The 112,973-nt window shown below is 35.2% G+C and overlaps 2 protein-coding genes across 2 annotated transcripts; one reads left to right on the top strand and one right to left on the bottom strand.

Annotated features, from left to right (window-relative positions):
* Positions 1 to 19,850: 19,850 nt before the first annotated feature.
* LOC144442287 (protein FAM43A-like) lies at positions 19,851 to 24,147 on the bottom strand. The gene has a single exon (XM_078131593.1). The coding sequence runs from the start codon at positions 23,797 to 23,799 to the stop codon at positions 22,951 to 22,953; it is 849 nt and encodes a 282-aa protein (XP_077987719.1). The 5' UTR covers positions 23,800 to 24,147; the 3' UTR covers positions 19,851 to 22,950.
* An 11,532-nt stretch (positions 24,148 to 35,679) lies between these two features.
* LOC144442035 (filamin-A-like) lies at positions 35,680 to 86,361 on the top strand. The gene is made up of 18 exons (XM_078131307.1): positions 35,680 to 36,221; positions 68,121 to 68,328; positions 69,474 to 69,753; positions 70,705 to 70,816; positions 72,632 to 72,882; positions 73,818 to 73,982; positions 74,388 to 74,529; positions 74,955 to 75,125; positions 77,775 to 77,921; positions 78,900 to 79,025; positions 79,588 to 79,731; positions 80,275 to 80,382; positions 81,155 to 81,343; positions 81,801 to 81,905; positions 82,170 to 82,346; positions 83,189 to 83,338; positions 84,276 to 84,443; positions 85,479 to 86,361. The coding sequence occupies exons 1-18, from the start codon at positions 35,849 to 35,851 to the stop codon at positions 85,718 to 85,720; spliced, it is 3,258 nt and encodes a 1,085-aa protein (XP_077987433.1). The 5' UTR covers positions 35,680 to 35,848; the 3' UTR covers positions 85,721 to 86,361.
* Positions 86,362 to 112,973: the final 26,612 nt, after the last annotated feature.

Here is a 112,973-nt window from a genome sequence, read left to right on the forward strand (position 1 = left end):
ACTTTTACGCGGGAAAACTGTTGACTGTACGTACATTATAGGTTACATTTTGATAAGGAAACTCTGCAAAATGTTTCTAACTGAATAATTTCAGGATCATAACGGAACAATCCTGTGTTGTGTTAATTTTGTGACTGAAATGGTTGACTTGTGCAGGGTTAGACGACAGTGAAATGGTTCTACCACAGGCAAGGAATTCGAAGAAGAAATTCTTCTTTGTCTGTGGTTATACTCACAGCTGCCTGCCCAGAACGTCCGAATACAGTTTTTTCTCCTTCACACTATGTTACAATACCAATTGTCCTGCATTTTGGGAACCAGTCAATCAATTTATTCACAGTATGGGACGATGCAATGCAATTACAAGGTTGCATCTGATTGGAAAACTTACATATACGTTATCACTCATTTACAATACAGCCAATAGGTGTGCGTCTTTCCTTTAATTGTTTTCTAACCAATAAGAGTGAACCTTATAAAAAAAGTGCTACACACAATCTGCCAAAGCTAGTCAAATCGGGTACCGGATCACTTGGGCTAAATGTATGTGAAATAACTTACTATACACAAGTACTATCTGGTTCAACGAAGGCCGAGTTAATACCACTCGGTTGATTTTATTCTTCATTTCTCCCGATCCTCCTGATCGAGCCCAAAATTGTCTGTCTTATTCATTTCAATAATTACATACATTTCTATATTTTAGAGTATGACAACATCTTAAATTCTTCAAACTGGATATTTCATCATTATCTATTTTCAGGTCGTGATGTTCAGCCCTATCAGGCTGGGTTGCAGCCAATAAAATATCATTATGTTCTAATAGGTGTCAAACTGACCATGATGTTAGCCTTTCGATGTTGATTTATGAGACCAGCCACCTAATTTTACATCAATAGTAAACATAAGTTTCCAGGCCAAAGTCTAGTATTTTATTAAGTACAAACAATTAACAAGTAACACCTTAACCTTAGACCCTACACGTATAGGGTCTACGCTTTAACAAGCACAAACTATTCTGTCTATTTGATTTTTAATCTACATAATGACCTCTGTTTGAACTTCTAATCACAAGTTCAAGGCGTGGCCTAAATCCTTTGATCTAGCAGGCACAGTCCCATAGAATAGTACTGACATGAGTGGTACTGGCTGATAGCATGGCATGAATGTCTGTATCTTAAGACTATTTTCAGGGTTACAACAGTAGTAATATGTTTAGATCACATCACTTAATTCAATCTAATATTTGAAATGTGAAAGATTTGAATCATAAGACACCATAAAACTTAGTACATAATCATAATTATGCCGTTGTTTAGTTGTACAATCACGAAAGATTTCAATGACCCATGGTGACATAATTCATGTGCTCAACGTGGCACACAGATCTAGAGTATACAATACAAGAATTTAGCAAAAGAGAATTATAATATTGTCCGAAAGAAAAGATATGTGGGTCTATGACAGGTAACGCTACATTTGATTTTACAAAATTAATGATGAAATGTGATGTAAAATAAATTTGAGGGATCAAAGCTAGAAAAATGGTCCTTTCATGAGAGATAAACCTCTTGGCAACTTTGGGAGATCCATGCTAATCTCGTTTCCATACAATGAAAAGCCAACTCTATCATCACTAAGACTAATGCCTGTACCAGCTAATTTCACTTCCTTCTTACGCCCAAAACTGACGCCTGTTTTCACTCCGTAGCCGAGTTTGACACCTACTGGACCAAACTTATGCTTGACACTATACAGCTCAGCATTTGCCATCGCCGATGCCCCGTTTATGTTAGCTTCAGCCTTTGCATTAGCATTAGGACCCTTTGCTTCAATTTCATACCCTCCAATACCGTTAGCGCGAATATTTCCCTTGGCCTTGCACAATCCAGCATTGGCCTCTGCTTTTACCCCTCTGAATGGATTTGGGTGAGCATCAGCCGATGCACCAGCATATGGACCTACCACTTCTCCCTCTGTCGATATCCCAGAATGTCCCCCTATATTGCCACGACCAGTGACACGACCTACTTCAGCATTGGCGGACGCATGTGCGCCACTAAGCCAATTAGCTCTAGCATCAGCTTCGGCGTTAGGACCTTTCGCCTCCCCTTCAACAGACAGTAGACCATATCTAGCCTTGCCCTTTACACCACCTACTCCGGCATGAGCATTTGCTCGGGCCCCATGGTATAGATCAGCGTCAGCATATGCCCCGGCATATGGGCCATATTTCTCTACGTATTCTTCTTCGTCTGAGGCGTCCAAGTCTTCATCTTCTACTGAGGCATCTGAGTCTTCTTCTTCTGAGGCATCTGAGTCTTCTTCTTCTGAGGCATCTGAGTCTTCATCATCATCATCATCATCATCATCGTCATCATCATCATCATCATCATCATCATTAAATTCATCATTTACGTGATCAGCAGAGCTATCGTCAGAGCTGTCATACGAAATGTTATCATAACTGTCTTCCTCGGTGTCACTTAAATCGATCCCAAGTACTCCCTGAAATGGCAAAAGAAAATGATTATCTAATGTCCGTTGAAATATTGAACATTCCTAAGTTAACAAATACATTTATCTAATTAATTCGTGATAAGATTACAATAACGTGTACCTACGGCGTCAAAACATGCAATGTTTTTCTATCTGCTAAAACTATGTTAATAATTTCACACACTTCAAACTAGGTAGATAATTATATATGATCTCCCGGAATAAGTGGTACGTCATCTACGAATGATTCCCCTCAAGTCAGCCGCCGGTATGCCTCTCCCTATATACTCGGAGTGACTCAAACATAACTATACATATGCATGTATTACATACCACACTAGTTACAGAACATGTCATATAAATACTTGGAAATTTCACAATCAATGTGTGTGTTAATATACATATCCTAGAGGTCATGGGTTATTGAATAGATTACCATGTATGCATACATTGCCCAGCCCACAAACATGTAAATTAGCTCAAAGAATTTTCAATTTTGGCTATCGCCCTAACTAGCGACCTTAGGTCGCCTTTACAGTGAGCAGAATAGCCTGGTGGGTCTAGCAGTTAGACTAGATCTAGCAGCTAGACTACCTCTCAATCCGTCGATTCACACCTAGGAAAGTATTGCCCGAAAGGAGCGTAAAAATGGCTTCAAGAGTCAAAAACCCTCCAGAGCTCCAGGACTCCCACGAGAGGTGGACATATCCCCGTCCCAAGCTCTTCCCCCTACCATTTACTGTCAAGATGATATTAAACTATTTGAATATTTCAACCCTATGTATAATTATAATTTGCTGATTACGCGATGTTGCTGTCTTGTAAAGTGTTTGATATTTGAGTCATAATCAAACAGTCCACTCTCTGAGTGACGATGAATTACCAGGCATGTGAATATAATGTGGGTGGGACATATTTTAAAATAATACGGAGTCAGCCTGTTTGGGTTTCACAGAGATGGGGTCAGAGACATTTTGTCGACCCAAAGGAAAAATTATCCGAAACTCCACCTACGTCTGACTCAACACCTGGTACACCTTGAAGAGGATTGAACATGTCTTCATTTGATGAACAGTATAGATAATAATAACTGTTTCAATATACAGAAAGGGACAGCCGATACCTGCAAGGTAAATAGATAATCTTTTAAAAACAAGAATGGCAAGGTAAACGTGCTTTCAGCGTCCTCACTTTGAATATCTTACGTCTCAATTATATTCAACCGATAACATTAATATTGTTGCATAAGTTTAAAACTCGCGTCATTACTGTGCAAGAGGGGTATAACTGTCTACGCAAATATAAAAAAATGGACTTCACTATGTTTACCTATTTGTGTATGTGACCCTCACATCAGAATATAGATATAATTGATTGGATGATTGTGACTGGAAATCCCTAACGGTGGGTCTATTTTTTTGATAATACATAATAATAATAATAATAATAATAATAATAATAATAATAATAATAATAATAATAATAATAATAATAATCTTTATTTATACTGGATAGTTCTTTAAGCATATAAACACTTGTCTCCCAAGAAGTCCAGTGAGGGCCATCGCTCATGGGTTCAGTGTACATGGATAGCTGTTTTAAATATGGGCAGTACACCCGAGTCTGAAAATTTGAGTGTACCCTCTTTCCCCCAGCCTCGATAACAGGAAAGTAAGAATCGTGTGTAGAGCAATTTAATTTGTTTGTTCCATTACCCCTAATAGGCACCTGTCTACTGTTACAGCAATCTATCTACTGTTACAGAGATGGGCTACTACGCCTAGATAACATTTCAGATTGAAAAAAACCAAGACTATGCTTGTCATTGTGCCCAAATCAAGAGATGTTTATTAGGCAAATTCGCTATTTACCACACCGTCAGCTATCCTTCTTTTGAAACATTTATTTTTGGACATTTTGTGAGTCAATCAGCACATGAATGATCTCTATAAATTATTTGATACTTCATTAATACTGTGTTTAACAGGAAAGGTTAAAATCGGACATCTAAATTTACAAGGAAATTCTGTGTTCATATTTACAGCTATTCGGCAGTGTTATAAACACATATAATGAGGTATTCCACCTTCAAATGTTGTATTGTTTCTCTGTGTTTGTGGTATGGATGCGAATGGTCTGTCATGCAAAAAAGATGTCCTACTGAAAGTGTCTATAAGATCAACCGGCAGTTACAGAACGGGACCCCCTTGTCTGTTAGATGGAATAACATTACGCTTTAGGGACAAATGTTTGGGATTTTTTGTCAGACTTGAAGGTCCCTATTTAGGCCTGATTTATGTATGTGTACAGCGACAAAATCAAAATAGTTTTACTTCCAGGATATAATTATTTTCATAAAAGTGTATTTGAAGAAGAAATACGTCGACATTTTTCTCTTAGTTCATGTTTATAAAACTACAAATGATATACTAGTATCATAATGTAACAGAATAACTTGACATAATGGTATAGTTTACTTAAAAGAAATCGGTACATTACCTGTGAATGTGATATGCGTCCTGGTAAGTGAAGTTCTGCGGAGGCATACCTATATAACATGTATAGAATATTATAGACGTTTTTATTTTTAAGCTAATGACGACATTTCTAAATGTGCTGTCAACATTCCTAAGAGATTAGTCTACTTCGTGTGAATCGGGACTGTAAATTCTAGCCATAAACATATTTATCACAAGATACTTCCCTTTTTGCACCTGCATACTATATACTATATACTTTATGCTACCAAGTTTGCACAATAATATCACTTCGGTTTTATCACTAAATTACCACTGCACTGCCTAATTGTGGATACTACGATATATTAGAATTCAATAGGTGGATGCGTCTGTCAAGTGCGGATCATGTATAACTCCCTCTACATACAGTGAATGTAACCAGTCGACTAGTCAACCTTGACATAAATACAAGATCCTATTGGTTGATGTATATAGGCATCATGGCTTCAGTTGACTCTGACCAGTTTTGTCCTAATCGAACATAGGAACGCAATGAAATTGTTTTTTCACATTTATTGACAAATCACTGCTACGATCACTCTACTTTGTACAATTCTAAACATACTACAAACGCAGTAAGTGATATTAATACTGACAAAGCATTCAAAAATAACTAATCGGTTTAATGATTTTATCGATAGGTGTACACAGACAAACTCACACTCAATCAAACACGCACGCACGCACACGCACACACACACACACACACACACACACACACACATACACACACAGGAATCTGTAAAAGTTTACTCCTTTAAGAATTACCAACTTTGTTCATTCAAAGTCCATTCCACAAGGGTGGTACGTTTATTTTCAGAATATTTTAAAAGTCGTGAAATATCTAGGCTAGAGTCTAATCCACCAGCAGAAGTTGACGCAATGTTCGTCTGCTGTAAAAACATGGACGCATGCGTAAATGACGTCATCATTCACCAGTTGTTATAGTGACGATGACCCATGTAGGCATTATCACGAACATTATTTTTGATAGGTGAACGTCATTTGCTTCAGAGCAATGCAAAAATTCTACCTACCAGGTGACCACGTATTGACAAATCATAACCTAGGCAATGGATTAGGTGTTTTAGATGGAATAACGGTACACTTTAGGGACAAATGTTTGGGATTTTTTGTCTGAGTTGAAGGTCCCTATTTAGGCCTGATTTATGTATGTGTACATCGACAAAATCAAAATAGTTTTACTTCCAGGATATAATTATTTTCATAAAAGTGTATTTGAAGAAGAAACACGTCGAAATCCTTCTTTTAGTTCCTATTCAAAGTGTCTTCATAAAACTACAAATGACATACTAGTATTATAATGTAACAGAATAACTTGACATAATCGTATAGTTTACATAAAGGAAATATGGTACATTACCTGTGACTGTGATATGCGTCCTGGTAAGTGAAGTTCTGCGGAGGCATACCTATATAACATGTATAGAATATTATAGACGTTTTTATTTTTAAACTAATGACGACATTTCTAAATGTGCTGTCAACATTCCTAAGAGATTAGTCTACTTCGTGTGAATCGGGACTGTAAATTCTAGCCATAAACATATTTATCACAAGATACTTCCCTTTTTGCACCTGCATACTATATACTATATACTTTATGCTACCAAGTTTGCACAATAATATCACTTCGGTTTTAGCACTAAATTACCACTGCACTGCCTACTTGTGGACACTACGATATATTAGAATTCAATAGGTGGATGTGTCTGTCCAGTGCGGATCATGTATAACTCCCTCTACATACAGTGAATGTAACCAGTCGACTAGTCAACCTTAACATAAATACAAGATCCTATTGGTGCAATATATGCATGTAGGCATCATGGCTTCAGTTGACTTTGATCGGATTGCTATCCAGTTTTGCCCTGATCGAACATAGGAAATCAATGAAATTGTTTTTCACATTTATTGACAAATCACTGCTCCGATCACTCTGGTTTGTACAATTCGAAACATACTGCAAACGCAGTGATATTCATACTGACAAAGCATTCAAAAATAACTAATCGGTTTAATGATTTTATCGATATGTGTGTACGCAGACAAACTCCGCACACTCAATCAAACACACACACACACACACACGCACACACACACAGAGGAATCTGTAAAAGTTTACTCCTTTAAGAATTACCAGCTTTGTTCATTCAAAGTCCATTCTGACACAAGGGTGGTAAGTTTATTTTCAGGAAATTTTAAAAGTCGCCAAAGTACCTAGGCTAGCGTCTGCTCCACCAGCAGAAGTTGACACAATATTCGTCTGCTGTAAAAACATGGACGCATGCGCAAATGACGTCATCATTCACCAGTTGTTATATTGACGATGCCCCATACAGGCATTATCACAAGTATTTTTGATAGGTGATGAACGTCATTTGCTTCAGAGCAATGCAAAAATTCTACCTACCAGGTGACTACGTATTGACAAATCACAACCTAGGAAATGGATTAGGTGTTTTTGCAAATTGTGATATTGCCCTCGCTAGCATGTATTTATGTTTAATTGATCGAGAATTTGTTAAATGTGTTAAATGACAAAGAAATACTTATTACTTGACATTCATCGTATTTGCGTCACTGGAAATTGAAGCTGAACATAAACAAAACAAAAACTGCAGTATGCAACACTAGAGGGCGCGCAATACTCAAAACACCGAGACAGTGCCGGGTCCAGAATCGAAACCTATGTACAAGGTTGGACGTCCTTCACCTAAACATTAATTGCCAAAGGTACAATTTCTGTGTTTGTAATCATGGAAACTGAATACCTGAGTGACTCTGACAACAGTGTAAGTTAATATGATTTCCCACCGGAGGGGGGAATCTTTTAGACGACCAGCATGAATGCGAGATAACTTTGTTGACCTTTGTTGTCAAATATTACTGTATTAATTATTCACATATTCTTTGTGCCCCGAAGACGTGAATAAATCAAAACTGCCCACGAACGCGACTTAGTCTCCACGTTGCTGGCTTAGCAAGCTTCGCTGACTGATCTTGACTACACGGTCTAAATATCATACGATGAAGATTGCGCTGACACGTTGTAGGGATGTATGTATGTATGTATGTATGTATGTATGTATGTATGTATGTATGTATGTATGTATGTATGTATGTATGTATGTATGTATGTATGTATGTATGTATGTATGTATGTATGTATGTATGTATGTATGTATGTAATGTATGTATGTATGTATGTATGTATGTATGTATGTATGTATGCATGCATGCATGCATGCATGCATGCATGTATGTATGTATGTATGTATGTATGTATGTATGTCTGTGTGTCTGTCTGTCTGTCTGTCTGTCTGTATGTATGTATGTGTGTATGTGTGTGTATGTATGTATGTATGTATGTATGTATGTATGTATGTATGTATGTATGTATGTATGTCTTTGATTCGAATCATCAAAAGTCTCCACGAGTGAAGGAGTTATAAGCAACACTAGTATTGAAGTCCCGGCATCCAATTCAGTTAGTATATGTCATAACCGTCATCTGACCTCGTGGGGGGCGTCATACATTGTATCTTTTTCTCAGACGTAGAAACGAGGATAGGAGAACTATTCATTGACAAGCCAAGGAGGTCAGTACCTGACCATGTAGTTTTTAACACGATAAATATGCATCGAACTTGCACCTGAAATATAGGACACATGTGAGATGTTATATCAGAGTGTTCCCTTTTCACACGAGCCATCGGTATTAATCTGTGTAATTCCATACACATGGTACAAGTGATTACTGTAAGCTTATTATGAAATGAAACACTGATGAAGTCTTCTTTGGTGAAATCTAAGCTAGCGATTATACGAAACTCTCACTTCTGGTTTCAAGGTTTTTGTATTTGAATCATAGTATATATTTTTACCTTCACTTCTCTACACCTGCAAATCTCTACGAATAATTCTAAAACTACGACTGTTTAGATAAATAAAAGTGTTTGTTTACATCTTTGGATGTGTGTGGCCATAGTTTGCATGATATCAACACACTGTTGTCGTATGTTGCGTTGTTCATAGTTTGCATGATATCGCCACACTGTTGTCGTATGTTGCGTTGCTCTCTGCTCAAGACAAACTCGTTTGACAACCTTTCCAGATCGACGAACATTGTGACTATATATGAAGCGTGTTGAATTGACCAATGCTGCTGTGACGATGAGGATTTCTGTCTGTCTGTCTGCCTGTCTGTCTATCTATCTATCTATCTGTCTAGCTGGCTGTCTATACTTGCAAGTTTGTATATATGTTTATATTTTGCTGCAAATTGGGTATGTACATCAGGTCCTGTGTTTGTGTTTGCATTTCTCCATACTGATCAAGTTTGCCTTGCCATAACTAGAAAAGGAATACATCGCCAGACTATAAATAATAGAAACTATTTCATCCAAACCGTCACATATGTGTTATTTATTCATGACTACATTTATGTACTAGTATCTAGTCTAGTAGTGAATTATTTGTTCACGTTTCTCACTTCCTTCTACGCTCCAACATAATGTTACATGGAGAAATAAACACGAATTTTCTTCCATTACATCTCTCTGGTTCATGACATGAAAAACGCTTCAGTTCAAAAGTTCAAGGAAAATTATGACAGAAATAATCATTGAAAATTACATTATGGATGGATAGATAGATTAACTTGTAAACAATAAACTTAATCAACTAATTAGCCACATTAATGTACTGAAATAGAGTCTTGAAATGTGATCAATTATTTATACTTCAAACTTAATGAGTTCAGGCAAGAAGCAACTGAAACCTATCAGATTATAGTAAAATGATCCGTGAAATAAGTGTCTGTCTATCGTTTTAATCTGAATGATTAATAAGGAATACATGTTAAATTTTGATTAATTCGTGTACATCCAATAAAAGGACGAAATTGACCACTCGTCCTCGATTACAGTTTCAATAGTAGTGCTACAATAATTTATATAACAAAGACACGTGCATTTTAAGTGGGGGATGTAATAATTGCCTGGCGAATTTACATACGCGCATTACAAGTCCACGTACCCTCAGTTTTACTGCCCCAATATTTGTATTGATTTTTGCATTTATGATTTTCATTCGAACAGATTTTTTTTTTAAAAAAATGAAGAGTATCTAGCTAATGTTAATTTTTGACAAGGTATCACGTTTGACTTATACCTGTCTCCCGGGAAAGCATCCCTGGTATACATGTCTCAAGTACATGACAAGATACAACCCGTTTCATGTTACCGTTCACTGGCTCTGTTTGAAACTACACACTCTACTTTCAGATAGCAAGATCGTGCTAAATGAAATAAGCCATTAAACCTGCACTAACTGCAGCTGGGATCGACATTTTTTTCATCAAATAGTCAGAGACATATTCAAAATATCATTTTCAACAAAAAATTCCAGTCGCAGCTAGTGCAACTTTAGACAAAATGTTGCAAGAAACCATACTAAGTCAATCTTGCAATCTCAACGTGTAGCATATGCAGTTTCTTATTGCTTTCTGTGTGAGTGCATGTACGTTGTATCAAACAGAGTCAGTGAACGGTAACATGAAACTGGCAGTAACATATCGTTGTATATACCCAAAAGGACACCGCCAGACCACTAATTCTCTATAACAAGTCTAAAGCCTGGAATAACCATTACCCGCCCCTGAACTCTAAAAGGCGATCACTTATCGACAACTCTGTCCCTTGTTCCAAGTAAAACGCTTCAATTATTTATTCCAAGCGTGAATATGTGGAAAATAACCACCACGCTGAAGAAACTGAAAGTATCATAAACATGTACCAGTGAATATATTTGTGCGTACGCATAGAACTGGTGCAATATTTGCACTGTAATGCAACACTGAAAACATAATTATATCATCCCATACGCATATTTACATAATTCTATTTATATGGAGACGACCACTCTGGAGTCTATCGACGGCAGATCAATAATTCACCCAATTAATCCTCTGGGGTTTGGTATTCATTATTGATGTTGTTGCTTTCTTTTCTAGGTCATTTTTTTTTGTAAAATCGTGATAAATTCATTACAGACTTCACAAGAACCTAACCGACGTGAAATAAGCTTACATTCATCTATGTCAACCTAAATGTAATATCCCCTCTCGTAATACACTAACGCTATATTTTATTTGCATTCCATGGTACAATAATGATACATGAAAGTCTATGCATCATACTAGTATTTTGGGTCAATCGCTGGAATCAACCTACCGACCTATCCATTTAGCTATCTACTAATCCACCTATCTATACCAACCAACCTACCTACCTACCTACCTACCTACCTACCTACCTACTTATCAACCAACCAACCCATCTAGCAACAACCTATCTAACTATCTATCTACTAACCTACCTACCTACCTACTTATCAACCAACCAACCTACCTACCTACCTACCTGTCTACATAGTGCCTATCAACCAACCAACCAACCTACCTTGCAACCTACCTACCTGACTACTTTGACAAACCAACAACATAGACCTACCTGAAAACCTACCCACATATTGACCTACCTACCTATCTACCCACCCACTTACATATACCAGCCAACAAATCTAATAGATCTACCTCCCACCAACCATCTGCATGTATCATCCAACCTACCTACTTACTTACCCGTATGTCATTCTACCAACCCAACTACTTGTACCAACCCACCTACCAACTACCAACCCACCTACCTAAACCACCGACCTACAAGTCTTTCTATCAACTCACCTACCTACCTACCTACCAACTCAGGTACTAACTAACCTACACCATACACACACCCCTCCCTCCCTCTCCCTACCTACCTACCTACCTACCTACCTAGACCTACAAACCAACCCTGGCTTCCACCCTACCTACCCGCCAGTCTCTTTACCTACCTACCTACCAACTAACCTACCTACCTACCTACCTACCTACCTACCCAACTATTGGCCAACTACCAACAAAACAACGCAAGACAGCATAATAGCAATATAACTCATCATAAGACACAGTGAAAGAGATAACAAAGGATGTAAAATATATCTCAAACGACACATGAAATCATGAGAATATAGCACCGGAACGAAAAGTCTTCATTTCCGTTTTTCAAGACTACGTTTACAACTAGAGGCAAAGATCACGAATCATAAATGAAAACACACCTGTGTCCATTATAATATAGTTAAGGAAACCATTTGTTAAAAGAAAGAATGCCATTTTATATATTACTTCTGTCTAGTTTTGTGCCTCAGGGTTATCTTTTGAAGAGCGAATCTTCAATTTATCTGCAACTAGTCTTCTGTGTGTATCGGATTGCATCTAATCGCCAATGCAAGGCTACTTTCATTGAAACGAAGAAAATCATATCTGTACAACTTCCCATTCCTAGTCAGAAGCAAATAGATAACCGATTCTCAGAAGGAAACATTTTATTCGAAGCATTGAAGTTACAGGTGGAGATCAATTTTAGGTCGCTGTACGTGCGCTTGAAATCTTCTCAGTTTGACGTTATCGGATCCTTTATATTATAAGAGCTCAAATCCAATAACCAAGTCGCCAAGCCCAATCCATCCATCGTGATCTGCGAGGATTTCATTTGAATTCACTGATAAGAATCTCGGCGTCAATAGTATATAATAGTCAAACTGAAACAAAATGACTGGCCATTGACACAAGCAGGCAAACTCCCACTCTCTGTTTCGTGACTAACTAAATTTTCTTCAACCTTAAGACTTTTATGTTATTATTTTCGCTTCGTGTTTTCTTTACAAGTTGAGTCTTAAGTTGAGTTTTTCTAATTTGATAATTCACAGGGTGGATATACGGTAGACGGGGTCAGGGAGGGACTTCACTGGTAGTTTTATTTAGATTAATGGATGTCTATAGTGTGGATGGATAAGGATTGTTTTGTAAAATATCGTCTGCTAAGCACTTTTTGACGTCCATTTTTAATTTCTTGAAGATAGCAAAGAAGGGTAAAACAGTAGAAAGGTGTTTACACTGTGTTCTTACGTTTTACATTTTAACGGGGAAAATTAGTTGCTGTATATATAAAATTATTTCACTGAGATCTTGCAGCAGACAACATTCTGGTTCTCTCGAAATGTATTTCTTTACATTTGGGATCTACAAAATGTTGCAGTTGTTTGGCGCCATGTGATATGCCTAAAAAGTCCGACTACTACAGTTGCTATAGCAACAACTAGCGTCATGAGATATACTAGTAGTAGTACATTTGCAAAGCATGTTGCGATTGCTGCCCAATCACGTGATGAATTTATCGTCGAATGTTTTGTTGCAGGCTACAGGTGTTTTTGAAGGTAGATTGAGACGAGAGATTGATTGAAGAGGAGAAATAGGTCGATGGGATTAAAGAAAACGTAAAATTTGTATCCGAGGTTTGATATTTGTTTCCAATGAACTCATATCACCTATAGCTAGGATTTAGAGCTTACACAATATACATTAGCCGTAATAGAGAACATGAAACTATATGTTTGTAGGGACACTATTTCATTTCTTCATGCCGACAAACAATTAAGACCTAGGGGTAAACGATGGTGTATGGATTCGTTTAATGGAATACATTCATACAACTGAGAGTAGTGGATGAAACGAAAGTCGAAGATGACGTCACAATGAAAATATATAATACACACTATTGACATGTAAATCGATATTTTTGTCAATATACTTCAAACGTAGCAATGGAAGTGACTTTTAGCATTTGCAGGTATAGTTTCAAATTTAGCCTGGGGTTGTAAGAATTGGTTATTCACAAACACTGCAGTGTTAAACATGCATGTTTTGGATGCAAAATGTATGTATATATGACAGTGTATGTATGTATGTATGTATGTATGTATGTATGTATGTATGTATGTATGTATGTATGTATGTACGTACGCGTGTATGTATGTGTGTATGTATGTATGTATGTATGTATGTATGTATGTATGTATGTATGTATGTGTGTATGTATGTGTGTGTGTGTGCGTGCGTGCGTGCGTAATTGAGTAGAGAGAGAGAGAGCGAGAGAGAGAGAGAGAGAGAGAGAGAGAGAGAGAGAGAGAGAGAGAGAGATTTTGTCTTGCCAATCGAGCGAAATTTTTATGATGTGAAATCATGAAATGACTCTCATGACCCCCAAACGTTATGAACATATCTTTATTTCCTGAAGTGGCTTTCCTCTGTAAAGACTAACCTTGGGACCTCGTGCAGTCCATTTCAAATATCTGTCCTTTTAAATATTTTATCTAAAGGAAGAAATATATTAGCTGAGAGATATTCAATCGTGATTTCATCTGCCCATCATAAAGATTCTACAAATGCACCTGAATTTCTGCCGAGTAAATTCCTCAAGGGGTTTTACAAAACATATCTAAATTTCGCTCATTATCTAGTCGTGCTCGTCTCGCAGCGATTGGAGACGTCTGGTTAATACTCATGTTTCTTATCGGATATAAATCAAATTTCCTGTCAAATAGAATGAGTATAGAGGAATAAGTACACTTTTTTCGAAATGCTAAAATACGCGCAAAGAGTACTTTTAACGGAAGCCCGCTTTAAATCAAACGAACAGAGCGTTCTTTAGGTCTTCAGATGTTACGATTGACCCTGATAAGATGTTACTTCGTCGATGGAGAGTACGTTAGAGGTTTATGTTGCTATTGAAACATCGGAGATGTATGCATCATGTTATCCCCATTTGGTTAAGTCGTCTCATTTGATTTACCGCTGTCGACGTAAGATGATCCGGTGTATGATTCGTGAGTCGTGGCTCACCTTACTGCAAGAGTTCATATCGCGAGTAATTGGCATCCTCAATTATTGGGAGATAGTTATTTCTGTCCCCCTTCGGGCTATGTCGTTATTTTTTGATGAGTATACATAAGTATGTGTATCGATCTCGCAGAGTAGGCCAAAGTTTTCCGCTGTCATAGCTAAGGAAGAGTATGTGAGGCAACGTTGCAGTAAAGGGGGCTACAGTGATTTGCGACGATGATGTGTATTCCTATATACGACTGTCTTGTCGTGTCAACTATATCTTGTTACATTCAACTTGTGACAAGTATGTTTGGCATCCTTGATATGTATAGACGAGTCAATTTCGCTTTCTTATTACCGGACAGAATGCAATTCTATTATAGTGTAAGTAATGTAAGACTACTTGTGTAAAATTGTACTTTCCTTTAACGTGGAATACGCCTCGGAAATAAACTCTTTTAACTTTTGCTGTTATCTTATTCAAGAAAACTCCAACCTATCCTCAGTTAAAATAAATAACAAAATCAGGGGTCAACGCACATTTTTTTAAATACAGATCAAAATGGTATTAAATCATTATACCGAATCCAATATGGCCGCCGACTACAGCGTTGACGCTATGGGAAAATAAAGGATTGACGATCCCTTGAAATTAAGCGGCAAACCCCAATTTCTTTTAATATTTAATAAAGATCAGGCCAGGACAAGCTTTATTTTGGAAAAAGTTTGGAGAGAATTGAAGAACTTTATTTGATTTTCAGGGAAATTTGTCACCGAGGCTTTAGTGGTCTGAGTCGACTCGCAGGCGCAGTCTACTTGAAGTGTAAATTTACCCAACTTGAACTAGTCCGCGGTGCATCATTACTTCTTCGTTTGTCCCACCCAAAGACACTCAGGAGTCGTAACAGTGTTTCATGTTGTTGCGATCATCAGCCGTCTGATCAGCGTGAAACACAGTGTAACGAGTCGTGATTGGTATCTTGTTTGATACAAGGTTATTTACACTGCTCTGCATAGATATGTATTGAGCACGGTTTACTCCAGCATAGACATGTTTGTTGTCGAAAATGTACAACTCCCAGCTTAAAGACAGCGATTACATTTTGCTTTGAAAGGATTTTAATAGGAAGTCAGTAAAACAAGGGACTAAACTACTAGAATCAAATTAATTCCGGAAATCATAAAACCATTGAACCATACTTGAGTTCATTAGAATTGCTTTCACGATTACACAGTTCAGTAGTTTCTGGTTGATAACGTAGACTGTCCACAGACAACATCTACAGACTGGCAAATAAAATGATAGCGTGTATAAAGCAGACGTAAGGTACTTGATTTCAAAGTATAGGTCTGTTCGTTAAAAGGTGTGTTAGCTGTAACTTGAATATCAGATCACAGACAATGTATTCACTGAAAATTGTCAATAATTTAGACATGTTGTACATTTTAATTAGATCTCGATTTCATCCATACATAAGTTGTACAGTAATAGGTTAGAGTTGTTATCGTGTTTAAGGTGCTGATTTTAGGGTGCGGACCTAAAAGTCAATGTGATTGGATTTATTACACCATATTATGTGTACAGCGACACTTAGCACATTTGCCAACAGGTGATTCAATACCAAGCTGGGTGATTCAGTACCAAGCTAGTCATTATATATGGCAAACTAGTATTGAAAGACGGTTCCTGTTGAAGCAGCTATAACGACTAGACAGTTGTGGTACACAACGCAACGAAAGAAAATCCAGGCTTTCTTGGCGTTACGAAGAAAAAATGTCTATATTCTCTGTATTTGCTATGTGACGTTATCACCTCAATAGGTTTTCCCATAAACCCTTGCAGGAAGTCCCCCAAATGGATAAACGTATCATAGACAACGAAAAACATGACGTGTAAAATGCAGTAACACTTCTTCACAAAATTGCAGAGTTGAGTAAGTTAGCAAAGTAAGGTTTTGCGATCCAAAATCATAATTATGTAAGTTGATAAAACTACTCGATAAAAAATGTACTAAAGCCAGAAATAAACCAGACTGGACTTTTCCTATAAAGGTGCTCTAGCTGCAATTGTAACGTGTTTTTGAAACTGCTTTGATACTTTCTATATAGTATACTCAGAATTGTATTGTATCACCTGTATGGAGGTAAACGTATTTGTGTAGCTGTGCGCATAAATGGTGAGATAGATGCTATCAAATTGATTTTGGGTTCACGCCCTAAAATCAGCGGCCCAGCATGATCACATTTTCAACCGCGGTGTTACTATACTAGTTATGGATAAAACTTTAACATGCTGAGTGTCAAACTATTGGTATTTTAACAACATTATTTTTAATGAATATATTGTTGGTTGTGTGATTGAAAACACGATACGCCAGTTACACTGAGCTAGGGCAATTTGGATTGTGGGCGTTTTAATGCGTTATTTCTTATTCTTCACCGCATTTCGTGAGAATGAAATGTAATGCTTCTGGCGCTACAGAAATATTTTTAAAAGATGTTTATTCATATTTTATTACAGTCTAGGTGTACACGATTGTGACATTCTAACCTTACCCTAACAAACACAGGCGTAAAGAAAAGCTAAATCAGAACTCTAGTCACGATTTGCAGTCTCGGAAAACCATTAGGAGGTGGCCATTCTGGCAGCAAGTCTACGAGACGTGCATATTTAGACTTGTTTCACAATAAATTACCCTTTCAGTCTGTATTTCAACATCCGGAGAAATTCTTTAGTGATCTTAAGTGCCAAACTTTTACACTTTAGATCCATTTTAGCACCAACCTGACATTTCGTTTCGGAAATCAAACACTGTATAAGCTTATAAAACAGCCCATATGAAACACTAAATAAATCAAACTTTGGTCTGAAATTTGAAAGATACATTCGACTTTATCGTCTGCTATAACAAACTCTGAGTCAGTACGATGGATGATGTCATCGTTAGATAACTCCTACACAAGACGAGTATCAAACTAATTAGATTTCACCATCAGTGATTTTCCCGCCAAATTCATGCACAAAAAATATCGTTCACCGAAACTTTTAGGCACATTTCATATTCATTATAGATGAGAGTCAAAGAAATAATGTTGATCAATATTTTATTTAAAAAATTAACTTAAAATGGTCAGATTTTTACAAATACTCTAAAAACTTGAGCTTCTAAACACCGAATGAAGTTGAATGTGCGGAAAATTTGCTATCAAAGACGTCGCCCTACAGTGTGTGTAATTATACCAACGTCTGTTGCTTGTGTATACATATCAACAGGTTGCAAAAATAGTTTCAGCTTGTGGCTATCCCAGTTTGTCGATAGGTTGATTCCCATGGTAGTAATTGAACGTATATATCAACAAGTTTCAGTTGTGTCTATCTTAATTTGTCGATAGCTTGATTTCCGTGGTAGTAATTGAACGTGGTGTTGCAATGTTGTAAACACAAACGCTTCTTTGACGGGTCAGAGGTCATATTTTTTGAAAACTGAAATACATACAACTACATTACACAACCAAGAAAGGGCATGACGTGTACAATGGTAGGGTCAAAGAACTGTGTGTGGCAGTGTTGTAGTTACACGTTGTATAATACTAGTACGTCAACTGCACTATTAAGCAACCTTTTTTTCAACTAAACAACAATATGGTATTGTTCTTGTACAAATAGTCTGGAAAAACGTTGCCGCCATACATGTATTGAATGAGTCATACCATGGGAGCCTCATCCATAGTTATACCGACTCACGTTCTCTCTCCACGCTCTACTCTAATAACATTACCTGTTTTAAATAAGGGTTGGTATATTAAAGCCGTTGTGAACAGGTTAAAAACCACTATGCCTACGGACAGAACTCCATACCACTTAGGCTAGTAAAAAATAGCAACATTTCTCTCTATGATGGCTGATTGTTAGGTAAACAAAAGATATATTATATTGTGAAAAAATAACGTTAGTTACTAGTAATGAGTCATTCTTTAAGAGGGAAGAGTATGTACACAAAGACGTGGAAATTTGTTTGATATGTTTGCACAAAGGGGGACGTCAAAATAGAAAAGTGTGTTATGATTCCGGTCTCAATAACAAACGTATCCCTGCTAGTCTCCAGGCCTTCCCTATATACAACGCCATAGGCGTGATTTAAAAAAGCTAGGACGAAAACTCGAATGCGCAGATGTTAGATTTTATAAATTTTGATATGCTGATTTCAGACAACCTGTTTATCCATACAAACATTAACAGGTGGCACATGAATGTTTACTAACATTTTTGTCTATCGACACCACGCCCACCCTACCCCACCATGACACACAGACTCACACCTAGCTCTTTCCCAGTAACCACTTATCTGTGGTCAAATCTAGTTTTAAAGTACTTCATATCAGATCGGGATATATACATCAGCTAAATTAGAACGTCAACAAACATATCTATAGATTAAGAATAACGTCACGCAGATATTAGAATAACGATTTATCATCAGTTATTAATTGCTTGTTTTTGTATTGAAGTAGTGTTTGTACGAGTGTTCATGTTGTGTATGTATTTTTGTTTATCGGCTTACTAGAGTGGGTATTTTGTGCCTGTCAGATGTCAATATAAATAAATAACTGAATGAATGAATGAATGAATGAATGAATGAATGAATGAATGAATGAATGAATGAATGAATGAATAATAACAATAAATAAATAAAATAAATATCTAGTACTGTAACCCAAGTAATTACCCCACTTCAGATGAGATCCTTGTGAAAGATAGTGGCCGTGGCAGGAATATGGTGACGATTTCGCATCATAAAGGGGTATTGTGGTGAAAACGACAATGTGTCAGACTAAATGGTTTTTTCATCAACGACATCTTCGTTCTGTGTGAAGGGTGCGATAACACTATCACTCCTTACAATGCTAAAAACAAACTCGACCACATTATGACTCCCTCGAGATGACCCGTGCAAAACTTGACAGTAACAATGTGTGAAATATTTAGTGTCAATGTGAAAGGATCAAACACAACAACGACAATTCTATTTATACGTTTATGGACAGGTTTCACCTTCCAATTAAATAAAACACTTTATTTTCCATAAAATATTAGACTAATTCAATTCATCAGTTTTGGACCTTAAAAGTGGCTATATGGATGCCAAATAGGTATTTGTTTTTGTAAATTTATTTATTTATAAAACAACTTTACTACGTTTTCCTACTTGAAAAAAAAATATGAAACAAGCTATAACAAGTCCTTGTCCGTGCGTAACTCAATAAATTCTAAATTCTAAATTCTAAAAAAAAAAAAAATGTGTAAAACGTGTTATTGTACGTACAATAACAAAAAACTTTTCACAATTTCTAGCTTTTTTAGTAATTTATCGTTGACATAAGATATGTTGTTTTAAATTCTTTTTTCAAGTAGGAAAACAATAGTCAATTATTTTATGAAAAAAATCCAAAATAAATAAAATCCGATTTGTCATCCACAGAGCCGACATAAAAAATTCCCAAAATGATTTTAAAAAGTGATGTATTCCGAACGACGTGATGATGATGATGATGATGATTTGCCTCGAGGCGAAACTTTTTAATAAATAAGCTTACAAAGTTTAAAAGGTCTACTTATTTGACAGTATTGTTCATTTCAGAAAGTTGTTTAACATATTTGTGACGTCGACATTCCCTTATGCATTACATCAAGTTGTACAGTTTGGGGGTTATATCATTATCAATGTCACTAAAACAATGCCGACTGAACTTAGTGTCTGACATTATGATGAATTTCTCAGTGAAATTGACAACCCGGTAAATTACCATTAAAGGTGAATTCTTTTAGCGTATAATGAATGAACAAAATTACTGGAAAAAATGAAAAGTCTTTACGTATATTTTTTACCACCATCATAACATAATTGTCATCAATGGATAATATATACATTTCAATTTTACAGAAATCTCATAAAATAAGGAGAGATTTGTTAATTTTTTCGTAAATGTCCTATATCAGTACATTGTTCAAGTTACAGTTCGGTACTACCAAACCAGAGTGACTATAGAGTTTCAAGTACAAAATGTACTACCAAACCAGAGTGACTATTGAGTTTCAATTAGGTAGCACGGTGTTTCGCGTTTTTTGTTACAAATTACCTAAACAAAATACTGACTGACAGCGCGCAAGCATATAAAATGATACATTTTATCTCACTGTGAATACAAATAAAAAATATCACGACTTTCACTGTTGGGTGAAGTAAGGAAGATTCTCAAGTACAAAACTGTTTATTTGTATTCACAGCTAGATCAAATGTAACATTTTATGAGTGTGGAAATTCTACAGTCCCTCTGGTTTCGTAGTACATGTACATGTTTAAATCACAGACAAGTGTTCTTCAGTAAATATCTAGTTCTCAAGGTGTTCATCAATGCACGATTTTGATCCTAAAGTTGGCTCGTACACATGACGAGAAAACACCCATCATTGACAGAAAAATAAATTGAACGAAAAAATGCAACCGCTTGTACGTCATCGCAGACTTCATTTTATCGATCGCCTCTCCAAGTTGTAAATGTCAATTCAAACAGGTTTATTTGAATATATGATCAAGTATATCAATTTCATATTGTGGTTTGAGTGATATTTGAAAATATATATATATAAGTATTTCATGCGGGTTTTGCAAAATTGAATGTATGGACTTCAATTCCACGTCACGTGATGTGTCGCAAACACCAGCGGGGCGATGGATATACGTGAATGTACAGCTTCACTAATCCCCGTGTTAATAACATGAAAACACCGTGTCTATTATATTACACGACCGTGGAATCAATATCACACATCTCGGTACAATAGGTGGAAAGGAATGCTGGTATATTTTATACATTGACTAGCTTAAGGCAACGGCATCGAAACACTCCCAATTTACATGTGTATTAAATGTGCAAAAAAATACTGATTGTATCTACTGCAGCTGCATACAGACGTTCCAATACAACAAATGATGAGAGAATATTTCACTGTCACGCTATATTTAAATGACATGTTACCGGCTCTGTTTACACATCGATCACTGCAACTGTATTCACTATCGTACAATGACCTCCGCTGACTTCCAAAATTAAAACATGATTGCGTTTTTGTTTTTTCTCATTTGTGCAAATTACACGCCTGGTTGCACCCTACTAAATTGGCGTCATTTCGATAAAGTGACATTTCGTTCACCACTCTGACAAATGTTATAACATAAATACAGTTAGATAATTAGATTGATTTGTGTGCGTGAAAGAGCGTTTTATGTAGAAACACAACCCGTGTTTAAAAACAACATGCGCGACGTGGAATTTTAATTCATGGGACATAACCGAAATGCAATAGACACCGAACGCAACATAAACACTCTCTCGAAGCTATTTCAGGTGACCAAATATTATATAAGAGCTGTTATTACGCACACTTTTAAAACAATTTGAAATTTAAAACTAAAATATTATTTCTTTTCAATGTGATTTGCATTCAAATTTAACCATATCCAAGCTCATAAATTTGCACGAGTGTAAAAATAGCAGGACTGCTATTACAGGGTTTGCATTTTACTCGACGTCGATATATCGAAACTTCGCCCGCGTTACCCTAGGAAAAAAGGTATGCATATACTGTGCGACCACAAACGCAAATTCAGCGGCAATGGCCTTGAAAATACCGAAATGACGCTACTTCAAAAACATTTTTTACAATGTTTAGAAATAAATATACCCATAAAAACTTGTGACCACTCTCACTTGATTTTACTTGGTCCAATGTGGTTCATTCAATACATTGAAACAGATATAAACTATGTACACTCCCATATCGCCTTTCATGATGTACTGGTGGTTTCTAAATATAAGTTAAAATTTACATCTGAAAGGGTGTTAACTTTGCTGTGTATTGTTCACGGATATGTTACGAAGACGCCATATTCAAGGTTTGAAATAGCTCTCGAGGATTAGCAGGCAAAATACTGCAGGATTACATGGAGTAGTGAATTCATTCACCTGTCTTCAGAAAAGTGTACGAAAGTAGCGTCTTGACATAACTAAGTAAAAAGTATTTCGAATCATCTGTATTCTGTATGTACCCCATATTTGAGGATACCCGTACTGCAATAGCTATGTCGATGCTATTTCGACACAGTGGCCGTTCGTTGTCGGTCCACCCTGTTCAGTCGTATCGCCTCTCAATAACTCGGTCACTGCTGTATCTTTCTGTAACTCGCTAATGTCATTGCCGATACTAATACTGGCTACCCTGTCTACCATTTTTCCAAGCATCATATCATCACACACATCATTGTGGTTCAATTCCGCCTGCTGTTCTTCTTCTTCCTCCTCTTCTTCCTCCCGTATTCTGTCCTCCCTAATCGCTCCTAATCTCGGGGCGCTGCGAGTCCGGTCTAGCGGAGGACGAAACTTCGATGCTCCGTTCATGATTCTCCGTAGTGGCAGGGAAGGTTTGTAAGGGTCTTTCCGCTGCCCTAAGTCTCTGCGTTCACGGTCTCGACGCTCCCTTTTGTAGTCGACAAACGACGTTGTAAATACTTGGTACAGACACAAAGCCATTGCTTTAGCCTTTTCAGCTTTATTACACAGCACCGCATGACACCGTAGCTCGACTGCTTTTCTTTTTAATTCGTGTCGGTATATCCACGCGAACACTTTTTGGTTATTACGATCGGCAACGCAGTATGAAATACGATGTAGCAGATAAAACTGGGCGGCAGGGCCTTTCAGTTTGTCGACAAAATCAAGCTTAAGTCCACGTGACGTAACAGTTATTTTCACTTTTCTCGTCTTTTTACCTTGCCTCGACTTGCGCCAAATTTTCGCCACCGGTTCGTCACAGCAGCCCTCGCCCTTCGACTGCAATGTAGAGGCGTTGCCGAGATAACTCACTGTATACGACGGATCCTCGGCAGTTATCGTCAGCTGCTGTTTCTTGCGTTTAAATATATTGATCATGGCTGTAAATATATATGTTTACCGTCAGCTGTGGTGTCTGGCCTATGCCTTTTTCAAAGGCCGCTTTCTCCGTGTATTGTAATGATCTGGCGTGCCACTCCTATGTACACAATAGGGGCAGTGCGAATAGCTGGGCAGTTTTCAACTGAACCCCGTCGACTGGACGTCTCAGCACGGTGCCAGCCAGGAACAGCGATATCTTCACCGGGAAGAGTGAGTCTTGATCCCGTACTATCACAATATCATCACTGTAGACTTAGACCACATACCGGCTGCCGTCAGTCCTGCGGTAACTTACAGTTCGCTTGTCATCGCTTTTATGAAGATGTATGCAGTCTGTGCGTTGTGAAATCGTTGGTCGGTCATGTGATCACGTGACTCACGTTCCGAAAGTTGATTGGTTTAGAAGCGGTAAATAGAATTCATTATCACATTTTACAATAGTTTATAACACATTCGCTGCACAAAAGCTTCTAATACATAATCCCGACTCCCACTGCGGAAAATTGTTTCCGTCCACCATCAAAAGTATTGTAAGAGAATTATTTTGATGGCCTAAGGGAATAAATTATTTTTCAAAATAAACAGCGCCTCGACTAGCAATCGACATCAATACAGTTTGGTGACCTGATCGAAGACCACAGTCGTTACTGATTACCATAGTAACCAAATCGTTACCATCGATCGTCCCAAATTACACTATTCCGGTTTCTTTTGCTTTTTTTCAACTCAACAGCACATCTAATTACATGTTACACACTAATCTAAAACTATACACCGTCAGAAGCGTGGTCTAGAATGATTTACTTGTGCGTTACATCACGTTACATGTGAAATATTTTAGGGAACCACACGTAAGAGATACCTTTGATCTTTGCGTAATGAGCTCGTTAGCGAACTATATATTTGATAATCTGTTAAAATAAAACTTGGCATACATGTTGACAACTGAAAATGTTAAAAACAAAATAATCAATGCCATGTTTCCTTTCTGGGGAAGTACGTGAATTGTAAATGTACAACGGATAACTAAGACTCTAGACTCGTAGCTAGCTCCCCTTCTTTCTCTATGTTCTTATTTGATTTAGTTCGTGCTGTTACTGCTGTCACCAACACTGGCATTTTATACCATCAATAGTATCATCGCCTTCATCACTACCGCCATCTGTTTTTTTATTACTGTAACTATCATGTGAGTAATCTCTATCCTCTCATCTCTTCCTTAACTCTCTGACACCACCACCCCCCTGTGTCTGTATCACACATCATCTTTTTACTCCCTTTTCTCTCATTTTGTGATTGTCTGTCTGTCTGTCTGCCTGTCTGCCTGTCTGTTTATCTGTCTGTCTATATGCGTCTCTGTCTGACTATCTACACTACTCATCAACCCCATCCCGCCCCATCTCATTCTCTCTCTCTCTCTCTCTCTCTCTCTCTCTCTCTCTCTCTCTCTCTCTCTCTCTCTCTCTCTCTCTCTCTCTCTCTCTCTCTCTCTCTCTCTCTCTCTCTCTCTCTCTCTCTCCCTCCCTCCCTCCCGCCCAACCTCCCTCCCTCCCTCCCTCCCCCCTCTCTCTCTCTGTTATAAAGAATACTTCAGTAGAATCAACGACTTTTACCTTTGGCAATTATCAGGCTATATAGTAAAATCATAGATGACAGTTCATTGATATAACTAAAGCTGTACCATTCATCATATGACCTAGTTTGGCATGACAGCGACTGAGCCTATGTGGTAATTTTCAAAGGGTTTATTAAAGATAATCTAAGTGCCTTCTGGTGTTTTCTATTGATCATGTCACAATACCAGGTAGGATTTTAAAGTGGCCATAAGGATGACAAGTGGATATTTATTTTGGACATTTTACATTGTAGTCATAAAAGAAATATCTTTAGTACGTTTTCCTTCTTGGAAAATCAATGTGAAACAACAACATAAAACAAATCCTTGTTGTAACTCAACACATTGCAAACATTAAAAACGAAAAGAATGTGTAAAATGTTTGTTATGTACATACAATAACAAACTTTTCAGACACTTTCTAGCTTTTTGCAATTTACTGAGTTACAAACAAGGGCACATTGTTTTTTTCAAGTAGGAAAACATCTAGTAAAGTTGTTTTATGAATTAAAAAAATAACATATAAATAAATACTAAAAAATCATAAATAAATACTAATTTTTCATCCATATGGCCATATGAAGATCGGTATTTGACTATATGTAGTAAGGATATCCAACCACCACAGCCAGGGGTATACATTACACAAACGAAAGAAAGCTGTCAAAATTACTATGTATATGTAAATGGTGATTATTTTTCAAACGTACAACTGAAAGGGGATGTCCCCCTTCCCCTGGTGAGACCTAACAAAAAAAATTGTGGTTCCGATTACGCTCAGTTTTAGAATAGGTAGGGTAGGCAGATTTTTTATTTTATAATTATATATTTTTTCATATGTGAGTGTCTAGTTCAGGTAGTTATGTTTTCCGTTGGTCTCCATATGGTCTCTGTGTTATTGGTTTCTTCTCATCAGATGTACAGCCATTAGATTGGAAGAACAGTTGCATATTGTCTTTTTCAGTTGATGTCAGTTTCCGCACCCACTATTTCTTTCGCGATTTTATTTTTTTTTTCTCGAATACGTAAAAAAAGTTTAGGGTCGGCGTGAAAAACTAGTTGGGGTCAGGTAACCAGAACAAGCATTTTTTTCTAGGCCTGAGCTCACTTTTTGGGAAAATATGGCAATTTAATGCGTACAATTTCAAATGATATACATTATTGAAAGCCATAGAGTTCTTGAATATTGCCTCCACTACCCTAATTTGGTTTTCCGTACATTATTACATGACTATGCCATCTTCATTTTAATCTATAAAGAGGTATATATGCACATTCGCTTGGCAATTGACTGCCTCATAATTAAATGTATGGTAGGTAAATGAAGTGAACCCGTTTTGCCAACGTACAAGGTAAACGACTGCTCCTATGACCTAAGTTTGTTCGATCGATATACATATATATGCACAAACACATTTTCATGACAGTCACCCGCCCCATAATAAGCTATATTACTGTGGTATGAAATTATTCAAATGTACTGGGTAAACGACCATCCCCGGGGTTTGATTAAAAGTATTAGCAAAATATTTTAAGCGCCCCCCCCCCTTTTACATCTCCATTTTTTTCGTACCCATCATCCCCCCACAGTAAATTATGCTCGTTACCTTATCATCTACAGTCAAAGATGTAGACTTTCTGAATTGGAAGTTATGTCATTTTTATGTCTCCAGATCGAAACTGTCTGTGTACGTGACAAACTATAAAAACGAAAGAACTAACAACACGTGACTTGTGTGCATATCATTATACTATCTGTCAAGTCAAATTTCACCTTTCGATTTTCCTGAAAAAAAAGGTCAAAGACCCTGGAACTATATGTAAGTCTATCACCCTTTTTAGATTTAAAGAAACATTTTTTTTCAACGTGCCTTGACGACGCCATCCTCGACTCGGCAAAATAGTCATATGTCTCACATGCAGATTACATTTTCCCTCAAGACTTGTTTCGCGTGAGCGGAAAACACAACTCTGATTACCATGGCAACAACGATATACCCATTCCCTGTAGACCGTGTGTTATTTGCTACGTTATCAGCAAAGTTAGCTTGCAATGAATAATGTAGTTTTCTTATCAGCAACGATCGATGTCAACAGCATTCGAAGAGTTATATGTTTACAGTCGCTAAGCTCTTCACCTTACGTTAATAAATTAGATCGGTAACCATGGAAACAAAAGTAAGAATATGATACGATCAAATTGCAGGATACCTATTACAAAGTCGATTCAATGTGTCTTAATCATTTCTTCTTATATTTAATTTCACATTGTATTTATTCATTGTGATATGTATTTATCCGCCTGTCTGTCTGTCAGTCAGTCAGTCAGTCAGTTAGTCTGTCTGTCTGTCTGTCTGTCTGTCTGTCTGTTTGTTAGTGTGCCGGTCAATGTGTATTTCCGTCTGTCCGTCTATGTATGTATGTATGTATGTATGTATGTATGTATGTATGTATGTATGTATGTATGTATGTATGTATGTATGTGTGTATGTATGTATGTATGTATGTATGTATGTATGTATGTATGTATACAGAGAGAAGAGAGAACTAAATAGATGGATAGATAGATAGATACATAGTTTGCATACATACATACATACATACATACATACATACATACATACATACATACATACATACATACATACATACATACATACATACATACATACATACATACATACATAGGAGGTTTGTGGCTTACGACGTTGCAGTTACCTGTGCGTCCAGATGTGTATACATGTAACTCTACCCGCAGACCATACAAACTATTACCTTCGTTTAGCTAGCCGGTGGGTGTTTTTCTGATCTTTTGAAATCATCGTCCTTCCTTTTAAAAAAATGCACGCACATCGACATTTTTATGTCCCAAGGCGTACGTCATTGTCGTAAACTGACAATTCACAATGGCAAATAAACTTTCGATGCCTTCTGTTTACTGTTCTATATACTGAAATAACACACCTACACAAACACCGTCCTCGGTGCTGTGAGGTAAACAAGAATTTTTCAATAAATTCAGAAGACTTAGTGTTAGATGAACGATAAACATTACCGGTATAATTTTTCTTGTTCTAATTAATGAAGAAACGACCACATCTCTGAGAAAAATTACACCGATCATAACGATTCTGACACGTGTTTGTCATGCTTGTCTGAGTCTTGCGTTGCGTTGCCTGAAAAACGTGTTGGCAAGATGTAAATCAATGGAGAGTTCATTTACCCCTGTTATTTGCGGACGGATGACTAATCGTACGGATCATTTTGTCGTTTCAGTCGGCCCTGAAAGTCATTCTGTTCACAGAATGTCTGAGTGCTAATGATCCGGGTCAGGGATACCTTTGGCGAAGAAAACAACACGTACGTGACGGGATGCGTCTTATACGGGTACCGTGCATTCATTCATTGTTTGTCTGACACGGTGAAGACGTACACAGTATTGTGAACAAGAACGTATACGTACTAATCTTATATTTCCTGTATGACATTTCGATTACCCTCAACAAAGCTGATGATTGAAAATTTGGGTTCAGTGTCTCCTGACCGCAGTTCTGAAATAGCGTAATAATCGATTTGCCGCAAAGTTTATATATGTCTTCACCAACCACGCCAACCACGGAATATTCTTCTCGCTCTGGCTTGTGTGTTTACTGCCAGTAAAATTTAATTGTCCGTAAAGTAGTTCAAATTCAATTGTGTCAAGTGCCCGTGACCATTCTGTTAAGTGTCAATATAAAGTCTTCTACACCAGTGATATGAAATAAATCACTTCTATGTGTGTATATGTGGTTTTTAGTACTAAGGGAACGCGCAGAATATATGGCGGGGGTGAGGAGAAAATGGGGTCCCACGAAAAATGAAGGTGAGAAGGGCCTTGGAAATTCTGATGGTCTGAATGGGGGGGGGGGGTTTACGAAACTTTTTGCTCATGGTTGTTACCCAAATTTAACCCCAAGAGCAACTGCTTACCAATATACATTTGCAAAGTTTCTTGCGGCTTTACCGGAATAACTTCTTAAACCTAGGTTACAGCCCAATTTGCGATCTCTCCCTGCAGAGCCCATAAAATCTATTTGCAGAAATGTCTTACTGTGTATGGACGCTGTTACAGTGTCCTGTACATCTCCAGAGAGCGGGACCCAGAGGAAATGTACCTCCTTCCCCGATGGAGGCTACGAAAATTTGTGGGTTAGTTTGTGGGAGTGAAAAATCTCGAAGGGGGCTGCGAAAAAAATGTTCTCCTCAGGTCCACCCCTGCAGTAAATTCTGCATGTTCCCTAAGAATCTGTAAGTTTTGTACCACACAACAGTGATATGTGTATTCGGTGAACGCCCATTATCACTTGTAAGAGTATATTACTATATATTACCTCTTCAAAAATAACCTATAAACAAACACAGCAACCTTCATCTTACAGTTGCCATAAAAAGGTCTGATGGTTTATCGACATTGTGTTTTGTTTTACGACAGTGTCCCCAATCTTGCTTCTAAGGCAGCCATCATTATTTACACCTGGGGTAGGAGGATTAGATGATGAAGAACCGTCGAAAATTTAAGTAAACCCCCTGTTCCGGTCACAAAGTGTGAGTACCCCCTCCCGTTCGGCAAACTGTTTTTGAGTGACCCCTTCCCCGAAACTCTTACATTTGCCAATTTCTTAGTCCAGTAACTAAACTTGGTATAATCGGATAGAGTGGAAAGCCACATATGTCCCTATATGATCAGCACTGATATACTGGGCAATAAAGTACGCAGTCAAGCCGTATTGTGACGTTAGGAAATACCCTTTATGTTACTTCATATTATGCTATTAGACAAGACCCCTTAATTTTCTAATATCGATTCAACAGCGGTTGAAAAACTGTGATTGTGCCTGAAAACAATGGCTCCTATCCTATGCTCTAGATCATCAACGCAAAGAGTCGGCCAATCCGACCCCTACTGTGTGTATTCAAATCACAAAAAATTATTCAAAATATTTTTGCATGACCCACTTTCCTTTCCTCAATTTTCTACTTTTCTAGAACATTCACTCACTTAAATGCACACTCTGAACCCCTTCCTTTTTAACCAACTTAATGTTCTAAATATCTTTCAACTCAGTAGATTTTACTCCCGTATTTTTGTTTTTGATCTTAGAAATAACCGTTATCCCCACAATATAGAAAACTATTTTGACCGTCCAATTCATATATATCAAATCCGTTCAGCTGCCAGTGGTAACTTCCGTCCACCATCAACAAAATTTAATATTACCCAACATGATTTAAAATATGCTGCGACAAAGCGTCCCATTATCGATTTGAAATGTAGAAAAATGTACGGGCCATGGACAAGACTATTTCCATGGTCCACATCAGATAAAAATTGTCTATTTCTTTTGTATTCATTTTGTATATTTGCATCATATGTTTCTTTGAAAGTGTAGCTTATTTTTGTTATCTGGTGAACTGAATTTCATTCATTCATTCATTCATTCATTCATTCATTCATTCATTCATTCATTCATTCATTCATTCATTCATTCATTCATTCATTCATTCATACTGCCACCCCCTCAATGTATGTGGGATTCTTGAGTGATCCTCACCACAAGTCCTCCGAGCCCCCTAGCCATAAATAATGATGGCTCCCTAAGATACCCAATTTCTTGTTCTATTTTCATACGTCGACTCACACGGGGCTATTTCCAAAACAAATATAAACTCATAAACTCTGTCATGTTCTTATCATTTACCCAAGTGTCTTCTTCATTGGGTACTTTTCAATTTCATTTCGATAGAATCACAGACCTATCACGCGATCCGCAGTGATCAAACACCACAGACTCTATACAATATGTTATTAGCAATACAATTTGTAAATATGCACTGTGTGTACATGACGAGTCGCATTAATTTCAATATAGTAACAGATTGGAAAAAAAAAGATTAAAGTATGCAGTCTAGAGCTTATTAGTATCAAATATAGCAAAGCTTACATTCCTTTCTAATTCACTTCTTCATTTTAACGAGTCTCTCACGTTGAAGTGGGTAATTTCAACTTAAACACTGATTCCATGGCCCCCGCCTCCGCCCTGATCGAAAATTTCAATTCTCTGTTCCGAGGTCAATAATACAGTAGGTAATCTTCTATGATTACGCTGGAATATAATACGTTAATAGGCTTTATACCTAATACTCTCACACTCGTCACGATTCTAGTCGCCGGCACAATTTCTGTGACCTGGGAATTACGCTATTAGGCTAAGACTTGACACGTCGTTTCCTCTATCGTAAAGCGCGGCAGGTTTTCCAGTTCACATTTCTAGACAGAATTTTATTCAGTGTAATTTTTTAGGTCAACTTTGCAGGACAATGAACTGACAGTCAATATATATTCAATGAGTATCTACTACCAGTAAGCTAGGGATGCTAGTTAGGGATAGGATTGGAGTCAGATTCCCCTAGTATAGTACTGATGGTTTCCTCTGATCTGTAGTGGGTGGACAACGTTTTTCAACTTATAGCCCACTCATAGCCAATTTTACTATCGATATGTTGAAGATGCAAAACACTAACATTTTACGCCATTCCTTCTCAGCTTCTACAAAACATTTTCCCAAGAAGTCTAGAATAATTTAATTGAAGTATAAATTTTCACTTGCGTCAAAAACTTATAAACTCAGTTTCTGCTAATGTCAATTTCATGTCGGATTAATATTTCCCCCTCCCCACGACTCCATCCCTCCCTTTTGCATATACAGAACAATACATTTACTTTTTTAGCGGACACTTAAAATACTTTTTGATTTCCAAGTGTAATTATTTTTGTCAATTTTACAATAGGGAATATTTGCGAAGTCACGCGCGGGAATTTACTTTTCCCTTTATGTTATTTTCTTGCAATGAAATATACCATATGTAACCTATATGTCCGTCGTATCCCACAACATTTATAAATCTATACATCTCCTTAAGATGAAAAGGACCGCTATTTCTAAATGTGTATATGTTGTGTCATTGGTATCGGCGTCAATTTCCATAGCCCGCAGGCAAGAATAATATTCAAATTGACTATTTTGTGTATTGCTATGTATACCGGGAAAGAAATGATACTACGGGGTGCCGGTTCTACGTTATCAAATTCAGCAACCACTCTTCTCCAACCTTCCACACTTCTCTCTGAATCATTCTCTGCAATATACAGAATTCATAGCGTAACAAAATACTGTCAAATCTTTAAAGATCAGCACTTGTGGTGGAATGATAAACTGCATACGAGACGATATATGTGGTATGAATTGGAACATAGACTTTATTTATCAAAGCCCTGAAACCTCACGGCTTCACCCCAAGGCCAGAGCCAGAAGCCGAGTGTCTTAAATTTTACAAATCACTTTTCATACAGGAAAACTTGGAATGTCTATTGTCTAAACATAACTATATGTAAATTACGTGAAGGACGCTTAGGTCCGTGAATTCGAAACAATAGGGCGCCTTGATTGTTTTCCAGACATAGGTAGCGTCATGACAGTACTGTACATTATTTCTTCCGGATAATTGCTTTCAATTACCCTGAGGTTCAGTTGCTTTCCCTACACTTTATTTCACCTCAGACAATTAAGAAGTCTGTGATTTCACTAGTATAATAGGATTACGTTATGGGTTTTTATAGCCGAACAGAAAAAAAAAGTATTTGGATGTCGTCGAAATATGGGTGCTAATCTTACAAGCCCCGTAAAAGCACGATATTCAAGACCCATACCAGACGGTGTAAAATTATTCATTGCGATGTACAAATGTACATATAAAGCCAGTGTTCGGAGTCGTGGCATGGATTTTGCTGTCGCCAGAGCCGTGTAAACCAATACACGATGTAATTTATCAATTTCATTGGCTTCCACTGAGTCGATGGCAGATTAGATAAACCCTGGATTGGACTGAAAGCAATTTAACATATATGACGCGCGTCTAAAAATGTCCTTTTACCTGGAACCCAAATACAATACTAATAACTGTACCATTGGATCGATCGTTTACCAGCACTTTTTTCCCCTGTACTTCAATACCTGAAATATACTAGTATGCCAGTTTGTCTAATATGGCTTAGCAGCGACACGATTCCTTAAACTGCCTGTGCAAGTAAAATATATTACATTAATATTTTATACTTGTACTACTCCAGACAGGTATTTATGTCGAGGCAGTATGGCGCCCTTCAGGATTAAGACGCAGTGTTTACGAATATGATGAAATTTAAACCTTGCTTGAATATAATCTAGGTAGAAGTTATAAATCACTGTTTCTGCTTTGTTTTGTGTTATATATATATATATATATATATATATATATATATATATATATATATATATATATATATATATATATATATATATATAACTCGGTGAGTATCAATCTGCTAAGACAGTGCTCTATACCGCAGTGGCAGAGCGTAATAGTTTTGGTAGTACTACCAAAACTATATATATATATCACTTTGCAATGGATATGTGATACGTGAAAATGAAGCTCACATCAAGCTGTAGTCGTCGCTGGCGGAGTACTTTCTGGACGTCAGCAATCGAAAATGTGGCCCTATGTGAGTTTCCTGTGACATGACGTTGACTGAGATTGTTGTATTACCTGCTGACGTCCTCAATAACTTATAATGAAACCCTTGTTTACCCGTAGTAATATATTTTGCCAATTTGAAAAATCGTGTTCAGTTTGTTCATGAGCTTTTATACTTGCCTTTTCCAACGTAGAAGGCGCTGTTTATGTTTCTCGTGATTGCCACCACCTATTAGATAAATCTTATACCTAGTGGCGGTTTAGTAATTCAATCCAGTCTGGGGTAAATCTGTTTATTTTGACACAAAATAGAACAAAAATGATGGAAATTTTTAGGAATCTTTTCAGTAATTACAAGGGGAAGGTCCCGGGGGAATAGGGGGGGGGTCATTTTTTACAATTTGGTTCTCGGGGAGGGTCGTATTTCAGAAAATGGAAATTAAGGGAGGGTCACGTTTTACTTTGACCCAGTTTGTTATCTAACTTTTGATCTGATCCCACTGCTAAAGTTTCGACGTTAGTATCAATCCTGTAAGTCTGTCGTAACTCAAACAAAAAAATATTTTCTACATTGTGTTACTGAAGGCCCTGTGCTATATTGCCATATTACATTATGTTTATTTTTAAAATTCACGAGTCACGCGTGTGTGCACCGTACGTCGTATCAATAAGCGTTCATGTCACGATTAAACGGTGAGTTTCAACTATCATGCATATCAGCAACTACTTTTTGCATTAACTTTTTTTGACAACGATATCACGTAGATGTCATTAGATGACTATTGATTCGCTGATGTCTGTTTACAAACTTGATAAACAATTTTTAACAGTATCTACCATGCTTCATATACATTTATATGCCCAGTCTGTGCACGGTTCACAGGTGGTTTTTAGGTGGTTTGCATGCACTTGTTGCAACAGCGCCATCATTCGATTTCATATCCAAATGTAAATTTCTTTCGTTTTCATTGCTCGAATTCGGACTAAACTTGGTTGATAATTCAACAAGGAAACATCGAAATGTGTCCTTCTTCAAATATTGTTATTATGAAAAACTCATGAAACCGGTAAAAACTTATATTTATCATCGACAAAAATGTTGACATATATGGACACAGATAACGATACGTGTCTTGCTTGTAGACCGTGACGACGTACAAGGAAGTTGAACACAGGTTCTAAATCTAATAAACTATCGCATTCTACGAATTTATTCATGCGTAATCTGGTCTACCAATGATAAGATAAGATAAAAATGTCTGTAGGTTGGTTACAATCTACTGTTCGTCCTTCAAATGATTGATTGGTTTGCTCACGGAGCGGAGGTAGGAAGGACTACCTCCTTGGTTTGCCTCAAAACTATGCGATTTTTGTTTCGTTCGACTCCGAGCGCTTGTAAGCCTTCAAACCAACTTCATTTTCGTATCGATTCTGGGATCGTTAAATACTAAAATACTAGTACTTATTCATAATAACACCTCGCGTCGTCTAGAACGTTGTTGGTGTTGTAATTTCTATATATGCCCTTCGCAAATGCTTTGTTGGTGAATACTGACGCAAAAGTCCTCCGTGATAGTATGCATGCAAGGTGTGCCCTCAAGCGCATACGACCCGTGCACATTAAATTTGCATATGAAAAGAGTGTCAACAACACGCCCGTGTACCGTACAGGTTGAGGTCACACAACTCATATCGATAAAGAGTTGATGGGCTCTATGCACCGTGGTGCTACTGTTCTTATCCGTTACGCCATTTTCCTCGTAGTGGACAGCTAGACTAGACGGTCAGATAATTACAGACTCAGGACCCTACTTTGCGTGCTTCTGGTAGTGAATAACACACTGAGTCGCGAAATTACCCGATTTTAAAAGCGGGAATATGACGGAGTTACAACGCCAAGTATCGGAGTCTGAAAAGGCGCGGTCTCGCGAGGGTCATGCGGCTGGTCCCGGTATGGGAGGTATCCAAGATAACCAATGGGTTCAAATTCAAAATAACACTTTTGTCAATTGGATAAATGAACAGCTTCGACCAACAGGCAAGAGTATTGAGAACATTTACGAGGATTTTGAAGACGGATTGGTGTTAATATCACTCGTGGAAACTTTAATCGCGACTCGTGGCGCACCTCTGGCACCACGACGGGCCAGTCGATACAGTAAAAATCCCAGAAACCGTGTACAGAAAATGGAAAATGTATCATATGCACTCAGTTTAATGGAGAAAGAAGGAATTAAACTCGTCAATATTGGTAAGTGGGGATAGCTAAGAGTTCGTACAAATCGCACGTCAGAAAAAAAATTTGAAAACCGAACATGCAGCTGGCATAAATTTAAACGCGAGTCTGTACTATAATTGACAACTGTGGACGTCTATTCAACATTCAATTATTATAATCTGTGCCAATAATATTCCGATTATTAGATTATTACAGTGCGGGTAATTTAATCCGCCTGTATTGGCAAACATAATTTAATAATATGGGCATAAATATGTAAATAACTATACAAATATTGCAAGCCGTTTTCATTTTTTTTATAAAACATGTTTTGATAATATAAGTGCTTAGAGCAAAGTGTGTGTGCCACAGATAGAATATGACTTACTTAAATTACAGAACCCCCCCCCCCCATTTAGCGAAGAATGCATACATGTATTATGCACACTTTTATATTTACCACTACTATAGTCAATGGGGATGTGCAGATATTTGTGAAAGTATTTTATATCAATATTTTAAAAGTGGTGAATGGTTAGAGTGGCCGTCTTTGAATCTGCAGGTTACAGGTTCGAGCCCCGTCACTACCGTTTGTTTCTGAAAGGCTAAAGTCCTTGGGCAAGATTTGAACCACGATTGTGCCTCAGTCAACCCAGCTGTATGATTGGGGACCTGGTAGGATAGAGGTTGCAATGTGAATGCTTTAATCCTATGTGCTTATAGAGGCTGCAATGGATAGCATGCTCCCCAGGGAGTTGAGGAAATAAAGGGACATTGTGTCACTATAGATCTGTGTAGTGATTGTAATGTGCTTTGAGCACAAAGTGGGAAAGCGCTATATAAAAACAAAACATTTCAGGAGTGGTCAAACTAATATATTACAGACTTCTGATCTAAAGGCCCATGATTCAATACCAGGTTCTTGTATTAGTGTTATCTTATCAGTTGATCAGTACGGATTACATATAGAATTATTCAATCATTCGGGACCGATTTTTCTATGGCTCGGCCAGACAACTAATTTCAAAACCTAAATTTGAAGTGACCCTGTTAAGTATTACAATGAAATTCAAATGACCAGTGTGAAAGGTATAGACAGAACTGTGATTTTTTTCAAGATAAACTAAATTGATAACACCCCTGTATATAAACAATTACACTCTAGCTTTGGAAAGTCCAATTCAAACAATCAATGCCAAGTGTGATATCTGATAACAGGAGTTTGTTGTTGATTGTTTTAATTGAACTTTCCAAAGACTGTAATTGTTTATATGGGGGGGGGGGGTCTTATCAATTGAGTTTATCTTGAAAATCACAGTTGTATCTATTTCTTTCATGCTGGTCATGTGAATTTCATTGTAAGTATGTGTAAAACCAAAGAACTGGAAACAATCCAATTGTTACAAGTATAACAGTGGCTCTTTTTATAAGAGCACTGAACAAATAAAACCCTCACTAACTAAATTGATTATTTTGTTAATGATTAACTTTTAAAAATAGCTGACACGATGACCTAGTTTGATAAGGTCACCCACTATTTCTTTATAGATACTGTTAAGTCAATCAACATACAATAGCAGACACATTTTAATTAGAACAGTTTACAAAGTGAAAGATTAATAACACAATTCTTGTTACATTGTAACTATATAATGACAGGATGATTTATGAGCAGACCACATTTAATTAAGTTTTTGATGTATGTACCATAAAGTTGAAATCAGCAACAGGTGTGTATATTAATACTGTATAAAGATTACCATTTTTTTTTAAATTTCGCATTTTTTTTGGTATCATTTTTGTATACTAGGTTCTAATTTTATAGATCAATTTAGACAATAAAATGTATACACAATTGTTTCCATTTGCAGTTTTTATTTGGCTTAAATATCATGAACCTGTGATTAATCAGCTTCATGTAAGTTAGTAACTTATAACCTTTTAACACATCGTGTTGTGAAAGTCCTAGTAGTTCTCTGGCAGAGCTATAGAAAGAGTTGGCTCAGAATGATCTTATCAAATTTGTATGGCTACACTGATAAGATAGCACACTAATGAAATAACCTGGGATTCGAACATTGGGGTTTAACTTACTTAGAAGTCTTGATGCAGGAACTGGAAATCCATCCATCTTGTTTTTACCATTTCTTTTTTATCTCTGTAAGCTGAGACATTAAACAAAGAATTAATTCAATATGGCCCTAATTGATGACTTATAACACTCCATTAAATTACATTTATTGTGTCAAAATATGCCTATGGAGAAAGCTATTATGCTATATTTTCCTGCAGTTATTATTACTTGATGTCACATTAGCATTTCAAACATATATAGTAAACAATAGGAGAAAAAACATCTTTAACCAGTAATGCCTTAAAAAAAATTGTGTGGTCCCGATTACGCTCAATTTTAGAATAGGTGGGGTAGGTATATTTTTTAGTTAATTTTCTTTATATATTTTTTTCATATCGTGAGTGTCTAGTTCAGGTAGTCATGTTTTCCCGTTGTTTTCCATATAGTCTCTGGGACAGTATGCAGGTAAAATTTACTGAAGTTCCCATAATATTTTACCAGGGTTCCCAACCAACATTACAGTATAACGTATGTAACCATATCAGTTTTGCCCATTCAGTTACTGGGGTTCCTAAACATTAGTAAAAATACTGTGTAGATTCATGTAATTTATCTAAAATATGTATACAATACATCATAAATTTCTCTTCTCATGTTAAAAATTGAATACACTATTACTGTAAGAAATCTTCCCCTTTGATTTATGTCATTGCATTTGTCTATACTGCCCCCCCCCCTCCCCACTTCCCATCATAAATGCACAAAACAACATTTTTTTTATCCTTCATATTAAATACCAAGCAAAATTAAATCGGTGGGTATTTGCACTGATGCTTGAATTAGATTTGTGTGTGTTTGTTTTCCAATACAGGTGTGTAACCCATTACATCAACATATGGTTTTTACATGTAACCAAACACTGCACTACGAGTGTTCCTACTTTGTCCTAATATTGATCAGATAAAAACAGTTTTGAAAACAGTTACCACCCTTTCAATTATAGAAAAAAAGCCTGGACTTATTGTGGTATTTGTTTTGTAAAACTACCCTCAACTTATGGTGATATTTTTTTTGTAAAACTAGTAAATAAATAGTTTATATAAGCAGTATAGGTTTGCTAAAAGTGCTGGGTAGACATTGTCAGTAGCAGAACTTAATGCAAGTACTTGAGAGCGTAGGATTTTTTGAAATCTGAAAAATACTACTAAACATGCAAACAAAAAATGATATGATTTGATTAGTAAGTCAATTTACAATAGCCAAAATTAATTTGGTATTTATCAAAAAGTATCAAATACCCATCTTTTTAGGATTTTCATTTTTGTTGGAAATTACTTAATACAGATGAAGAGTTATTATTACATATGTACCAGACCAGTGTGCCCTCTAATGATAGCCAAATTTTGTTGTTGTGGGTCAGAATGATTAAAACTGGCATTTCTTGCGAGGCACCACATAGTAAGAGATAGGGGAACACTAAATTGTGGTGCATCACTAGAAATTGTGTGCGTCAGTGGCATGTCAAATTGGCTTAGAGGGGCACACTGTACCAGAGTACTTGCACTGGTGCATGCGCATAATACTAGTGGTATTTGCACTGTATGTCTGCAGTGCAATACTGAAAACATTATTGCATACCTGCATGCATTTGATTATGCAAATGAGGACACAATCGTTCATTCTACATGAAAGCACGATATCACATATTTTTATGGTAATTTGTTGTTTTAAATAAACATATGTAATAATGAATTAAAACAGAACCCGATGCCACAAGAGTATGAATGTGGGTACTCGGGGTGGGAGGTGGGGGGTTCGTACTCATGCTTGCAGTGTTTCCTGCTGCACTTTCACTCGCTACTACCACAGAGAACACTGTCAGCACTCGTGCAAATATGCTGCACTTGCACTCATGGAGTACTGTCATATTCCTGAAATGTCAAGTTTTCAGGAAATGTAACTTTGGAGTTCGGACGTTCTATTTGATCACCCTTCTATGCTGTTAATCCTCTCTCTACTGGGGTTGTGTGTTTGTATGTAGGAAGAAATACAAGCTTGAAAAACAACAGGATTAACAATAACACTGATAAGAAAAAATCATTGTAACATGCTAAAACTTGAATTCTAATAAAGAGTAAGGTACACAGTATATCAGTGACAGACAAACAAATCGGTGTGCTGTAACCCACTTTGGCATGCCACCAACACAGACCAATTTCTTCTGACGGACCAAAATTTTGGCCACAAAAAAAATGCAATTTCTGGTGAGTTACAATCATTTGGTGTTCCCATAATCCTTACTGGTTAACACACTAGAACACACACTAAGCCATAAAGTCAGCAAATGAACAGTTTGACAAAAACGTATCGAGCTGAACAGGCGAAACATTACTCATAAATAATAAGAACCTTGGTCGTCGTGATACAAGAACGTATTATTACAGTTTTTATTATTTTGTCCTGCAACAAAAAATGTTATTTTTTATGAGCGAGTACAGTGAAACAAAACATAAGTCGCAGTTTTTTTCTTGTTCAGTTCAGAGAATGTTGACATAGTTAAAATCCTATAGGTGTGACATATGGTAAAAATTGACATAGAGCCAAGTTCTTTATATAACTGTTTACTTACCCTTACAGTGTGAAGGTTTGTAACTGTGATTTAATCTTCTGTCAACAAACTGTTGTGTTTACTCTGGATTCATTAGATGTGCCTCCAGAAATTTCAAAATGCTGTGCAGCTTTCCTGTTTCATACAACCATGCAGAAACCAACAATTTTTTGCTACATTTAGTCTAAATGAAATAAACCATTTCAATGTATCGCAACTCCATGTAGACATTTGGGCACCGATGTTTTTCTCAGTATTAAAAATCTCCACGTAAATGTCCTTTGTGGTGTTTGATGTCTGTATGGTGGCATGTGTAGTTCATTTCACTTTAGACAAAATGTAGCAAGAAACTGTACTCATTCAATCTTGCTATCTTGAAGTGTAGCATGTCCAGTTTCTCATTGGTTTCTGCGTGGTTGTATCAAACAGCAAAGGTGAACGGTATTGTGAAAGTGACTGTACTATAGGTGTGATAATTATTACAGCCTGTTAAGAGATATTCATTTCATTTCATGACTTTATCCAGACCCCAGTGAACATGAGGAACTCCTGGTATTTCCCCTACTTTACAATCTTAACAATACCCTGACTGTTCTGATGTCATAAACACATAAAGAAATTGATCCAACATGTGAACTCTTGTATTGATATATGGTGAAGTGAAAGGTCAAATTATTGATTGGCACTAAGGTGAAAGGTCAATGTCATTCATTTCACTCTAAACACTGCAAGCAAATGTATTCTGATTAACCTTTCAAAATAAATCCATTTTCAGATCAAATTGGAGTTTTAAAAAAAATCAGTTTGACAGTTTTACATCATATTTTTTGACAGGTGAAATTATGAAATGTTGTTTTAGAAAGTAAAAAGGCTTCTGTGTAGTTGGAAAGTTTAATAGAATTCATAGTAGCATAGTGGTGGAATTTAACATAAAATTAAAACTGTGTGCACAGTACCTACATTTAGATTTTAACTGTGGGAATTTCTTTACCAAGTATAAACTCCAACAATGAAGACTTCTTTGTTTCTGTTCAAGCATAATGAAGTGTAATCAGCTTTAAAGCCATTATCTTGACTAAATACTCTATTGACCACCTGTGTTGTATGGAATGTCCATTTAGCAATTCTAACTAATTATTCAGCTGTTTTCTTTTCTATTGAAGTGTACCACTTTATGGATGCAGTTATCTAACTTAGTAAAAATAGTTTGTTTTTCTTTGAAGTAAGCTCAGTTTGTAGTACAAGTAACTTAAGGTAGCTTGCAGCGTCAAATAAAGTCGTTTGAAAATCATAAAAATTAGGGAATAAATGAATGCTACAACTCTGAAAGTATCTAAATGTAGGATAAAATGTAGTGTTCACCATAAATGTTACTGACCAGAATAAGTAAATCATCTAAAAGTACTGAACTTGTACTCTCTGTATTAAAGATGGCTGCCAAAGAGAGAGAGATTACTCTTTGCATGGTAAGAGTTATTGATGGCCTTCGAAGAAAACCAGTGAAACTTATAGTTTTACCTAATATACATCTACTACATTTCAAATACTTGAATTTTAATGAATCAGGTGTTTTTATGAATCTGATGTTTTTGAAAGCATACAACCACCTGTTGAATCATTTTGTTCTGTGATAGCACATGTTATATGTCAGTACACTGTAATGGATTCATTTTCAACTTTTGCTGAGATTTTAAGTCAAAAGTGGTACATTTGACCTTGACCTTGGGGTTGGAGGTGGAAGGGTGATATTTCCATGATTTGATCCATATATATCTTGCATATCTTGCAAACATTTGCAAGTGTATGGTAATTTGATTAAATGGGATACAACTAACACAGTCGCCCTCTTATTTCATACATTTTTTGAATATTGCCAGTTATATCGATTATGTTAAGAAAGCAAAGCAACTAAGGAAAACAAGTGAAGGTTTGAAATGAAATTATTTAGAAACTACATAACCAGAATATTTCTAATTACTATACCAATACTATATATAGGTTAACACAGCTACACCTAAATATAGTTGAAACATAAATACTTGTGTGTTTCCGATAAAATAGGATACGTAGGTCGAGATTTTATTTTGTTTTTATCTTTTTAATTGTTTTGTTGAAAAATATTGCTTCGACCCCAAAACAAACAAAATGTTGGTCAGAATACCCCTTCTGTGATAGTTTGTTGAAATATGTACAGACATCGCTGCAGAAAGAAAACAGACATACATGAAGGTCAAGAAGACAAAGAATGTCTTATCTTTTTGTTTTAACGTTTAAAGAAATGTTTAGTGTCGGATGCTTAAAATAGGGTTGGTCGGGTTATCAGAAATACACAATTTTTTTTTATTTGGCCTTACTTAGAAACTACAGCTAGGCCTTTTTCTCAAATCATATCATGACATACCATACCATATGAACAATTTATCATGATCTATTACTTGATACAATTGATAAGCAACTCCTTAATATGAAACAGTAAATATAGATATTAAAATGATACTGTATAAAGTATACATATTATGTTGATAACAATGCGTCCAGCTGTCATGATGAGGACGTGATGGCACTTAAATGGGTGACTGGGATGATATGCAATTTGAACACACCCATACCACAATAGAATTGAAGTAAAAATGTACACACCCATGTGTATACACATAAAGTGTTTCATAAAAGAGTACTAGGGCCTTGTCCTTAACTTGAAGGAACATAAAAGATTGGAAAATCAAGTTAACATAAAGATATAAATGTCTGAGTATTTGTGCCAAGGTTATGACAAAGAAAATTTGATACAACTTGCATATATTTCAAATAAGTTTGGTGGAGAACCCAGGTAATCTAGTGTATGAGCCTGCAAAAGTATACACATTCAGTTTCCCATTGTACGATATACCAGGTGGCAATTTTGTGAAGTTGTTGTGCATTAATTTGCTACATAGTGGAAGAATTGGTTGTCAGTGACCGAGAGGTTAGCTCGTCTGTCTCTTACCATTGCATCCTGGGTTCAAACCCACCAGCTTAGTGCCAGCTGGGTTTGTTAAAACTGAGCTAAGTATTTGACCCTACCAAACAACGCAGATTTTCCCTTGGTATTCTGGAGCACTTTGGGATGGTGGACAAGTTTTTAATATAGTTTGCATTAATAAAGAATTTTTAAATTTTATTATCATTAGTATAATTATAGAGTTTTGAAAAACATTGCGAGTAAGAGTCATCCCCAGTTTATGTTTAGATCTTGTCGATTATGAGTCATACTCCCTTAGAGTTGAAAACACTAAAAACTTCATTACAAGACTGTAGTATCACCCTTCACAAAGTCACTTTGTTTTGTTTGGTATATTTACTATCCACTAACTTTTTAGGTCAAGCATGTTATTTGAAATGTAGCCATTGTTCAAACTTCACCCAGAGGGACTTTTGACCACACCCCAGATTATATATTGTGATATGGTTGTATGGTTGATAGGTATAGGTAACTGTACAGTAGCAAAGTGCAACTATTAAATGAAACAGGGGCCATTGTAATGTAGTGGATCTAAAAGTAAAATCAATCACTCATCAAGTCTTATGTCCAGCTGACAAAGTATGTATAGAGTAGATACTTCGTCATGGCTTTTATAACACAAATATACTGCTTTAATATCTTTTATATGTGTATATAAATTTCAACAAACACTCATATTGTTCATTAAATTTGAACTGCATGAACCAAATTTTGAACAACGCAAGACTTAAATCTTCCTGCGTAAGAATTCACCACCCGAAATTGGTGGAATATCGTAAACTGATCTATACCTCTCACATTCATTGATGGAATAGTTGTAACTAAGTAAAATGTATTACATAGATTACCAGTGATTTCCAATCTGATTGAAATCTGATGTGGTGAGTAGGGCTTATACCACTGAAAGATTTTATCCTATGGATTTATTGTGCATGTCTATGCCCACAGGATGTAATTCTAACTCACTTAATACGGAATAATTAACAACCAAGCTGAGAATTAAATAATCCAAAATCATATTTAAAAATGTACATATTGAAGAAAAACCTGGATAACACTGGGATCAAAAAAATATCTTCGTTAATCAAGTTTCACTTTAATGTCAACTCTGTTGCATAGTTAATTCTAGGCAAATACTGATGGATGATTTTGAAAACTTAAACAGTTCAAATGTCAGCAGTGAGAAAGTTTGCTCTTCAATCTCCATTTTACACATAATTGCCCAGAAAAGGAATTCACAAGGCAACTATGAAAGCCTGGAGTACACATGTAGGTGGACAGGTGATATTGTTCAGTCAGTAAAGATCATTATAAAATGTCTATTAAGTGCCTTGTCAAATTTATTATTAGAGCCTGGAATCAGAAAACATACAATGAATTCTCAACAGAGGTGAAATCCTATGTACGTTTACCAATCATGTATTTAAGGAGAATTTAGGGGTGAAATCCTACAATGTACAATGTATGTACATTTACCAATCATGTATTTAAGGAGAATTTAGGGGTGAAATCCTATGTACATTTACCAATCATGTATTTAAGGAGAATCTAGGAGCTTTACAAGTCCTGTTTACAAAGTTTATAAATTTCCAGTGGGACATTCTTAAACTCTGTTTATTTATTTGACTTTTTGTGACCTTTTCTGAATGAACAATTTCAATGTAGAAAGATTCACAATCTCACCGTCCCACTTGGGGGATTTCTTATAGAATAGAGGTGAGTGACACCATAATTCAGCAAACACCACAGGGCATACTATTGTACATGCTTTAAAAGTTTCTTTTGTACTGACAACAATCAAATCTATTGGTTTATAGGTTATATGAGACCAGATAGTGTTCATATTGATGAACTGGAGTTTGTTATTCCTTAGTGGAAGGGGAAAATGCGCACATTCAGTGCTTACCATTAATTTGTGAATATGAATGACCTAATTTACATACTACATCAAGTATTGCATTATTTGGCCTGACTATAACATTTAATTGTACCTACTGTGAAATATGGATATTAATTACCTAATTTACATACTGCATAGCATTATTTGTCCTGACTATATGACAGTAAATTGTATCTTTTGTGAAATTTTAAATATGAATATTCAATTATCTAATTTGCATACTACAGCAAACATTACATTATTTGTCTTGACGGTATAACAGTAAATTGTACCTACTGTTAAATATGAATATTAATGACCTAATTTGCATATGACAAATAAAGGAAGGATATTCAACCAATAAAGTGAATCAAAAGTTCTTTGTATTAAAGTATGTGAATATGGTTTAGTCAACACAATATATAGAGAAAGAGTTTAACAAATTAACACACCTTTTCTTTTCCAAGGTTCTCGGAATTAAAAATATTTGATGAATTTTCACATCATGAAATCTATCCCAAGGTGAAATTTCTCATTGTACACATGATAATCATTATATACAGACAATTTTATCAGACATTACTGAAACAACTAAAGTTGGGCCCTTCCGCCGTATAACCTCAGTCCGCAAAATCTATACCCATGTACATGGTATGTTTATATTGAACGGTGAACCATGGTCTCTTTCAGTCCTGCTTGCAAACGGAGTATGGAACTCGATTCTGACAATGTCCCTAAAAAGAGAAAGCAGAGAATCATAGTCAGAACTTAGCTGCAATAATTGTAGCGTTTGATGTGATTTTGAGGGCTTTTTCATCTGATTTTGTGCCTTTTTTCGTTCCAACGTTTAACCCGAATCAAACGCTACAATTCCTCTAATGCAAATGCAAATAGACGAGACCACATTGAAAACGTGAGCGAGGGGGTCAACGTACTACCCGTTTCAAACTGCTGCATGCCTTGCTACATTTGCCGATTTTGACGGAATTGGGGTACCTCTGAACACTTTTTTGGTCTTGAAGGCTCTATAATTAATGTTGGCGTTAGGAAATGTCCGATATTTTGCCAGGTAAGGCGTAATTTAGCAGAAAATTCCGCCCAACTTTGCGATTCAGATCTGAATCACTTCCGTCTATTTGCATTTGCATTAGAGGAATTGTAGCGTTTGATTCGGGTTAAACGTCGGAATGAAAAAATGCACAAAAACAGACGAAAAAGCCCTCAAAATCACATCAAACGTTACAATTATTGCAGCTAAGTCAGAACTAAGAATCAACTTACTCCAGCTGCAAGGACAAGCCTGTTATGTATTAGCAAGTATAATACAATATGTATACATATATAACAATATTATGTTTTGAAATGTATAGTTACAATTTTATTGTTACTGTCTGTGTAAGAATGTACACTATTGTAGAGACACAGACTTTTCCAATGAGCTCTATTAATATAAAGCTCTCAGAGCCCTTGACCTTTGACCCTAGGTATTGTACCTTTCTATTTCTGAGTTAGAATTAAATGAAAGCCAAATTGAATGTAAATGAACCTTATTGTTGAGCTGCCTTGGGTACACATACACTGAGTGAAAAGAGTGTCATGGGAGAACATCTGAGTTGCCCTATTATAAAACCACAGAGTTGAAGTATTGGAAGGCTTTACATGTTATGAGCCAGTATAAAGGTTTTGGAACCCTGTAAGAGAAGGGTAAATAGGGTAAATGTAAAATGAACTTCATTCTAAATTGTACATTAATTTTGGTGGGGCTGGTAAAATTCCTTTGGGAATGCAGTTAGATTTTACCTATATTTGATGACTGTCCTTGAAAACAAACCTGTGTGTGATTTAAGAAGAAGAAGATACATACAGTGTGTTTCTGAAAAGTCCTTGTAAGTTGTAGAATTCTAATGTATTCCAATAAAGTTTGAGAAGTGTGAGATGATTTCAAATATGATCCTTGAAACTCCATGAAAAATCTATCAAGAAAAGACAGTGTGAGCAGTTTGCCAGGTTATATTGTGAAGTATTGTTTTGTTCAAATGGAGATATAAAGATGTACACACATACACTTACCCTTACCCTTACCGTTACATAGTCCCATGCCAGTATTAAAGTTTGTTACAGTCTTTATAATGGGAAGATTACAATGTCAGAATTGAAAAATAGGGTGTAAAAAACATGTTATGTAAAAGGACTGGTGTAATATAGCTAAAATGGTGTAGGCTTGGTGTTTCACTCAAAGGACATTACATTTTTGACACAAAGATAGACACATTTCAACTTGAGATAAACAGTAGGAGAGACACAACAAACACAGCAGGATCCTTTACCCAATCACAGTGAACAGTGATAAACATTGCTATTCTTTCACAGTGCAGAAGAAACAGGCTTCTGCTGAAAACATTACCCATGGACTTGATGTTTTTAATGGCTTCAATTGTTTATTTTCCAACTGATAATCAACATACCAACTTGACTACTTCTACATCCCCACTGTGTACGGCACCTATGTAATTGTTTCTTTTGCATTAGAAGTTGTCTGAGGGTGTGTATTAATAAATGTCATGTCACGTGAGTGAAACACCAAGCCTACATCATTTTTAGCTGTAAAGTAACTCACATTTTACAACTTTGTGTTTTCTTTCCATTGTCAGTATACATGTATGTCTTTTTTTCTACTTTAGGTGAAATAAAATACTGGTGAACGATAAAAAAAATATCCATTTTCCAAATTGACATATTATACAGTTGGCCTAATTTGACATTTTTTGCCCCAAGCAGTTTTTGAAAAACAAGTAAAATGAAATTGTAATGTGACAATAGGGAAAAGGATGTGAGACTGTACTGATTGTATCCAATACGGCTTGTCATTTACTTAAAAAGCTTATCGGTACATGTGTGCTTACATTTTGACAAATTGTCGCAGTTCTGTTGATGTTTTACGTAATGAATCATAGTTTACATCATATCCAGCTAATTTATAGGGCGTGCTTGATAGTTCTACATGATACGTTTGATCTAGTCTACGCTGTATTGACCATTTAGTTTGTCCATTTCAAATATCTAGGCTATATTATAAATATCGATAAAGAGTATATTGTTCGAAACGTCCATTCGCATAATTAATTTTAGGGCCTGCCTTCACAAATCACCACTTCCAATATGCGATTTTGACTTATCGTAAGCTTCAATGAATTTATATCTTTGATCACTGCTATACCGTGACCATATTTTTACGATAGTTTATAAAATTCACATCGACAAATCAGTAGCTCTTAATCGATGAGATGTTCAGTGTGTTGGAGTACGTGCAGATGACGTTCATAAAAAACCTAATACCATTGAATTACAGTAACTATGGCATAACAGAATTATGAGTGATGTACAAGAGACAGATGGGTCATAAATAGATTGACATATTCATTAGGTGACAAGCTGACACACTACAGTCATTTTACAGGACCAAAATATATATTGTATTAATAGAAAAATAAAATTATATCAAAAGGACATCACAGGTCAGTTTACAAATAATTGTCTGTAATTTTTGCTTGAGTGATCAATATATTGATTAATTAATAAAGTGCCCCCCCCCCCCCCCTCATGAAATGTAGAACACCACTTCTGGAAATAGAGGTATTTAAATAAATATAAATAATCTTTTATGTATACTGGATAGTTCTTTAAGTATACATGTATAAACACTTATCTCCTAAGAAGTCCAGAGGCCATCCCTCATGGTTTCAGTGTTAATGCAGGAGGAAACCGGAGTACCCGTGGAAAACATGCGTTGTTCGGTAGAGTCAAACTGAAAGACACTCTTCTTACTTACAGCATGGTAAATTTAATTAAACCCTGAACTGGTTCGAACCCCAGTCACAATAGTAAGAAGCAAATGGTTTAACCACTCGGCCACCGACAACTTTTTGAATTGAATTGAATTGTTTATTCACCAGATACAATTTAACAGAAGAACATTTTTATAACTTTGGGTTCTGGAGTCTTTTCATGATTTTTTTATAATTTATTTTAAAGCATGTCTAGTCGTTAACTCTCATGTCCATGATTTATATTTTAAAAAATTGAAAAAATAATGATAAAAAACAACTTCTTTTCCCCCTTTCTCTATATTGTGAATCCCTTAAGCTTGTCTATTTGTCCATTTCATGTATAATATATAGTTTGATGTACTGCATCGATAAATTGCTAGAATAGAATTAAATTCACTGACAGTTTTATACAAGTAAAATAGCCTTTTCAGTACATGTATTGTTGAACTGAAATGCCACTGCAGTCCTAATCAAACAGATGTGAAAAAAGACAGTATTCATGTATAGTGCCCTTAGAGTACACACGGTAGAGTAGTACTATAGGTTTTTTTTTGTCCCCTTAGGGTACAGGATGGTAGAGTATTGTAGTTATTATTCTATGATACAGTGGAATGCACGCACACCCTATTAGGTTTAGATACCACAAGTTTCTTGAAATTTGGATGAATTGGTGTGATCTATGGCAAGACTTTAATTAAAAACAGGTAAAAAAAATATTCCAAATTTCTTGAAACTATTTAGAGATTTTCTGTTTTGTTTTTATGAATGAATGAATAAATGAATGAACGAATGAATGAAATATACTTCACCAGATAACAAAAATAAGCTAAACTTTCAGTGAAACATACATATGATACAAATATATATAAAATGAATACAAAAGAAATATACAATTGATAAAGAGAGACTTAATTAAATTTAATTGTGTTGATTATTAATATTATCACATATTTATTAAAAATGTAATTAAATAATGTGGACGTTTAGGTAGCAGAATAAATCTGTTTGAAAATTGTCTATTAAGTAGACCTTGCCCTGATTCAAACAAAGTGAGTCATGTTTGGGGGCTGTACAGTGTTATAATATTCAACATGTGGTCGTCTGTTGAAAAGTAATAAATTGTATGTACGGTATGCTCTGATAAATTGCACTCAAAGGTTGTAAATATACATCAAGTTACAAAATGCAATCACAGGATGTGAAGAGTTTGAGGTAGAATTTATGGACAAATGTTGATTTATTACGGTATAATAATGACTTTATTCGTCATGTAAAACATGAAATTTGGGATTTAATTCATCTGTTCGACAGCTTTTGTATTTATATTTGTATATTTAAAATTGTTAGCATATTGTCTACCCACAGAGATTAAAATATACACACCCAGTGATGTATGTCATGTCAGGTCAACTGGTAGGTTTATTTACATAAATACACTATCTGGTATATTTTGATCTATTGGCAAGGTCAAAGGTCACATTTGCATTCACCTGGTTGTCTTTATTTCTCAGAAAAGATAAACAAAGCGAAAGAACAAATATTTTATCTTTAAGGGGTCATTCAGAGGTCACATTTAGCTGTACCAGTGTTTGTTTGGTTGTTGTGTATTTCCAAAAACAGGTATCAAAGCGAAAGAACACATATGGCGACTTTCTTTTGACCAATTTTAGGACATCTTATTTTATGATTGTCATTATGTAAATGAATCACATGACCTCACCATTAACTTAAGAGAATTCTTTCCAGATGGTACGATGAACATACCTTGCAGCGTCAAACCTATATACCGAACATATTTTACTTCATTCATACACGTACATGTATATATAACCATAGTGACTATTTTATGTTTAGTTAAAACTTGAAAGTTGTCAGGATGGTGGGATTTTTGGTTTTTTGAGGGTTTTTTTTGCACTATCACCATGATTTATATGGTGTATAAGTACAATGGAATGCTTAATTAACACTGAGAATGCTTAACATTCTAAATTTATTCCATTACATTTGTAATTTTTCAAAATTTGAGAGTAATTTCTCACTTTTCCATCATGTATCATAAAAAGACATTTCCTTTTGCATATCATTTGCATGCAGGTATGCAATAATGTTGTTGTATTGCACTGCAGTGCAATACACTGGTACAAGTGCATGTAATCGCTGGTACATATGTAATAATTAATATATTCTACTCTAACAATAATCATTAATATTAAATCATCACTGAGTCCAGGTATTATAAGTGTCAAAGAGGAATTACATATCACATTTTAATAAGCAGACTAAGTGACTGTTTTGGTGACATAGTTTTAAAATGCTCAATTATTGTTGTTGACATCGCCAGGGATTACAGAGAAATGAAATTTTAACATGAAGGTGACTTCAAGACAAAAATCAAAATATAATATTATTAAAATGAGCTTTATGTAAATATGTACTTAGATATAGAATTACTTAATTATGAAGATGGATAATATTACTTTATTATTAAGCAAAAAATATGTCATGTTTTGTTATTTTATTGTTTTTTTGATGTCAACAAGTGTAAGGTAATACCTACTTACTTTCCTATGCATATTACTGGACTACAAAAAATGCTAAATTTTTATAAAAATTATGCGACTTTTATTAATATAATACCTTTAAGTTACTGGGCCCTAAAACCTCATACAAACACTGGTGACTTCACAACAGCCTTCAATATTTCAAATGAGTTAATGATAGATTGTGGCAAAATTACAATATTTTGTTTAAAATAGTGTAAAATATCACAATGACAAAATAGTATACTGTGGAAAATATATTTGTAAAATAACTGACATACTAACAATATTTTGATGAAAATAACTACAACACGATATTTTGTTTAAAATAATGGACAAAATAATATTTTGTTGAAAATATTTTTAAAAAATAACTAACAATGTTGAAAATAACTGCAACGTGACAATATCTAAAAATAACTAACAATGTTGAAAATAACCAACACAATATTTTGTTTAAAATAATTGTCAAAATAATATTTTGTTGAAAATAGTGTAAAATAACTGACAATTTATTTGTCCTCAGTGTATTTAAGTATTGCATATTTGTATTATGTCAAAAGAATATATTAATTATTAATTTAAAGCAAACTCTCTGTCCCCTGGTGTAACAGGTAGCAATAATATTATAAAGGTCAATAACATTTTACGATCACACACTATAGCAATCAATTTTTCCAATACTGTGTACAGTTGACCATACATTACAACTGCTGACATCAGACCGTGGACGAACAGAACCTGTTACAAACAGGGAGAGTAAACTGCTAAATTAGATTAATAACACTTTGCACATCATGTTGGAAATAGAGACTTGTATTATGTTCTATTATTTGATAAGAACAGTTTTATGGCCACTTTACATAGTAGTTCATGTTCACAAACAAATGTCCAGTTCCACTAGCATTTTATGTACACATGAACAGGCCATAAAACTGATCTTATCAAACCATGGTGTGATACAAGTCTCTACGGTTCCAGCATGTTGAGCCAGTAGTTATTAATCCAATTCATTTGTTTACTTCCTTGTTTGTAACAGGTTCTGTTTGTCCATGGTCTGATGTCGGCAGTTGTATTAACGACGACACTACCAATGCACCAGACGTATTTTGTTTGAATTTGTACATCATCATTTTGAAATACGAAACACCGAAATAGGTCATTTTTTGGACACTGTTTTGTGATATTAGCATGATGGTTTTTTCAGAAACTAATAGAAGAAACCTCTTTTTGTGTGATGGTAAAAAGAAACATTAACAAATAAAATTTCCTAATATAAGAGTCAGGCACATGTACATATGTACTGATTTTTCTCTGTGTCAAACATACAGAATTGGAATTCTGAATTGTGTATCCACTTTTTTTTTAAATCAAGGAGAAATAAATATCATTACATATGTACCAGAGATTACTTGCACCGGTGCACACACATACTAGTGGTATTTGCACCGCAGTGCGATACTGAAAACATTATGGCATACCTGCATGCAAATGATAGCCGTGGGGATTTTTGACTCAATAGCATCTGGGTTTTTTTTAAATTGTCAAATTGAGAATGGATGAATTTTTTGCTATTGTAAATGCAATGCACTAAAATACATTAAAGTGTCAACAAAGGTTATTTTTCCTAACCACATACCGGCTTTGTATTCATAGCACAACAGAATGCTACATACTAATTTGAAATTGAGTGTGCTGTTTGAACCAATTTTAAATTTTGACCAATTAAGTTACATGGGGTGGGGTGGGTCTGAGGCCTAACTAAAAGAATTTAGTTTTAATATGTTTTGCATAACTCAAAAACTGTAATGCACAGACACGCCATTCAAACACCCACATTATCAGATGCAACCTACCTTTTGAGACCACATCGCCAATTTCTTCTAAATCATGTTTGCTCATAATATCGAAGAAAAGAAGTATACACAAGCACTATTTTTGGGCTCATGTAATGTTACTGAACGGCAGCCATATTTGTAGCCAATTTTCTTTTAAAATAATGTCTCCATTTAGTCACATAGAAGTAAAGTATTTCAGGGGGTTTGTCTTCTATGAAGACTTGTTTATCCTACATTGAACTATTGATCTCACCCCTAATAGAATTATGGTACAAATTTTTTGCAAAACTTCCACAATATGTCATTTTAAATATTTATTAGAAGTTAGATTAATTAATTTGAAATGGAATAATTTTCAAAATTTAACTTGATCAACTATTCCTTTTCTTGTAGAGTTGTATATCTTGTCAAATTTACTGAATTTTTGAGTGAAAATCTTGGTATTCATTTAAAATACAGTAGCAGGTTTACCTAAAGTAGGTCCTTGCGTCTAATTTTAAATTCAACTTCAGCACAATATTTGAAATGTTTTAGTGCTCCAAGCTTAATTGATCTGATCCCCAAAATAGATTTCAATATCTCATTCTTTTTGTTTCGCTCGGGTAAAGTGTTTAAATGCAGTCTTTTATCAACTGAAAATTATGCAATGCATTCAAAAGAAATAAAAACTGAAAATTAAAGCTGTTGATAACCGTACCTTGGAACGACATAAGAAAAAATATCTTAACACCGAAGGCATTTAATCAAATGTATGATTTCATTTTCCTCTTATTTCATGAAAAATTTTCGTACAAAAGATAATTTTTTGGATGAAATATGTAAACCTTTGCCCAGACTATGCTAAGAATATGTTGTTTAGCTTAAAGAACTACACTTTCGATGTGAAAGGGGCAATAAACGCTTCACACAGGATGTATTTGCGTAATGAAATTTCTTCAGTAAATCAAGTGGATTGAAAACACCAGGAAATAGAATCTCCTGAACACTGCAGTGCTATTGATCAAGTGTCTTTTACCTAACAGGTGGTCTGTTACCATGGAAACCATCTGATGCACTTAACATTCTAGCGTGATAGTCTGTATATACATGTAGCTTGTCGGATTGCTAAGACACAGTATACATAAAGGTCTTTTGATGGCAGAAAAGTAATTTAGTATATTGAAAAGATTTGTTGGAACATTGTGTTGAAATCAAAGTGATAACAAAAACAGGCAACAATATGGTATTTCCTTTGACGGATTGTGTCTCATGTTTTGATGAATAATATAATATTCAATAATATTTTCATCTTTATATTACGTCAATCACTTTATTCAGAATATTGAAATCAGAATGTATACCACTTTGTTGTACACTTGAAGTTACAATTTCAATCAACGTGATTGCGGAAAATTGAGAAATTTTAGTCTAAATCAAAAGTAGAAGGTTTCAGTTTTTACTCTCATATTTATGATATTGTCTGATTTTACACAAATGTATTTAAAATTCAGTTTTGCTTTTGTGCTTTAGCAGAGCTCAGTTCCCACTAAAAATTGGTAATATTCATTATTCAATATTTATAGTTTTGTTTTTGTGTTTAGTGCTCAGTTCCCATTAAAATGTTGCTCAATAAATCAGAAAAAATCTGAATTAAATACGATAATGACAAAACCTCATCAAACCATTCCCTCTTCTTCCCCATTCCCTTCTCTAACATACATACGTACATACTCATCCACCCACACACATGTACGTACGCACACATGCATGCACACACACACACACATACACATACAAAGAGATAGATACACATACATAGATAGATAGATAGATAGATACATACATACATACATACATACATACATACATACACACACATACATACGTATGTATGTACATACATCATTCACATACATACGCACATACATATACATACATACATGCATGCATGCATGCATGCATACATACATACACACACGTACATACGTACGTATGTATGTACATACATCATACACATACATACGCATATACATACATACATACATACATACATACATACATACATAGATACATACATATATAGATACATACATACATACATACATACATACATATATAGATACATACATATATAGATACATACATACATACATACATACATACATACATAGATAGATACATACATAGATACATACATACATACATACATACATACATACATACATACATACATACATACATACATACATACATACGCACATACATACATACATACATACATACATACATACATACATACATACGCACATACATACATACATACATACATACGCACATACATACATACATACATACATACATACATACATACATACATACATACATACATACATACATACATACATACGCACATACATACATACATACATACATACATACATACGCACATACATACATACATACATACATACATACATACATACATACATACATACAGACATACATACGCACATACATACATACATACATACATACATACGCACATACATACATACATACATACATACATACATACATACATACATACATACATACATACATACATACATACATACATACGCACATACATACATACATACATACATACATACATACATACGCACATACATACATACATACATACATACATACATACATACATACATACATACATACATACATACACACACACACACACACACACACACACACACACATACATACACACACACACACACACACACACATACATACATACATACATACATACATACATACATACATAAGAACATTATCTATACAAATGTAGATACACATATCCATACAAACATTAATCTTAAGCTTCTTCCTACACATACAGAAAAACCTAAACTTTAATGTTTACTGTAACAGATTATTAAAGATATATAAAAGATAATTTGTCATAATTGACTTTTTCTTAATTTTCTATATTCGACAACTCTTTTGAAAGCAAATAATTGTATTCAAAGATTGTAATGGTTAGAATAGATAAGTAGATAATGGGGGAAATGTACTGTGTCTGATATTCTTGTCATCATTTGAAAACATGTATTATGAGACAGGAATTGAATCTGAAATGAAACCCTAATTGAATTGTTGCACAAAGGAAATAGTGCAGGTAACACGTCATATTTTGATAAGGTAGTTTTGAAAGGATGTCATTTTCTCTCTGTCTGGTCGGAAACTAAAATTTTGTTTTGTTAATTCTACTGGGATACTGAGATGTTATTTCACAATATTTTTCTTTGTTCAGCCAAGGAAAATATGAGTGACCTAAGGGGCCTTTGTCACTATGAGTTGCTAGACAAGTAATGACAACCCCTTAGGTCACCTGTATTTTCCTGCTGAATGAAGAAAAATATTGGAGAACAACAAAATTATATCAGCACCAGTAATATCAAAGAAAAATTAGGGAAATTAATGGCAACGTTGAACGTTATGATGTGTAAAACTATTAAAAAGAGACATATTTCAAATACAGCAAAACCAGTGATGTAGACACGCGTTGTTGTGAGAGATGCGCGTTGTCATGATGTTGAACGATGGGGGATATATATTCCATATTTTTTGTTCAACTTGGCTCATGCATGGTATAATGCTATATATTGATACATTTGAAGTCTTGTGTTTTCCTGTGTAAAATCTTCACCTTGTTGAATTTTGGACAGCGAGCATTGCAAGTGAAGAAAATTTTATATTTGATATTTGAAATCTTTGGTTTTTCCATGTTGTGATTGTCACTCTTTGAATATTATGCAGTACCTTAAAAAGTCATAAAAGTCATTCCATTGCCATGGTAATGCCAACATTTTCAAGTCATTTCAACTAAATTTTTGTTCCTGAAGTTTATATAAATATTGTTTCTTCGAAAAATTAAAAATGAAATATCGTGATAATGCGGGTTTCTACAGTTTGCATCAGGTTTCATTATTTATATATGAATGAAGCTAGCCGAGTACATTACAGAATTCTCGACAATAAATACTGAAAATGGGTATTTATCACAAACCATTCATAATTTGTATCTAAAGAATACCTTATGTTAATATTAAAAAGCTACCTGTAGTAATAATGTGCATGTCAGTGGTGCTTCTAAAGTTAGTATTTGGGTGTGTTACTGAAAAACAAGGTATTTTAAGCTTATAATTTCATGTCACCCTTGAATTTTAGATATTTATGTCCACTCCTGGATAACGTTTATAAGCGTATGAGTCATGATAAAGATAGCCTAAAATAGACCTGAGATGACACGACCAGCAAAAAATCACAAGTACCAGGTACTCATTCCAGTCTCATTATTATTCGTGAGTACAATAGGAGCTAAAAATAAAGTATGGAGGAAATGCAAATTTTGCATTTTGCATGTGAAATTATTGAAATCAAAAGTTAAATTTTTTTGATACTCGAAAATATATTTTTCATGGTCCAAAACTCATGCAATGTATTTATTACAAAATGAAATTTTTTTTCACAGAATCAAAACATTTTTTGGAAACGAAACGAAACGAAACAAAACAAAACAAAACTGAAAAGTTCACTGTTGTGTCAGCCATAACTGTCAGCACTATCAGTATTGTCTTAGTACCTGTCAATAATAAAATTTTGTTTCATACAAGAGGGTCTCAAAAGAACAAAAAATTTGAGTCATTCTCACGCATGACTATTGAAATGTATGTATAACGTGTGGAGTGATAGTCAGTATGTCGTGATAGTCAGTGTGTCAACCAAGGAATTGAATGTTCGTTATTTTTATGACGCATTTAGGCGGTAAAGTCTATTTCAGATAATGAAAAATGGTGCGCAGTGATAATCACGACTGCCTCGCTTGAGACACATGAAATGAGATGGAATGATATCTGCTGGGAATTCAATTACATGCAATCTATCCCAGTAGAGCTTCATTGATGGAAAAAGTATTTCTGTTTGGCAAATATCGTCAGGGATGTGCTCACCACAAACAAGATAACACAACAACAAGGCAAAAGAATTCTAGTTAGGATCCTATAGGATTGACTTAAGTTCTGAAAATGTTGAAATTTAAGAAATGTTGAACTCGGCAAACAGATTTGTGATACAGAAATCCTTGCCACCCAGTTAATGTTGAAATGTCGTGCATTTGAAAGTGTTTGACAAATATGTACAAAGGGGTAAAGTGACATTTTGGAGCTTGAATGACGTAAACACAGAAGTGTTTAAATTTGCCACATCACAATGTGAGACATCTTTTAAAATGAATGGTATGATTATTTAAAGGGCGTAAACTGAGTTTATACATTTTAAGGGTTGCATTTGCTGCAAGTTACAAGGTATTGATATCCCCTTAGGGAAATGAAAAGCTTCATGTAAAATAAATTTGAACTATTATTTCATAAGAAATCAAGTCAAATTTCTGTATGTGTTTATACACTTCTGTACATGTACATTGTGTAGTTGGATTCTAAAGTGATTTTATGATCTGATTATCAGATTAGATTCGAAAAACATGCATATTCTCAGTTTTGAAGCTTATTAATGCATGTTTTATCGTCTTTAGCACACAGTGTTGGCTCAGACTTGTTTCTAAAAAAAAGATCCTGTATTTTATGTAATTAAAGTATTTGTTACTTGCTTTTAGTAAAAAAAATTGTTCAAACAGAAACAATTTTGATGAATTGTATAGTTTGAAATTCAGGTTGCATATGTAACAAAAAGTAGCCCAATTGGTTCTCATAAACTTGGATGGTTATAGAGTTCAATGTTTGTATACGGCAGACATTCTTAACTACATGTATTGCATGTAGTAGCTTCTATAGTCTAGAAACTGTATGTATAACTTAAGGGCTCATTTTCTATCATCTCTCTCCACCATATATTCAAATGGATTTCTCTAGCACAGTTTTCTGTTCTTACGACCGACAGCAGTAGTTTAATACTACTAGAGTGTGGATATAAACATGGTGACATTATCACATCGCCATGTGACTTACTTAGTTACCATCTGACTGAAGGTGGAGTTCCCTCCATAATCAAACACGGGTCGTTACTAATTGAATATTAACGAGCAACTGCATGAATGAAGTAACCAGTTACAACCCACCTGTCAGTGTGTGATGGATTACAACTGATATGCACTGTTCACCCTTTTCCCCAGTAAGAGATGTTGTCATATTTTTGGTAGATTATGGCCATTTGAATATTAAACTGAAGAGAGCAATCGTAGAAAACCATGCCCACCATGTACAGTTTCTAGACTTATATAGCTACTACTAATATTACTGCTACTAAATATAGAGAATGAGGGATGGTAGAATTTTGAAAACTGACAGCAGTACTTGTATTTCTTTGTGTATTTGTAATTACACATTCCTGAAATTCCACCTATTGCTCAGCCAGGCTAGATAGACCCTGCATGATTACTACTATTCCAATAACTGTCTCTATGTGTAAATGTTAAGATCAAATTTGAACTTTTTAAGGGAATTCCAGCTGTCGCTCAGCTTGGCTAGCTAGACCCTGTATAATTACTACCACATTGAAATAACTATGTTAAGATCAAATTTGAACTTTTAAAGTGAAATTCCACCTGTTGCGCAGCTGGGCTAGATAGACCCTGTATGATTACTACTACCTATTGAAATAACTGTGTGTAAATGCGTTAAGATTAAATTTGAACTTTTAAGTGAAATTCCACTTGTTGCTCAGCTGGGCTAGATAGACCCTATATGATTACTACCTATTGAAATAACTGTGTGTATGTATAAATGTGTTGAGATTAATTTTGAACTCGTTAGCGATAAAGAACTAAATTGATTATTTGGTAGTTCCAGTGTACATGTAGTACTAAAATTTAGAGTACGTGTACCTATCGGCCTGAACTCCAGTTGTGTTGGCATTTGCTCTGACTATTCCACTACCAAGCCTAGGATTTTGCTATAACAGTCATATTTTGAAACCTAAAAATAGATTATGGTTTCCCGCAGCAATGTAAAATACAGTCATCATGTTTACATCATACAGCTCAACCCTCTCAGTAAGCGCTAAGACCTAATAAAACAAATTGTGTGGTTCCAATTACACTCAATTTTAGAATAGGTGGGGTAGGTAGATTTTGTATTTTACTATTTACATATTTTTTTCATGTGTGAGTGTCGAGTTCAGGTTTTCCATTGTTATCCAAATGGTCTCCTGTGTTGTTTATTTCTTCCTATCAGATTTATGGCCATTACAGATTCGAAGAACAGTTTTATTTTGTCTTTTTTAAGTTGATGTCAGTTTCCGCATTTCTCGTGATACATTTTTTTTAAAAGTTTAGGGTCAGCAGCGAAAAGCTAGGTGGGGTCGGGTAACCGAAACCAAACAATTATTTTCTTTAGGCCTGGGAATGGGAGGAAGAAAAGCAGCAGTGAAACCCTCACATAATTAGATTCTAGGCTATGTACCTATAGGTTTAAAAAAAAAACATTTCAACATATATATTCTCACTATTTACCAATATTGACGTGTAGAATGTATAATAATCACCATTAGTTTGCATGACCTACCTGCATTTCGTTCCCATGGCAACCTTTTATCCCTGCCACAATTATACTTCACATAGTGGCTAGGTTTAGTGTTATAGGCAGGGCAGAAAATCCAATCGTCTTATTTATATGGATCAACAACTTTTTCTTTTGATCATGAGTATATCTACTGAAAAGACGTTCACATGAAATGAACTACTTTCTTGAAATTACTTCAAGGAAAATGGTGTCACGAATGGTGTCACTTTATGTATTGGAAATGGTCGGTTTAGAAAAGTAAACGTGAACGCCTCCAGAGTTGAATGGAATGTTAAAACCATGTGTACAATTTGACCCAATGAAAGGAAATAGCCTTTACTTTTGCACTTTTAGTCGAAGTAAACACCCATTATGTGCTTCAACAAACACTCTCAGTTTGTAAAGTTACACCCATACAAGTTTATTCAGAGTGTACAAAGTACTTTAGTTAGACTTTACCACACTTGTTGGAATTATAGCTTGCTGTAAATATATATGGGTCAAACCTGGCACAGAAACAAATATCAAATATCGAGAGGTGATCTTCATTGGTATGTGAAAACTTAACTGCATTATTCTACCGAACTCCCTTTCAAGTGTTTCCCTGTGTTCTTTAGAGAAGGTTAACCATAGACCCCTGTCTATGGTTAAACAACGTGCTAAACCCATGACCATCCAGTTTTCAAAATTGTAAAAACTCAAACATTTTCAGACATTTTTTTACACTCACAATTCATAGTCAGTTTTACATGAGTCCAGGGGTCAAAGGTCATCTCCGTTTTCAGTTTCAGATTCTTTTATTTTCAAATCGTAATGTGAAATATTTCAAGATAACATCAATATTCAAATAGTGCAAGCTCAGTCGCTTGATACATACATGCATCTTTTTCATGAAAGTTTTAACAGCGAACTCAATTTTGTTGTTCAAGCGTCCACCCTCAATCATCAAAAGTGACATTTCTAGATGTGTAATGTTTAAGCGTAACCAACCATATCAACTTTCAGGCTAGAGTTGTTAATGCAGTCGTTTGATACATACACACATCTTCTTCATTATTAAAGGTACAACCTGTTGATTTTATTTGGTGCCTATGCACCATAGTTGGATTGATTCTAGTTTTATCAGCGAACTCAATTTTATTGTTCAAGCGTCCACCCCCAGTCATAAAAAATGACATTTCCAGATGTGTAATGTTTAAGCATAAACAACCATATAATTCAGCATTATCGACTTTCAGGCTTGCGTGATTACTAGTTGCGTGATATCAGAAGGTTAATACTACTTGTAATCTTTGAGTTTACTCTATGTTAATTATTAACCAGACAGGATCTAGGAGCTAAATATAATTTTGACTTGTAGGTACTGATTACTTTTTGATAATATTTGTATTGGACAATCTATATTTTAATAGACATTGGTTGGCAGGGGTGAACAAATCATTTTGTGAACTGTGGGTCCCCGGACCAGTGCCTTAAAAAATCCAGTGGTCCTACAGAAAGAATTAGTGGTCCCAGGTCCCACTAATGTGAAACATTAAGTCTTATCTATGAATCTGTATATTCAGACGACTTTTTAACATAGTTATTAACAATAAGGTACTGTTACAACGGACCAGACAGACAAGATAAAATTTGTGTGGTCTGCCCAAAAAAATCGCTAGTCCCGGACCCAGGACCAGTGGATTTGTTCACCCCTGGTTGGTTTTCAGCTTAATTTTACTTCTGTGTATATTTTTACCATGTCTGATTTGAAATTTGTATTTGTTCATCTATTTTAAGTCTTATGGTTTTTGTTAATTGATATCACAAATTTTACTCTGTAAACCTACCTCTTTGTTGAAATAAGGTGTACAGTTAAGTTAATTCTTGGCTTGTGTTGGCCCATTTATAGGGGTTGTTTGGCAAGTTTTAGATAGTTTTGCCTGATTTTGGGTTATTTCAATATGTGGTCATTTGGCAAGTTTTAGATAAATTTGCCCAATTTGGGTTATTTCAATATGTGGTCGATTGGCAAGTTTTAGGTATATTTGCCTGATTTTGGGTTATTTCAACATATGGCAATAACCATCAAGTAAATGAATACATGTAAATGGTTACAATTAGATGAATGCAAATGTTTCAATTTCATCGTTCTAATCAGTAAGAGTTTCAACCCAATGATGCAATTCAATCTGCTGAGCGATATAAATGAGTACCGGGTAGGACATTCTCGATGTTTGACAGAGTTTAATCCGGCATCATATATTTGACTAAATTCAGTTGTAAGACTCGTAGCACAGATGGAATGAAATATTGGTGACTAATATATTGTTTACATAATCCATAGATAGAGGATGACTTTGCAACCTTTGTACCTCATAATATGGGTGGGTATACCAGGAGATAAAAAGACCTGGTAGGCAATATAGGTGAAGAGTTCATCGGTTTCCAGACACCAAGGAATGGAATGCTTTGTCCCAGAATGTATAACATCTGCTGGTCCCCAGGGGATATCATCAACATCTGTGCCATCACACAGACAGGAAAAATTATATCTGGTGAATAAATAATAAAATGCCCATTTAATGATTGAAAGTGACTTTAAACCTTAGAACGCCATGTGTGTACAAATGCAGACAGTCCCTTCTGGGTTACCATAATAATAATATACATATATATGCAGACAAGTTTACTCATTTGCATAAGCCCAATTTTCACCTCTTCAACTCATATTTGGGTAAATTAACATTCATTTGACAATATATATTGAATGGGTGGATAAGGAAAAGGATTGATTGTATGTTTTATTATTCCTTTCAAGTTAAAGTTGATCATTGTAGAGTGGGTTTTGTTTAGCATAATTCAATGACAGCCCATTGTCTGTCATAAATTATTACAGCCATATAACTATTAATTATCCAAGGTCTGATGGTAGGCAGTTTATATCCATAATTGTGTTAATCATTCAAGGTCTAGATATTACACAGTTCACAACCATGGTGTTAATTATTCGAGGGTCTTGGTGGTAGACAGTTTATATATGTAAGTGTATTAACTGTTCAGGGTCTTGATAGAGTTTGTAATCACAGTGTTCTAATTGTGTTAATCAGTCAAGGTCTTGATATTACACAGTTCACAACCATGGTATTAAACAGTCAAGGTCTAGATATTGAACAGTTCACAATCATGGTATTAATCAGTCAAGGTCTAGATTTCGCACAGTTCACAACAAGGTGTTACTCATTCAAGGTCTAGATATTACACAGTTTACAACCATGGTATTAATCAGTCAAGGTCTAGATATTGCACAGTTCACAACCATGGTATTAATCAGTCAAGGTCTAGATATTACACAGTTCACAACCATGGTATTAATCAGTCAAGGTCTAGATATTACACAGTTCACAACCATGGTATTAATCAGTCAAGGTCTAGATATTACACAGTTCACAACCATGGTGTTAATCATTCAGTAGACAGTTAATATCCATAATTGCTGTTAATCATTTAAAGTTTAGATGTTAGACCATTATCACCATGGTGTAATTGTATAAATTATTGATAGTTTATGATGTCACAGTGGAGGTCATAGTTCAACAGGTTGTTGGTACTCTTAAACATGCTAGGGGACTATAAAATTTAGCAGCACAGCATTGTACTGGGTGTTTCCCCACATAACCAGGTCGAGAGAGCATCTATAACTACAGCACTTCAATGTGGAATTTACTGAATGTGGTGGTTTGACCAATCAATAAAAATATCTACTAAAACATGTCAGTGCTTATCAATATCAGTAAAATATGGCAGCCATAATACATCAAAGTACCAAAGTCCTACTCTTGTGTTTCTCCCTAAAAACTTTCAAGTACCTCTACAAAAGGTAACAATTTTGTCTCAAAGTCGTACCTAATGTGTCTCCCTAAAAATTCAAGAATGCCTGCAAAAAAATTACAATAATTCTAGTACATCTGCAAAAAAAATAACATTTTTGTCTCAAAGTCGTACCTTAGGTGTCTCCCTAAAAATTCAAGAATGCCTGCAAAAAAAATTATAAAAATTTTATCATGTCAGCAAAAAAGTTATAAAAATTCCAGCATGTCTGCAAAAAAGTAACAATTTTGTCTCAAAGTCGAACCCCCATGTGTGTACCTAAAAATTCAAGCAAGTCTGCAAAAATTATTGCAAAAATTCTGTCACGTCTGCAAAAAAGTTATTAAATTCCAGAACGTCTGCAAAAAAGTAACAATTTTGTCTCAAAGTCTATGTCTTTCCGTAAAATTTTAGTATATGTGCAAAAAAGTGAACAATTTTGTGTCAAAGTTTCAATCTTTCCTAGATACTAGTAAGGCTGTGAAGGAAAGATGACTTTTTTGTTTGAACTGTGAATTCAACATTATGGAGTCCTGTCATATATATGCAGTCTGCCACATGAATTAATTCATAGTATTTATTACTCAGACACCTGTGTTTTTTCTTTACTTTCATTTCAGTTTTTTTGGATTTTACTTTGTCAACCGTACGAGAAACAGTTTGGATTATTTTTCTCTCACTAAATCCAAAATGAATGGTTTCCAATTCAGTTTTATAGACAAATTGAAAAATAAGTTGACTGTGGAATGGAGTAATTTTTTCTTACAGTGTATATTTAGATAATATATTTAACCTTACCAAGATTTTCTTGTGACACAATAGTCTTTATTGACATTTTAAACCTAGCAACAGACGCCATAGAAACACATACAAAGAATCTGTCATTGATAAAAAGAATCAAGAAGTCGAACGTCAAGGATCAAAGGTCACACATTTATGCATAAATAATTTTGACACAATAGTTTTTGACATTTCGAACCTGGGAACATACACCATAGAACACATACAAAGAATCTATTATTGATAAATAAATTCAAGAAGTCAAGGATCAAAGGTCACCCCTTTATGCACAAATAAAATGAATTTTCTGTGAGAACCATCAAAGTGGACTTTTCAGTGATCATTAGTAAACTCTCACCACAACAATATGGTGTATAAAATGTCATTCTCGCCATAAAGTTGTCAATTCTATATTATGCATAAACTATTTAAACTGGTTTGATCTGGACCATAGATTTGTACCAACTAACACAACTAACTCCTCCCTCAGAGCTACCTCAGTGGTAGCATAGAGGTTGCAATGTGAATGCTTTAATCCTATGCACTTATAAAGGCTGCAGTGGATTGTATGTGCCCCAGGGAGTTGAGGAAGTATAAAGGGCCTTTGTGCCGATATAGATCCGAGCCAGGGGTAATAATTGTAAAGTGCTTTGAGCACAGAGTGGGAAAGCACTATATTAAAAATAACATCATTATTATTATTATTATTATTACGCTCCTCCTGCCCACTTCTCCTCATACAAACGATTTATTTTTTTACTGTTTCACCTCTGAAAATTTGACAATAGAAATGTTGACAGTGTTCTTTCAAGTGTTATGTCAAGTTAAGTTATAAGCTATTAATAACCATTCAAACCTGTGTACAAAATACTGCTGTATACATGCATATCACTGATCTGAGTTGATAAACATATGTATTTGACGTTTATGATAACTTGTGATATCGTGCCATAAATGTTGACATGTTACCAAATTGCAGACGTGACGGTTGTCAGCCACTTAGAGTGGATATTGAAACTGTACAAATTCAAATGACATAAAAGTTGATAAACGAACAGAACCGTTCCACCCAAGCTCTTGAGTGTTGCCAAGATATTGATACAGGATACATGAATAGATGTGATTGATATGATGTTATGTGTGTGTGTTTGTTTGTTTGTGTGCGTGTGTGTGTTTGTGTGTGCGTGTGTGTGTGTGTGTGTGTGTGTGTGTGTGTGTATGTATGTATGTATGTATGTATGTATGTGAGTGTGTGTGTCTGTGTTTGTGCACTTCTGCATAGCCTCTCCCCCCCCCCCCCCAAAAAAAAAGAAGAGAATTGTTTCTGGTCACATCACTTATGTACCTCCACATTGGTCTGTTTTTTGTGTGTTTGTCCAGTCCATGCAGTCTGCAGAGCCATGGGAAAACACAAAAATAACTCTCCCTACTTCAGTGAAGACAACTGTAGAGCCAATCTGAACAAGCAAATGACATCTGCCCCCACATACACACTTGCTCTAAAGTACTAAAGAAATCACCATCTAAGTACTGACTAGATATAAATTAACCAATCCTAACAAATTAAATTCTAGTGAGTAGACAAAAAAAAATGAGGATATTTTCCTGTATGTGTGGAAAAGTTTTTGAAAAAATCAATGGGGAAGAATAGCTAAAAACAAGAGCATCTTGACTTATTGTCTTATGAGGGCGCACTTCTATATACCACTTCCTGGTCTATGAATAGTAACATCATTAATTTAGCCATTGAATGACTCACAAGTTTATTTACATCTTTTCAGACAATTTTTCCTTCTTCAACTTATTTACCATCAACCCAATAATGTTTACTGATTTGGAAAAATTTATACTGTACTTGCCATCAGAAAATAACTTCAAATAATTAAATTATTATGTTAAAATGTAGATGCTGGTATTATATACAACAGGTTTTACTGTCATGTATAATGATGTTACATTTTTGTTATATTTTTTTTGCAGGAAATGAAGATGTCGTTGGGGGTAACATGAAACTAATTCTAGGACTGATATGGAGGTTAATTTTAAAGTACCAAATATCGACAAGTTCTGGATCACAGACAGTCAAAGTACCACCAAAGAAACTTATGATGATTTGGATCAGAGCTGTCTTACCTGAGCTTACTATTAAAAATTTCTCCTCAGATTGGAATGATGGCGTTGCACTCAGGTAAGCCTGGTGGTTTGATATCTTTGCAGTTTATACACAACTAACAGGGCTCAAAGTTTATGAAAAGTAAATAATGCAATACTAATGGCGCACATTGTGTGAGGCTGTGCAGCCGTCTACGTGAATAATTTTCATCATGAAAGAAATGCTCTGTTCTTGAACAAATGTCGCCACCACCATGACTGTAGATGATGTGAACAGTCCAGACACTTGCTTATTCTTGCCAGAGAGGGCACTGTTCTGCAAGATATTAAGGGCGGATGTAAATAAAAAAAATGTTATTTTGATGTTGGAGCTGAAAATTTGGGTCGGTCAGGTAAGGCCAAATAAAAAAGTTGTCTGGTTCCGGTTACCCTAAACTTTATTTTACATATTTGAGAAAAATAATAATAAAATCAAGAAAATCATGAAGTCTCGCAAAAAAGTGTGGGTTGGAAACTGACATCAACCTAAAAAGTCAATATAAAACTGTTCTTCCAATCTGTAATGGCTGTATATCTGATAGGAAGAAATAAACAACACAGAGACCATTTGGAAAACTATGGAAAACCTGAACTAGACACTCACACATGAACAAATATATAATAAAATCTACCTACCCCACCTATTTTAAAATTGAATGTAATCAGACCCATACAATTTTTTTTACGCCTAATGAGAAACGGGAAAAATATAGATAATCTGACCGACCCGAGTTTAAGCTTCCAACCCTAATAAACTTTTTTAATTAAACATTTAAAACAAAAAGATAAGAAACTCTTTGTCTTTTTGACCTTCATGTACGTCTGTTTTCTTTCTCCAGTGATGTCTGTACATATTTCATCAAACTATCACAGAAGGGATATTCTGACTGACATTTTGTTTGTTTTTGGGTCGAAGCAATATCTTTCAAAAATCAAAAAAATTTAAAAATTAAAAAAATTAAATTAAATAACTCCCGCCATACCTACCCTATTTTCTGAGGCAGTGTTTTCAGAAACACACAATTTTTTTTCACTGTATAAATATATTATTATATGCTGAACTAACTGGAAATGTTTTCATAATTCATGATGTTAAAAATTCTACATTTTGTGATAATTTTTGTCACTCTCATCTCTTTTTTATCCCATTCTTTTTTCGTCCGTTCGTTTCCCAAATTACAGTGCTTTACTTGACTACTGTCAACCCGGACTTTTCCCCAACTGGAGAACTCTGGACAGATCAAACAAACTAGAAAACTGTAGTGAGGCAATGAAAACCGCCAAAGAAAAATTTGACATACCGCTTGTGTTGTCGCCAGAGGATATGAGCAGTGACATCATGGATGAACTTAGTGGAATGACCTATCTATCATATTATTTGAAACGTGAAGGTCCTGGTTGGTATGCAACTCTTAACTGGGTGAGACGAAAAGTACCAGAATTGAACGTACAGAATTTCCAGGTGAGAATCAAGATGCAGGCAAATCTAAGACAGAGACTTATCTGTCAATCTCGATTATACTAAGGGTTCTTTCCCCCCCCCCACTAAACCCTGAAAATGGACCCCCTAGCTTGATGTACTATTTATCCTCTATAAAGTCACTTTACTGTTCAGCTATACAATCCCAACAACTACTAAAAGAATGCCTGTTCCGCTGATTTGATCCACGACTGAAAAAAGTTATGAAAATGTCAACATTAAAGTGTCCCAAGCTGAATTTACAAGCGTTTTACTGAAATGTAAATACTCACATAAAACCTGGATTCAACTATGTTTGTAAATGTTAATGTCATTGCAAGCCTTTTTTTTGTCTTCTGACATTGCTAGATATTAAAGGCCAGGGTTTCAATCCCAGGTTTTCACATTAGTGTTATCGTATCAGTGAAGCCATGAGGATTACATAGGAATATTCTTTTGTTCTGGACCAACTTTTTCTGTAACTTTGTCAGACAACTGTTTTGCTCACCTAATGTACAATCATTTTTTTAAAGTGGGCCGTTAAAGTTGACTGCATAATAGGGATGCCCTTAACATGTTTTTATATGTATAAAAATGATGTCATCAGGCTATTTATAATTTATATCAGATTGAGTTCGGTCAATAGCAAATGATAGTTAAGTATGCTTCAGTAAGTAAAAAAACTAAATAACTTTTGAATATGCAGCAAAAATTACATCCCCCCCCCAAAAAAAAAGAAGAATGAAATTACATCCTTCCCCAAAAATTTACACCTCCCCCCCAAAAAAATTACACCCCCCAAAAAAAATTACATCTCCCCCACCCCCAAGCAAATTATATTCCCCCCCCCCCCACAATTTTTTTTTTATAAACTCAGCTTATGCCCCTTAACATATTTTTGTGTACCTGTACCTATACAGAGTTTATATTTGTGTTTTCAATGTTTGCTTGCAGTCTGACTGGAATGATGGTGTAACGCTATGTGCTTTGGGTCATGCATGTGGTGAGGTGTGTCCAGAATGGCCAAGTCTTGAGAGAAGCAATCAGCTTGAAAACTGTGAAAAAGGTGGGTTTTATCAAAAGAAACCAAGAAAAGCAAGCAGACTGAAGCAAAGCAGAACTAAATCCTGTAATGTGGCAAAATGTCACTCACGACCATCGGAGCAAAACATACTTCCTCATGAAGTCTCCCCGACAATACACCATACAGAGTTGATATTTCAACTAAAAATACAAAGTAATCCACAAAGAAGACTAGAATAAATCCTAAAACATGAAGTTCACACAAACGCTTACCTAATTCTTGCAGACAGACAAATTTTCCTTCCAGGTATATACATGCCAACACAAATAGTGATTGAGTAACTGATTCTTGCATATATTACGCAAATACATGTACTTGCATACATTAAGCAAATTACTGCATAAATTATGCAAAACATGTCATACATTATGCTAATTCAAAGGAACAAACTTAAATACCCCAAAGAAAACAAACAAACCAAAGCATGACTAAAAATGTTCTGAATGCAGAATATTTATCTAAAGCAGAAGTGACAATATGTTGACGATGTGCCTTTGAGGCAAATTTCCTGCCCCGTACCATTTAAATTTTACCCTTATCAGTCAGGCAATAGTCAAAAAATGCACACACATTGACAGGTATTCTAAGACATCGACAGGTGTCTTTCTAGTACAGCTGAGTTGCTGTCTTTCCATCAAAGATATTTTTACCAAATACAGACACGGGATAAACAAACTGCTGTAAGGTAATAATCTTTTAGCATACTGTTATATTAGTATGCTGTTGAATATCTTGGGTCATTTTCTCTCAAGTTTGCAACAGGTAAGATTGTATCATGAGGAAGTAGAACTCAGAACTGTAATAACGTTTTCAAATGTGGAACTGTATTGTAGACCGTGTCTGTATTTGGTAAAGATGTTGGCCATTTCATATGGTATAGAATTCCATACTGTAACACCTTATTTCACATTTGAAGACCATGTCTGTATTTGGTGAAGACATCGGCCATTTCATATGGTATAGAATTCCATACTGTAACACCTTATTTCACATTTAAAAACCATGTCTGTATTTGGTGAAGACATCGGCCATTTCATATGGTATAAAATTCCATACTGTAATAACATATTTCACATTTGAAGACCATGTCTGTATTTGGTGAAGACATCGGCCATTTCATATAGTGTCCTGTAGACTTTAGTAACTGCAATAGTATATTTTCATATTTGAAAATGAACCATGTCAGTACTTGGGGAAGACGTCAGTCGTTTCATATGGTGTAGAATTCCGTAATGTTTTAACATATTTCATATGTTGAACTGTAGACTGTCTGTAATTTAATGAAGACATAGGTTATTTTGTTTGGTTTTTAGCATTGTAAGTATCATTATATAGTGAACCACAGAAACAAATTGTATAACAGTTTGCATTAATTTTGTATAAAAGTAAATAGAAAGTCTGATCAGTGACTTATATCAGGGTGTGACTCCTTTCTGTCAAAAATGCAGAGTCCTAGCTTGTTCAGTTGTTTCTATATAAAGGGGCACAAGCTGAGTTGAAATGTGTTGGACGTAGTTTGTTTTTGCTGCATATATTGAAAGATACTCAGAATATTCAACTTACTGAAGCATACTTAACCATCACTTGCAATAAACTGAACTCAAACCTGGTATTAAGATATAACTTATTAACTTTCAGTGATAAATTCATTACACAACATGAAATTTTGAGTAAACCTATACTTTGAAACCAGCTGCTCTAACTATGCCAGAAGACAATAGGGAACTTGCAAACCTGCCATATGTTGCGATTTTCACACCAAAATTGTTAACCCTAATCTGACATATCTATCTATAGGAATTGAAGCATCTAAGAAACTTGGACTGTCCCCTCCTCTGACTGCTAAAGAACTAGCCAACCCAGAAGTAGAGGAATTGGCTGTCATGGCCTACGCTGCAAGTTTCCAAAATGCCAAGAAACCAACCCAAAAATATGCCGAGTTGATGACAATTAATTTTGCTGATATGAAGTTTGAAACAACAGAGGGTAAAACCACGACAACAGATGATGGAGCTGGAACCACCAGATATGTTACACTTGGAGAAAAAGTAAGGACGGAAGAATTTTTTATGCAACCATTGTAGCAGATGTCTAGAAGTAGAAATGCATCTGGATACATTAGAACATCATTTTAACAGTGATGAATAATTAAAAACAGTGGTGGACAATTAAAACATGTTTTGAAGGTGCCGAAAAGTCTTCTTATCATGCTATCAAATTGATATACATTCAGATGCAAAACAGCCTCTGACGTAGGTTCAGGCAATATTCTTATTGTTTTATTTATGTCTGTGAAAGTTAAGTCATATTGTCATATTTACCATATAGCTTATTTTCCCAGCTGTAAACAAATTGATAATTAACTAATTGAATATTAATGAACTACTGTGAGAATAAAGTGGCCAATTACAAGCCTGTAATATCTTGTGTACGATATGGCTAACTTTAAAAACACAAACTGATAAAGCGTGGCGTGAATCTATATCAGGGGCACTTGCTCTTGTTTTTGTATCAGTGTATGTAAATTTGATAGCGTGATAAGGAGATGACTTTTCGGCACTTTCAAAACCTGTTTTAATTGTCCACCACTAATAAAACAAGTTCTGATCACAGGTATCTTTACATAACTGCTGCAAGGGTTGTAAGTACAAACAGTCTTGAAAGAAGTTTTAAAGTTGTTATTGCAGACTTTTTTCAAAGATGGAAGTAAATTCATTTGAGATTTTTTCGAGATGTTCCTAGGGATGTCCAAATGATAAATTATTCACAGCAAGGTGAACTGATCAATTTTATGCAGTTTGGAAGTTCTTTTTTTGACATTGCCCAGCAAGCTTTATACAGCCTGAATAATCAAATTAGTCTTAGCATTAAGATGTATTAGAAATTAAAATACTCCAGGAAGAAGATATTTAATTAATTGCCCCCTAAATCTCCTGGAAATTTATGACTTTTATGATATATTATTTGATTGTATCTTTTCTAGATTTCATTTCAAATTGCATCAGCTGAAACAAAGATGAGTGTAGATTCTATTGCTGCTAGCGTTGAAGGTCCAACTCAAACAAGTCCCATCGTAGTGACATCACAGGTCGGGTCATCAACGAAAGCCAATGCTGCAATCACACCAACAGAACTAGGGAGACATAAAGTAAGTTGATTGTGACATCACAGGTTGGGTTATCAACAAAAGCCAATACTGCCGTCACACCTACAGAGCTAGGGAGACATAAAGTAAGTTGATTCAAACCTATATGGTAATGGGTATTTCCCATTTAAAAAAAAAAAAAAAAAAAAAAAAAACCCTACCCAATGTGATGGGTTAGGTTGCCTGTTGCTTTTTTTAAATTTTTATCTGACCTTATAGCACAGTACTTACCAAACAGTTATAACAGGTCAATAGACGTTTTTTAAAAATTTGTAATTTTCAAAACTGTGCATCAGGCTCCTAAGAGTATACATAGTGTTGATTTTGTATATATGACAAACTTACAGAAAGTGTTAATCATAGGAATGCTATGTATAATAATGTATTGTGTATTTTATCTTGTTCTAGGTATATGTCTATGCTAAAGGTCAAATCGTGAAAGGCACTCCATTTGAAATCATGGTCAAACCAGATCTCAGCCCTAAACCTGAAAAAGTCAAAGTCTCGGGCATTGAAAATATTGTGGTTGGAGACGAGGCAACATTTACAAGTAAGATTTTATTTATTTACTTAGAGAAAAATAGTGTGACTATATTAAACGTGGCTAGTAGAAAGTTGAACTCTGGTAAAACATGTGTAGATTTGAATACCTTACTGAATTGTATCATAGTTTTGGTGGGAGTTCCTTGGGAACTCAGAGATAGATTTTACATGTGTATTGAATTTCCTGAATATGAATACTTGTTCGGAACCCTGGTAAAATGACTGGGGAAATGGAATAGATTTTACCTACTTACCAACCATAGCAAAACATTAGCAGAATGAGCAGAGAACTTGGTAGATTTTACTTACTTGCAGACCATAATTTGTACAAAAAATGATAGTACAGTATTGCTATTCTAGAAGACTACTTTTGTTAAATCTTGTACTGTACATGTAAATATTTTGATTGATATATTTTTGGTATATTTTCAGTTGATACAAGTGACGCTGGTGATGGTGAGTTAGAAGTGTTAGCAACTGATGGTTATAGACATTGTCCTGTTACTATCACTAGAGAGGGACAATTCTATACAGTTCTGGTTAAACCTAATGAAGCTGGTTCTCATGTTATTTCTGTCAAGTGGTCTGGTCAAGATGTTACAGGTAAGTGACCCCTTACGCTGTCACACTACCATATATCTCAACGTTGACCCCTTACCCAACATGACAACTTTGACCCCAAAGCTAGATCTCAACTTTAACCCCTGCCCTGTTTCTTAAACTTTGACCCTTATCGTACAACTAAACTTTGACCTTGGTCTGTATATTATTGACCCCTACCATATTTCTAAACTGACCCCTGTCGTACGTCTCAACTTTGACCCCTACTCTATTCTGTATCATAACTTGACCTTTATCTTACACCTCATTTTTGACCTTGCTCAATTTGACCCCTGTCTAACATTTCACCTTTAACCCATCTCTACATGTAAACTTTGACTTCTCCAGATTTTCAACTTTCACTTTTACATAACATCTGTCTTTGTTTAAAGCAAATTTACTTATCCATTTTTACCTTGAAGATTTTCGTAATAGTTACTGGTACATGTTGTGCTTGCTTGACCGTCACTTTCATTGCTCAGCTATTTTTGAGTTCTGTTTTGAGTTGATTAATATTTCATCAATGCAATACATACATATAATATACTTCATTTCAGAATTCTGTCTACCATCATCAACATAAAATGTTTGTAATTGTATGTTGCTATGTTTAAATCCTTTGTTTTTTCCCAAATCTCAATGTTTTATGTGTCATACATGGAATCAAGACATTCCATCATACTCACCACTGTCATAAATGTCTTACCAAACCATCCACGTTTCACCCATTCCATTTCCAGACTCACCATTCAAAATTGACAAGGTCAGGGATGAGGAGGAGGGTAAGAATTAGAAAAGCCAAGCCATCAAAACTTTCACAGTAGAAATAACACGCTTCTGTTTCTGTAGCTGTAGATTGTCTATCTCAGCTGACAAAAGTTCTAACACAGTACATTTCTATAGAAATTCTTTTAATGCAAAAGTGGTCTTTTTGATACTGTAGTTCTAGAAAAATAATTTAGATATGCCATATTCTGGTTACTGAAGTTTCGGCCATTTTGCATGTAATGATCACAAGACGGTGCCCAAGATTTCGCAAAGTGATGGCTAAAATTTTGTCATGGCCACTTAATGTATGGCACTGTATGAAGTTGTGATCAAAATGTGTTTTAAAGAACTTCACCTGTTTTGAAAAGAAGCATTACATATTAGTTATAGGTATGTTTTGATTACTGGAAGTTCCTGATAAAACTGTATAGTGAGAACACAGTGGTAATTTTGTGTGTGATGTCATTATGCTACCATTCTCAACTATTCTGGTCCTTACTTCCAGCCCTAAATATGACATGCAAACAGTACTACTAGTGACCAAACCATGATTTTTTTGTTAACTCGGATAACCAGAATATATGGCATATTATGTAGCATGATATTTTGATCTTTAATACAATGATTTTTGTTACGACTTACACAACAAAATACGGACAGTAAAATCACATACATTTAGATATTATTCCCCAATATTTTTCTTCATTCAGCCAAGAAATACAAGTGACCTAAGGGGCCTTGTCACGACGAGTCACTAGATTAGTAATGACAACCCTTAGGTCATGAGTATTTTCTGGCTGAATGAAGTAATATATAAAAAAAATTTGGGGAAAGCAATGGCAGTTTTAGGCGTTTTGACTCATATTTCGAACCCAGCAGAACCAATGATGTAGCGTATATATATATATTTCCATATTGTTTTTGTTGAACTGGCTGTGCATGGTATAACACATTTTGTCTTGTCTTATCTGATTTTGGAACTATGCCAGAAATGTTTCTTTTGTGTTTTCCAAGTTAGAAACAATGTATCACTTTATATTTTAAATTTGATACAGTGTATCACATCAGTGTCTGTATTTTGTTTAAGTCAGTCAAAACAAGGATTGTTGTGGGAGACGTACAAAACAGCGCACCGTCTGATTGACACTCGAAACTTCACCTACCTCATTTTCGTAGAAATTACACTGTATAGTTTTCATAGTCAATGGTCTTTAACATTTAACACTCTCAAACTGTCGTACATTGATACAAAAACTAGAACGAGTGCCTCTGATGTAGATGCATGTGATGCTTTTAACTGTCCACCTTCTGTGATGATGTCGCTGTAAATTGGTGGAATATGTCATATTTTCCTACCTTGGCTTAGGATCGACAGTTTAATGACAAGTACTTTCACACCTGAAGTTACATATATTGAAGCTAACTTTTTCACACCGCTGGTTACTCAACACCTCCAACAAATTTGGATCGTTCTGTCAGATTGGACAAGTGATTTGTTCGAAACATGTCTGTTTCTCAATCAAAAGTGGAAGAAGAGAACTTGTTTATGAATCGATATCTTCTGCACTTACTAACAATTCTATTTCTTTTCAGTACTTGGTAATGAATACATTTATTATTTGTCCGTGGTAACTTTTTTGTAATGTCGGCTTTTTGTGTTGTACTGTGATGTCAAATAATGTATTGTTATGTAGTGCTCTTGTGCGGTTGTGCAAATTGCAAAGTGTAGTGTAACGTTTTTGTTTTTTCCTAAACTTTCTCAACTCTGTATTAACATATAACTCATACTCACATGGACAGCACTGTAGATGCTAGAAAAAGTAGAAATATTTATTCTTGAAAACAATGAAATATTCTAAACAACTTGTTTTTTTTGAATTTCAGAGGACCCAATAAAACTGGAAGTAGTAGATGCTGGTAAAGTTACCGCCAAAGGTGATGGTCTACAGAATGGACAGGAGGGTCAACCAGCTAATTTCACTGTAGACCCAAGGGGTTGTGGGAAGGGAGAACTAAATGTACAGGTAGAAGGTAAGTGACCTTCAGGTCAACCAGCTAATTTCATTGTAGACCCAAGGGCTTCTGGGAAGGGAGAACTAAATATACAGGTAGAAGGTAAGTGACCTTCAGGTCAACCAGCTAATTTCACTGTAGACCCAAGGGCTTCTGGGAAGGGAGAACTAAATATACAGGTAGATGGTAAGTAACCTTCAGGCCAACCAGCTAATTTCATTGTAGACCCAAGGGATTGTGGGAAGGGAGAAATAAATGTACAGGTAGAAGGTAAGTAACCTTTAGGTCAACCAGTTAATTCCATTGTAGACCCAAGGGGTTGTGGGAAGGGAGAACTAAATATACAGGTAGAAGGTAAGTGACCTTCAGGTCAACCAGCTAATTTCACTGTAGACCCAAGGGGTTGTGGGAAGGGAGAACTAAATGTACAGGTAGAAGGTAAGTAACCTTCAGGTCATTGACACTGGAAAGACCAACCAGCAGATTTCTTAATGAATTCAAGGAGTTACAAAAACAAAAATTGCTGAAAGTAGCTGTATGCTAAAAATAAAATACAAATGATTATTTATTCAAGTCAGGATAATGTTAGAATATAGTAACTTTTGTTTAATTTCTAGATGTTTTCTCATAATTTTAGATACATTTAGATGTTTATTCTCCAATAGATTTCTTAGTTCAGCAAGCAAGTACAAGTGACTGAAGAAGCCTTTGTCTAGTGACTGGTAGTGACAACCCCTAGGTCACAAGTATTTTACGGCTGAATGAAGAAAAATATTGGAGAATAACATAATTATACCTGTGCCAGTAATATCAAAGAATAATTGGGGAAAAGTAATGGCAATTTTGAATGTTTTGATGTGTATTTCGAACACAACAGAACGTATGCAGGCGTTGATGTGACGTAGGATGACCAGAATATATATTCCATATTTTTTGTTCAACTTGGTTCATGCATATTATAAGTACATTAACATGAACATCATGTTTCTGTTACAGGTCCAAATTCTATAGCTAAATGTAGTGTGGACCCAAATGAAGATGGTACTTACAGTGTGACGTATACAGCAGTGGAAAGTGGTCTATTTAATGTGGCTGTCCAGTGGGCTGGCAAAGATATCCATGGTAAGAACTGACTCAGAACATTAGACCCCAATATTTTTCTTTGTTCAACCAAGAAAATACAAGTGACCTCATCTAGTGATTCGTAGTGAGAACCCTAGGTCACAAGTATTTTCTGATATTATTATCTGTTGTCTTTATTTTGTTGAAACTAGGGAGTCCATTTTACCCTTAGATAATATTTATTTTGTTTAAACTAGGGAGTCCATTTCACCCCAAGATAATATTTATTTTGTTTAAACTAGGGAGTCTATTTCATCCCAAGATAATATGTATTTTGTTTAAACTAGGGAGTCTATTTCACCCCGAGATAATAGTTATTTTGTTTAAACTAGGGAGCCCATTTCACCCCAAAATAATATATTATTTTGTTTAAACTAGGGAGTCTATTTCACCTCAAGATTTATTTTGTTTAAAATAGGGAGTCCATTTCACCCCAAGATAAGTTATTTTGTTTAAACTAGGGAGTCCATTTCATCCCAAGATCAGGCCAAGATAAAATTTATTTTGTTTAAACTAGGGAGTCTATTTCACCCCAAGATAATATTTATTTTGTTTAAACTAGGGAGTCCATTTCACCCCAAGATAATTGACCCCAGGAAGGTGAACGTGATAGGCAATGTACCCAATCAGGATGAGAGTGGCATTATACAGATAATTGTTGGTAAAAAATACAGTTTGCCATTGGAATGTGAAAATGCTGGTCCAGGTGAGTTTCTCTTCTTGATACATTTTACAAATTGATGTGGGTTTTTTCCTGTATGTTTGACTTCTGTGAGGCGACACAATATCATGTAAATTTTGTGCGCTGTTTTAAAATCCATAAATGTTTGAGTTGTAAATGCGACTCTGGTTATCAAGCCTTCAGTTTACTGGATACTAAGATAGGCACAAACTAAATCTATTGTTCTTCAATGTGGTAGATTACACAAGTGGGTGATCGCAGTTCCTCTGTTGTGCGATTCTAATCACCCTGTGATCAAGATAGTGTAAATATTGGAAGTCCTAAAACAGTACACTGCAAGTTCTCTGTGGACACCTCCGCACTGAGACTATAATTAAACCAAGTCTATTCAATAGCTTATCACTGTTGTATAAACATGTTGTGACAATAGTTTTAGTTTGTGTCAATCTTAGTAAACTGAAGGCTTGATTATCAGAGTAATATTACTACTTTGGCAGTAGATACATTGTAAAATATCTGTTTATGGATGGCAAATTAATGAATTTATGAATTTTCCATTGATATCAGGAACGCTGTCAGCTGAAATTTCAAGTCCAAGTGGACACAGAAGACCAATTAATGTGGACCATAAACCAGATGGTACATATGTAGTGTCATTTGTACCAGATGAAGAAGGTAAGAATTGGGGGAGGAGGGGATAAAAACTATGAATTTGATTGGTAGATTAGAAGTAGAATTTGATTGGTAGATGAGAAGTAGAATTTGATTGGTAGATGAGAAGTAGAATTTGATTGGTAAATGAGAAGTAGAATTTGATTGGTAAATGAGATGTAGAATTTGATTGGTAGATGAGAAGTAGAATTTGATTGGTAGATGAGAGGTAGAATTTGATTGGTAAATGAGATGTAGAATTTGATTGGTAAATGAGAGGTAGAATTTGATTGGTAAATGAGATGTAGAATTTGATTGGTAAATGAGAGGTAGAATTTGATTGGTAAATGAGATGTAGAATTTGATTGGTAAATGAGAGGTTAAATTTGATTGATAGATGAGAAGTAGAATTTGATTGGTAGATGAGAGGTAGAATTCGATTGGTAAATGAGATGTAGAATTTGATTGGTAAATGAGAGGTTAAATTTGATTAATAGATGAGAAGTAGAATTTGATTGGTAGATGAGAAGTAGAATGTCATTGGTAGATAATGCATTGGTAGATGAGAAGTAGAATTTTATTGGTAGATGAGAAGTAGAATTTCATTGGTAGATGAGAAGTAGAATTTCATTGGTAGATGAGAAGTAGAATTTCATTGATAGATTTTAGATTGAATTTGATTGGTAGCTTAGAAGATAAGATGTAGAATTTGATTAGAGTTTAGATTTTAGATAAGTCCAACTCTATAATAAATCAACTCATTAACATATATTGCTGTTTCCTTCCAATTATTCAGGAGATCATGATTTCCATCTCTTCTGGTCGGGTCTACCCGTTAGAAGTTCCCCTTCTTACAAAGCTGTAGCGTCACGAGAAGTACTACCCGTTGACCATTCTAAAGTAGTGTGTACAGGACGTGGTCTGAAACAGGGCAAAGTACATGAAGAAAGTGACTTTGTCATCGATGGTTCACTCGCTGGTCCAGGTATGTGGTTGCTAGGCAATGACATCAATATTGTAACCATAGCAACAACTTAACAGTTCATGCTTCAATATATATTCAGCAAATTTAAACAGCGCAAATTATCTATTATCTATTATCTATAAATTTCTTACCTAAACTTTTGACAATGAATGTAAAAGTTTATGAAAAAAAGTTATGAAAATAACTGATAAACAAATATTAGAAAAAAGTTGCAGTCAATAAATTGGAACAAGGCAAAATATTTTAACAGACTTCATTGCAAAGTAAGTTACAAAAATATGTAAAAATAATAACTTCTTCAATATCAAAATGATACTAATTTAAATATATTGAATAATTTGCAACATTTTGATTCAGTATATGAACCATTTTGATTGGCTAATTCAAGGAGCTGTTAATATCATTACAATATTCATGAATATATAATTTATCATATTTTGATATTTGTCCATTGTAGGTGATCCTAAATGTACAATGAATGGAATCAAGGGTGATATACCTATAACACTAGCCCCATTGGGTAATGATATCTATAGAGCGAAATACATCCCAAGTAATGCAGGTAAGTTTTGTCAAGTTACATCTAGTTTAAACTTTACTCGTGAAGGGAATGTAAGAGAGACTGGGCTCTAGTTATCTCTATGCAGTCGATGAGGGCGCACAGAACGAGGTTATTCGAGTACGGTCATGGAGTAGGTTATGTAGATGGTATCAGTACATACAAAATAATTCGTTTAGCTTTAATTTTACAGTAATGCAAAGCTCCGAGGGCTGTGAGAGAGTCTACACTCAGCATAATTAAGTATTTTTCCTTTGTTAAATTTAGGTGCCTATCTGTTACATCTGACATGGTCTGACAAACAAGTAGAAGGCTCTCCATTCAAAGTATCCATAGCTGAGACAGCTCACGCTGAGAAAGTCACAGTTACAGGAAGTGGTGTCAGAGAGGGAATTGTGGGTCAACCTATGAGGGCTATCATAGATACTAGGGATGCCGGACCAGGTAGGTTACCATGGAAATGGGTTTTTGAATTACAGCTTACAGGACTCGACAGGTTACCATAGAAACAAATTTTTGAATAACAACTTACTGCTCATTATATGGAATGTTGATAATGCTAGACTAGATAATTTGCTAGCGAAAAATAAGATTTTATTTGAAATAGTACTTGGCAATATGAGTGCATATTTTGATATATTTAGTTTGCCTTTTGCTCAAAGTCAAAATCATTCATATCCCTGCAAATTTTGCCATGTGAAAGATAGTTCTGGTTCCTTTTTTTTCAGAAAAATTTTCATTGCAAGACAATATCACCTTAACATCACAGCAAGACAGCAGTATTTATGGTGCATGTAAAATATCATCATTTATATATATATTATGGCAGTATACCATATATGCCCCAATAATTAGATATTATTCCACAATATTTTTCTTTGTTCAGCTCAGGAAAATATGAGTGACTGTCGAGGACGAGTAGTGATATCATTTAGGTCACAAGTATTTTCCAGCTAAATGAAGTAAAATATTGGGGAATAATATAATTATATCCCCGCAAGCATAATTTATGTAAAATTGGGAAATTGGTGATTTGGAACATTTTGACCCATATTTCAGACATCGCAAAAACGGTGACATAGACATGGGTTGTTATGACTCGACGTAGAACAACCAGGGTATATAATCTATATTTTCTGTTCAAAGGCAATAACTTGGCTTGAGTATGGTATAATATACACTTATTCATAATGAATAGAAAATATACTGATGAATTCATAGAATAATTTGGCTATGAATGTTGCTAATCATGGGTTAATATTGTAATAATAATGATGATATTTCAGGCCAGCTAACAGCTCGGTGTATGGGTCCACACAACATGACACCTGTTGAAGTGTTTGATAACCACGATGGCACATACACAATATCAATGAATCCAGAAGAAGCAGGTAGACATATGTTAGAGTTGAAATATGGTGGTGATCATATCAAAGGTATGGATTTTACAAATATCCTCCGTTCTGTAATTTGAATCACACTTCTTGAAACAGGCCAGCTGAGGTGCAAAACTAGTTGAATATTCAAGCGATTTTGGTTTTTATTTACTGCTGATATAGTGAAAATATTTAGAGTTGAAATATACACACTGTACTGTCACAGTAATACACTTTTTTTTCCAAGAACCACATAAATTGTGTGTGCATTGCTTTCCATAATTAGATGTTATTCCCCAACTACTGATAAATTCATCAATTTACTTTCATCAGATAATGTACATATTCTTCAACACCTTGTTGTATTTACATATCGTGCAATGAAATTACGTAGAGAGATTTATGTAAATTTATCATAATTTCATTTGTAACATTTCCACTTACTTAATTTTTTCTTAGTTATTCACTGTCTTTAAAAATTAAGCAACTATATTTGTATTTTGGGCCGATCGCCTTGGATGTACAGAATAAAAGACCATACTACTACTACTATGTTATTCCCCAATAATTTTACTTTGTTCAGCCAAGGAAAATATGAGTGACCTAAGGGGTCTTGTCACTATGAGTTGCTAGGTCACTTTAGGTCACAAGTATTTTTTGGCAGAATGAAGAAAAATATTGGGGAATAATACAGTACAATATAGACATTTTCGTAAACTATGTTCTGGATAGCCATTTCATGATTTTTCATCACCTACAATTACTTGCGATTTTAGAGAAACATAAAGTTGATCTTGTGCATTTAGAGGATATCTTTGCTATGGGCTATTGCATCATGGGAATCAGTTTTTATTTTGGCAGTATATAAATAAAAAATAGTGTAAAAAGCCAATCCAAAAGGATACAAACTATTTCAGAAGCAGTAGATAGTTATTCATGTGATTTTCTTGGAAGTTTGAAAATATTTAATATATTGTACTTTTTTTTCATAAACTAGGGAGTCCATTTATTGTACGTGTAGCTGGACCACCTGATGCAACCAAACTCAAATGTTTTGGACCGGGACTTGAACATGGTATCCTAGCAACGTATAGTGGTAGGTTTGTGTGTGAAACAAGAGGTGCTGGAGCGGGTCAACTCAAAGTCCGAATACATGGACCAAAAGGTGAGTCTTATTTTGAAGTTGCTTCATTGTCAAGGTCACATAACATAGTCAGTTTGTGATTTCTGATCAGGACTATAGTCTCGGATCTTGTAACCTTTTTACATTGCAATCTGTGTTTTTGCTTTGCTGTTTCACAAGCCACTTGTAATTACTTGTAATGGCAAACGATTAATTGAGCCACGCCACCCCCCCCCCCCCAATGGCAGTTATCAGCATGCCTGTTTGTAGATATTTGCATACTATTTGCTTTATGTAAATAAAGTCACTCATGTGCTCATCTCATTGATGGTACAATTTACATATTGACTTAATTTGAATATAGTTAATTAGGATGATGTACATTATCACTCCCCATTGCGACCAATCAGTTTAAGTGAATTTTTTCAAACCACATTAATCGTTTGCTGTTGCAGTGATATAAACAGTCTATGGATACTTTAACCATAGTTTGGATTTTTCACACTTTGCCATATTATTTCCATTTTGTTAGCCTATCACAGATCTATTCACCTAGTGCAAATTCTTGTTTTTCAATTTTGTGACAAACTCTTCAAAGTAATTCTTTAACAAACATATTATGCAAATATATTGTGTAGTCGGCCATATTGCTTTGATACAAGGCAAGCATGTACCTAGGCTAGAGTACATTGTTTTAAAAGAAATGTTTTAAAAAAGCAACACCCTTTCTCTACTTTGTTTTAAAAACAACTAACAATACTATCAACACCAACAACATTCAAAATATTTGGTAACTATTTTCAAACCAAATATAACCCTTCACATGTACTGATAGTTGTAGTGGTTTTTGGCAAAATAGAATTCTCCACTCATATAATGAACCCAATTGGGAAAACAGCGCCATCTAGTGGTAAATGTTTTACAGTTTCCCAATGTCGTTCATGATCAGGTTAGTAAATCTGTTGACGGTGTTTCATATCTTAAGGGCTCACACTACGAATTTCAGAGTCTTGAATCTTAACAATTCTAATCTAATCGATTTTGTATCTCTGTAATCTTTGCTTTTTGGTGTTTTAGGTGCTTTCAAAGTTGAAATGACGAGAGACAACCAAAAAGACCGTACGATTCTGGTGAAATACAACCCCGCTGAGGTTGGCGACTATACGGTGTCTGTGAGGTGGTCTGACAAACATGCACCAGGCAGTCCATTTGAAATCAAAATTGTAGACACTGTGCAAGAACTAGAAGAGGTACAGAGAAGATTTCCCTTGACGAGCAGTATAAGTAATGACCAAAATGGCTGGCAGGAAGAGATTTGATTTGATTTACTGTCTAACTTCTAAACAATCTGGAAATTTGCTTCAATTTTGTAATTGTATGATACAAAAAGTATCGTGTATCAGCCATAATTCACTAGAGACTAGTCTGTAAGGTACACTATGAAAGGGCGCCCTCACACATCGGTCAACCCCATTCCATAGATAGAGCAGACCAGTGAGGGCAGCATAACATGGCATAGCTTACAGTCTGTCTGAAGATATATTTTGATACATTAGACAGCCTGTGGGCATCTAAATAATTGTGGCTATTTTTTATGAAAATGAAAAGAATTATTCATGCACAGGTTTTTCAAGTAAATAATCTTGTGGCTATTCTTACCAGAGTATTTATATAAAAGTGAACTAGACGTTTGATTCAGGCATAGCCTGATGTATAAGTATGGTGAATGAAAAATAACAAAAAATAATAGATATGATTGAACCCCCCCCCCTATTGAAAAGTTTTGTACAGTACAATAGTAACATGATTAAAATAGCCAACTGTGCTGTGTGTGAAATGTAGTTATTTTACAGTTTTAGTACTACATTGTACTGGACTACAAAAATAACAGTGCTGTGTGTGAAATATAGTTATTTTACAGTTTTAGTACTACATTGTACTGGACTACAAAAATAACAGTGCTGTGTGTGAAATATAGTTATTTTACAGTTTTAGTACTACATTGTACTGGACTACAAAAATAACTGCTGTGTGTGAAATGTAGTTATTTTACAGTTTTAGTACTACATTGTACTGGACTACAAAAATAACAGTGCTGTGTTTGAAATGTAGTTATTTTACAGTTTTAGTACTACATTGTACTGGACTACAAAAATAACAGTGCTGTGTGTGAAATGTAGTTATTTTACAGTTTTAGTACTACATTGTACTGGACTACAAAAATAACAGTGCTGTGTGTGAAATGTAGTTATTTTACAGTTTTAGTACTACATTGTACTGGACTACAAAAATAACAGTACTTTGTAAAATGTAATTTTAGTTTTAGTAGTTATTTTACAGTTTTAGCACTACATAATTTTTCTATTTTCTTGAAGAATTTATCCCATGTTTATCAGTATCTAGTCAACAATTCTTTGTACTGAATGTGTCTAACTGAGGTACTACAAACCATAAAAACTTTACTTTCTCATTATGTATATTCATCCTCGTGTAATTTTTTGGATGATACATAATTTATCTTTGATTTTCTCACCATAGTTGCTTCAAAAAATTCATTTTTACTTAACTTTTGAGAAATAATTCCAAAGGGGGAAAACAATCACACTGAATCGTAAATCAATTTAAAATAGCATTGGTACATTTGCTGAAATTTGATGTGTCAACGTTTGTTACCGTTTTTTTTTTACTAACAAATGTGAATAATGACATTCAAGCAAGTATAGCGAAAATCAAATTATTGGACAAAATTGAATTCAATGTTTATGAGTAGAATAATTCAAAAAAAGATAAATTATTTAAAAGTGGCATGCTGGGAAATGCAAAACTAGTATAATTTGTGGTTTCTATAAAATACTTTTCAACAGTTTGTCTTCTGATGTTTGTTTGTTTGTTTGTTTGTTTGTTTTGTTTTGTTTCATTTGTTGTTTTTGTTTTTTGGAGTGCACACATTACTTTTTTATAATATACTGAACTATCTAAATTGTTTTTTCTTCAATACCTCTATATTATTTTACAGACTTGTGACAGTCATGAGCAAATTGAAACAATTTGTTTGTTAAGAAATGTGTACTTTTTGTTTTTACTAAACTGTATAATTTGTCCCCAAATACTAGTTCTGAATTAGATTACTGTATTGTGATAATCAGCAAATAACTTTAATATCGAATGATGAGAGAGCGAGAGAGAGAGACAGACAGACAGACAGACAGACAGACAGACAGACAGACAGACAGACAGACAGACCACATAATTACCATAGGCATCCATATTGAAAAATAAAATTGCACCAAACAAAGTTTTTGTAATAACAATAAAAAAAAATAACACTTAAAACAAATTCTATCTATGTCAAAGATTATGAGTTTGTACTTTTTTTTTTTATTCTGAATATCAGCATTATTAACTAAACCTTGAGTATATATTACACATTTGAAATGTTTTGAAATATATTAAGATTTAGAAAGATGTGTTTATTTTCTAGGGTTGTAGTCTATCAACTTCAGTATTGTTTTTGTCTTGTGAACCCCCTCGCATATAATATATATTATGACTTTGTGAAAATGAAAACTGCATTCTGAATGCATATCGTCCCTTGCAATGAAATTTCTTTAGAAATATTTCTCAAAGCTAACTATTATCTAAAAAGGAAGTATCTTATTTGCTATCAATGTGTTGTTTAATGACAGTGTGTAGTTGCAAGAGCTGATCGAAACTCAGTTGTCAAAGAGAGTCATATATTGTTGGCGAGTGATTTAGTTTTAAATGTCAATTTTGTTAGGTTATTTAAAAAAGAACTTAACTGTGAAGGTATTTTGGTAACATAGCAACAACAAATCAGCCAATGTGAGATTTATGATTATTTATCAAAAGTTTTACTGCTGTCTGTAATTCTTCAGTTCTAAGAATATGAAAACATTTGACATTCTGTCAGCTTTTACAAGCCAGCATGACAATCCATATTATGAAATTAAACTATTGAGGGCGCTCTCCATGTTGTGTCAGCCATATTGTGAAATAAAACTATTGAGGGCGCTATAGGGTTAAAATATGATAATAACCAAGATATGTAGGAAGTTTATTATAAGTTTTATTTGAATATATGCCTGGTAAGTGGTGTGAGGACAATCACACTGTAGATGGTTATTTTGCTTTCATATTTGTATAAGTTTAGATTTAAATTTTATATCTTGTGATTACAGTTAATTTTGTAATTACATGAATACATTTATTAGTAATCTTCAGAGTAGAATCATGGCGGCAATGTCAGTTCATTAAAGTGGCCATATGGATGAGGATTGGGTATTTATTTTGGATTTTTAATTTATAAAACAATTTTATCGTGCTTCCTACTTGAAAAAATCAATGTGATAGACCAAGTCCTTGTTTGTAACTCAATACATTGCAGAAGATTAATAAATGTGTCAAATGTTTGTAATTGTATTTGCAATAAGAAATTTTTGTCAAATTTTTTAGCTTTTTGCAATGTATTGAGTTACAAACACAGACTTGGTCTATGTTGTTTCACATTGATTTTGTCAAGTAGGAAGCCATGATAAAGTCATTTTAGAAAATTAAAAACCCCAAATAAATACCAAACTCTCGTCCATATAGCTATTTCAATATTGATATTTCACACATATTCAATTACTCAAGATTTGTCGCAAGTTGGCGCTATTTTCATCAAGTAGAAATTTTATTGACAATATTATATATACACATATTATATATACAGCTCGTTTTTAGTGATTTTTCAGAAATATTTTGTAAATAATACTATTCAGAATATGGATATATATCAACTGTAATCAGTGTTAAAATGTACAAATACTTTTAAATAAAAACTGGTGTACATGTACTATCATAGTTTGTGTTTTGCTTTTCATTGCAGTAGACTTTCTACGAGTTTGAAACATTTCTTTTGTCTCGCATGATAATGCCTATAAAAATAATTGTTTGAAAAAAATTGACCCCACATAATTTTTCTGACCGTAAACTTTTTACATATTCGAGAAAAAAAATGATAAAATTGCAAAAATTGTGAAGTCCTACCAGAAATGGTGGATGTGGAAACTTACATCTACATAAAAAGACAAAGTCACTCTAGCAGATTTAAACTGAATGCCTTCGGTGCGGTAAGGGCTTAGTCTTTAGATTTTCATTCCTACACGATAATTGGAATGCAACAGAACATATACAATTAGTTATGTTTGAAGTATGTACCAAATTTAATTGAATTTGACATTTGAAGTATGTACCAAATTTAATTGAATTTGAAGAGTGCAATTTCAAAATATAGCCTAATTACTGAAAGTCATTAATTATGCAAATGACTCATTACAACTAAAAGCTACATCACCAAGCTTTTCAGAAATTGTGTGAATAGTTATTTTGAAGTATGCACCAAATTATATTGAATTTGTTGAAGTATGCATTCTTAAGATATAGCCTAATTACTGAAAATCAATAATTATGCAAATGACTCATTAAAACTAAGTTACATCAATGAGCTTATTGAGTCATGTGCACCCTCATATCATGAATGTATGCACCAAATTATATAGAGCTTGAAGCTTGTGCTCTTCATATACAGCCTAAGGTACTGAAAATCATTAATTATGCAAATGAGTCAATAAAACTACAAGCTATATATCAAACTTTATATGACATGCATTTTGTTATAATGATGCATGTGTCAGATTATATTGAATTTGAAGTGCATTCTTAAGATACTGCCTAATTACCGAAAACCATAAATATTCTTGGAATATTTACCAAAACCTATCTAGTTCTTGCCATTACCCTGAAGAATATGTGCATCAAATTTTGTTTGAATTCGGTCACTCATTTTTGAGAAAACGATGACACAGACAGACACACACCCACCCCATCCACCCACACACACACACACACACACACACACATGTATAAGTTTTTACACACACAAAATATTTACACACATTACTAATTAATTGAAAGCTATGAACAATCAACCAATTTAGACTCTACAGTAACACCAACAATGTTTACTAACTTTGGCCAATTAACAAACACACACACACACATACACACACACGTGTGCAAACTCTTATCCCTGACCATAGCGCAACTGAGCCTCCGTTTACTTGTCAAGAATATATCAAATATGCAATGCTTATTACGATAACTTAAACGTCATACCTCACCCACCCACAAAGGCACACACACACACACACACACACACACACACATACATACATACATACATACATACATACATACATACACACACACACACACACATATATATATATATAGAGAGAGAGAGATATATATATATATATATATATAAATATGCAAGGTGTTGGGTCCCTCCAGGGCTTCTAGGGGGAGACCCCTTAGGACCCCATAAGAGATATACATATTCCCTGCTCAAGCTTTCCCATACCTTTCACTGTCAAGGTGCTATTAAACTCCTTTTGGAATATATTTACCCTGTGTAGTCAATAATTATAATTATGATAGTGCTAACCCGGGATCTTATAAAGTAGATGCAAGACAGTCAAGCAGTCCACACTGAGTCACAATCAAAAAATACCTGTCATGTGAATATTATATATATATATATATATATATATATATATATATATATATATATATATATATATATATATATATATATATATATATATATATATATATATATATATATATATATATATATATATATGAGGGGGGTCATCATGTTTTAGAATTAAGTGATAGGGGGGTCAGCCTGTTTTTGGTTTTACAGATAGGGGGGTCAGTGACTTTTTGTTGGCCCAATTTAAGAATCCACCAACCAACCAACCAACCCCCCCCCCCAACCCCCCAGGCTGAAGAAACTGAACAGTCCCTTAGAGATTATTCACTTCTCGTGTTTTTTTTTTCTGGTCTATTTTGCTAGATAATATTTATTTCCATGTCTTCATTTCGATATCAGCTCTGATCTCTTATTGAGTTGCTGTTTCTATCAGCATTGTCAATACACAAATGTTCAGCCAAACATTCAGATTGAGAAATTGCGAGACTCGTGACACCAGCCCCACCCCTTTCACCAATATCAAGATGTTTAACAACTTTCTATTTATATTCCTACAGGTCCTACCTGACGGAACTATGACCTTCGTATTATGATAATGTCAGAAAAGTCTACGTTAAAACCAACAAAGGTACAGAACCTTCTGACTCTAGGTGAAATTGATTTCACTCTGCGATAACAATTCAAAGACAATGCAACTTTACAAAACTATACAATAAAATACAATTTTAAAAAATCTACCTACCCTACCTCTAGATTCTAAAATTGGGTGTAATCAGAACAACACAATTATTTTTGTTAGGCCTAAGAAATGCAAAAGAATAAGATTTAGTATATCTGCAGGAGGATCTCGACTTGCATTTGCTGTCCCACCTACGTCTTTCAGTGCTGTATGTATATATTGTATTGCTGGGGTAAACATCAGAACCATGAATGGATGGTGGTGTGTCACAGCTAAAATATTGGCGGTGCTCTCACGCTCAACGAGAGATTAAAGAGCGCCATCAACGACTGCATCGATCACCGAGATTAGATGTTATTCCCAACATTTGTCTTCGTTCAGCCATGGAAAATACGAGTGACCTAAGGGGCCTTGTCACTACTCGTCTAGCGACTTGTAGTGACAACCCTTAGGTCACGAATATTTTTCGGCAGCATGAAGAAAAATATTGGAGAATAACATCTCTGTAATATCAAAGAAAAATTGGGGAAAGTAACCGGGTAATTTTGAATGTTTCGACTCGTATTTGACTCATATTACTTATTGCAGAAAATTCAATGATGAAATGTAGTTTTCTTAACGGATGCAATAAAGATTCTATTCTATTCTATTATATGAGGAAGCTTCGCACAGACCTAAAAACGCATAAGTTTTACGACAAAAGAGACAGTTATGTTTTGAAATGAAAGTTTCTATTGTGGTCATTAAATCAAGTTGATTTCTGGGTCCGCATCCAAAAATCCGCGCCCTCAATTCCCCCTCAATTGCAATCCCGGTTTCAGGTTGATATTGTACTACTTATAGATAAAATCGACCCCTACTGACCATGTACAATGTCTAATTATTGGTATTTTAACAACATGTTTGTTGTTTAAAAACGTCACAAACTGTTGAATTCTGGAAAGTCATTTCATGATTTAACATCACATCCAGTATACAGTCTGTAAAGTCAAAGTACGCAGTGACGGAGCGCCCTCACGCATCGGCGAGAGAAGGGCGGTTAGGATGGAATGATGTATCTTACAGTCCAATGTTGTTGTTTTTTGTTTCGTTTTTGTGTTTAAACAACTATACACTATTTGGAATGTTGCTACAGTATAAACACTTTAAACAAAATAAAGATTATGTATAATAAAAACAATACTGATATTTTCCTGAACAATTCAAATGATTTCAACTCGTATTCAATGGTGTGTTATCAACCTGTTACTCGGTTTAGAATGCCAGAGTCCTATAACATAAGTCTAAGTACATGTATCACCTTGTCCCACGTTTTAACAGATGTAAGCTTCACTCAGTGTACCTAGGGATTGTCGCTAGGACTATTACGGTACTGCAGTCGGGGGGACTTGGGTTCAGCTCGCAAATAAAAATGTACTAGACTAATAAAAAAATCAAAATGACTATAATTTACATGCCTAAATAGATGACAGTTGTATAAATAGAAAATACAAACTAATTAGTTGATTTAATTCTATAGAATGTTAGAGTGGTCATATGGATGAGTCGATCCTTTTTTGTATGTAGGTATTACCTTGGCGATTTTTAATTCATTGGGACAAATACCATGACTCAATGATAAACAATTGACTACATGTATATGGGTGAGTGGAAGTGCAATTATATCTGCGGAATGCTTATAACTCACTGGGGATTGATCATACCTTGTAGTGTAACTTTCCGAGATTCAAGTTTTGCTATTTTTAGCTGGATGTCATCTTTGCTAACAGGGTGAAAGAAAAATGAGTTTGGATTGTTCCTTCTTAGATACGTATACTGGTTGAAATCTATTTTATTCGTGATCTTGAATTGGCAGCGAGATTCGGACCAAAATACTTGTAAAATATTTATTGAATTCATCAGCGATGTCAGTACAGTACAGTACAGTCAGTCAGTCAGTCAGTCAGTCAGTCAATCATGTATTGTCCATGCTGTTGGTAATTATTTTGTCAGGGGTAAGTTTCGTCGGTGTCTTGTTTAGGATTTCTTTGATAACTTGCCATGTTTTGTTCATGCCTCATGGATTATGGCTACACCGGTGGCGTGGAGAACCTCGGCCCCGGTAACATTTACCGGCTTTCACTGTATAGCGTCACTGTCCAGTTTTTACGCGAGGTTTCAACTGCCTTCACCCAGTTATATCACTTGGAAATGTGTGTAGGGTGATCGTTTCATTGCGGGTGCTGCCGACAAAACACCAGTGTTGCCGGAAGACTAAACTGGTACACAACAATATGTACAAGCGTAATTAGTAATTCATAAGTAAACATTACACAAAGGCTTAGAAGGCTTTTGTAACACGTGGGACCTCGACACCTTTCGTCACGGTGAGCTGGCTGAGGTGCCGAAATTAGTCGAAGCACAGGGGGCAAGTATTTTTGCGACTTTCTTGCCATAATGTCTGAAATCATAAGTGTGTGTTGTGGTGGTGGCTTAAAAACATGATGAAAATTCTTGATAACATGTACCAAAAATTGGAAAGTGGTAAGTTATGTCAGTTTCCATGACACTACTTTCAATAAAATAGTCAGTGATGTTTGTAATCGAGTGATCGATAACTATCGATAACTATCGATTACCATAGGCATCCACTTTGAAAAATAAAATTGCACCAGACTTTTAAAGTTTTTGTAATATCAATCAAAACAAAACAAATTACACAGTACGATTTTTTGAATATCAGCCATATTAACATATTAAACCTTGAGAATATATTACACATTTAAATTATTCTGTAAAGTTTCTATAGCTTTTCAATAAGTTTATCACAACATTTGCTTAAAAAAAGACGTATTTAGTAAGGGTAAATTAGTAATAGTCATATTTCATCCTGTTTCACGATGTATTTTTTAATCTACTGGTGTATGGTTATCGATGTCATGTTTGTGTCCGTCGACTTAGTTATTACATGTACAGTGTGGAAGGTAGCCGATGGCGTCGAGAACACGTGCGATACTTCTATTTATATGGTATGCATAAAGTTCTGTACCACTTGTAAATAGACCTCTATTTACAAGTCACATCATGACATGCTAGTTTTGTTTTGTTATTTAAATATATTAAGATCTAGAGATGTTTCATTGAATACTAATTTTTCAAATTACATACATTACATATTTCATTCTTATGTTACTATAGGAAGACCTTGTGGCCGAGCGGTTAGCTCGTACGCCTCTTACCTGGGTTCGAACCCGCCAGGTTCGGCTGGATTCTATTAAATTTACCACGCTGTAAGTAAGAAGAGTGTCGTTCAGAACAACGCACTTTTCCCACTTGATTATATGATTTAGTATGGTGAGCCACCGTGCAATAGTCATATTTCAGTGTGGTATGTCGACCCGTTAACGGACTCTGATACGACTCGTCTACGAGTTACCATTGAAGGTAATATACATTTATATACATATTCTTGTAAATTATTCAGATAAAACCTGAATCTACTATAATTATGTAATGTAACAACGCAGCAGTATGTGAAAGTCATCAATGTTTGGTACGGAGGGTATACATAAAATATATTATTATTATTATTATTATTATTAGAAAATTAATGTTTATTTCTGTGAATAATGTGGATTACACGTGAATGGCAGTATATCTTATTCATGATTATACCTGGAGAGTATTAATGCAATCAGACAACCAGCAATAAATGCAATGAACATTGAAAATACCAATAGACATTGTACATGTTAATTAAAAGTCTATTTCTATCTATTAGAAGTTTATAATAATAACAGTAAGTTGAAATCGTGGTTCATGGGAGGGGGGCTTAGTTTTGGGGGCGAATATATTGTACCATATATGAGTACACAGGGTTCGAATTAACGGGAAATGAAAAAGTGGTGGCTTTTGGACCACCAAATTCGAAAAAGTTGTTGGTCCATAAGGCCACTTAAATTTCGTTCGTTTTGAGTACTTTGGTGGGTTTTTTTCGATAAAAGACCAAACATCACATAGTCCGTCACGGTATTTATTCTCAGATCCTGGCTGCAAAGGCCGACTGAATCGCTGTATCGCCACTACCTATCCCACGATAGGTGTAGATCGTGTGAGTAAATATCGGTAAATGTTGGTTAATAAGACATGTAGAGTGTAGTTTTTGTTTACTGATGTCTGTTACAACCACCAGCAATGTATTTGTTCACAACGCTGTTCAGTTTTGTTCACCTTGTGACTACGCTCGACAAGGTGCAACCAGGCTATGTGCCCACGCTACGGAATACGATTTCTCCACATTCAAATTAGAATGAAACAAATATTTATGATGCATCCATGATTGTACTTGTAGTCTTGTTAGATCGCGTTACGTTCATCTCCACAACATACACAGAGCTAGAGATCGTAGAGAACAGTCGACAGGTATAGGAACTAGACTAGGCAGTGATGTATGATCTATGTGTACAACAAAGAGTGTTGTCCTTGAAATTTGAGGATCATTACATGAATAAAATTGATTTTGCCAACGTTACATTTGTTTATGAATAATATCACTCCTTTATCAGTATCAATGTCGCACTAAATTTTCAGCCGCCACTCTATAAAATAAGTGGAATGAAAGCATTTTCAATGCTTTGGAACTGGAATGACAGCATTTACAGTGGGTAAACTGTGGGATGACACCCTTTTCTGCATTCATTTTCAAATACCCGAAAACTCTCGACGTAAATCCGAAGGGAACTGACTGAAAAAAGGGTCATTTTAAGGTGTTTGCAGACGCATTTTTAAAGTTTTAAAACCAGAATGCGTTTCACAAACATGTCGTCTAGCAAATTAGAGATAGTGAATGTGAGCATTTTGAATCACCTTTAACATGGTAAAAACAAATAAAAGTTTTATTCTGCAGTGGCCACCACAATTTAGTTTGGACCACCAGAATGCAACCTTTGGTGGTCCACACGGACCAACACATTTAAAATTTAATTTTGAACCCTGGTACATTTATACAAATACGCGTACGTGAGTCAATACCATACAGGGTGCACGTGTACGATGTTACTATACGAAACATTAAAATAAACAGCTTTAATATGTCCAATCAATGCAATGTACTGGTAAGTGCTCTCGAAAGTAACACTTTAAAATTGTGTTGTTCGCAAATCGACTTGCCTTGTGAAAACATCGGTTTGCCGAGCACTTCCTTGACCTGACTGTAGATTTAGAAAATGCACATCATGAATGGTTCACATGGATTCATATATTATTCATGTTTGTTGGTCTAAGAATGTGATGATATGGCCATTTGTGAACGTTTGTCAAACCATCTTTTAAAAATACCATTTCATACATTTAAAGATGAAGGGGTATTAAATTCGCGGTTTTCTTACTTTAATTTATTACTACAGCATTTACATAAATTGGTGCCTTTGGTTGAATGTGAAAATGGGATGCTGTATTGGTTTGTTTAGAAAGGATGACGTCAACGTTAAACTTGAGGTGATTGACGACGTTGTACTACTAGTAATAGTACCGTATACCATACACTTTCGAACAAACCACTTTGCCAGAAATGCTGTTATAAATACAAAAAAAAAACACCGTAAATCTCACATTTTTATTTTATTTTATATAATACATTTTTTCGTGTCATTGTCGTATAACTAGGGCCACCCTGGATACATTATGCAGTGATCACATATATATTTCTGAGGGGAGTACTCCTCACTCTCTCTGCAAGAAATGCGTCGAAGGCACAACCAGTTTCATTTCACTGGGAACAGCACGTATCTGAAACAATACACATGTAAAAATGTTAAACAACTACATAGTTTACTTGTCGACACGAATGAAACTTCATTTTTCAGTAAGTACGGCAAGACAGAGAACGCAGAAAGAACAGACCGGGTGCGGTACGTTATGCCAGGCGTAGCGCACTGATCACCTGACGTCGAGCTTGCACACTAGCGCTAGACGTAGACGTCGCTTGCTGGACGTTGAATGTCACAACTATCACAGTCATTAATTATCAATGAACATGTAGGTGTCCAACAAATGCTGCCATGAAGTTGATTCTAGAAAATGGAATGTCCATGTACTTTTTTCATTTTGGTAAACGTGACCGCGACCTACCCTATATACCGAACTACAAATACAATGAACTGTAGGCCGGCATGTACACGTACGGTACGGTATACACGGTCACGTCGCTGAATACTTTTCGATCTGATTTGGCGATGAAATATACTAGTACACATAATAAATTACGATGGCAAAAAAAAGGAAAGACGACTTTAAAACGTATGAAACATGAAAATGTACGTACCTTGTCAATGTCAGCAGCGAATTTGTATGCAGTAGTACACAGTGCTAGGGGTAGGCAGGAAGTGCACTCGACAGTGTATCAATACTGAATGAGCTTCATTGCGCTGACAGCGATAGCGTGTCACGTGACAGGCATCGCCGTTCCCCCCCCCCCCCCCCCCCCCCGACAAGGTATGCAAATCAAAGCTTTGTTTTTAACCGGGCATCCAGTTTTAACCATTGACGGTGTTTTAAAAACTCTTTGCAAAAGTCCAAAGGTTGTGGAGGAAAATGACACACACGTCTAAATGAAACGAAAACGATGTTTGGTGTGAATTATATCGAAAACCAAATTGGCACGTCACAGAACACTAATATATCAAATGCAAGTTTTGTTGGGCTACTTGAGTTTAACCAACGCGATCACAGTATTTACATTTTGATCACAGACTATCTGTGATTTGATTTTTTGAGTCGTCCACTACATTGCCGAGTAGTACCTATTGGTACGCTTCCACGGCCGTATAATACCAAGAAACAGTTTCTTATAATTGTCTTTGATAATACATAGTCTAGCTGCGAGACATTCGGGCATACCTCTTACGATACGACAAGCGTCTCGTAAGGCCTATAGCAGCTAGACTAACGGTGAAAAGAGAACGACTCCACATTCGACAATGGCGGCATGTACGTAACGAATACGTAAAATATACAGTGTGCAAAACAAGTCTTAATGTCTAGTATACTGCTCGTACACGAAGCGCATATGTGAGATCTGCAGATATAGTAAAATTTACGTAGATTCAACTTTTTTCAGTGTAATTTACTATCATAAATCATATATCATAAACTTTTATGAATATGTTACTGTAGGAAGACCTTGTGGCCGAGCGGTTAGCTCGTACGCCTCTTACCTCTGCAGCCTGGGTTCGAACCCAGGTTCGGCTGGGTTTGATTAAATTTCATGTTTCCTCTTCATGGCAGGTTCATACATCAGGGTCAGAGAGTAAATTGGAAATGACAACTTTATTTAACTTGTGTACAAGTGTTAACAAGTACACATTCTATAGACACAGTTGCTTTGAAATGTATCCTGGCCATTTATCATGAATACAATGATTGACATATTTGGCGTACTCAATGTGTAATGTAAATACATTTGTAAATACAATGTGTAATGTAAATACATAACACATTGTAATGTAATGTAAATACATAAATAGATTTGTGGCATACATAAATGTAAATACTGTGAGATTTGTGAGGTTAATAATGGTACATGTTAATAATGGTGAGGTTAATAATGGTACATGTTAATAATGGTACATTATTAACCTCACATATTGTACCATTATAATCGACCGGTTTTGTCAGTGAATTGTTTTGACAAAACATTTTGTCAGTGTAAGTGTGAGCATCGGTACGGTTGGTGCACTGGAATCCGCTCTTCGAAATAAGGACATTTACTCTGGTATATTGAACGAGTTACCATTGAACTATTGAAGGTAATATACATTTATGAACGGACTTTTTTTTATTGTAATTTTCATCGGATAAAACCTGAATCTACTATAACTATGTAATGTAACAACGAAAACGAAACGCAGCAATATGTGAAAGTCATCAATGTTTGGTAGGGTGTATTGGGAGGGTATACATAAAATATATTATTATTAGAAAATTAATGTTTATTTCTGTGAATAATGTGGATTACACATGAATGGCAGTATATCTTATTCAGGATTATACCTGGAGAGTATTAATGCAATCAGATAACCAGCCATAAATGCAATGAACATTGAAAATACCAATAGTTAGACATTGTACATGTTAATTAAAAGTCTATTTCTATCTATTAGAAGTTTATAGTAATAACAGTAAGTTGAAATCGTGGTTCATGGGGGCTGATTTTTGGTTGCGAATATATTGTACCATATATGAGTACAGCTATACAAATACGTGTACTTGACTCCATACCATACATAGTGCACGTGTACGATGTTAGTATACAAAACATTTTTAAAAAACACAAAGTTTTAATATGTCCAATCAATGTAATGTACTGTCTCGAAAGTAACGTTGTAAAATTGTGCTGTTCGCAAATCGACTTGCCTTGTGGAAACATCGGTTTGCCGAGCACTTCCTTGACCTGAGTTTAGATTTAGAAAATGCACATGAATGGTTCACAGGGATTCGTATATCATTCATGTTTGTTGGTCTAAGAATGTGATGATACGGCCATTTGTGAACGTTTGTCAAACCATCTTTTAAAAATACCATTTCATACATTTAAAGATGACGGGGTAATAAATTTTCGGTTTTCTTACTTTAATTTATTACTACAGCATTTACATAAATTGGTGCCTTTGGTTGAAAGTGAAAATGGGATGCTGTATCGGTTTGTTTAGAAAGGGTGACGTCAACGTTAAACTTGAGGTGATTGACGACAACAATCTAACAACAGTACCAGTCATGTCAAGCCAGGTTGAGAAGGTGGGTTTACTTCAAATGTAGTGCTACCGAATTTTAATATAATAAATTATGAGCCGTCATATATATATATATATATATATATATATATATATATATATATATATATATATATATATATATATATATATATATATATATATATATATATATATGGCCCGGGAACAACTTTATTGGGACGAGTTGGTTTGGGACGAGTTGGTTTTGGGACGAAATGACCGCCCACCAGTCCATCTCACCCTTGCTAGAGTAGATAAAAAAGATGTATTTATTAAGGGCAAATTAGCAATAGTCATATTTCATCCTGTTTCATGATGTATTTTTTAATCTACTGGACAGGTGTATGGTTATGTCCGTCGACTTAATTATTACATGTACAGTGTGGAAGTAGCCGATGCGTCGAGAACACGTGCGATACTTCTATTTATATGGTATGCATAAAGTTCTGTACCACTTGTATAGACTTCTATTTTCTAAGTCACATCTAGTTTTGTTTTGTTATTTAAATATATTAAGATCCAGAGAGATGTGTTTCATTGAATACTAATTTTTCAAATTATTTCAAATACATTACATATTTCATTCTTATGTTACTATAGGAACTATAGGAACTATAGGAAGACCTTGTGGCCGAGCGGTTAGCTCGTGCGCCTCTTACCTCTGCAGCCTGGGTTCGAACCCGCAAGTTTCCATTCCCCCTACCTGATCTATTTATATACTATACTATAGATTGATCAGATTGATAATCTGATACAGATTTCATTCTTATGTTACTATAGCTATCTATTAGCTGAGCTCTAATTAGCTAGATATCTTTAATATAATATATTAATATATTATAATATAGTCCAGTATTCATGACTTTATATATGACTAAAGTTATAATATAACTAAAACTAAAGTTATAATATGACTAAAGTTATATTGGCGTAACTTTATGACTAAAGTTATAATATAACTAAAACTAAAGTTACAATATGACTAAAGTTATATTGGCGTTATGCCATGAATACTGGCTAACTAACATAACATTGGCATGGACTTTGTCATCATGACATTTTGTCAGCAGTGGGACGAGATTGGTACTGCACTGGGATCCGTCCGAATCCATCGGTTGGTACTGCACTGGAATCCGTCGCTCTTCAATATTGAACGAGTTACCATTGAAGGTACATTTATATACATATTTATATACATTGGTACGGTGTATTGGGAGGGTATACATAAAATATATTATTATTAGAAATGTTTATTTCTGTGAATAATGTGGATTACACGTGAATGGCAGTATATCTTATTCAGGATTATACCTGGAGAGTATTAATGCAAACAGACAATCAGCAATAAATGCAATGAAAATTGAAAATACCAATAGACATTTGAAATCGTGGTTCATGGGGGGGGGGGCGCTTAGTTTTTGGGGCGAATATATTGTACCATATATGAGTACATCTATACAAATACGTGTACTTGACTCAATACCATACAGGGTGCACGTGTACGATGTTACTATACAAAACATTTTTTTCAAACAGTTTTGATATGTCCAAACAATGCAATGGTACTGGTAAGTGCTCTCGATAGTAACAGTTTAAAATTGTGCTGTTCGCAAATCGACTTGCCTTGTGGAAACATCGGTTTGCCGAGCCCTTCCTTTACCTGACTTTAGATTTAGAAAATGCACATGAATGGTTCACAGGGATTCGTATATCATTCATGTTTGTTGGTCTAAGAATGTGATGATACGGCCATTTGTGAACGTTTGTCAAACCATCTTTTAAAAATACCATTTCATACATTTAAAGATGACGGGGTAATAAATTTTCGGTTTTCTTACTTTAATTTATTACTACAGCATTTACATAAATTGGTGCCTTTGTTTGAAAGTGAAAATGGGATGCTGTATCGGTTTGTTTACCAAGGATGACGTCAACGTTAAACTTGAGGTGTTTGACGACAACAATCTAACAACAGTACTAGTCATGTCAAGCCAGGCTGAGAAGGTGGGTTTACTTCAATTGTAGTGCACGACGACATATATATATATATATATATATATATATATATATATATAAAACTATTACGCTCTGCCACTGCGGTATAGAGCACTGTCTTAGCAGATTGATACTCACCGAGTTATATATATATATATATATATATATATATATATATATATATATATATATATATATATATATAAATATATATATATATATATATATGTGTGTGTGTGTGTGTGTGTGTGTGTGTGTGTACAGTCGAGCCTCGTTAGAACGAACTTGCTTATAACGAAAACCCGAACACAATCCGAACACAATCCGAACACAATTCCGATCCCTTGCTATTGTTTCCTATATAAATAATGACGTTTAGAACGAACGTACGTTTGCAAATTGTTTCCGGAAAGCAGAGTTTGTTCACACGTCATTGACTGGCGCTGCAAGTGTCACAGCTAAGGTTATAACGAAATCGGGATATAACGAACAAAATTGCCCAGTCCAAAGTTATTCGTTATGATGAGGTTTTACCTCGTAGGTCAAAAATCCACTTTGTATTGAAGTATAATTTGTGCCTGCACTTTCAAATGGATGGAAATGACATCATTCTTTATTGAAGTTGTGTACGTGTTAACATGTACACATTTCTATAGAAGGGGTCATATACCTGTCTTTATACGTCACCTGTCACCAATCTCGCATTCTGATTGGTCGAGAGCCCTGCAGATACACAGGCGTATTTTTCACCAACAGCCGTATTTTTGCTTGTTGTATCACGTGATCACTGCACGTCCCCTTGTAAACAAATCTAGCAGACAACTAGAAATACAGCTATAACCAGCATTTCCAATGCCAAATTTGTTGTCAACCGAACAAAATATCACCGTTGTATAAATTGTAACAAGTCTTTGAACTGTACTTTTCATGTTACAGGGAAAAAGCCAAACATTTCACACAGAACGGCGAAAGTCCAGTGATGGCGAACTCGCGGTCGTCACGCGATCGTAAACATGAATTCCTAAATTTATGAAGGATATGAAAATTACCACCACAGAGGGTGCAGTTTTTGCCTAACTAGAACAAGAAAGCATATCACGAACATTTTTGTACATTTAATGGAATACGGTACGCAAAATAAAGACGCACTCATTTTTCAGCTGATGGTTATAAGTTTGAATATATCGCTGAGTGATATGCAAATAGTAAACAATACGTCATACTACTGAGCAAACGCGCACTCTGATTGGATGATAAAGTTAAGGCTGACGCGTAAACAACCGCATTGCAGTTATCGGAGTGGTGGATGATACTACGCTCAACAGTATAACGCGGAAGTGATTTTATTTTAAATGAAACAGCATTTTTAGACATTCAAAAATTAATTCATCGTCGCAGGTGACGTATAAGTATGTTATTTGCCAAATACTGTTCCACATCTTGCTGCTCGAGTTAATTTTTCCGGTATAACGGCTCGCCTCCGGCTCTCCGTTATTACCGGAAAAATTACCTCTCGCAGCAAGATATGGAACGGTATTTGGCAAATAACATATACGTCTTTACAAAAATGTAACACTCTGTGTGATCTATTATTTTTTCTGCTTTTAAAATTTGTAGGAGGACTCAGATACAAAGATGGAAATTGGTGAATACGAAACCAGTACATTACTACAGAGAATTCGGTATGGCGCAGAATAGGAGGGACAGAGCATGCCAATACCGTGCAGTTCATACGACAAATAATGCCGTAATATAAATCATCTGCTGTACTCTATACTGGGGGGGGGGGGGGGGGGGGGGGGGGGGGTGTATTTTTTTATATATTTTTTTTACAATGAATAGAAATTAATGCGTGACTGAGAATGTAAATCTAGTGAAGCTTTTAGGGGAAAAGCATTTAAATTTTTAAAAAAAATGTAATTATATCATTTGAAACAAATACTACAACAGGGTAGTAATTAGTCTTGTAGTAAGACTTCGGATCTACGCTTTGGTAGCCTACCTGTAGACTTGACAACAGCTATCGCTACACTATTCCGTTATCCGTAGGGAAAGGAGGGATAATTCAAAAATAAAATGTCTGTTAGAATAGCGGAATAGTGTAGCAATAGCCGTTCTTAAGTCTACAGGTAGGCTAACGCTTTGGAAGGTTGCTGAATAAACTTGAAGCCGGGCCCGGACGTAGCTAGTCTCGCTACCAGACTTTGACTACCGGCCCTAAGCTTTGCAAGCCGATCGGCGCGGCAAAGCCGCGAGAAGTAAGGGACTGTCTAAAGTCCCCCACTTCTCGCAAATTCGCCGCTCGGCTTACAAAGCTTGGGGACGGTAGTCACGAGTTTGGCAGCGAGACTAGGACGTAGCCTGATTAGGCACCATGTCACAAAGACCTCGGTTAGATCGCTTTTTAAGCCTGAGTATAAGTAGAATAGTCCGAGGACCTAGTCCGTAGACTTGGGGTAGTATATGTACTGTAAATATAACTCAGATGTTGTACATTTTGATAAAAAAAACTATATATTTTATAAAGATATCAAGACATGCTATCATCTCACTTAATTTACATAATCAATTTATAGAAGTGATCTTTCAAAAGCCGTGATTTACACCACAGTGTCTAAACCTAGCCATTTCAAACACCAGTTTTGATTATCAGTAGCACTACATCAATCATTCCATGTATTTGTCTTTCCCAGTGATCTTCAGTTGTTACCATTTACATGTGCGTAGATTTTCAGTGTTGAATAAGCCAGTAAACTTAAAATGAAGAAACGTTCAAAATGGTCAAAAAACAGAAGAAAATGCAGTTTTTGACAACTTCTGAACCGGTTCACGGTGCGGAAGTGATTGTGTCTCTTTGGACCCTAGTCTATCTGCTAGACCTTGGATGTTCTTCCGCTAGAATACGACACACGACCGAACATTGATATCGAGGATGGAACATCTCAGTTCGGGCAAGCCCTCACTGCGAACTTCGTTCGCTTATAGTATCGAAAGAAAGCCCGAAAGTCTAGCAGCAAGACTATTTATTTGGACCCTCTAGAATGAATGGCAATCGTTACTTGGCTTAAAGCCAGGTTTACATCACTGTATTGGACGCTTAGAAATATACCGTGCAATGCTTTGGTAATGCGATTAACACACGTTGCTTCAAATGGCATGCGCTCTGTCTTAAGTATAGGCATTACTCACTTATGTATAGGCATACTCCTCCACCTCGTTCTCCATGGATCCAATACGATCTTTACGATACACTTTGTTTTCTTTGAAATCACTATTACAGAGCATATTCTGGATTTATTTTGAATCAGTCGAAATATGTAATTAATATAAGGTGTGTGATTGAAATATTTAACATGATGCTGTGCTACGTGTATCTTCCTGCCTATTTTCTTGCCAGAATGTACACCATTGGACATGTATTTACTCCGTTGTTCAATCACACCATAGGCACACTTAATATAGCTGTTTGATACAATTAAAATCATGCATAATAATGCAAAAGTAATGGGCTGTTTAGGAACATTGGTAACTTGCAATTGGTAGAGACACAACGTTCGAGTCAAGAACATAAATTCCTTTTGTTTTATGCTTTAACAAGAAATCTACATAATTTCAACTGTATGGAGCTACTTCAATGTGATGACCATTTTATCAAATTTTTATATAGCAATTTTAGATGGAAAAATGGCTACACACAGAATCTTTTAATAACAGGCACTTTCTGTCATATTTTTCTTTCAAAGTTGAATAAAATCTATGATGCGATGTGTTAATTTGACTTGTACACGTTTCACTGCCTTTGAATACTATTTTTGATTGAGTACATTGTCATATTTGTAGCTACAATGCCAAAGCTACATACATTGAATGTCCAGTGTGAAGCTGTTTGGCATTTATTCATTCACGATCATTTATATTGATGGGTATCGTTCTGGTTCATGTGAATGTCAATGTATATTTTCAACACAGAATTCGTTGGTGATGAATCTGTATTTACGTATACAGTAGTGGTAATAGTAACACTAACCAATATTTCGGTGTATATTCTTTCAGCAATTTTGCCACATTTATTTTTAAATCTTGAATTTACTTCCTATAAACCCAAGCAACAAGACAGGTACTGCAACATTGTAGTTTCAACCATGGCAAGCCTGGAACTAACTGGATCAAGACAGCCAGACAAGAACTGGATATTGTTCTGCGATCAGATTTGGTTAGTTATGTTTAGGCTGCATAGATTAAGTTCTTTGTTTGCCATCCACATATGGGTAGCTTTTGTCAGTAGATTACGGAAAACAACCAAATTTCATTTTGTAGCATAGACATTTTACACATACTGAGTACATACACACACACACACACACACACAAAAAAAATATATACATATATATATATAACTCGGTGAGTATCAATCTGCTATAAGACAGTGCTCTATACCGCAGTGGCAGAGCGTAATAGTTTTGGTAGTACTGGAACTCTTTCTTGGGTGTTACTCGGAGTTTCACGCATATTGCGATCATCAGACACATATATATATATATACACAATGTATAATATATATATATATATATATAATTGACTGGATGTAGATAAAACCACATAAAAGTGCTCAATACGGGTAGTAGAGCGAATTATATACAGGTTTTGAAAATTTGAACCAAATTATATGCTATAGACCCTACAGAACTGTTTCGTGAGGTGCGTATTCCTCACTCATCAGGGGTTGCCCCTGATGAGTGAGGAATACGCACCTCACGAAACAGTTCTGTAGGGTCTATAGCATATAATTTGGTTCAAATTTTCAAAACCTGTATATATATATATATATATATATATATATAGTTTTGGTAGTACTGGAACTCTTTCTTGGGTGTAACTCGGAGTTTCACGCATATTGCGATCATCAGACACTCTGAGGCCTACTCTCTGGGTGTGCTGTATATATAGAGTGTAGACAATAGAAATACCATCACTATTGTCTGTGTCGGTGGGTAGGTGTTGTATGTGTGGAGGTGTTGGTTGTTATTGTGTGGGTTATTGGGTGCGGACAAGTAAGTGTTGGCGGGTTGTTCCATGTTGGGCTTTGATGTTCCGTTAGTTATATATATATATATATATATATATATATATATATATATATATATATATATATATATATATATATATATATATATATATATATATATATATATATATATATATATATATATATACACACGCCTGAGTGCCTCCTCCCATCAGTGTAAAACATGTTATGAATATTCATTGTGCAACTTGAATAATAATTATTTCTGCTAACTCCCATGATGCAATGTTCCACAGCAAATATATCATTACCCTATAAAAGCACAGTATCAACTTGGTATTTCTATGAAATCACAAGTAATTGTAGGTGATGTAAAAATCATGACATGACTCTCCAGAACCCATAGTTTATAAAAATATCTCTTTTCTGGAATGGTGTTCCCCTTTAATAAGTACATTTTATGTGAACTCAAAAAGTGTTATTGACATCAGGATAGCAGAATAAACACACACATGCATAAAACCAGTCAATGCTTTATTAAAGGTGATTCAAAATTTATTTCCGGTCTCATCTAGACCATGTTATTTTTTGTGACATCATAGAGAGAATGGTTTACGGAGTGAAAATCAACATGAATATAATGCAAAGCAGGTTTTATGTAAATATTTAAAATTCAGAAAATATAGTATCTCAAGTTGTCCCTTTAAGGTGTTAACAAATTTAGTTTGCGTACAACTGCATTGCCTTGTTTACTTCCATACCACTGTGATTCATACGATATGCAAATGCAAACAGCTTCTCTCAGGTCAAAAGTTTTTCAGTTCTAGACACCACTTTTCATCATTTTTCCTTCTTTTCATGAAAAGTGAGTTTTCTTGTGAAGTAACCATACACCCTTGACTGCGATGTAAAGATTCAATATCGGAAACACTTCCAACTGTGGTTTAAAATCAAGTCTCCAATCGACAGAAATTGGACAGTAATAGAATAAATAAGAGTTATCAAAACCCGGCTTCTCTTCGAGACATTTCTCTCCCCTCTCAGCCATTGTTTTGCAAATGTGTGCCCTTGATAGATAGACACTGTCTTTACCACACGCTGAAATATTGTATAAAATGTAGTGATTATCTGTGATGAAACGGGCGTCTTTTGCTGTTGCCGAAAACTGGCAAAGCATTTCCTGATATTCATGTTCCTTACTGCTGTCAGTGAATTTATTCTGAAAGGTGAAAAAAAAAGTAGAAGTATTTAATAGTAAAAAGAATAGTTCCATGAACTTATGTAAAATGCTCATCCCATTTAGATGTTTTGAAACACTTGAAAAATTATCAATGTGTCCAGAATTTAGTATTTTCACACAACTTTGTGTTTCTTGAAAACGTTTTGTTTGGTACAATAATTTACTTGAACCATTATTGACAGTATTGAACAGTACTGATTCACCTGTGGGTAAACATATTTTTTGCAGCTATATTTGCGATAAATAAAATCAAATTGATTGTTGGGTGTTCACCCGAAAATCAGCACCCTTAACGGCACTCATGATTTCAACCTGTTTCTTTACTACTTATGGGTATCGAAAACTAATACGTTGTCTTTTTATATATAACTGGGCAATATTTAGTGGATATATCTTTGGTTTCTTGATGAAAAACGAAATGTCCCAGTTGCAGCTAGTACTGGTTTAATTGTTTATATGGTACACCCTGAACAGTATTGAAACACCCATGGGTAGGTATATTTGTGTAGCTGTATACTTCGTATGGTACAACAAATCGAATTGAAGTGATTTTCGGTTCTACACCCTAAAATACGCAATCACAATTTCAACTTATTACTATACTACTTACAGATAAAATAGACCTCTAATTAACATATACAATGTCTAATTATTGGTATTTTAACAATTTTCAGTGACTGAATCATCAGTTGCCTTAACAATTTTCAGTGACTGAATCATCGGTTGTCTGATCGAAACAGATAATGCCCCAGTTACAGCTAGCGTTGGTTTAAACTTTCATTGATTATAGTAGTAGACACTTGAATGATATTATTTTTTATTTCGAAAATTACTGTTTGACAATAAACAAATCAATTCCTTGCCATGTTGTGAACCCAAATTTTGACTCACATGTATGGATTGGCTTTACAACTTCAAGTAAAATCATACCTTGGAAACTATTAAAACTTTGCTGTTTTCTCTTTCACGTCGTTTATGGAAGGCAACATCAGTACGATATACCCATAATTCCAAGGGTCTCACTTCACACTTGTCCTTTCTGAAAACCAAACCACATATCTTTGTGTAATTAACATATTTCAGTTTGATTGGATTGTGTACAGCTCTTTAGGCCAAAAAAAGAGAGAAATGTTTCAGGTCAGGACAGGTTGTCTAAAATGGTGTGATGATGCGATTATTTTTGTGTTATTCTCAACAAACCTGTCACTCGGATTTACTATTTATGGCAGTTACTGTTCATTTTATTTAGTACTTTAGAGCAAGTGCATATGTGGGGCAGATGTCATTTGCTTGTTTGTGATTGGTTCATCAGTTGTCTTCACTGAAGTAGGGAGTAATCTAACGCAATGAAAACAAAGAGTTTTGAGTACACAATTACAACTACATTCACATTAGTGTCGACTCTACGACAACTTACATCATAAAACTGATAAACTGTGTTTTTGGACGGCATTCACACTGTATTTTGTACCTGACACAGAGTCAACATAAATCACAGACAGCGCCCTCAGATCCAAGTCATCCAAGTTTAGCTGAGCTGAGATCATTAACATAAAGTTTGGTCCAATCACGTAACAGTAAACCTGAACTTTGACCCTATACACAATCCCTTTGGATCTTTGTCTTGGAAACTAATCACTACACATGCTATCAAGTGTGATTAGATTCCACACTAATGTGTTCACACAAAGAAAAATGTGTCTACACAAAACTTAGGTTGGACCTAAACCCTTCTCATGTCTCTGGGCCAACTTAAACTGTTCACATAAATTTGGGGTTTTTTAAGTTGGGTTAAGGGATGTATTTCTATGTGTCGCATCATAACACCTTAACAATGATCGATCGGTCGATCAGTCGGTTAAAAATAAAGAAATATTTAAAAAGTGTACATATACATGTTGTTGACACTTTCGTTTCAGTCTGAATGACTTAGAAATGACAATTAAAGTCAGAAGGAAACTTGGAACCATTTGTTTTATTAAAGTTTCCAAATTTCAGCAATAAATAAGAATTTTTGCTTAAATATGCCCTCGTGGCATTGCCAAAGTACAATCAATGGCAAGTGATTTTTTTCTAGTCCTGTCAATATTTTATATTATTTTTGCCAGGTTGAAGAAAGACAGGGTTAGTTGGGACTTGACAAACATAGAATTACAGTGACCGTGTTTTCCATCGAAGTATGAACAATGAAGTACTCTGCAGCATATTGATACATTACTGGACTTACCCTAACGCACTGACACTGATTTAGCTATAGTAGTCCACAGTCCCTCCCCTCTATCATAGGGACTGTGAGTAGTCACAACATTGCCTACTCAGTGGCTAAGTTGAATAACACAGTTTACTTTGATAATGGGTGCACAATATTAACTGTTGCAAATAAACCCTGTCTATTTGTAGATATCATGGCTAGATGTACAGAGTGATGTATTAGACAACAAACCTTGGTAACTGTAAGAGGTGCCAAATTTGAAATTTGCTATGATTGTAATTATCAGTAATGACACACACAATTGCAGCACATCTTTGATCTGACCTTACTAAATTCTGTACAAAGACACAGACCTACTTTGGTAATGTATTAATATGTTGCAAAAGTTTATCATTCATACTTTGATTGGAAGCACTGTAAGTATGGCTGCCCTAAGATTAGAGTCACCACTGAATTGATGCAACCCATCTGATGTGAACACCCTTTCCGTGGCATTGCTTACTTGATGTCGTAATCTGCGAATTCATCTAGGTGTTCTTCTTTGGTTAACATGATCTTCATAATATGTTGTACAATGTTATCTAACTCTACGTCCATTGGATCGTCATTCTTACTTATTATCATCCAGTTTTGGAACAAAATAAAGAGTTGTGTAAGCATGTCAGATCTCACACCTTGAACAGCCTTTACATGAAAGACAGAAAAAAAACATTCATTCGGTACACAAGGGTGTCAAAAAGGATTTTAAAAAACAAAAAAGTAAAGTGGACACAATCTGATTAAAATCTGATGTGATAAAAGCGGCTAGCAGTTTTGTTTGTTCCGGGTTATTGTGGCCTTCCCACATCTGACCTTGTGTAATAGAAAATCTTGTTTGAATCTTGCGCTTTTGAGTAGCCAATCAGGATAAGCGTTACATTGGCAGCTGCACACACTGGAGAAATTGACAAAACAAACAAACACACAGAGGATTGTGTTGATGACACGACCCATTGGTGGTGGTGCTGTCTCTCCCAACAATTTTAAAAGAAGTGTGCTGATTGGTTGAAGAAACCTTTCAAGATCCTTGAGATTCAAATGAGATTTTATATTACACAGGGTCAGATGTGGAAAGGTGGCTATCACCTGGAACAAAACAAACGACATATAATAATGGTACTATAGGTAAATAAAGACATCTAGCCGCTTTCACTACATCAGATTTTAATCAGATTAAGTGAACATAAGAAAATTAATCCCAAATACCAGTTGTCGAAAATGCAATATCTCGTTATGAAATTTTGTTTCTTACAAGGAGCAGGGCAGAAGTTGCCCAACTTGTGTGAGATATTCAATCTCAGGCCATTAGGGGTGTCGGATTCTGATATTCTCAGGGTCTTTTTATTAACCCTCTGATTTTTCATTTAATCAGAAATGATTTGCATCACCTACAAAGTTTGGTTTTCTTCCTTGTTGATGACAACTTTATTGTAATCTTGTTCATGCTGAAATTTAGCTTATTTTGGTCCATGACTCAACATTAAAGGGGAACACCACTTCAGAAAATAAAGGCATCACCATAAACCATGGATTCTGGAGAGTCATTTCATGATTTTACATCACCTATAATTATTTGCAATTTCAAAGAAACATGAAGTTCATCTTGTGAGCAGGTATCTTTGCTGTGGGGCATTGCATCATGGGAGTTAGCAAAAATAATGCATTCATGGTTGAACAATGAATATTCATGAGTCCTAAGTGTTTATTCCCTTGTGTAAAACATCTCTCATGAATATTTATTGTGGTGTTCCACTTTAACAAATATGGGGTTTACTTACCATAACAATGTCTAACAAATGTTCATCGGTGATATCTTTCAATTCTGTAGTACATGTTGCCTCTCTAATGGCCATTGCAACCTTGCAAATATCCGACCCTGTTAAAGGCAATAGACTTTAGATTAGTTCAGGATGCATTGCTACAGTGTTATCAATACATTGAATTTCACTGGACATTGTTCCACAGGCAGCAATACATATGATTCTGCATCAATCAAATTCACAATGTTATCGAACAGTTAAATATTCACATCGTCGCATCAATGCAGTAAGGTC

This window comes from Glandiceps talaboti, chromosome 11 (assembly GCF_964340395.1).
Source record: "Glandiceps talaboti chromosome 11, keGlaTala1.1, whole genome shotgun sequence".
Lineage (NCBI taxonomy): Eukaryota > Metazoa > Hemichordata > Enteropneusta > Spengelidae > Glandiceps > Glandiceps talaboti.

Excerpts from the sequence above, each read along its gene's own strand:
- LOC144442287 (XM_078131593.1), bottom strand. The coding sequence starts at position 23,799 with ATGATCAATATATTTAAACGCAAGAAACAGCAGCTGACGATAACTGCC.
- LOC144442035 (XM_078131307.1), top strand. The coding sequence starts at position 35,849 with ATGACGGAGTTACAACGCCAAGTATCGGAGTCTGAAAAGGCGCGGTCT. Across the intron at positions 69,754-70,704 it reads TGAACGTACAGAATTTCCAG|TCTGACTGGAATGATGGTGT; the intron begins GTGAGAATCAAG and ends GTTTGCTTGCAG. Across the intron at positions 77,922-78,899 it reads ACTAAATGTACAGGTAGAAG|GTCCAAATTCTATAGCTAAA; the intron begins GTAAGTGACCTT and ends TTTCTGTTACAG.